General features: G+C 48.4%; 2 protein-coding genes and 2 pseudogenes across 5 annotated transcripts; 1 reads left to right on the top strand and 3 right to left on the bottom strand.

The window, feature by feature from the left end:
- Positions 1-260: 260 nt before the first annotated feature.
- On the bottom strand, positions 261-44912 carry NKAIN1 (sodium/potassium transporting ATPase interacting 1). Of its 2 annotated transcripts, none has more exons than XM_084787675.1 (7): positions 44532-44912; positions 8470-8607; positions 6682-6762; positions 2903-3100; positions 1514-1574; positions 957-1038; positions 261-801 (listed from the first exon to the last, which is right to left on the bottom strand). In XM_084787675.1, exons 1-7 carry the CDS (start codon positions 44583-44585, stop codon positions 792-794), a joined length of 624 nt encoding a protein of 207 aa, XP_084643801.1. In that variant the 5' UTR covers positions 44586-44912; the 3' UTR covers positions 261-791. The 2 variants fall into 2 exon arrangements, with proteins under 2 accessions (XP_084643801.1, XP_084643802.1); XM_084787676.1 differs by having other exon boundaries at positions 963-1038.
- A 14704-nt stretch (positions 44913-59616) lies between these two features.
- Positions 59617-88756, bottom strand: SNRNP40 (small nuclear ribonucleoprotein U5 subunit 40). Its single transcript, XM_084787670.1, has 10 exons — positions 88520-88756; positions 85186-85315; positions 82780-82873; positions 80498-80663; positions 77664-77786; positions 70913-71033; positions 67636-67718; positions 65516-65577; positions 61851-61954; positions 59617-60093 (listed from the first exon to the last, which is right to left on the bottom strand). The coding sequence occupies exons 1-10, from the start codon at positions 88661-88663 to the stop codon at positions 60044-60046; spliced, it is 1077 nt and encodes a 358-aa protein (XP_084643796.1). The 5' UTR covers positions 88664-88756; the 3' UTR covers positions 59617-60043.
- A 2159-nt stretch (positions 88757-90915) lies between these two features.
- Positions 90916-92782, top strand: LOC311600677 (pleiotropic regulator 1-like; annotated as a pseudogene). The gene has a single exon. The product of its transcript is annotated as a pleiotropic regulator 1-like (transcript).
- Positions 92783-101628: 8846 nt separating this feature from the next.
- LOC311599127 (pleiotropic regulator 1-like) lies at positions 101629-103376 on the bottom strand (annotated as a pseudogene). Its single transcript has one exon. The product of its transcript is annotated as a pleiotropic regulator 1-like (transcript).
- Between the last annotated feature and the right edge of the window lie 3500 nt (positions 103377-106876).

The following is a 106876-nucleotide window of genomic DNA, read 5'->3' as shown; positions in this document are numbered from 1 at the left end:
GAACAAAGTGGTATATTGCTTTAAGAGTGGCGCTGGTGAGTGGGGGTGGTGGCGTGTGAGTGTGCAGGGATGTCCAAGCTAGAAAAAAGGCTTGTAAACCAAGTCCACAGGCCAGGTACCGGGTTGGACTCTCAAACTAGCACAGCCCGGCTCTTACTATGTGGTTTCCAGCAAGTCACCTCACATCTCTGGGCCTTAGTTTCCACAGCTGCAGTGCAGCCCAGGGAATCGAGAGTCAAGTGAGAATGCTGGAAGCATCATCTGCTAAGAGACCAGTTTAATTATTTGAGGTGGGGAAACTGAGGCCCAGAGAGAGCAAAGGCTCTGCCAGATGTCGCACAGGATGCCAGTGGCCAGGACTGCTTCGGGTTCACAGTATCTTTTCCCAGGGCAGGTTAATGAGGGGTGAGATGGAGTAAGTCCGTCTGTCTTGCTGTGTGGATTGAGGGCGAGGTTTTAGATAAGGAGTGAAGCTGAAGAGAGAGAAAGACCCCGGCACATACCAAGGCTGAGATTAAAAAAAATACAAACCCAGTGATTCCCCCTCCCCTCCCCGCCCCAGCCCTGAAGTCCGGCTGCTAAGGGCCAAGCTAGAGCCAGGGTCAAGTCCGAGTTCAAATCTGCGTCCACATTTGCTTCAGGAGCTGCAGATCCAGGCGGCACAAGCTGCAGTCAGCTTATGCGCCGCCAGGGGGCGCGCCTGCCCATCGTGATCCGAGCTGCGGGACAGAGTTGCTTCCTTTTTTTCCAACTGCCCGGGGCATTGTAAGAGGTTGGGTGCGGGGCAGAAGCTACCCCGACCTGCAGGAAACAAAAGAGGGTTAGGGGTGGATCTGTAGGCCTGCGGCTGAAAGGCTGAGAGACCCGGATGCCCATGCCTTCTCCGTGCCCTTCTGTCCACCAACACTAAAGACCCGATCCCTTCAGCCACACCCAGCACCCCGCCAGGGACCCACGTGTACAGAGGCTGCAGCTGTAAATGCGACGTCTTCTGAGGCGCCTGGTACCCATAGGAGTCAAAGCCACCGATGAAGTCAACTGCGAAAGGGAAGGGGTGAGTCCTGAAGACTGGGTCCTGAAAGATGAAGAACCCAGGACAGGAACCCATTCCTGGGTAGCCAGGCTTGGGAAGGGGGGGTGGGTGGGGCCGGAAAAGACCACGCCCAGGATGTGAACTTGAGGGGGGTGCCCTGCGTGAGAGTGGGAAAGAGGAGGGTAAAGTGTTGCCCACTCCCGCCCCCGCCCTGCACCCGCAGCAGCTGGAGGCGGTCTGGTTGAAGGAAGGCCCTAAGGCTCTAAGCTGGCCCATAGGGCATCAGAAAAGGCGGTTCTGGGTCTAAGCACCTGGACATCTGGGTCCTAACCCAGAGCAGACCCCCAACTATCCTTGGTGTCTCTTCTTGGCCCCCAAGCTAACCCTGGGCTCCCTGGAGGCGAGGAAGCCCTGTCCACGGTGCTGAAAAGACGGGCCGCCCCACCTCCCCGGGGGGGTCGGGGTAGGAGCCGCACTTACAGCTGTCCTCCTCTTCCAGGAACACTTTGCTCACATAACAGGCAAACACGAAGCCGAACAGCTGGGAGAGGGGATGACAGTCAGGAAGAGAAAGAGAAGTTGTCCCTGTCCCCTCTCCTCATACAACTCAGCGCCCTGTCCTAAGCAAACACTTAAGCTAAATACTTGTGCTTGAAAGACTCATAGGTTGTGCAGGGTGGATGCTTTAATACCGGCTCATCTAAAGGTCCTGAGTTCAATTCCCAGCAACCACACGATGGCTCACAACCATCTATAGTGAGATCTGGTGCCCTCTTCTGGCGCAGGCAAAAACACTGTATACATAATAAATAAATCTTTAAAAACAAAACAAAACGACAGCAACAACCCAAAACTGTGACTGTGCTGGGCAGTGGTGGCGCACACCTTTAATCCCAGCACTCGGGAAGCAGAGGCAGGCGGATCTCTGTGAGTTCGAGGCCAGCCTGGTCTACAGAGTGAGTTCCAGGACAGCCAGGACTATGCAGAGAAAGTGTCTCGAAACGAACAAACAAAAAAGAAAACCAAAGAAGAAATTAAAGAAAAAAGAAAGCTCCAAATAGGAGTCACAGCCCGGCATGGTGGCATACACCTGCAACCCCAGCACTTGGAAGGTCAGGAGCTCAAGGCTAGCCTGGGCTACCTGGGACCATTAATGGGAGGGCCAGCCCTGTCCTCGGCACTTTACACAGGCAGGACTACAGAATCCTTTCACCTAACGATCGACCAGGGCCTGAGAAGACTGGGGCACAGATTGGTGAACTGCTTGTTTGAAGTCACAGTCACAGTGTGTGGCCCCACTCCCCCACCCCCCAGGATATTTCATTTGTACATGTAGAACTGCCACCTGCTCTTTCCCAGTGATTCTTCCTGAGTCTGGGTCTTACTCTAGGAGGAGGGAGGTGTCGTAAGACCCAGATCTGGGCAGGAGCAGAGGGGGGCTGCAATACATAGACGTATCTTTTTCTAGGCAGGCATGGGGTCTGGAACTCACTATGTCATGGAGGCTGGACCTTCAACTCACAATCCCGATTCCCTGCCTCTGCCTCCTGAATGCTGGAATTGCAGGTATCTGCCATCACACCTGGTTTTGTCCTCTCTTAATTGGGGATGAGGGGCCGGAGAGATGGCTCAGAGGTTAAGAGCACTGCCTGCTCTTCCAGAGATCCTGAGTTCAATTCCCAGCAACCGCATGGTGGCTCACAACCATCTGTAATGAGATCTGGTGCCCTCTTCTGGTGTGCAGGCAGAACTCTGTATATGTAATAAATAAATAAAATCTTTTTTTTTTTTTAAATTCGGGATTTAGAGTGGGGTGGGTTGGATTCTGCACTTCTGGGAATATGCGGGTGGGTGGTGAACAGGACTCACAGCTAGGAAGATCTGCAGAGCACTGCTGAGGGCTTCGATGTAAGGATAATCAAGCAGGCATCCAGTGACCGAGATGACATGGTGGTCCTCCAGGGCCAGGCGGGAATTCAGAACAGGAGTCACCAGGCAGCCTGGCCCATTCTCCATCCACCACGAGCGATGCAGGGATGTGTTGAAGGTCATGATGAAGTCCCGGTCCTGGGGGGCAGAGGGGCCTGGGATACTGAGCGGTGGGGAGGGATGCTCGCCAGATCCCACACCACCTGGATTCTCACAGCCTGTTCTCTAGCTTGATTTGTGAAGGAAATGACTACACCTGCATGTCCATACATGGCCAGTAGGTGGCAGCAGATGACCATGTAGACATCACTGCTATCACTAGGCTGGAAAGGGTGGGAATTGAGCCTATACAGGAGCCTTTGAATTTCAGAACTAGAAGGGACAGTAAGAGGGATGGGTGCACACCTTTAATTAATCCCACCACTCAGGAGGCAGAGGCAGGTGGATCTCTTTGAGTTTGAGGCCAGCCTGGTCTACAAAGAGTTCCAGGAGAGCCAAGGCTACACAGAGAAACCCCTGTCTCAAAAAACAAAAAACAAAGAGAGATGGGGGTCTAATTCCTCAGACACTGGTAAAATCCTCAATACAAGTTCCTATACAACCCAATGGATGTCCATTGCTCTCCTTGTGTGTGACCCTGGATAAATCTCGCCTCTCCTTGGTCCGCAATCTCCCATTTGCTAGAAGGAGAAGGGGCAGGGCTAGGTCAGCTGCTCAGAGGGTGTGCAGCCCTGTGCCTGTCGATGCTTTTGCTCCTTCACCATGCTGACCAGGCACCGAACACACAGGCCTGAGACAAAGCGTCATCTCCTGTGTAACCACAAGGGGTCGCTATGCTCTCTACTTTCTTTTCCCTCCGCCTGAGACAGGGTCTCTCTGTGTAGCCCTGGCTGTCCTGGAACTTGCTGTGTACACCAGACTGGCCTCGAACTTAAGAGATCTGCCTTCCTCTGCCTCCCAGATGCTGGGATTACAGGAGTGGGCCACCATGCCCAGATTCTACTTTCCTCTGTGTGTGTGTGTGTGTGTGTGTGTGTGTGTGTGTGTGTGTGTGTGTGTACCCACTCACCTGTGTGCATGCTGATGCCAGAAGCCAACACTGCGCTGGAGAGATGGTTCAGCCGTTAAAGGCTAGGCTCACAACCAGAAGCCAACATTGTGTGGCTTCCTCAACTGCCTTCTCACTGTTTTTTTCTTTTAAATTGAATTGTTGTTGGTTGTTGTTGTTGGGGTGTATATGTGTGTATGTGTGTGTATGCGTGCACACAGAAACATGTCCAGAAGTCTGAATACAACTTTTGGGAGTTGGTTCCTTTTTTCCTTCCACTGCAGGATCTGGGATTGAGCTTGGGTGGTCAGGCTTGCAAAGCAAGCGTTTTTACCCATTGAACTATCTCTCTGGCTCTGTGCATCCTGACCAACTGAACCATCTCCCCAAGCTGGTTTAGAGGAGGAAACAGGACGGGGAATGTGGCTCAGTTGGTGGCGTGGTTTTTGTTTGTTTGTTTGTTTTTTTGAGACAGGGTTTCTCTGTGTAACAGCCCCCTCCCCACCCCAATGGGTTTCTCTGTGTAGCCCTGACTGTCCTGGTCTCATTTGTAGCCCAGGTGGCCTCGAACTCACAGCGATCTGACTGCCTCTGCCTCCTGAGCGCTGGGATTAGAGGCGAGCACCACCGCGCCCGGCTGGAGTGTTTATTTAGTACACAGGAAAGCTTGGGTTCCCTCCCCAGCACCACATGTTGTAGTGTGTGACTGTAATCCCAGCACTTGGGAAGAAGACAGAGGACGTCAGAAGTTCAGTCATGCTTAGCTACAGGATGTTAGAAGCCAGCCTGGGCTACAAGAAATCCTATCTTAAGAGAGAGAGAGAGAGGGAGGGAGGGAGGGAGGGAGGGAGGGAGGGAGGGAAGGAAGGAGGGAGGTGGGAGTTTGGGGGGTTGCAGGGGGGACTAGAGAGATACTTCAGCAATTAAGAACACTGGCTGCCCTTCCAGAGGACCAGGGTTCCATTTTCAGCACCCACATGGCAGCTCACAACTGTCTGTAATCCCAGTTCTTGGCTTCATTCGCCCTCTTCTGGCCTCTACCAGCACTGCACATACGCGATGCACAGATCTATGCAAAGTGCCCTGTGGCGGTTTAAACGAGAACGGCCCCCATAGGCTCATATGTTTGAATACTTGGTCCCCAGTTGTTGGGACTGTGGGGAAGTATTAGAAGGGTGGGGATGGCCGGGTGTGGTGGCGCACGCCTTTAATCCCAGCACTCGGGAGGCAGAGGCAGGTGGATCTCTGTGAGTTCCAGGCCAGCCTGGTCTACAAAGAGAGTCCAGGACAGTCAGGGCTGTTACACAGAGAAACTCTGTCTCCAAAAACAACAAAACAAAGCCAAACAAAAAACCCGACCAAACAAACAAACATATCCGGGTGTGGTGGAGCACGCTTTTAATCCTAGCACTTGGGAGGCAGAGGCAGGCCAATCTCTGTGAGTTCAAGGTCAGCCTGGTCTACAAAGCAGGACAGCCAAGGGTACACAGAGAAAGCCTGTCTTGAAAAACAAAACAATGGGGGATAGAGAGATGGCTCAGTGGTTAAGAGCGCTGCCTGCTCTTCCAAAGGTCCTGAGTTCAATTCCCAGCAGCCACATGGTGGTTCACAACCATCTGTAATGTGATCTAATGCCTTCTTCTGGCCTGCAGGGGTACATGCAGGCAGAGCACTGTATACATAATAATAAATAAAGAAATCTTTAAAAAAAAAAAAGAAAAGAAAAACAAAACAAAAAGAAAAACACCAAGTGTCGGTTAGGTATGGTGGCCCATGCTTCAATCCCAGCACTTGGGAGGCAGAGGCAAGCAGATAGCTGTGAGTTCAAGGCCAGCCTGGTCTACAAAGTGAGTCCAGGACAAGCAGGACTACAAGAGAAACCTGTCTGGGGGGGGGACAAACCAAACAACAACAAAAACAAGCAACAACACCCACACACATAAAATAAATAATAAATGAGTCTAAAGAAAGTGCAAACTGAGGTTTAAAGAGAGCAGGCCATTTGCCCAGGGTCAAACTGCTGGGCCACGCTACTACAGCAGGGACTTAAATGGAACAGGGTCAAACCAAGAAGGCAAAGTTCTTATTCACTTATCTGGCCTCCTTTAGATCTAAAAATAGACGCTGTGTCTCTCTGGGCTTGCTCTTCTTCCAGCTCTACACCCCTGCTTTCCTCAGCTTTTCTCCACATGACAGTTTGTTCAATTTCCCCTGAACAAAGGCCACTTAGTCTCTTTCCTTTCAGAACCATATTGACGAAGCCCCGGACCCACCAGGCCTCTGCGTCTCAGCAATGAAGCGTGCGTGTATGGCATGTTCCCCTCCTTCCTCTGAGCATCCTACCACGGGGCCAACGTACACCTGCGGTTTTCGCTGAGCTCGAGGTCAACAGAGCCCTCAGCTCAGCTTCCTTCACAGCAAATGCTCTTTTAGCCTCGTCAGTTCCATCTCTGTTTTTGAGAAGCACAGAGGAGGCCAGTAACAAAACAAAACATGGAGGTCAAGCGGGCTGCACAAAATACGGGACTGTGCAGAGGGAGAAAAGGGTGTGGAAGAGATGACGTGCCAGGCCTCAGTAGGGACTGCAGAGGTCAGGCTGTGCTTGGAGCACCCCGCCCCCTCGCCCCCTCGCCCCCTGCCCCCCCCCCCATCCCCCAGGCCTGTGGCTTACCTGGGAGAGCTGTCCGACCTCCAGGTAGAAGCAGATGATGAACGCGTTCCAGCCCACCCAGAGGACCAGCCAGGCCGCGTACTGTGGAAAGCAGAGGTGAGTTCAGGGGAGGGGAGGGCGCAGTCAATGGAGACAGACCTCAAGGGCAAGGGGAATCTTTGCGGTGGAAATACGTCCACACCCACTTTCACATCCTTGCAGAGCAGGCAGGCATGTCTTCTCCCCTCTGCTAAGGCCTAGAGGCGGGCTGAGCTTCTCTGGCTCACACAGCTAGGAGGCTGGACTGGCCCTTAGCTCAGCTCCTTGGAGAGGGACCTCCTCTAGACATACAGTAATTACATTGAGGAGTTTGTTAAAAATACCAATTGGGCCGGGCGTGGTGGTGCACGCCTTTAATCCCAGCACTCGGGAGGCAGAGGCGGGCGGATCGCTGTGAGTTCGAGGCCAGCCTGGTCTACAAAGTGAGTCCAGGACAGCCAAGGCTACAAAGAGACCCTGTCTTGAAAAACCAAAAAATAAAAAAAAATAAAAATAAAAATACCAATTGGGGCCAGGTGTGGTGGCGCACACCTTTAATCCCAGCACTCGGGAGGCAGAAGCAGGTGGATCACTGTGAGTTCGAGGCCAGCCTGGTCTATAGAGCGAGTTGCAGGACAGGTGGAATACTGTGAGTTCGAGGCCAGCCTGGTCTATAAAGTGAGTTGCAGGACAGCCAGGGCTACACAGAGAAAATCCTGTCTCAAAACCCGCCCCCCCCCCCAAAAAAAGTTACACACTGGGGCTGGAGAGATGGTTCAGCAGTGAAGATGAGATTTTTTTTGTTCCCAGCCCCTACAGAAGTACAGGCTCACAACTACCTGTAACTTCAGGTCCAGAGGACCCAAGGCCCTTTTCTGGCCTCCTGGAGTACCCGAATTCGCACTCAAGTGTCCCCCTCCATAATTAAAGATAAACAAACAAATAAAATATTTTAAATGGCCAGGTGTAGTGGCGCATGCCTTTAATCCCAGCACTCGGGAGGCAGAGGCAGGCGGATCGCTATGAGTTTGAGGCCAGCCTGGTCTACAAAGCGAGTCCAGGACAGCCAAGGCTACACAGAGAGACCCTGTCTCGAAAAACAAAAAAACAAAAATGCAAATTGCAGGGGCTGCTGAGAAGCCTCAGCAGGTGAGGGCACTTGGTGGCAGAACCGGCTTGGTGGAGCTGAGCCTTTACGAGTGGACCGTTCATAGCAAGGCACTGCAAGTCCATGCGACTACAGGTATCAAGTATGGAGGTGGGTTCATCTACTGAGAAGCCTTTTCCCTTGCACTGAGGACCAGCAGCAGGCTGAGGATGTCCTGGGACCAGGAGTCTACGAGACCGTTAGCAGTGGAGGGAAAAACCACAGCCTCAAGCTGCAGACCATACTGTCTTTTTATTCCCCCCCCCCCTTTAATAAGGGGATAGGGGGCCAGGCAGTGGTGGTGCACACCTTTAGTCCCAGCACTCAGGAGGCAGAGGTAGGTGGATCACTGTGAGTTCAAGGCCGGCCTGGTTTATAGCATGAGTTCCAGGAAAGCCAAGACAGAGAAACCTTGTCTCAAAAAACAAAAACAAAACCAAAATAAAACGACTCCAAATATATATATATTCACTTACATTATCTGCTAGGAAGAATCTTTTATGAGAACATACCTGGTTCTCATTAAAGTACTTACTTTTGGTCCATTCAAAGTACATACTTTTGAGGTTTGGACATTTGTGTCTCTTTGGGCTGGAGAGGCGGGGGCAAGGAAAAGGACATACCAGGATGAGATACCGGGACCGGTACTGCACGGTGCCAAAGATGCCCAGGATGACAGCCATGATGTGTAGGAAGTTAGCCAGGATGGGAGCCCACTGGTAGCCCAGGAAATCGAAGATCTGCCGCTGGAGTGCAGCCACCTGCGGAAAGGACAGGCTGAGACAACTGCCACCCAAAAGGACAGGGACTCAATTCTTTTTTTGAGACAGGGTTTCTCTGTGTAGCCTTGGCTGTCCTGGAGTCACTTTGTAGACCAGGCTGGCCTTGAACTCACAGTGATCTGCCTGCCTCTGCCTCCCGAGTGCTGGGATTAAAGGCGCGCGCCACCATGCCCAGCCGAGGGGACTCATTCTTTTTTTTTTTTTTTTTTTTTGGTTTTTTTTTTTTTTTTTTTTTTTTTTTTGGTTTTTCGAGACAGGGTTTCTCTGTGTAGCCTTGGCCATCCTGGACTCACTTTGTAGACCAGGCTGGCCTCGAACTCACAGCGATCCGCCTGCCTCTGCCTCCCAAGTGCTGGGATTAAAGGCGTGCGCCACCACGCCCGGCTAACTCATTCTTGATACTGCAGACTGATGGTGACGCACTGAGCCCAAGCCAGCTGGTCTCTCAGCCACAGAGGGATAGATCATGCGAGGAGGGAACCAAGGCTTCTAAGCCTGATTGTGACTTTAGAGAAGGGGGTGAGAATCTCAGCCAGGGTCCCTGCCCTCTCCTTCCTGCTGGGGAACCCTTCCTAAGTGACCTAATAAGGCCATCTCTCAAAACAGACAGACAGACAGACAGACAGACAGACAGACATGGGGCGGGGACAAGACAGCTCAGAGGATAAAGTTGCTTGTCACCAAGGCTGATCCTCAGGACCACGAAGGTGAGAGAGCTGACTCCACAATGTGTCCTCTGATCTGCGCACAAGTGTTTCCCCCAAATAAATAAATGTAGTGTGTTTGTTTTTTATGGGATTTGGACTAGAGCTCCGTGGTAGAGCACTTCAAGCATGTGCTCTTTGGGTTTGATCCCCAGCACTGAAAACAAAGATAGCAACAACACCCCCTCAGAGTGGAGCAGAGGGTCTGTCTGCTCAGGAATGGGGCTGGGGGAGTGGGGGTGGGGTGGGATTTGGGTCAAGTGAGAGATCCCAGGGTCACTTCCTGTCAGGGAAGCAGGAAGATACAGGCTGGTGCCACCACACAGATGGCAAGGCTTGGGCAGAGACCAAAGAAGCTGCAGGCTTGGGCAGGACATGAGAGGAGCCTGGTGGTGCCAGGCCCAAGCCTGGCGCCTTCCCATCTGCCTCCTGCTGGTGACAACCATCCCAGGGCCCTGCAGATGGCTAGAGGCTTTCCAAGTTCATCGCTCCCTGCACATGCCTTGGCAGAAAGGCAGACCTGAGATCGTTATGTCATCCTGAGGAAAGAGAAGATACAGTCCAGAGAGGGCAAACGACTTGCCCAAGGTCACACAGCAGGCAGGCGGGTGGCAGAACAGACCTCTCCTTGCTGCCTGGATCATCTAGGTACCAAGGTACCATGTTTTCCAGCAGGTACTGGCTCAGGTGGAGTGAGGAGTGTGCCTCTGTCTGCTGGGGGACTTTGGAAGGTTTACCTGCCCAGCTGGGATCAGTGGACTCCACAATCCAACCCCGACCTGGGTGGTTGGCTGACCTTGGGGACAGAGTTCTTTAGGCCTGTCCTCTTCCTCTCTCCACTGTGTCTTTGTCTTTTCTTTGCTTTTTTTTTTAAATTGGTGCTTGCTTTGGCAGCACATATATTAAACTAGAACGCTACAGAGAAGATTAGCTTGGCCCCTGCACAAGGACCACATGCAAATTTGTGAAGCATTCCATTAAAAAAATGTGTGGGGGCTGGAAAGATGGCTCAGAGGTTAAGGGCACCGTCTGCTCTTCCGAAGGTCCTGAGTTCAATTCCAAGCAACCACATGGTGGCTCACAGCCATCTATAATGAGATCTGATGCCTTCTTGTAGTGGGCAGGCACACGTGTGGGCAGAATACTGTATAAATAATAAATAAATCTTTTTTAAAAAGTGTATATGTGCGTGCACACACTCATATGTAAGTCAGAGGACAACTCGTAGGAGTAATTTCTGTCCTTCTACCTAAGTGTAGCTAGATTTTTGATACTTTGTGGGTGCTTTTTTATTTTTTTCAAGATTTATTTATTATGTATACAATAATCTGCATGCATGTACACCTACAAACCAGAAGAGGGCACCAGATCTCATTACAGATGGCTGTGAGCCACCATGGGGTTGCTGGGAATTGAACTCAGGACCTCTGGAAGAGCAGTCAGTGCTCTTAACCTCTGAGCCATCTCTCCAGCCCCTAGCACTAGATAGGAGAGAAAGAAAGGATGAAAGGGGAGGAGGAGAGAGATAGAGATCCTTGAATCTAATTTCTTTCTTGTTTCTTCTTTGAGCACAACCACACCCCCTTCATCCAACAACCACCAATCCCCACCTCTCGGGGGTCCTGGCATTTATATACCTCTGAAAACTTCTCAGAAATCCAAACACCATACAATTGCAGAAACTATTTGCCGCTGGCAGAACCACACCTCTGCCAGAGCACGAGGCAAATCATAGTCAGCTGCTGTGAAGCAGCCCCGTATCTCACACCTGGGATTAAAACGAAAACATATTTATATAATATTTCTGTGGCTTTGTTTGTTTGTTTGTTTGTTTGTTGTTTTGTTAAGAACCCAAAATTCGGGCTGGAGAGATGGCTCAGTGGTTAAGAGCACTGACTGCGCTTCCAGAGGTCCTGAGTTCAATTCCCAGCAACCACATGGTGGCTCACAACCATCTATAATATATACATAATAATAAATAAATCTTTAGAAAAAAAAGGGGGGGGGAAGAACCCAAAATTCCAGAATTCTCCTTACATAAAGGTCCTAGGGATAAAACTCAGGTTGTCAGGCTTGGTGTCAGGTGGATTGTGTGAAGCCATCCTGTTGTCCCCTGATTTCTTTCACCAACTGAAACAGGAATTGGAGCCTCCACTTTCCTTTCCCCAAGCCCTCCTGGGGCGTAGATGCACAGCTCAACTCTCATCCCCGGAGGCTGGCTGTTCCTGTCCTGAAGGGCCATCACCTGTCCACTCCAGCACTCAGCTCTGATCAATTCACCATTCCCCTGCCTCCCATGTGTCCCGTCCACTAGCGCCTCTCCATCTCTCAGAACAGTGTGCACCTCCTGGGCAAGATGGGAGGTCCCGGCCCTTCAGCAATAGTGTAAAGAGGAAGCCAGACATTGCAAGCTCTCGCACCACCAGTCACAAGACCCAGGCTTGAGGGAGACAGACGTAAAGATGGATCTTTGCCTAGGTGTGGCAGAACACAATTCCCCCATGATTCCAGGACTCGGGAGGCAGAGACAAAGGGAATCCAAGTCAGATTCCGATAAATTCATAAATGGAGAGGGATAAAGAGAAGTTTATACGATACTTTTTAAAATTCTAATTTGTCAAGTAAGTGCACCTTGACGCAAGGTGAGTAGAAAACATCCCCAATAAACATCTTGGGTACTGTCAGGTGTGGTGGCACACACCTTTAATCCCAGCACTCGGGAGGCAGAGGCAGGCAGATTGCTGTGAGTTCAAGGCCAGCCTGGTCTACAAAGCTAGGCTACATAGAAAAACTCTGTCTCGAAAAACCAAAAAAAAAAAAAAAAAAAAGAAAGAAAGAAAGAAAAAAAGAAAAACCAGGGCTGGAGCGATGGCTCAGTGGTTAAGAGCACTGTCTGCTCTTCCAGAGGTCCTGAGTTCAATTCCCAGCAATCACATGGTGGTTCATGACCATCTAAAATGAGATCTGGTGCCCTCTCCTTGTGTGCAGGCACACATACAGGCAGAATACTGTATATGTAATAAATAAATAAATCTTAAAAAAAAAAAAAGAAAAAGAAAAAGAAAGAAAAAAGAAAAACCAAATAACAACAGCAATAACAAAAAACCCAACCAAACCAAAACACATCTTGGGCACTAAAGAGTTTTGCTGGGAGGGTTGTGTACTACAGTCCCAGCGCTTGGGAGGTAGAGACAGAAGAATCAGAGCTCAAGTCCAGCCTTCGGTGGATAGCTCAGCGTGAACTGATCTCCCCCCCACCCCCACCCCCACCCCAGACAGGGTTTCTCTGTGTAGCCCTGGCTGTCCTGGAACTCACTCTAAGTCAGGCTGGTCTCGAACTCACAGAGAGATCCACCTGCCTCTGCCTCCCGAGTGCTGGGATTACAGGCGTGTGCCACCACGCCCAGCTGTGAACTGATCTTGACATGACAATTTCCTGACCTGTCTCCCTCCTGCTAGGCTTACGGGTATGCATCACCACCATCTTTCATAACATGTAATTTGTTGTTGTTGTTATGGTGTGTGTGAGAATGTGCTACGGTGAGCATGGGGCAGTCAGAGGGACAACTTTTGGGAATCTGAGGCTTCCGGGATGAAACTCAAGATTGTCAGGCTTGGTGGCAAGGGATTTAACCACTGAGTCATCTTCCTGTCCCCTTATTATATGTTTGTTTGTTTGATGACAGGGTCTCGTGTAGTCCACCCTGGGCTCACACCATGTAGCCAAGGTTATTGGCGAAACCCTTTCTGGAACGCTGAGACCACAGGCGTGTGCCACCAACTTATTGTCTGCGGATAATGGTGGAAGGTCAGGACGGCTGCTGGGACCAGAGGTCATTAACTCTCTCCCTGTATCTGTTAATTTGCAGTCTGCTCCCTTAAGAAAGACTCAGGATGGATGAATGCTGAGAGGAAAGCCAGCCTTGAGGGTTTTATTCTTAGAGGTTCTGGAACTCGCTTTGTAGACCAGGCTGGCCTCGAACTCACAGAGATCCGCCTGCCTCTGCCTCCCAAGTGCTGGGATTAAAAGCGTCTCTGCCAGCACGTCTAGCACAAGGCGTTTCTAACGTGGTCAGCCTATTAGCCAGGTGAACAGCCTTGTGAAAACTTCCCTATGGAAACCAGAAAGCAGGTCCCTGGGGTGACTCACACCGTCTCCTCTATCACGAATCCAAAGCCACACAGCCCCGCCACAGACGATAAGTCTCCTGATATTAGGCCCAGAATGACCGCAGATAAGGACAAAGCACCCAAGCTTCTCCACTCCTGAGGACTTGGGGTCCTGTGCTGCCTCCCGGCAGTGCCACCCCCACCCAACTCCCATCCTTGGCCCTGTCCCCACACGCTGTACCTTCCCAGCAGCTTCTTCAAGACACATTTCTCTTTCTTCCTCCCATGCTCCTAAGGCCCCAACAGGGGCTGGCAGTCTTTGGATCCCCATGCTGCGCCGAGGCGCACTCTCCACCTTCACTGCCCGCCATGCCACCCATGGCTTGGCCCCATTCTGAATACAATTCTGTTTTATGTTTGTCTGTTTTTGGACACAGGGTCTTGCTATGGAACCCAGGCTGTCCTAGAATTTGAGATCCTCCTCCCTCAGCCTCCAGAGTGCTGCTGGGTTTACAACTTTATGAGCCCGTGCCTAGCATTCACCATAAACTTAATCTGCTGGACCTGGTCCATTTCCGGTGTCCACTCCCCTGGCGTATCCGGATGCAAGAGCTAGGAACCTTGCTTCTAACCCAGGCATTCTTCCTGCTCTCGAACACCCCAAGTCCAGGGATCACTAAGAGAACAGATCTCCCATCTGACCACTTTCACCATCCATCTTTTCTCTCACCTGGCCATTCGAACGCTCTTCTCCCAGACGACTTCAAGTCTGACTGTCCCCCTCTTAACCCCCCCCCCCATCCTCTCCTCTCCAGAGTGAAGACCTAGTCTGCCTGGCTACCCCTCCCCCCCCCCAGCCCTTAGCTCCCACCCCCAAACCCTAATTATTTATTTATCGGGTGGCTGCCAGCTGAGGGGGATGCTGTTGCTATGGGAACCTTCAGCCCCTTGTCAAGGCTGCCTCCGGTCTCAGTAGGATGCTCTCATCTGTCTAGACTCCAACCCCAGGGGCCCAATCCCAGGTGGGCACTGGGGTGGGGGTGGAGAACAGTACAGATGGGTCCACCTCAGTCCCAGGAAGCTGGCTAGGGCAGGCAGGAAAGAGGCCAGGCAAAGGACCATGAAATGTAACAGAAGTCTCTGGTACCTCAGCCCTTGCCCATCAATTCTGCAAGTCGACTACTTCGCTGGCCAATATTCCGGAGTGCTGCCATATGCCTAGTAGCAGAAGGCTGTCTGTCTGGCGGAAGAGGAAGGTGGTGCCCTGAATGTCCTGGAGAAGTGGGAAGTCCAGCCCAATTCTGTCTCTAACTGACTTTGAGGAGTGACTCTCCCGTCCCTGGGGTCCTGCAGACTGGAGTGGAAGCCCCAGCGTAGTCAGTGACTCATCCTGCAAACCCTGGGCAGGTTCCTCTGCCTCTCCTGACCCCACCCCCCACCCCCGTTTCCTTGATGGTGAAGTGTTCTGTCACATAAGGCGCTCAGCTAGTGCGGTGCCCGACACACAGTTAGTCCTCGGTACAAGGCAGCAACACTCCATGTACTTCGATAGTCCCCCTCCCAGTGGATTTCTGAAGCAGCTGACAAAATTACACTCGACTCAGCCCCTCATCCGTGAAATGAGGGGGTGGGCCAGAGCTGTTGCCGCGGGCTGGAAAGAGCCCCGGAGATGACTGGTGCGGCCCCTCATTAAGGCTCAGCACAGTGACAGCTGGGAGGGACAGCCACTTGCCTGAGGGGAGGGGGCTCCCCAGCTCCTAAGCTGGACCCACCTCAGGGCTCCACCTGGGGACAGCACCATTGTGTGCCAGCTGAAAGGATATCTTAGCTGAGTCAAAGGGACAGCAGTGGAGACCAGGTCGGTCTTTAACAAGGATGGGGAAAGGACTTAATCCATCCAATAGATTTCTTAAGCGCCTTCTGTGCCAAGCCCCTGGGCTAGGGACAGGGGGATGTGAGGCGGTGCACAAGCCATGAGGCCTCTGCCTTAGAAAGCAAGGGTCCAAGCTGCTATGGTGGCAGACATCTACAACCCCAGCACTTAGGAGACAGAGGCAGGAGGGGCTACTGTAAGTTTTATGCCAGCCTGAGCTATACAGTGAAGCCATATCTCAAAGAAAGAGGAAGGAAGGAAGTTAAGAAGAAAGGAAGGAAGGAGGGGGGCAGGGAAGAGGAGGAAGAAAGGCAAGACAGACAGGAAGGAAGGAAGGGAGAGAGAAAGGAGAGATAGGCCATGGGCCTCCATTGGTTGCTATGGGGACAACTGTACAGGGACCCCTCTCCTCTATGCCTAGTGACCTCTGGGGACTCCTTCTAGTGCATGGTGTCCCCTGCTTCTTTCTGGAATCTCAGCAGCCCCCCCCCCCAGTCCAGATCCCACTGGAAACCAGCCAAGTCTATCACACTGTTAAGTAAAAAACACAAGCCGCAGGACAGTATGAGTCCCCTGTGTAAAAAAACAAAAGCCAGAAAACGACACCCAAAGAGTGTGACAGTAAATGCAGCATCAAGAGCCAGGAAAAGACAACAGTTGCGAGGGGTCCACTCAGGGGGGCCCAGCATGGAGACAAGAGGCTTGAGGTTCTAAACGCGCACACACACACACACACACACACACACACACACACACACACACACACACACCTGGAGCTGTGAACTCCCGGAGCTGTGAACTTGCAACTAAGATTTGTGTTTAAGAAAGATAAGGGCAGGTGGGGGGCGGGGATAGCTGAGTGGCAAGGCTACTGTAAGGCTGATTCAAATCCCAACACTGACACAAGAACGGGTTTGTTTTGTGTCGCTTTGTTTTGTTTTAGAGACAAAGTTTCTCTTTGTAGCCCTGGCTGTCCTGGAATTCACTCAATACAACTAGGACAGTCTCAAACTCAAGAGATCTACCTACCACTGCCTGCCCTCCGGAGTGCTGAGATTAAAGTTTCAAAAAGCCAGGGATGGAGCCGGTGCGGTTGGGTGTAGCCTTTAACCCCACCACTTGGGAGGCAGAGGCAGGCAGATCTCTGTGAGTTCCAGGCCAGCCTAGTCTACAAAGGAAGTCCAGGATAGCCAGGGCTGCTGTTACAGAGAAACCTTGTCAGCCAGGGATGGTAGCACACACCTGTAATCCTGACACTTGGGGAGGTAGAGGCAGGAGGGTCAAGAATTCAAGGTCAGCCGGGTGTGGTGGTGCAGACCTTTAACCCCAGCCCTTCGGAGGCAGAGGTAGGCGGATCTCTGTGAGTTCGAGGCCAGCCTGGTGTGAAACCCTGTCTCAAAAATAAATAAATAAAAAATAAATTTAAAAAATTCAAGGACAGCTTCAGCTACATCCTGAATTTGAGGCTAGCCTGGGCTATATAAACTGTTTCAAAACAACAACAAAACAAACATGCAAATTGGCTGGTGAAAGGGCTCACTGGATAAAGCAGTTGCTGCCAAGCCTGATATATGACACTACAAGCCCTTGGGCCAGGCTGTTCCAGAAGCTTCCTGACCCTCACAGCTTTGCCTCCTCCAGCCTGATTTCACCCAGATTCATGCCCTCTTCTCTGTCAGGTGCTGCGGGTCAAGGGCACCTCCCCCTGCTGCTGTTACCCAGACAGGAGGCAGCTGACTCTAGAACTGGGTCCCACATCTACTGCTTTTCTAGACAGTGGGGGGTGGGGGGTGGGGCAACAGAATAGACCAAGCTTACCCACTGAGTAACTCTGCCACTGACCGGCCCTCCTCTCCCAGACACACTGTTCTGAAAGCACAGTACCCATTCATTCATTCATTCATTCATTCATTCATTCTGTAGATGATTCTTTAAAGACTGCTTCTTAGGCTGGCCAGTGGTGGCGCACACCTTTAGTCCCAGCACTTGGGAGGCAGAGGCTGGTGTGTCTCTGAGTTCAAGCCAGCCTGGTCTACAGAGACAACCAAGGCTACACAGAGAAATCTTATCTCAAAAAAAAAATTGCTTTTTAATATTACATGGTGTGTGTGTGTGTGTGTGTGTGTGTGTGTGTGTGTGTGTGTGTAGGTCGAAGGACAACTTTCAGAGATCAATTCTCACTTTCCACCACGTAGGCCCCCCCTGTGTCAAACTCAGGCCATCAGGGCTTGGCAGCAAGCGCCTTTTCCTGCTGAGCGAACCCAGTGCCTTTTGTGGGCCGAGTCCTGAAAACTCAGTGGTGACGAATGATCTGAGCTCCTGTCCTACAGATGCTGCTCACGTCATTTCTCTCCTGTAAGGACCCTAGTACCACATGTCCAAGCCCCAAGAAGGAGAAGAAGAAACACAGACAAGTGAGGCGCACGCTTCTCATACAAAGCAACAAACCCCAACTTCCAGGGCACTGACAACCTTATGGGTCTACCTCAGTGTTCTTTATTAAGTACGGCTGTGTGTTTGCACGCGCTCACGCGTGTGTTTTAAGATTTATGTTATGTGTGTGGTATTTTGCCTGCACGCAAAGATATGCACCCCACATGCATGCCTGGTGCGACAGATCCCCCTGGAACTGAAGTTACAGATAGTTGTGAGCTACCATGTAGGTGCTGGGAATTGAACCTGGGTCCTCTAGAGGAGCAGCCAGTGCTCTTAAACCGCTGAGCCATCTCTGCAGCCCAGTACCGCTGTTTGTTAAACTTTGTATGCATGTTACATCTCCTAGTCCCATCCCAAGGTACAGATGAGGGGAGACTGAGGCCCCAGAGCTGTAGAAGGCTCATGTGTGAAGACACACACAAAAAAACAAAAAACAGGGGCTGGAGAGATGGCTCAGTGGTTAAGAGCACTGCCTGCTCTTCGAAAGGACCTGGGTTCAATTCCCAGCACCCACATGGCAACTCACAACTGTCTGTAACTCCAAGATCTGACACCCTCACACCAATGCACATAAATTAAAATTAAATTAAAAAATATTTAAAAAAAAAAAAAAAAGAAAACTCAGGTTCTAGCTACTCTGTATCTCAAGCTCACTCCACCCTCTCACCGGCTCTTGGAGCTGAGTGACTGGGCCTGTCCGTACACTCCAGCATTTAGGACTTCTACCCCTTAAGAGGCCTGCGGGAAAGGCCGGCTCTACAAGTAGCACCCTCTTACTTACTAAACCCCAGACTACCATCTGTCTGTCCTCGGGCCTTCCTGCTGTGGCCCAGCTCCCCACTTGGACTAGGTCAGAGGTGGGGATGGGGGTGGGTTGGGGGAGGGGGGGTGAGCTGAAAAGCAGTTGGGCATCACCTTCTGGGTAATTAATCCTGAGAGACCAGCTTGGAGCTTCAGTGAAGCCCCAGCAGGCTGATCTGGCCAGTCTGGTCCTGTCAAGAGGCAGGGCCTTGGCCTCTGTATCCATGGCAACCCCACCCCCTTCATCTCAGTGACCACTGACCCATACCCCTTTCTCAGCTGGGGGTTCCTTGGGCCCCTTCTGGACAGCTCTGCCTCACTATGTCTCTGAGCTGGCAGCTCCATTAGAGCGTGCTGACTGGTAGTGATTCAATTAGCATACATCTACATTAATTTGCATAAACTCCACAACAGCCCTGGGCAGAACTATGAGGGGAAACCCGACAAAAATCAAAGTACCCTCACCACACCACTGGGCCTGTTTCTTCATTCACCATCTGGTAAATAAACCCTTAGAAGCCACAAGGGGAGGCAGTACAGAGGTTCTCCAGTCACACCTCTGTGACTCAGTTTCCTCCTCCTCCCCTGAAGATGGAGACAAGGCTACACACCTTGCAGTGCTGTCTAGATTTGCTTTCCAACCCCATACTAAGCAATTAAAAAAAAAAGATTTATTTTATTTATTATGAATACAGTGCTCCACCTGCATGGACGCCAGCATGTCAGAAGAGGCCATTAGATCTCATTATGGATGTTTGTGAGCCACCATGTGGTTGCTGGGAATTGAACTCAGGACCTCTGGAAGAACAGCTACCCTTCCAGAGGACCCAGGTTCAATTCCCAGCACCCACATAACTGCTAACAACAGCCTGAAACTCTAGTTCCGGGGGATCCAACATCCTGTTCTGGCCTCTGAGGGCACTGCATGCACATGGTTCACCTAAATACAGGCACGACAACCACATACACAAAATAAAAATAAGCAAATCCTCCCCCAAAAAACCATTTTAAACAGAGATCATATTAAAACAGAACAATGACAATAGCCGGGTGGTGGTGGCGCACGCCTTTAATTCCAGCACCTGGGAGGCAGAGGCAGGCAGATCATTGTGAGTTCGAGGCCAGCCAGGGCTACACACAGAGAAACCCTGTCTCAAACAAACAAACAAACAAACAAACAAACACAAGGTAGATGGTTCTGAGGAACACCCGAGGTCGACCACCCCTGGCCTCTACACCTCGGCTATGAAAAGACAGTGACAGAGGAGATGGCATTTGAATTTGGCAGAGCACCAAGCTCGCAACCGGCAGGACACAGTGTAGCCATTACAAGAGGGTAATGAAAAGAGGGCCAGGCTATGTATGATATGAAGGCAGGCTGCAGAAACTTGTGGGCAGCAGTATGAGGCTACTTTTGTGTAGAGGGGGAAAGAAGGAGGAAGGATGGGGTGTGAGGCACGGTCTTGCAAGGCTTTTCCTTTGAAGAGTATCTTGCATAAGGAAGCAAAAATAGGGTATGAAAATTTTAAAAAGTAATAGATGACAAATCTATGTAAGTGAATCCCTGAGCCTGAGGCAGGGGGACCAAACGGTCCAGATTACCTTGGACTGTGGGATTTTTGGGGGCATTGCGCTTTTTAGAGACAAACAACATCTTGGGCAAGTTGGACCAAACTAGGATGGCATAGATGACATTGGGATAGCACAGATGACTGGATGGATGCAATGAGAGGTGACAGGAAGGGTAAGTTGAGGCTGGACCTCGGGCTCAGGGCTCATCTGTTGGCCTAAGGGGCAGAGAAATTTCTCTTTTCTCTCTCAAAAAAAAAAATTTTTTTTTTAAAATTATGTGTGCATACATGTGCATGCAATACCGATGGATACCAGAAGAGGGCGCCAGTCTCCAGTAGCTGGAATTACAAGTGGTTGTGAGACACCTGATGTAGATGCTGGGATCCTAAGTCACTCTTAACTACTGAGCCAACTCTTCTTGGAGCAGAGAGACATTCTCGGCTGACAGCTAAGGAAGTTAGAGCTTTTGAGGAGGCTGATGGGAGATGGGAGATGAGGTGAACATATGTGGGATATTCTAGGCAAGCTGAGGATAGCACCCAGAATTCCTTCCCAGGCTTGGGTTCCAACTCTCTCAGAACTCTCAATTCCTGGCAATGCCCACACTGCTTATATACCTATATCCAGGCTATGAGCCCTCTTGAGGGCCCAGCTTCCAGAGAGATGTAGCAGGCTCTGGGGCTGGCAGGGAAGGCTTAGGAGGAGAACCTCCTCTGAAGAGGAGCCCTGAAGGCAGGGGGCAGTGGGAAGATCTTCCAAGCCAGGAAAACTCAGCACAAAGACCTCCCCAGAGATGCTGGCTGCAGACAAACATTCAGATAAATAAAACGGTGATTAATCAGATTCTCTGACTAAGTACAATGCGCGCCACCCCATAATTAAGCCCCAAACTCCTGACAGAAAGCACCTTAATGGAGCTGGCACTTAGGCACAGAATTAATTATGGCGGAACTCAGAAGTGCAGGAGTGGTGAGTGGGACGGTGATGGGGGAGGGGAGGAACCAGAACAAAACCTGCCAGGACCCTCCCCCTTCTTATAGATGAGAAACAGAGACCAAGGGAGGTGTTAACACTTGCCAGAGGCCACATGAGAGTAACTGACCAACAGTATTTTCCAAATTGATCTGAATGCTTTGCACAGTCTTCATCAAAATAGCAACAACCTTTGTTTTTATAAAGAAATGGGCAGAGAGATGGGCAGATGGTGGCGCACGCCTTTAATCCCAGCACTCGGGAGGCAGAGGCAGGCGGATCTCTCTGAGATTGAGGCCAGCCTGGTCTGTAGAATGAGTTCCGGGTCTTGGAGAGAGAGAGACAGACAGACAAAGAGAGACAGAGGCAGACACAGACAGAGACAGAAACAGAGAGAGACAGACAGACACAGAGAGAGGGATAGAGACAGAGACAGAGGAACGGGTAGGGCACAGTGGCATATACCCAGCACTCAGGAGGCAGAGGCAGATGGATCTCTATGAATTCAAGTGCAGCTTGGTCTACATATCGAGTTCCAAGCCAGCCAGAGCTATAAAGAGAAACTTGGTCTTAAAAATCATATGGGTAAGCCGGGCGTGGTGGCGCACGCCTTTAATCCAAGCACTCGGGAGGCAGAGGCGGGCGGATCGCTGTGAGTTCGAGGCTAGCCTGGTCTACAAAGTGAGTCTAGGACAGCCAAGGCTAACATAGAGAGACCCTGTCTCGAAAAACCAAAAAAAAAAAAAAAATATGGGAATGTAAGGATGCCTAAATAATAATAATCTTTAAAAAGAAAATAATTGGAGCTGGCAAAATGGTCCAGCACGTCAAGCCACTTCCCATCACACGATGCAAGCCTGCAAGCCTACGTTCAAGATTGAAACTCACATAAAAGTGGAAAGAAGGAATTGATTTTACAAAGTAGGTCTATAAACCTACTCAGGTTTTTGTTGTTGTTTTTCTTTGAGACAGGGTTCCTCTGTGTAGCCTTGGGCTATCTTGGACTCATTTTGTAGACCAGGCTGGCCTCGAACACACAGAGATCCACCTGCCTCTGCCTCCCCAGTGCTGGGATTAAAGACTTGCGCCACCTCGCCCAGCTCATGTATTGATTTTTAAAACCTAAGACAGCCAAGTGTGGGAGTGTGCACCTTTAATCCAAGCACAAAGGCAAAGGCAGATGGATCTTTATTTTGAGTTCCAGTTTAGCCAAGGCTACAGTGTGACCATATCTAAAATAAACCTACAACAAAAGAACAGCGGTGATGATGGCACAGGGCTGGCATTAAACTCAACATCCATATTAGTGGAACTGGAAAACCTCATCAATTACAACCTGTTGACTCTCTCTCTCTCTCTCTCTCTCTCTCTCTCTCTCGTGTGTGTGTGTGTGTGTTCTCGTTTTGTTTTGTGTCTTTTGTTTTGTTTTGTTTTTCTGAGACAGGATTCTCTGTGTAGCCTTGGCTGTCCTGGACTCACTTTGTAGACCAGGCTGGCCTTGAACTCACGGAGATCCGCCTACCTCTGCCTCTGAGTGCTGGGATTAATCCATGCACCACAGTACCGGCTACATCTTAATGTATGTGTATATGTATAGGCATCAAATGTGTGTAGTGCCCAAGGAGGCCGAAAGACGGTGTTGGATCCTTGGACCTGGAGTTACAGGTGGCTATGAACCACCTTTTGTGGGTGCTAGGACTCGAACTCCGGTCCTCTGGAAAAGTCACCAGTACTCTCAACCGCTGAGCCATCTCTCCAGCCTCTATAATTGTCAAAAAGGGAACCAGGAATGGTGGTAACTCATGCTTGTAACCCTAGCACTTGGGAGGTGGGAACCCGAGGCTCAGGAGTCCAAAATCCAGCCTCAGCTAAGAGGCAAGTCTAGGCTACATGAGACTTTGTTTCAAAGACAAAAAGGAAACAAAAAAAGTGCAGACCCTGACCCAGCTTCTGCCTTTGGGAATTCTCATTCAGGGAGAGACTTACACACACACACACACACACACACACACACACACACACACACACACTTAGTTAGCAAAATTACTCTGTGCTCAGTGCTCTGAAGAAAGATCCAGGAAGGGAGCTGCAGTGGGCGTGGTCAGGAAGGATTGCTGAGAATGGGGTCTGAAGGCGAGGAGGCAACAGGATTAATGAAAGGTCCTGTGGAGGGAGGGGGCCTGGAGAACACCCATCTGGCTCGAGCTGAGGCCATGAAGTACACAATGGGAGGGGCTACTGTGTCAGGAGGACAGACCTGGCAGGGTTGGGCAGAGCATAAATGCCCCCTGGGTCTGGGGAGTACTCCAGTGGGGCTAAATGCCACCCAGGACGTATCAGTCACCGGGTGTGGGGTCACCTCTCCTGACTGATGCCACCCTTCCTATAACCCAAGCAGGGGAAGGGAAACGCCCTTTCCCTGGCTGACTTAGTGGCCCTCCTGCCTGGAGGCTCCCGGGTAGGAAATGCTGATGAAAACCAGGCTCACTGCTATGGCAACCGCAACCACTTCTGCCTAAGAGCCAGGTGGGGGATTCTGCCCAGCAACAGCTCTGGGTGTCAGGAGGCAGCAGGCAAAGGTGCACAAAAGCCCCTCTTCCCCAGGATCCCAAACCAACACCAACATCTGGACAGCCCTGAAAGGGGCAGACCATGGGTCATGACACCCTGGGTCACGTTAGAATTAGCCCGCGGGACAGATAAAGATACAGAGGCTTGAAGGGCTGAGGGGACCTGACCCCTAGGCACCCCTTTCCTTTGCACCGCCCTTACAAGCTGAAGGTTCATTTGCATAGGTGTTAGAGTCTACGCCATTAAGGGACTGGCTAAACAAACAAACGGAGAGAGTGTGTCTCACACAGCCACACCTGTTCTCTACCTGTCATAGGGGGTGGGGGTGCTTTATTCCACTCTGACCGCATTAAGAGTTTTCATTGGGGCCTGTGGGCACAGACTGTGAGAGGGGGTTGTGGGAGAAGGGAGGGTCGCACAGGGAATCCCAAGGGGGTAACCCTCACCGAGTAGTCTTGACAGACAGACTTCCGCTTTGAACTTTGACACTGGCTACAATTTTGCGAGCACTGACCCTATCAGGCTTTGTTGCCAACCACATGCATGCATCGCTTCACTCAGCCCTCAGAACTACATAATGACGAATGGGTCCGTCATCCCACCCTTTGACGGAAGGCAGTCTTCAGCAAGCCAAGAGGTGTGACCAGAGCCCAAGCTCTTACTTAGCCTGGCACCTACAATCTGCCCTGGTAGGCCTGGAGACTGGAGAGGAGTGCCGGAGAGCCAGGGAGCTAACTTTTGCAATCAGTTCCTGACCCTGAGCCAGAATTCTAGCAGAATCTGTGTGTGTGTGTGTGTGTATGTGTGTGTGTGTGTGTGTGTGTATGGGGGTGGGGGGGGTGGGGGTGGGGAGTGGCTTGCCGCAAAGGAGGCCGGAGGGGAGCAGGTAGAGGAGGAGGTCTGCTTCATAGAGCCTACTGTGTGCAAACACTGAGAAGGGCTCATTTCATGAGGCACTGCACTATGGCTCTAGGATGCCAAGAAGAGATCGTAATAGAAGAAACACCTCTATGCCATGTTGTCTCCTGGTCCTAGGAAGCCTTGGTCCATTTGGCTCTCACAGACGTGGGCCGTGCAGACTCGGATCTTTGCGGTTGGGAAAACGGAAACAAAGTAATCAGCTAAGACCACGGGGCTGCTGAAGATTTCCGCCAGGGTCTCTGGCTGGAGTCCCAGCTCTGACTACACTCATTGCCCTGTGAGCTGACCCGGCTTCTCTCCTTGAATGAGACCCTTCTTGAGTTCATGAGTGTCAGTGGGTTGGAGCCCGCCCACCCGTCTGCCTGCCCTCCCTCCCTCCTTCCCAGGAATGTCTATGGTGTTTTGGCTTATTCAATGAGACTTCTTAGCTGTGGACCACCTGCCCTTCCCCATGGACCCTCCCCAGAAGCACCAAAACCACAGGGTAAGGCTAAACAGGAGATTCCTGCCCACCATCACCCAAAAGAGAGGAGCCAGTTGCTTCCACTCTTTGGGGTATTGTCTGAAATTGTGCTCTTACTGGATCGGCAGGGACCTACTTTCTAGAAGAATCCCTAAAGGATCCTGATGCCAAGGCCCCTGTCCGTCCTCCCCTGGAAGAATGAGGAACGGAGACAGGGACTGGATCCCATCCCTTTCTCTGAGCCTGTGCTAGAGGGATCCTGTCAGCATGTCAGGGACCCTTCCTGTGTTCTAGGACCCTGTGCCTGGGGAAATTCTATCCAGCAGTCATGACTGCAGGTTTCACAGACACACCTCAGACGGCCTGGTGGTGGTGGTGGTGGTGGTGGTGGTGGTGGATAAAGGCCAGTATCACTCCAGACACTGTTTGCAAAGCCTTAGTTGAATGCCAGCTGGACACAGTAACTCACATCTGTAACCCAACACTTAGGAGACTGAAGCAACAGGATAGGCTACAGTGTTCCATCCTGAGAAATGGCTCAATGGATAGCAAACAGAATTTGCTGCCAAGGCTGATGGTCCCCGTTCAGTTGTCAGAACCATCACGGAGAAGGAGAGAATCAATGTGTCCAAATTGTCCTCTGACCTTCCTTCCACACATGCATCATGGCATGTAAGTACCTACTCTTTCACACACATGTACAGACACACACACACACACACACAATTTTTATTCAATAGCTTTATGTCACCTTGTCACAGGCTAGTCATCTGAGAGGAGGAAACCTGAACTAAGAAAATGCCTCCGTAAGATCTGCACCTTGCCTAGGTAGCACAGTGGTGGGAGTTGGGTGCTGGTGAGCTGGCCCTGCCCCTTCTCTGCTATGTGGTGGTATAGGCAAGATGCACCCCCAAAATGGCAGGTTGGAAGAGTTGGCCCCAGGGTTATGAGAGCAAGAGAGCTGGCCCTGCCCCTCACTGGGGCAGAAAAGAAGAGCTGACCCCTGGTAGCATGGGTGTGGGCGAGCCAGCCCCAAGAGCATGACAGTGGGAGAGCTGGCCCTGCCCCTTGACGGCTACAGCCCTGAGTGAGCTAGCTGGGGCAGTGCTGGTGGGCTGACCACCTCAACTTATCACCCAGGCCCAGATCCAGGGGTATGAGTTGGCACACCCTAACATCTACCACATCTATGAGCTGTTGGGAGTGTGTGAAGGGGATCCAAAGCTGAAGTACCTCCGTGAAACAAAGTAACAGACAACAGGATATCCGAGAAGAGTCCAGGTTAGGATCTCGTATTGATGATATGACAGAAGCCAGAGGCCTCCAACATGACCAACGATTCATTGCAATGAACACTTCCAAGTAAAGATGTGTGGACAAGGGTATACTGTGTGACACATTGTGATACACTACAGCTTCCATGCAGGGGGAGGCATTGCCAGGCCAGAGGTGGGTATGAAGGGGTGGGGTCCTGTCTTGGGGTTGACAGCTTGGGGACAGCAGTCCACTCAGATGGCTTATGGGCTACTGACCAGCAGACAGCTTTGCAAAATCAGTTCTCTCAGGCAATGTCAGGAGGAGCAGCTAGCTAGCAGTGCCGGAGGCTGATCAAGCCCCCCGGGGGGGGGGGGGAGCCTGTGTCTGTCTGCATTGTATTCTTCAGCATCTGGGGGAGAGTAACAACAGAGGCCCACACACTTGTATCCGGAACGTTTAAAAGTTACAAACAGCTGTGTGAAATGGATTGTGCCTGTAATCCTGGGACTCTGAAGGCAGAGGGCAGATGATCGCTGCAGGTGTGAGACCAGCCTCAGCGATCTACCAAGTTGCTGCCCAGCCTGGATAACATGAGTTACACAGCAAGACCCCTTGCTAAAAAACAAACAAAATAGAAATTCTGAACTAAGACAACAAGTCCTTAAATAAGGCATATTCTACTTCAGTGTGGAAGCTGGGTAGAGTTTCCCTGGCTGTGGAGTCCTGTCCCAGAGAAAGGGGCATCTCTGGATATGTGGGGAAGGCAGTCCCAGGCGCAGTCCCAGGCAGCCTTACTGTTTCTGGAAAGGATCTCATGTACAAGTCATGACCCACTGTCAGCAACAGCTGGGCTTGCCCTATCCCTTAGCAGCTGGTTTGCCTCTGCAGTTGAGTGAGCAGGACTTCGGTCTAACAGCAAGGGGTCTGGCCAGAGGAGGTGTCTGCTATGAGCTAACTGCTAAATCTTTAAGAAGGACACTTTCAGAGGAAAGACTCAGGTTCAGGTTACATGGGGTGGGGGTGGGGAGCAGTGAAGGGTTTGAAGAGCTTGGGACTCAGCATCAGGAATACTAGGTTCAAGTCCCAGCTCCACCACAGAACAAGCGTGGCCAAGAGAACCCCTCTGTTGGGTCCAGCTTGGGATGAATGCAATGGCTTTTGAAGGCTCATGCCCTCCTTACATACAGACTTATCAACTCCCTTCGAAACTGCTATACAAGTGTCGGGGGGGGGGGGGGGACGACACATGGATTCCAAGAACTTAATTCCAGACAAAGGCCGGAATTCCCCTGAACCATCCAGCCTGCCCTTTGTTTTGTTTTGTCAGACAATCCCATGAAGCCCAGGCTGGCTTTGAACTCACCACATTACACCGAGGATGACCCTGCATTTCTGAACTTCTTGCCTTCACCTCCCGCTGATGCTAAACTGAGCCATACTCAGGACTTCATGCCTGTTAAGCCAGCACTCTCGCCGAGCGGTGGTGGTGCACGCCTTTAATCCCAGCACTAGGGAGGCAGAGGCAGATGGATCTCTATGAATTCGAGACCAGCCTGGTCTACAAAGTGAGAACAGGACAGCTAAAGCTACACAGAGAAACCTTGTCTTGGGGGAAAAAAAAACCCAACAAAACAAAAAGCAAGCACTCTCCTGACTGAGCTCCCCTTTCTGCCCTGCATCCCTCTTCTGGTCCAGCACTCAGTGCCTCCACGTTACCACTGGCACCACTCAACCCTAGCACCTGGCATGGAGTGAGACCAGCCAACGTCTTACCAGCCAAATGAACCATGAAGCCCTTCACTCAAGTACCCTGTAGTCATCAAGGGCATTCAGTATGCTATGCTTGGTGCCAAGCTCTGGGAAAGGATCCCATTTCAACCTGGGGGAAGAGGCGGGAAGCAGGAGCCAAGGAGAAAAGATGGATCGGTTGGCCTAGCAGATGAGGAGGAAACAGTGAACGCCGTGGAAGGACGTGGGTGTTCGGGTGAGCACGGCAGAACATGGCGACACGGATATGGTGGGAGGTCAAGACTGGGGTCAAAGGCCAGTGAGATGGCTTAGTGTGTAGACACACACTGCCAGGCCTGACTGACTCACAGCCTGAGTTAGATCCCGAGACCCAAGTGACAGGAGAGAATCAACACCCTAAAGCTGTCCTCTGTCCTCCACAGGCAAGCCATGGTGAGCACAAGGGTCCGTGCATTTGCAAACACACCCTTGCACACACAAAATAAATAAATGAAAAAAAAAAAAGAAAAAGAAAGAAAAGCAAGCTCAGTAGGATAGCCTGGGAGAACCACAGTCTGGACTATTTAGTACCTGGACCAGAAGCAGCAAGCACCAGCTAGGAAATCGTTAGAAATGCAAATCCAAGGGTCCTGCTCCAGACTTACTAAATAAACCAGAGACTCTAGGGGGCGGGGGATGAGACCTAAAAATATTTTGTTTGCTTCTTTGAGACAAGATCTCACTATGTAGCCCACGCCAGCTTTGTGGCGATTGTCTGGCCCCATCTCCAGATGCTAGGATTACAGACTTCTGCCACTACCTCACCTCTGAGAAATCTGCAAGGCCTGTGGGCAATCCTGCTGCTCGCTCAGGTTGGAGAAAGGCAATGAGGAGCCATGGCGGGTTTCAGGCAGATGGACAGAATCAACATTGCATTCTATCAGTATCCTCAGCAGCACCCGGGCGTTGTGGCGCATGCCATTAATTCCAGCACTCAGGAGGCAGAGGTGGGTCAATCTCTGTGAGTTCGAGGCCAGCCTGGTCTACAAAGAGAGTCCAGGACAGCCAAGGCTAGACAGAGAAACTCTGTCCCCCAAAATAAAAACAAGATCCTCAGCAGCAAACAAAACAAAACAGGGCACAGTAGCACACACCTTTAAGCCCAGCAACTCGGGAACAGAGGCAGACAGACTTCTGTGCGTTCAAGGCCAGCCTGGTCTACAGAGTGAGTTCCAGGATAGAACGGGGCTGTTACAAAGAGAAACTCTGTCTTGGGGGCTTGGGCGGTGTGGGAGGCTGGAGAGGTGGCTCATCGGTTAAGAGCACTGTCTGCTCTTCCAGAGCACCAGGGTTCAATTTTCATCAACCACATGGCAGCTCACAACTGTAACTCAAGTTCCAGGGGATCTGGTGCCCTCACACTGACACATGCAGGTAAAACACCAATGCATATAAAATAAAAATAAATACATTTATTTACTTGTTTATTTTGTTTTCCTTTAAGATTTTTAAAATTATGTATTCAGTGCTCTGCCTCCGTGACAGAAGAGGGCATTTGATCACATTATAGATGGTTGAGAGCCACCATGTGGGTGCCAGGAATTGAACTCAGGACCTCTGGAAGAGCAGTTAGTGCTCTTAACCTCTGAGCCATCTCTCCAGCCCCTTATTTTGGTTTTTTGAGACAGAGTCTCTCTGTGTTAGCCTTGGCTTTCCTGGACTGGCTTTGTAGACCAGGCTGGCCTCCAACTCACAGTGATCCACCTGCCTCTGCCTCCAGAGTGCTGGGATTAAAGGCGTGCGCCACCACACCTGGCCTTCAAGTAAAACTAAATTATTAGAAAGAAAAGATCCCTCAGTATCTGGTGGAGAGAGATCCAGGGCTGATGGTGAGGGGCAGGTAAGCTGCAGAGGACCCATCTCCAGTTAGACAGAGGCCAGCCACACAACGTAGCTTTCTATTTGAAAGGGAGAGGCCATGGCAAATCATAGGCCCCTGCTGGGCACAAAAATCTGTTGCCAGGGTGACTGTCTGTCACTCAGAGAAAAGGGGGCAGGGTCTAAGAGAGAGAGAGAGAGAGAGAGAGAGAGAGGTCAGTGCAGGGAAGTTGGTTGTCATGGCAATTTCCCCCAAGGTAGGTCAGGGAAGGGAAGAAGGAAGGCTGGCTGTCTCCAGATGTCCCAACATAACCCTTCATTTGCAGAGGGAAAGCCACGAACCACCAGCCCCTGACTCCATGGTGACCTCCCCTCAAGAGGCCAGGTCCTCTCACCCTCTAGGCCTTGGCCTTCCTTTGCCAAGAATGCTGGGGTGGGGGTGGGGGGCAGTGGTCAGTCTGGGAATGGTGACTCAAGCCAGAGGTGAGGCGCAGGGCTCAAGAAAGTGGAACAGGGGTGTGCCATTCCCAAGTAAGGGCACGATAAACAGTGTCCGTGCCTGTCAGCAAGGCAGCTCTGGATGACAAGAGCCCAACATCAGGCAGATCTTGTCATGTCCTGAGCCTCAGTTTCCCCACCTGTACATCAGAGTCAACATCTATACAATGGTGCTACCAGCCAAGGTTATCAGAAAAATAAGTCAATGAAGACGGAGGAAGGGGTTCCTGCCAGCCAGCTCTGCCTTTGTCACTATGTGGGGAAGGGCGGCCGGAATGTCCTGTAAACTGTCTTCAGTTCCAGCACTCAGGAGGCAGAGACATGCAGATCTCTGGGAGTTTAAAGCCAGATAGTCTAAATATCAAGTTCCAAGCCGGGCGGCGGTGGTGCAGGCCTTTAATCCCAGTACTCGGGAGGCAGAGACAGGTGGATCACTGTGAGTTCTAAGGCCAGCCTGGTCTACAAAGTGAGTCTAGGACTCACTACACAGAGAAACCCTGTCTTGGAAAAACAAAAACAAACAAACAAACAAAAAATCAAGTTCCAGGCCAGCTACACTATCTCAAAACAAACAACAAAAACACTCAGTAGGCTTCGGACAATGTCCCCTGCCTCACCCCCGCATTATTACCTCTCTTGTAACTGTTTGTTTTAGAAACAGGGTCTTACATAGCCCAAGATGGTCTCACACTTCCCATGTAGCTGAGGCTGACTTTTGTATTGTTTTGTTTTTCCAGACAGGGTTTCTCTGTGTAGCCTTGGCTGTCCTGGAGTCGCTTTGCAGACCAGGCTGGCCTCGAACTCACAGCGGTCCACCTGCCTCTTGCCTTCCGAGTGCTGCGATTAAAGGTGTGCGCCACCACGCCCCGCCGCACCGAGCCTTGTGATCTTCCTACTTCCGTCTCCTAAGTGGCACTTCTGTCGGTGTTTGAGGCCTCAACCTCTCCATCTTCCTGCCCCGGCCCTCAGAGATCTGGCGTAGGCCACCACACCCAGCTTATCGTTCATACTCGTCATTTGGCAGCGGATGGAGCCTTGACTGGTAAATGGCCCCCTCCAGGTGATTTATAACACGCTGCCATCCTGGCCGGCCTCATTCACTACAGTGTGCTAAGAGGGCTTGCTGGAAAGCAGGAGCCATGGGGCTCTTTAGTTTTCTTGTGGAGCATGGCTGGGGATTCCTCACATGGTGAGCCCACGAGCTCAGCACGCAGATATCTGGGAGCCTCCTCATTTGAATGCCTGACTCAGCGTGCGACGCGGAGAGCCCTCCTCTGGAGGCCAGGGCAGCACTTGAGTGCTTTCGCGCCGCCGCCTCCGGAGAGCAGTCCTCGTGCCTGCAGAGGGTGTCCCTGTCTCTGCGGGCGGGCGAGCAGAAGCTGGGGCTACCGGGGACTCCCAGGGCTGCCCCACCCCTGCCGGCGGCGCGTTAGGAGTGTCTCTAATTACCACCTAATTGCTTTCTTCCAGGCAGTTTCTTGGGAGCCTGGGAGTTCAGAGTTCATAAATAAATGAAGAGGGAGGAAGCAAAAAAAAAAAAAAAGGATGTTTATTGATCCACAAATCTCTCCGTGCCAGAGTCTGCCCCACAAATGCTTGGGTCTGCAGCCGGGCGCAGTTTGGAATGTGTACAAACACGCACGCGCGCGCGCACACACACACACACACACACACACACACACACACCACTGTCAAACTCCTTTCCCTGTAACACTGCTGGCTGTACCAGCAACCCCAACACTCTGAGAGGCTGAGGACGGAGGATCAGAAGTTCAAGGTCATCATCACCTCTATAGTTGAGTCTGAGGCTGCCGCGCTATATGCCATTTTGTCTCAAACCTTCTCACCTTAAAACAAACTGGGAGGGCTTATGATGAGGAAGGCGGCAACAAGTGTTACAAACTTACTTTGGGTCCCAGTTTCATTTCTACCTCTAACTTAAAATGTAGTCTTGGGCAGATCATAAATCATCTCCAGGTTTTGGTTTTTTGATTAGCACGAGGGTGAAGTGGGTGTCTGATGGCCACTCAAAAATAAATAAATAAATAAATAAATCGAGCTTTCCACATGCTAACTAGGGAATTGTAAATTTAGGAGAGTCCTGGTCTTTGCCAGGTAGGCAACTGACCCTCCAACCAAATGCTGCCTTCTTTCAGGAAAACTGGCAGGGTGCTCCAGAGAAGCAACACCTCTGTCAGGGTGAGCTACACGGTAGCTGGATGTCTCTGCTCTGACCCTCAGGGGCTGTGAGGCCCTGGACACAGCTCTTAAGCCTCCTGCACCCCAAGCTGCTCCATCTGTTAAGCAGGAATGACAGGGTGTGTGGAGAAGGTTCGAGAAGGGCAGACAAGCATCAGACAGCAGGAAGCACACACACAACGCCAGTCAGGACACCACGACTCTATAAGCAACAAAGTGCCAGCTGCACAATGGATCAGGGCACGTAAGGGGTAGGGCTGGGAGCGTGGCTCACAGGTGGAGTCAGGTTCCGCTTCAATTGTCAGCGCAAAAGAAAAAAAGACAGAAACAGAACAACAAACAAACAAACAAACAAACAAATGCCCCAACCAAGTTACACAGATGTCAAGGCACTGTCATCAACACCACGAATCAAGCGGCCTACTTTGTCTGACCCATCTGTCTTCTTATGAACCAGCACACAGTAGGTGCTCGTAAATAATATGGGGTGGACGGAGAGGCTGGAGAGCTAGCTCTTAATGAGAGCACTTGGTGCTCTTGCAGTGGATCTGGGATTGGCTCACAACCACCTGTAGCCCCAGTTCCAGGGCAGCGGGCACCTTTTCCCTGCTTCCTCAGGCTCCTGCATGCATGTGATGCACATATATTTGGGCAGGCTCACACATACACATAGACTTTTCTCTCTCTCTCTCTCTTTTTTTTTTTTTTTTTTTTTACAAATTATGTTCCTGGGCCAGTGAAATGGAATAGTAGGGAAAGGTGCTTGCAACGGAAATCTGATGACCTGAGTTTAAACCCATATAAAGCTGGAGAGAATTGCTTCTGCAAAGTTGTCCTCTGACCTCCACATGCACACAAACATCTCTCTCTCTCTCTCACACACACACACTCACAAACACACACACACACACTCAAAAACAACAAATATATAATATTTTCAACTACAGAAAAAGAGAGCAACGCTAAAAAGAAAAGCCAGGTGAGGTGGCACACACTTTCAATCCCAGGTCGTCGGAGGTGGGAGCAGAAGGACCAGGGGTTTAAGGTCACCCTCACCTACCAATTTCCAGGCTAGTCGGGCTACAAGAGAATCCAAATCAGGCCAGGCAAGGGGATGCACTTGGGAGGCAGAGGCAGATGGATCTTTGTGAGTTTGAGGACAGCCAGGGCTATTACACAAAGAAACCCTGTCTCAAAAAAACAAACGAGAGAGAGAGAGAGAGAGAGAGAGAGAATCCAAGCCAACAACAGTAGCAAAGCTCCTACTGACCTAGGTAGGGCTGCCCGGATGGATAACTAGATTCAGATATTTTTTATTTTTTTCAGGCCCACAACACAGTGCTGGGTCTGAGAGACAGGGTAGGGGTGGGGACACTTCACCTTCTGGACAGCTGCATCAGGCTAGGTAGGGATGGCAGGGACCCTCAGCACACACTATCAGAAGGAAATCTTTTAAACTTGTCTTTACTTCTACTAAGAGCCACAGGGTATGGGACTGGAGAAATGACTCAGAGGTTAAGAGCGTTGGCTGCTCCGCCTGAGGACTCAGGCTCGATGCCCAGCACCCGCATGGTGACTTACAACTTACTGTAACTCCAGTTCCGAGGGATCTGTGCCTTCTTCTGCCCTCTGAAGACACTTCATGCATGTGGTACACAGACATACATGCAGGTCAAACACTCATACACTCATTTGTAGAAAAGAAGCCACAATGTGAAACCCTGACTTTGGGCACCAGGCACATGCAGCTCTGTGGTCTCTGGTTCTCAGATGGGAAAAGGTACAGCTGCTGTGGGGCCTCGACGTGGCTGTGGTGAAACTCTGTGAGCTTGGACCACAGTGCTGCTGCTGCCTCCTGGTGTGGCTGCCATGGTCCTAGGATGCTGTTTCTGTAAAGAGGGATGCCAGCTGTCTACCACGCCTGGGCAGATTTATGGGCTATAGCAGTTAGTGCAGTTACAGCGCAAGGTGTGTCCTAAACACCTGGTAAACTTCTGTGGAGAGCCCCTGTGGTCCATTTCATATGTGGGGAAACAAGAGCGCCAGGGACAGATGCATCTAAAAGCCAGGAACAGCAGGGGTGTCCACATTCAGAGATGCTGGAACAGATCTTCACAGGATTTGGACCACCTGCTCATGACTGGAGGACTCTGGTGGACCTGAAGCTCCCCAGTGGCTCAGGGGCCACTTAGGGGCTCCCTGGAGGATCCAAGCCTGGCTTGTACAAGGAAGAGTGTTGGAGAACAGGAAGGGTGGACCTGCCCTCCCGACCCACCTAGCTAGCCCCTCCACTTCCAAGGTGGCTGCCGAGGCCGGGGAAGCAATCCAGGGGTCCAGGACCACAGCACCATTTGTCAGCTTTACGTGGTGGCGGCAGGCTCATCTCCATGGCAACAGTGCTGTGTGGAGGCATCTCAGCATCATTAGGGAGCGCGTCGAGTAGTATAAACAGAGGCTGCAGTAGATTACACGCCTGTTATGAGCAGTCTCGGGCTCGGAGCACTGGTAATTATGCCTAATTGTGCATTTAATTGTGTAATTGAAAACCCACATCTCTGGTACAGGCTGGGGCTGCAGAAACTTACCCCCTCCCCAAAGCAAAGAAGACTTACGAGCTAACCTTACTCTGAGAGACTCAGGCTGCCTCTTCTCAGGCAGGGGGTGAAATGTCCACATACTCTCAGTTCTCTGGTTCTAGGATCCAGAGCTCCGCAGGCGTCTAATTAGGGAGGGGTCAGGAAGAAACAGGTTCAGGGCAGAGGGACCTAAGAATACACTTTTCACTATTTGTTACACTGTTTTATGCTACTGGTACTGTCCTTTCAAGACTCAGCATCCGGTGGCTCCAGAAACCTGGGTCATCTTCAGATTTATTAAATATCCAGTACCATACACACACACACACACACACACACACACACACACACACACACACACTCACTCACTCACTCACTTTGTAGTGCACGCCTTTAATCACAGTACTTGGGAGGCAGAGTCAGGCAAATCTCTGAGTTTGAGGACAGCTTGGTCTACAGAGTGAGTTCAAGGATAGCCAGGACTGCACAGAGAAAACCTGTCTTTAAAAACCAATATATAGCTAAGTGTGGTGGCGCATGACTTTAATCCTAGCACCCGTGAGGCAGAGGCAGGTGGAATGCTGTGAGTTCGAGGCCAGCTTGGTCTACAAAGTGAGTTCAGGACAGCCAAGGCTTCACAGAGAAACACTGTCTCGAAGAAAAAAACAAAAACAAACAAACAACAACCCCAAAAAACTCCAATACACACACAGAGGTGCATATATATATGTGTGTGTATCTATATCAAATTTATTATATATTTATTTATATATCCAGAAAGTCACCTGTTGGGGACAATAGGCCATATGGCCACTGTTCAGCCATCTTGTCAGAGCCTGCACCTTGAAGTCTCTGTTTTTCCCAGAGCTTGCCTTTCACCAGAAACTAGCTGACCCTGTTGTGGGTCAGCAGTTAGACTAAAGTCAGATAGAGATGGAGCAACCCTGTTATGGTTTAGCAGTTAGACTACACAAAGAGGGAGCCAGATACCCTGTGTGGCAGGACATTATGACCCTGCCTGGAACTCCCTGTGTTTTGAGAAGAGCCTGCAGCTGGGTTGCTATAGCAATATGCTTCCCTGCCTTCTGACTTATAAAAGCTGCTGCCTGACTAATAAAGTTTGAGAGTTTGATCAATCAGACTTGCTCTCCTTCTTTGTGTCTTGCATTTCAACAGGTGAACTTCCTCCTGAGTTTTAGTCGAACCCCAGAGGCTGGGGCAGTCACCCAGCCTGCATACAAATTCTTTTCCTTTAATTTATTTATAACTTTTTAACTTGCACTGGTGTTTTGCCTGCATGTTGTATGTGTGAGGGTGCTGATACCCTAGAACCAGAGTTACAGACAGATGCGACTTGCCATGTGGGTGCTGGGAATTGAACCTGGATTCTCTGAAAGAGCAAGTCAGTGCTCTTAACCACACTGAGCCATCATCTCTCTAGCCCTGCATACAAATTCTTTTGTTGTTGTTGTTGGAGAGAGGGTTTCTCTGTGTTTGCCTTGGCTGTCCTGGACTTGCTCTGTAGACCAGGGTGGCCTTGAACTCACAGCAATCTGCCTGCTTTTGCCTCCTGAGTACTGGGATGAAAGTCATGCACCACCACACCCGGCTGCAAAGTCTTGATCACTACAGTAGACAGACAGGTTACTCACCAACTGGTTACCAGCACAGGATGAGGTTGAGGCAGGGTCTATGTAGCCCAGGATGCCCTTGAACCCACCGCCATCCACCCCAGCTAGGTCTCTGCAAGTCTGAAAATACTTATGGAATCCAGTAGCCTTTTCCAATTTCCCATTTCACAGACTGGGGAAATTAGGTCTGGAAAGCTGTACCGGGACCCAGGACTCTGGGGTCACTGCTGAGGGTGTATTTCATGAGCCAGCCATGGTTTGGGTCACACGCTTACAGTTCTACGAGGCGGCTGCTGTCATCATCCCATTTTACAGATCAAGGAGCAACAAGTCCGAGATTAAATAGGATTGTCGCTCCATCCTGCTCCTCCACTGTTGAGGAAGGGCACAGCTCTTCCTGCCCCACCGCATCTCATACAGGCGGGACCTTTCACCTCTGATCCTCTGCACTCATGGGTGCCACACAGTACAGGTGGCAGCTCAGAAATATTGTCTTGTCCAAGGTAACTACCTCGGCTACAAAACGGCCGGGCTGGAACTCAGAGTCCCCCCAATCCACATTCGTACCCCCTTACACCCACCAGCTTTTTTGAGATGCAGGACCAGGAGACTAGAAACGTATCCCCATGGCTAACAGCTCATCCCAAACCTCTGCAGCAGAGGCAAGGTGTGTGCTGAGGTTCAATGCCTCAGTCTCCGAATAACGCCTGTAGCCCCCCGGGGGGTGGGGGGCAGGCACAAGGCACTCAGCTCTACTGCATGGCTTGGAGCCTCCTCCTCCTCCTTTATAACAGCGTCTCTAGCAGCACAGGCCGACCTTCTGATCCTACCTTAAGTTCTTGAAGTGCGCATGTGCACATTCGCCTTACATGGTGCTGGGACTGAACCCAAGGCTTCACGTATGCAGGGCATCAGGCTTAGCAGCAAGTGCCTTTACCAGTCGAACCATTTCACTGGCCTCCTTTTAAAACATATTATTGCCGGGCATGGTGGTACACGCCTTTAATCCCAGCACTTGGGGAGGCAGAGGCAGGTGGACCGCTGTGAGTATGAGGCCAGCCTCATGTACAAAGAGAGTTCCAGGACAGCCAGGGCTATTACGCAGAAAAACCTTGTCTCTTAAAAAAAAAAACCAAACAAACCAACAACCATATTATTATTGTAGGGGACGGAGAAATGGCTCAACGGTTAAAAGCACTGGCTGCTTTTCTAGAAGATGTGGGTCCCATTCCCAGCACCCACATGTTGGCTCACAACTGCTTTTAACTCGAGTACCAGGCATACACACGGTACACAGACATACACACAGGCAAAACACCAATACACACAAAGTAAAATTAAATAATAAATATTACTCTGTGTGTTTACACATGATGAGAGAGGTGTATGTGTGTGTCATGGGGCACAAAATGGAGGTCAGAGGACAACTTCATGGATGTGATTTCTCTCCTTTCAGCTTTATGCGGGTCCTGGGGATTGGACTCAAGTTGTTGGCCTTGCTTAGCACAGCTCTTTTACCAGCTAGCTAAGCAATCTCACTGGCCTCTTAATTTTTTATATTGTTTTGTTTCCTTTTTTGAAGTAAGGCTGGTCTTTGTTGTTTGTTTGAAGGCAGGGTCTCACTCTATAGCACAGGATAGCCCAGAATTCACTATATAGAGCAGGCTAGCCTAAAGCCTTCAGCAATCCTCCTGTCCCAGACTCTTGAGTGCCAACTTAGGGGCTTGAGTTATCACATATCTACTATTTATGTAGTCATGAGTAAGCCCAATAACATCACGGGACAAGCCTGTGCAACGCCAGGCTCACGGTAGACACCCCATAGAAAGACAGCTTTATTTCAGGAAATGAAGTCTTGGGCACGGTACATGCCTATAATGCCGACATCTGGGACAGGAAGGCAAAAGGATGGGGAGTTCGAAGCTAGCCTGGAACACCAGAAACCCTGCCTTCAAAACAACAAAAGCCAAAAACCACAGAAAGAAGGAGGGAGAAGAGGAGGAGGAGGAGGAGGAAGAGAAGGAGGAGGAGGAGGAGAGCTGGAGAGATGATTCTGTTGTCCAGGACACGTGCTATTCTTCCAGAGGACCCGAATTCGATTCCCAGCACCCACATCAGGTGGCTGCCAACATCCCGGCAGCTCCAGCTACCTCTGAACTCTGAGGGAACCTACACTCACACATACGCATAATTAAAAATAAAATCTTTGAAAAAGTAAAAAGGAGGAAGACTGGTTGGCGCAGGTGCATGCTTTTAATCCCAGGAGGCAGAGGCAGGAGGATCTTTGTGAGTTCGAGGTCAGCCTGGTCTACAGGGGTAAGTTCCTAGACAGCCAGAGTAACACAGAGAAACCCTGTCTCAAGCAACAACAACAACAACAACAACAACGGGAGGTGGCAGAGGACTGTGACAAACTTGGATAAACAGGATCCTTTATAGGAATTACCTCGTTCAGTAAAACCTCTGATCTAGGCAGAGATGGGGCTGAGTGACCTGTCCAAAGAGCATCCAACCGTGGGAGCGTTTCCCCAGCCAGGTTAGCGCCTGACACTGTCAGGACATCACGTGACCATGTCCCCAGACTGCCATGCAGTACACGTGCTGCTCTATTTCATAGGTGAGAAGACAGTAGCAGAGCCTACCTGCTCACAGAGCTGTGCTTCTGACCCCCTCCCCTCCTCCCACCCCAAAATTCAATGCCCATGAGCAGTCGCTCTCCCCTAGAGGCCCCAGCCTCAATCTGTCCATCTGTTCAAGGGAGTAGATATCCCAGCTTCGTTGTGCCCACAAGAGACTGAAGAACAGAAGTGACCTGGACAATTCCACACTCCTAACTCTGAAGCCCAAGAACCTCAAGGCCCAGGCCAAGAAGAGTCGGATGCTTAGAAGGAGCCATGAGCTTCCAGCGGCAGCAGCTGCTGCTGCTGCGGAGCCCAGGCCCGGGAGAGCCGCCTCCCTCCATCCTCACCATCACTATCGCTAATAACGACATCCATCAGCTTGACCATGTTTCACGCCATTACTCGCGGCTCAGCTGGAAGCCCAGTTATTTCCCCCTCACCCACCCACCATCTTCCAGAAAGCAAAGAGCTTTCCAGAAGGAGGAGGAGGCGGTGGTGGTGGCGGGATGTGGGGTGATGATTCTCATATTCCTCTGAGTACCTACTATGTGCCTGGCACCTGGCTAAGAAAAGCGTTCCTACCACTCTGTGAGGTGGGAAAGGAGACTCAGAAGTTGGGGCCCGCCCATGGAGGATGCATCAGTTCAAGGTCACACAGAGTTGGGACAGGAACGCCCGCAGTAGGAAGCCGTTGCCAGCACATAGTGGGAACACCGGAGTACAAGACCACTGACACCTCATTTGAGATGAGGAAACTGAAAGCTGAAACTGTAGACATCACGGAACTTTTCCCGAAAGGCAGAGGCAGAGGGGCTGGCATTCAGGTTCCCGTCACCAACAAGCTTGGTGACCTTGGGCAAACCTCCTCACCCCTGGGCACCTCAATTTCCTCATCTGAAAAAGGGGATAATAAAACCACCCACCCCACGGTGTGGAATTAAGGCAATGTGAAGGGTAGAGGCAGGGAAATGGCTAGCGTTTATTGATCGTTTAACATGTACCAGGCACTCTGCCAAGCACTTTACATATGTAAGCTCATTTGGTTAAATGAGGTAATGCATACAAAGTGCTTAGCACAGGCCTCCTGAAACGGGAACCATAATGATGATGATGATGATGAAGAAACCGATGACGAGTCCCCAGGGCAAACGTCCCACGGTTCATCCCCCTTACCGGAAGAAGAACGGAGTGGCCACACGAGCTTGGGAAAGGAGGTGAGGAGAGAGGGAGAAGAAATATGCAAATGAGTGGAAATCAGGGGCTGAGCTGAATTAATAACGTCAGCACGCTACAGTAATTAGAACCCAGGAAACCAAAGGACCTGAGAGGCTCTGGGAACAGAAGGGAGCTACAAAACCCTTTTCACACTTGCCCAGATGTCCTCTCACGTCCCAGTCAAGCAGAGCTGGGAGCCCAGGAGCCAGGCTTCAAGTTCTTAGCACTTCATAGATAAGGGGGGGAACTACAATTAAGGCCGGGTGTGGTGGCGCACGCTTTTAATCCCAGCACTTGGGAGGCAGAGGCAGGCGGATCGCTGTGAGTTTGTGGCCAGCCTGGTCTGGTCTACACAACGAGTCCAGGACAGCCAAGGCTAAACAGAGAAACCCCATCTTGGCAAAAACAAAAAACAAAGAACAAGAACAACAAAAAAAAAACCCAACAGCAGGCCAACAAGACGGTTCACAGGCTAACAGTGCTTGCTGTTAAGCCTGGCGCCTTGAGTCTGATCACTGGGGCGCACAGGGTGGAAAGAGAACCAACTTCTGCAAGTGGTCCTTTGACCTCTGCATGCATGCTGTGGCATCTGTGTGCGAGTGCGAGTGTGCACACACGAACACACACACACACTAAATTAATTAAAACTAAAAACAAAAACAGGAAAGAGAGAGGCAGAACCATTTATCCAAGATCACCCAAGGCAGGAAGTGACTAAAAGCAGAGGGATGAGGAACCCAGATGGCTCGGCTAAAACTCCAAAGCCTCAATTATTACCCTACACTTGCCCACCTCAGTGGCACAGCCACAATCTGCTTCCTCTAACGCTCCATCCCCTTCTTCTACCCTTTGTCCAAAACAAGTCCATCCCAATACAGAAGGCCTTGCCCCGGCTTGCTTTGCTACAACGCCGAAACTCCACCGAAAAAAGAAAACGATCCTCTCTCTTCTTACCTTTTTCCAGCTGAAAAAATACCTAACTGCCTCTTTTAATACCTCAGTCCTTTGGATAAGAAAGCTGAGCCTCACTCTCCGCCCCAAGGCTGGCACATTCACCATCCTGAGAGTACATTCTGGAAGCTGCCAGGCTGCAGGGGCTCTAGGGGGCTAGTGAGTGACAGCTGGAGGGATCCTCTCTGCAATCAGCTCAGACAGAGCAACAGAGCCAAGAGACCAATTTTCGAGTCCCCCCCCCCCCCCTTGAGCGCTTCCTAAATTGTCTCATGTAGCCAGCACAAGCTGCCCAAGCCACCCGGGCGTGGTGTGGGAGAACCCGAATCCCACCCAGCTCCTGGCTAAGCTACTCTGTACAGTGAAAGAGTGGGCATCACTTGGCCGGGAGAGCGTGGAGGCTGGGGGACCCTCCCTGTAGCACTTCTGCCTTCCAACACAGCAAGCCAGGTGTCCCTACGGGCCCCTGTGTTCCAAGGCCAGAGCTACAACAGAGGAGGCTGGTCCCATGCCTGAATCCCAGTTCCTGGATCCCAGATCCCTTTGAGCAAGTTACATCACTGGGACGCAGTGAAGGTTAAATAAGCTAACTCATGGAAAAGCACTCCCAAGAGTAGCTGGCACCCAGTTGAGTTAGCAGCAGCATTTGAGAGAGAGAGCATGGGACAAACTGCTTACAGGTCCACCTATGCGGAGAGCATCAGGCACAGAGAGGAGAAAACTTGCCCTGTTTTCCACTCTGAGTGCTTGTTTATTCACTTCATTGTATACGCACACTGCTCCCCTCCCCTCTTTTGGTTTTTCTTTTTCTTTTTTCTTTTCCTCTTTTGGTTTTTCGAGACAGGGTTTCTCTATGTAGCCTTGGCTGTCCTGGACTCACTTTGTAGGCCAAGCTGGCCTTGAATTCATAGAGATCCACCTGCCTCTACCTGCCGAGTGCTGGGATGAAAGGCGTGTGCCACTAAGCCCAGCTTGTACCTCTCTTTTCTTAAATTTAAATAATGTAGTGTAAGCTGGGCATAGAGGCAGGTAGATCTCTGTGAGTTCGAAGCCAGCCTGGTCTACATCGTGAGTTTCAGGACAGCCAGGGCTACATAGTGAGTGAGACCCTGTCTTGAAAAACCAAAACAAACAAAAGAAAACAGTAGTATAAAATGTAAGCTAGTCATCCTGTTATCCCAGTGCTCAGCAGGCTGAGGCACAAAGATTGCTTTGAGTTCAAGACCAGCCTGAACTGAGAGTTAGAACATATCTCAAACAAACAAACAAACAAACAACAAACACAACAAACAAACAAAACCAGAAAGGGATCCTTGGGGCTAGAGAGAAAGCTCAGCGGAGGACTCAGTTTTATTCTCAGCACACACCACCTGTAACCCCAGGTCCAGAGGCCCTGGTGGCTTCTTCAGGACGCCCTGTGCCCCTGCACTCACACACGTAGACACAGACACACAGAATTTTAAAAATAATAAATCTTTTTTAAAAAAACATTTTAAAGAAAACAAATCCTCTGCAAAGTTCTTGAATTTGTGGGCATTTTATGTTCCTGAAAATAGATAAAGGAAAATGTTTCTAACTATGAGCTCAGATCTGCCAAATTAACTGGTTCTTCGCTTAGTTTGCAGATATTAATGAGGTGCCAAGCTCTGTCCAGCTGCTGGGGATTTAGCCGGAACAAAATGGCTATTGCTGCCCTTTTGGAGGCTTTTTTTTTTTTTTTTTGTCCTACCTGGTGGTGATTCTGCCATCCTTGAGGATGGACACCTGACAGATCAGGTGGCCTTGTGAAGACAATGCTGTGGATAGCAGGCTTGGGCTGGTTGCTCAAAAGGGAAGGTAAGAGAGGACAGAGCACCTGTGGGGAGGAGCAGCCGGCATGTGCAGGCCAGAAAGCAGACCCAGATAATAGGACCCACAGGAGTGAGGCCGAGGCTACCCCTGGTTCCTGCTCAGATTTGATGCTGTCTGCAGTTCTATCCAACACTGCCTAAAGGAGAATCAAAGCCCTAGGTCTTGGACCCCAGCTCTAAGGGAGGCAGGAGACCCGCTCTCTCCTCTAACACCCTCTCAATTCACAGGCCAGGACCTCAGTCACTTAGCCTCCAGATTCACTCTGCTGTCCCCTACTCTTAGTCAAAGGACTCATATCCCCCAAACTGGGGCTAGCACACAGCCCCCAGATGCTCTGATTCTTCCCAGGATACCCAAGGGTCCCCATCCAATGGAACCAGGAAACTCTTTACCTGACCCCAACCCCGCTGCTGATAGAACAGATGACTCCCGGGACGTTAGGGCCCTCGTAGGCCTGACCAATGCCACAGAGTAGGTCCCGTGTCTGCCAGGTCAAGCTGGCTCAAGATACATCCATTTCTGGTAACCCTTCTCAAGGAGGTAAGCTCTCCATCTCAGGCCACCCAGTCAGCGGGGTGCCGGGAGACAGAAAAGCAGCACAAAGGACGGCTGAGGGTTCTCAAGAGTCTCAGGTCCCACCACACAAACAGGAAACCGAAATGGCTAGATATCTAAAAACATCCCAGAGACATACACAGGAGCAGAAAGAGACTTTGTAAGAGACGCTCACAGGGGCGGAGCCCAGAGGGATGGGTTACCCACGGAACCAGAGAACTGGAGGGGAACATGCGGCCAGGGACCTCACCGAGTGCAAAGACCAGACTCGGACACACCCCCAGCCCCAAGGGAACCACAGTCCCGGGCCGCAGCCCCCAGCGGGAGCCCACGCACACACAGTGCGAACGGATGCGTGCAGCCAGGGCGCGCTGGACCGTGCGCGCGAGCGCGGGGCTGAAGCAAGGAGCGCACACAAAGGGACAAGCCGGCCCGCGCGGGGCAGGCTCCGCCCGGCCACCCCGCACCCCGGGTGGCGCCCACGCACGGCCGCTGCCCCACCCGGCTCCGCGCGGCTCACCAGCTGCAGGCAGCAGAAGGCGACCAGTGTGCAGCGCCCGCTGCACTTGCCCATGGCTCCTCCTCGCGCCGCGCGGGACCGCGTCGTTCCGGTGGCGCCCCGGGGCGGCGGGGCCCGCGACTAGGGCCGGATCCCCAGAGCCGCGGCCGGCCGCCTGCGCCCCGAGTGCATGGTGCGCCCGGTCCGCGCGGGCTCCGCCGCGCCTCCTTTGTCTGCGGCCGTCCGTCCGCACACCTCCCGCTCGCGGCGCCGGCCAGCGCGCAGCGGCCCCCGCAGGCACCGAGCGCGGCGCGGTGCAGCACTGCCCAGCTGGGGCAGCGGCCGGGGCGCTCGGCAGCCGCCGCTTCCCGGCCCACCACGTGGCTCGGCCGCCACCCTGGAGGGAGGCGAGGGAGGGGCGGAAGAGCGAGGGGGCGGGGGAGGGGAGGGGCGTGGAGCCAAGTGGAAGAGTGCGGGTCCTGCGCGCTGGCAGTACTGGGTCGCATCCAGACTGCTGTTTCGCTGGCTGTGTCACCTTGGGCAGATCGCATTACCTCTCTGGACCATTCCCCTCTGGGGCCGTCCAGAGCAAAGTAGAAAAAAGTCCGTTGCAGGCTGTCCTGTGAACCCAGCTTTAGCCCTTAGCCTGGCCTGCTGAGGGATCTGGAGTCACCCTACCTGGAGAGCCTTGGAGTTCAAACTTTGCCCTCTGTTTTCATTTGTGTCCTCAGCCCAGCTTGTCAGCCCACCTAGTTTCTCCGCCACATTTTCTTCTTTCTCTCTTCTTTCTCCTGATGTATCCCTAGATTTCTGGAAGACGGAGGTGAGCTTGAAGTACTGTTCAGTTCCCACGAATCTTCATAGTTCAGGGACCGGACAGGCCCCATGCTGGCTTCTCTGAGATCCTCCTGCTTCGGTCTCCCAAATCCTGGGATTACACATGTAAGCCACCGTGCCCAGCTAAACGTGTTTTAAAACACCTTAGACAAATATGCATAAAGCCCCGGATTTGATTTCTAGTGCTGTCAATAACGACAGAACAAAAGGCCTTGTAAGTTATTCCCAAAGTCAACCACGCACATGCTCAGAACAGCCCCCAACACACACACACACACACACACACACACACACACACACACACACACACACACACACACTGCAACTGGGATAACAGTGAAGACTTTTCTCAGCCTTTGTTAGGGAGGCAGCTGTGTCCAGCCGGTTTCCATGAGTAGCTAGGCTTCCTGTAATCTGGGAACTCCCTAAAATGATACACAGAACATAACTGCATGTGGGGGCTGGCTCCCAGCTTTTTATCAAAGTCTCCAAAGAGTCCTGATTGCCACAAAAGAAAAGCCAACCCATGCGGATCCAGCATAGGTGACCTGGATCCCCAGGGGACCCCCTGCAGCCTTTCCAGTGAATTGTCAGGTCCTTCCTTCATGCTGACAGTGTGCTCAGACAGTCTTGTGGACACTTAGCCAGCCCTCACTGGCTGGAAAACTGGACACACACTGTCACCGTCCTTACAGCAACAGGGCTCTGTTCCGCTCTGGTCAGTCCTCCCAGGCTCTCGAATGTTCCTATGCCACAGGCCCAAGGAAGGCCTGACCACCTCACTCAAAGTCTGAACTAACCTCTGTCCCAGGTCATCCAGTCTACATCCCGTCCTACAGAATCCTGGGCCACCACCGGCTCTGGCCCCTCTCTGATTTTAGGTTTGTTTTTGTTTGTTTGTTTGTTTGTTTTGTTTTTGTTTTTTGAGACAGGGTTTCTCTGTGTAGCCTTGGCTGTCCTGGACTCACTTTGTAGACCAGGCTGGCCTCGAACTCACAGCGATCCGCCTGCCTCTGCCTCCTGAGTGCTGGGATTAAAGGTGTGCGCCACCGCCGCCCAGCAGTTTGTTCTTTTTAATTCGTTTATGTTGTATGTCTGTGTTTGCACGCACGCATGCTAGAGCACCCTTGTGGCTCTCAGAGGACAATGTGTAGGAGATAGCGTCCTCCATCTGGGTCCCAGGGTTCAAACACAGATCTCCAGGCTTGGTGGCAAGTGGCCATCTCTCAGGCCCAAGCTTGTTCTGCTCTGGGGTCTCCATCTGCAGTGGACTCTGGTTCATCTTCAGTATTTCAGCTGAGGCCTAACTTCTTGACCCTTGGTCACCCAGGGAGGTCCCCTCTTTAGCTCACTCCAGCCTTCGATACCTCCATGATAGCTCATTCTAGAACCTTCTTAGCTTTTTGTTTCCTGAAGTAAACTGTGAGCACTATGAGGACACTACCTTGGTGATTTACTTTGGGCTCCCCAGGCCTTCAGTCATGGAGTCATGTGACAGGATTGAGGGGTACACCTGTCATACAGACCCTGTGTCTTAATCTGGGTACTATGAAACACAAAGACCAAAAGGAAGTTGGGGAAGAAAAGGCTTATTTAGTTTAGGTTTCCACATTCGTAACCCATCATAGAAGGAACTCAGGGCAGGAACTCAAACAAGATAGGAACCTGGAGGCAGGGGCTGATGCAGAGGTCATGGCAGAGGGCTGGGTCTTCCCATACCAATCGCGAATTAAGAAAATGCTCCACAGGCTGCCTACAGCCCAGTCTTAGGGAGGCATTTTCTCAACGGGGGTTCCTTCCTCTCACATTGGTGCTAGCCTGTGTCAAGTTGACATAAAACTAACCACCACATGTTGTGCCCAGCCCTGGGTCCCAGTGGGTCCCTTTTTATCCTGAAGCCTAAGGTTCTCAGAAGGAGCAACACAACTGGACAAGCAGAGGCTGTCATCTCCAGCAAGAGATTCATAACTGGGGATAACGTGGGGTGGGGGGTGGGACTTGCAATTGTTATCGGTATCATGAGGTTTTTTTTGTTTTTTTGTTTTTTGTTTTTCAAGACAGCCTTGGCTATCCTGGACTTGCTTTGTAGACCAGGCTGGCCTCAAACTCACAGCGATTCGCGCTGCCTCTGCCTCCCAAGTGCTGGGATTAAAGGTGTCTGCCACCACCGCCCAGCCTGATGCTTGTTTTTAAATTCTATTTTATTTGGAGTATTGAAGCCTCTACCTCCTTTCCACCAACCCCTTAATCCTGGGTTTGAGAAAGAAGGTTAGTGGGGAGAGGGGGTGCAGGCCCCTTTGCTTCTCCTGGCTGTTTAGGGTCAATGGGTTCTTTTGGGGCAATACCAATCTTTGTCAGCAGCAAATGTAGCAAGCAGTCTCCGCTGAGGTGCTGTATTGAAATGTTTCTCTCTGCTACACTGTCTATCTCTGGTCTCTCCAAACCACCACATGCCACACTTTCTCTCTCTGGGCTCTCCTATTTATCTTTCTCAGAGTCCCAGACCACGCCCCTCTCTGTGCCCCACAAGCTAGGCTTTACCAGCTGGCAAAGACCACGCCCCACATGAGGCAATTATCAGTGTGGACACACTAAAGTCCAAACTAAAATTCCACACTTGGGATTAAAACAAAAACATATTTACATAACATAACTGAGTTTACAAAGAAACCAAAACTTCCATTTCAGGGAAGGCTGTGTGGAAAGAAGAAGCAGGAGTCAGGATGGAAACACTGTCTCATTTCCTGAGTGTGAAGGTAGCCTCACAGTCAGGCCCAGAAGGAGGTCGGATAGATGGATGGGAAGCCAGTAGTGGGAAGTCCCCTGTGCTCTATACTGAGGCTAGGCAGGGTTTGTGGGTTCACCCTCTATAGATGAGAAACTGAAGGCCTGAGAACGCTTTTTTTTTTTCATGACCTGGCTGAGTGGTAAGTCTGATAACTCCTCCTCCTCTCACACTGGAGGGCCCTCCATGCTCACTAATTATAGCTTCTGGGGCATTTTCTGTCACTACCCAATTCTTCAAACCAGCTGGATGTCTGACGATTCAATTCAGTTAAGGCTTGAACTACCTGGGACTCAGCCCAAACCCCACAGGGGAAGGGCTTGCTCTCAGAAGCCGGCACTCCCTGCAAGAGGCCAGTCCCCAAGCCTCCTGCTGCCCTTTGTCCTGCTGATGGACAGGCTGTCTGTGGGGGCTCCCACGACCCCCTCCTCATGCTCCATAATTAGCTAGAGTGGCTTGCAGTATGCTGGCAGGTACTAGATTTATATTTACTGGGTCTATTATAAAGGATACCAATGGATGGCCAGATGAAAACAGGTCCATAGGGTGGGATCTGATGGGGTCTTCAGTGCAGGCCGTTCTGTGTCTGCGGAGCTGGTGTGCCCAACATTCAACAACATGGACAGTCTACAAGAGGCTCTTTGCTGAAGGGTTTGCAGACACTTCCATCACCAGGACTCCTTCACTCCAGTCCTCATGGAAGAACAGTGGGGAGGGTTAAAAGTTCCAACTTGCAAGCTGGACATGGTGGCGCACGCCTATAATCCCAGTGCTTGGGAGGCAGAGGCAGGCAAATCACTGTGAGTTCAAGGCCAGCCTGGTCTGCAAAGTGAGTCCAGGACAGCCAAGGCTACACATGGAAACTCAGTCTTAAGTAAATAAATAAATAAAACAATAAAAAAGTACACATGAGGGGGCTGGAGAGATGGCTCAGTAGTTAAGAGCACTGACTGTGCTTCCAGAGGTCCTGAGTTCAATTCCCAGCAACCACATGGTGGCTCACAACCATCTATAATGTGATATGATGCCCTCTTCTGAATAAATAAATACACATGGATATACACACAATAAAGAATAAATAAATGTTAAAAAAGAAAAAAAAAACCCAGAAAACTAAATAGCTGGGCTTGGTGTCACCCCAGCACTTGAGACACTGAAGCAGGAGGATTGACTGGAGTTTGGGTCCAACCTGTGCTAAATGGTGACTTCCAATCTAGCCTGGGCTACAGAGGAAGACCCTGCCTCAAATAGCAGCAGCAGCAACAACAAAAACCTGTAAATGTAAGTAATAAACATCCCTGATGTTAAAGTGCTTGCCTGGCATGTACGAGGGCCATGGCTTCTCGTCCCAGGGTTGTAACAAAGAAACCAAAGTTCCCTTTATCATTCAAGAGACTCTGGCGCTTGACTGGGTTCTACATCAGGCACGAAAGAAGCCAAGTACGTCCCTGCAGCTCAGGAGCTAGCCATATAGCGAGACCCTAGCTTTAAAAGGGAGGATGGACCAGGGGAAAAGGATAGAGGGGGTGTACAGAGATGGAAGGTCAGGATCCTAAACGGTGCTGCAGAAAATGACCTCCACTGGGCTGGGCGGGGCCACATCTCCCGCACAGCATCTGCTGACAGCTGAGACAAATCTCCTTTCCCACCAGCCCCTGGAGGACACACGGGCTTTCAGCTCAAGTAGGCCCTGAGGCCAGCTGAGCTGGGACATTGAGGGATGAGGGGAGGCCCTCTCCCGGCAGCCGCACACTGCTGCCGGCCCTTCATTATGCTGCACTAAGCTTGTCCCAGGGCCAACATCAGACAGGAAGGCAGATGGGGTGGGCTCAGGCTGGGCCCTCCAGCGAGTCTCAGATGCTCTGATGGGATTCACGCTCCCTGCCGGCTGTCCACGTCTTGTCCTTTTCTATCACCAGGTGTCTGTGCTTAGCACTCTGGCGGTGCCTGAGATGACCAGGATAGGCTCTCAGGAAAGGCCGTCTTAAATATCAAAGAGTGGCAGCATTGAAAAGGCCCCAGAGATGTCTCCCTGACAGGTTGGTGACCTGAACACCCAACGCCCCAGGCCTGGAAAGGCTAAGCAATATCTCTGCAGGTAGGGTACATGCAGTGTTTGTGTGTGTGCGCGATGTGTGTGTGTGTGGTGTGTATGTGTTATATATGTGTGGTGTGTGTATGGTATATGTGTTATATGTGGTGTGGTGTGGTGTGTGTGGTGCATGTGTTGTGTGTGTGTTTGGTATGATATGGTGTGGTGTGTGTGTGTGGTATGGTGTGTTGTGTGTGGTGTGTATGTGTGTTGTGTTGTGTGTGTGGTTTGGGGTGTGTTGTGTGTGTGTATGTGGTGTGTATGTAGTGTGGTGTGTATGTGGTATGTGTGGTGTATGTGTTTGGTGTGGTATGGTGTGTTGTGTGGTAGGGTGTGTATGTGGTGTGTGTGTTGTGTTGTGTGGGGGTGTTATGTGTGTGGTGTGTTTAGGTGAGAGGACACTTTTTGGGAGTGGGTTTCTTGTCTGGCCTGGAGGCAAACTCCTTTGCATGCTGAGCCATCTTGCCAGCAGTAACCTTTCTTGGTGACATTCTATCACTGACTGAGAGGACTAGCAATGCTGAAGCCACGAATCCTCGTGTAGCCTCTATAGCTGGCTTTTTTTTTTTTTTTTGAGACAGGGTTTCTCTGTGTAGCCTTGACTATCCTGGATTTACTTTGTAGTCCAGACTGGCCTCGAACTCACAGTGATCCACCTGCCTCTGCCTCCCGAGTGCTGGGATTAAAGGCATGCGCCACCACGCCCAGCTGGCTTTTTTTTTTTTAAATATGGGTTTTAAGGACGGAACTCAGGACTTCAGCTTGTGTGGCAAACACTTTACTGACTGAGCCACCTTCCAGTCCCCTCTTCTTTTTTTTCTTTTGATAATCTTGTTATATAGCCTAGCCTGGGCTCAGAATCTCCAGCAGCCCTAGCCTTCTGAATGCTAGGATTACAAGTGGGCCGATGCCTTTTTTTGTTTGTTTTTGTTTTTTCAGATAGAGTTTCTCTGTGTAGCCTTGGCTGTCCTGGACTCAATTTATAGACCAGGTTGGCTTTAAACTCACAGTGATCTACCTGCCTCTGCCTCCCTGAATGCTGGGATTAAAGGCGTGTGCTACCATGCCCAGCTTTGTTTGTTTGTTTGGGACAGAATTTCTCTGTGTAGCCCTCACTGTCCAGAAACTCACTCTGTAGACTAGGGTGGACTCAAACTCAACGATCTGCCTGCCTCTGCCTCCTGAGTGTAAAACGTCTTATAACCCACTGGTCCTGTCTGGTCTGTGTGCTTTAAGGTGTCCTAAAATAAAAGCCTGCGGCTTTGCAAGGCAGCTCTTTGATGTGCAGCACGCCCAGTAAGTTTTGTTCCCTCAGTGATTGTGCTTGGACAGCCCTTAGCAAGAGCATCCTCAGTTGGGGGGTCTCCTGTGGCGCGCACTGAGCCTTTTGCAGCCGCTCTTTTCCTAGGAGGAAGTGTGAGCTTCCGACTGTCTCTGGAGCCCTTTACAACTGTCCCAGTGGTTCCCAAAGCTCTTGCTTACCTGTTTCTCCTCCAAGACAGTATGTTGTGTCAGCCTTACCCACATCCACCAAGACAGTGCCAACTGTGCTGCTGTTTTCCCATTACCTCAGTAGACAGTCCTCCCCCCAGCTCGAGATACACACACACACACACAAATCTACCTCACAAGCTGGCCACAGTGGTACACAAGCCTGAGGCACAGGCAGGCAGATCGCTGTGAGTTCGAGGCTAGCCTCATCTATAAAGTGAGTCCAGGACAGCCAAGGCTACACAGAGAAACTCTGTCTGGAAAACAAAACCAAAACAAAACCAAAACAAACAAACAAACAAAAAAGACTCACTTGGGGGCTGGAGAAATGGCTCAGAGGTTAAGAGCACTGGCTCTTCTTCCAAAGGTCCTGAGTTCAATTCTCAGCAACCACAGGGTGGCTCATAACCATCTATGATGAGATCTGGTGCCCTCTTCTGGCCTGCAGACACACATGTAGGCAGAACATTGTATACATAATAAACAAAAATAAATAAATAAATCTTAAAAAAAAAAAAAGACTCACTTGGAATGCCATTTCCTCAATGAAACTTTACCTAACTTGTCTCTAGCCACCATCTTCTACTTTCAGGGAAGTCTCTGAAAATATCTATTTGAGAATGTATGTATGTGTATGTATTCCTATCTACCCCACTTTGTACCCTTGGCTGAATTGCTACTCACTACATAGAGCAGGCTGGCCCAGAGCTTACAGCAATCCACCTGCCTCTGCCTACCATTCTGAGATTAAAGGTGTGTACCATCAAGCCCAGCTTTAATTTTGTCTAAAAAAAAAACTTCCATGAGGTTGCGGGTGGAGCGTGGTTTAACTAAAGCTCTGGGCTCAGTCTCCAGCACCCTCATTTCTCAGGAAGACCAAAACCTCTATTTGTGTTATCTGTGTGCCCCTGGGGACTCTCCCTCCATTTTCCTGCAAACTGAGGAAGGACTGCTATAGGTCGACTGACAAGGTCTTTTTGGAACTATTTTGTTGTTTGTTTGTTTTTGTTTTTCGAGACAGGGTTTCTCTGTGTAACCTTGGCTGTCCCGAACTCACATTGTAGACCAGGCTGGCCTCGAACTCACAGGGATCCACCTGCCTCTGCCTTCTGAGTGCTGGGATTAAAGGTGTGCACCACCACCGCGCAGCACTATGTTGTATCTAGGCTTTTTTTTTTTTTAAAGATTTATTTATTTATTGCATATGAGTACTTTATCTGCATAAGAGGGCATCAGATCACATTATAGATGGTTTTGAGCCACCATGTGATTGCTGGGAATTGAACTCAGGACATCTGGAAGAGCAGGTGGCGCTCTTAACCACTGAGCTATCTCTCCAGCCCCCAACTTTTTTTTTTTTTTTTGAGACAATCTCAAGAAACATATAGCCCTTGTTTTGTTTTTAAGATTTATTTATTAGCCAGGCGAGGTGGCCCATGCCTTTAGTCCCAGCACTCGGGAGGCAGAGGCAGGCAGATTGCTGTGAGTTTGAGGCTAGCCTGGTCTACAAAGGGAGTCCAGGACAGCCAAGGCTACACAGTGAAACCTTGTCTCAAAAAAAATTATTTATTATTTATACAGTATTCTACCCACATGTGTGCCTACACACCAGAAGACGGTACCCGATCTCATCATAGATGGTTGTGAGCCACCATGTGGTTGCTGGGACTTGAACTCAGGACCTTTGGAAGAACAGACAGTGCTCTTAACCTCTGAGCCATCTCTCCAACCTCCAGTTGGAAGCATTTTTTAGAGGATTATTTTACACCAAGTTCTAGTCCACCAGGAGGAGATGACCACCACAAACTCCTACATTTAGTTCAGCCAGGGGCTTTGGTAGAGGTTCTGCAGCTCACACAGCATCGGTGAGAGCCAGAGGCTTTCCTGCAAGATGATGGGTAACACACGGGTGTGTGTTGTATACATGCTTGTGCGTGTGCCTGCATGTGCAGGACGTAGGCGGGTGTTTGCTGGCTTTATGCTGCCCTCTGGTGTAGTTGCAGGATGGCCAGCACCAGTGTTTTCAACTTTGATTGCCCCTTGGAGGCACCGAAGGAACTTTCCTGAGTCCATCTCCAAGATTCAGGCTTGCCTGCTCTGGGGCACAGCCCGAGTCTGGGCTTTTAAAGGCTCCCCAGGTGACTCCAGTGTGTAGTCAAGACTAAAAGACGCCATTAAAGTCCACACTGTGGTGACTGGAAAGGCTCCAGCTAGGTTAAAAGCCAGCTCTCCTCTCACTGGACTTGTTTCTCAGTGAGATGACGCATTGTGCAGGGCTGAGCCTCAAAGGTTAGTGGACAGACAAGGATACTGGTGGAGCAAATAGGAGAAGCTTCTGCAGTGCCCCTCAGAAGGACCAAAAAGACCAGCGCTTTCTGAGCACGACGCTTCTCGAAGGTGAATCAGGTGCACCAGGAAGATGCAGGCTGCAAGACATATTAAGGCTAAACACTTGTCTAGCATATGAGATCGGGGTTCAGTCACTAGCCCTACAAAAACAAACCAAAACCGAAACCAACAAAGAGCCCCCAAAAGCACTTAAGAGGACTCCTCCAGGGAGTTGGAGAGATAGCTCAGTGGTTAAGAGCACTGTCTGTTCTTCCAAAGGACCCAGGTTCAATTCCCTGCACCCACATGGCAGCTCACAATTGTCTGTAATTGGAACTGTACAGCTCTAAGACGTCTGATACCCTCACATCAATGCACATAAAATAGAAACTAGATAAATTATTTAAAAATCAAGAAGACTCCTTCTCTCTCTCTCTCTCTCTCTCTCTAGTTTTTTGAAACAGGGTTTCTGTGTAGCTCTGTGTAGCTCTGTCCTGGAACTCACTCTGTAAACCAGGCTGGCCTCAAACTCACAGAGATCCACCTGCCTCTGCCTCTTGAGTGCTGGGATTAAATGTGTGCATCACCATCTGGGCTTTAAAATTAGTGGGTTTTTTGTTTGTTTTTGTTTTTGGTTTTTTAAGACAGGGTTTCTCTGTGTAGCCTTGACTGTTCTGGACTCACTTCGTAGACCAGGCTGGCCTCAAACTCACAGTGATCCGCCTGCCTCTGCCTCTGAAGTGCTGGGATTAAAGGCGTGAGCCACCACCGCTTGGCCTAGAATTTGTATTTTTAAGAAGGTCTGAGTGTTGCTATTGCTGCTGCTGGCCCAGGAAAGCCCACTTTGAGAATCACAGCCCAGGGGTTATAAAGTACTGGCACAGCATCCCTGAAGCCCTGGGTTCAGTCACCTCTATGGCAACAGAATGAATGAACACCACTGTTCTAAGGCAGGTTTTCTCAACAGCATCACAGACAGCTTTCTACAGCAGCAAATTCTTCATGTATCCTTGGTCTCTGCTGACCAGACTTCATCTAATGTCCACTAGGGAACAAAACTGACCCAAGTTAAAGAACAATGCTGGAGCCGGGCGTGGTGGCGCACGCCTTTAATCCCAGCACTCTGGGAGGCAGAGGCAGGCAAGTCGCTGTGAGTTCGAGGCCAGCCTGGTCTACAAAGAGAATCTAGGACAGCCAAGATTCTCTGTCTCGAAACTCTGTCTCGAAAAACAAACACCAACCAACCAACCACCAACCCCCCCCCCCCCACACACACAAACAATCCTAGAGTCTAGATGACCTTCTGGGTGGAATGAAAAAACCAAAAACCCCCTGAAGCCTGGAAACTAGTCCAGCCCGGGGCTCAATGCTGAGGGGTAGTGCTTCAGTCAGGAATCTTTCAGAGAAGGGTTGTGAGATGCACGGGATAGGTGGAGACAGCTGATGAGAGCTTAGGGCTTTACTTAGAACCACAGAAAGAGACTCCCATGTTAAACTCCACCCCCACCCCCCACCCCCTAACCCGGTCTGGGATATTAGCTGTCTAGTTTCAAAGTCTCTTAATTTGTTTTTGAGTCTTTGCTATTGGGGATCAAACCCAGAGCCTCACCCACAGCCCCAGTGAACACATCCTAAGTCCCCTGAAAGGATCAGTCCTGACAACCTAAGTTCCCGACCAGTTTCCCCTCAAGGCTCAAATTCCCGCAGCCCCAACCGTTCAGGGAGACTTACCTCAGTTTCACCCCATCTTGAGACATTAAGAAACAGCTGGCAGCCGGGTTTGGTGGCGCACACCGGTAATCTCAGCACTCGGGAGAGGCAGAGGCAGGTGTATCGCTGTGAGTTCAAGGCCAGCCTGGTCTACAAAATGAGTCTAGGACAGCCAAGGCTACACAGTGAAACCCTGTCTCAAAAAACCAAAAGAACAAAAACAACAACAACAACAACAACAAAAAAGAAACAGCTGGCTCAGGCTGGGCAGTGATGGTGCACAGCTTTAATCCCAGCACTTGGGAGGCAGAGGCAAGTGGGAACCGAGTTTGAAGCCAGCCTGGTCTACAGAGCGAGTTCCAGGACAGCTGACTCGGGACAAAGTAGCATCTCTGCCTGCCATCTGATTATATTGGACGGAAGGATGGCAGGATCTTCTCTAGGGGGCTCATCCCAGACTGCGGCTACTGACATCTCTAGGGATTCACTTCTCTCTTTAAAGGGTTAACTGTCTCTGTACAACATGAGAAGACAGGGCTCCCCTGTACTCCCAAGAACTGTTTGTATGAGAGAGGGGGCTACAATTGAGATGTAATGTGAATAAAAAAACTCAAACACCTGTTTGTAAATAAACGGTTTGAAGGAGGAATTAGGGGTAAATAGAACTGGGGTTTAGGGTTAGAAGAAATAACTGGGGGTGGGGGGAGCCGACTAGAAAACAGTGACTTAAAACCCACCTTCCTCACATTTCAGCCCACAAAAAGCCACCCAGTGAAGAGGAAGTTTGGCTCTTTAAGTGCCCAGGGTATTAAGTGCTAGAGACTGGAAGTCATAAAGGGAAATTAACTGAAAGCCAGAGATGCCATTACTCATTCGGGAGCGATCTATCTCTCCCAAAGTGAGAAGACAATTCTCACCCCCCTGGAGATGTTTTATGCTTAAATCTTTATTCCCAGGCTAGGGCTCTGTTCTCTTCAATCCTAAATGGTACTGCCATTTCCTGCTAATGGCTCCTACTCAGCCCTGTTGAGGGACTGGGAAGGACTGAACCTAGAGGAACACCGGCTGTCTCTGGGGCTTTTGCATCCTCCAGTCACCATCAACTCTCAAGGGACCTCAGAGTCTTTTAGGAACACGGTAAGGGCTGGTGAGGCGACTCAGTGGATAAAGGCTTTGCCAAACCTGACAACTTGAATTTGACACAAAAGATCCACATGGTAGGGGAGACCAACTCCAAGTAGTTCTCTTTCCTCCACATGTGTTCACCCCCACTCAGAGCCTGGTATCCAAGTTTAATTTGTGGAACCCATTTAAAGGCAGATGGAATGTTCTCTCCTCTTCATGTGTGCTGTGTCACAGGTATCCACACATACACACACAATGACTTGAAGGGCCTGGACTGAGGCATGTGGACCTGGTGCTAAAGAGGGCCACAGGGCTGGAGAGATGGCTCTGCAGGCCAGGCATGGTGGCACACGCCTTTAATCCCAGCACTAGAGAGGCAGAGGCAGGCAGATTGCTGGGAGTTCAAGGCCAGCCTGGTCTACAAAGTGAGTCCAGGACAGCTAAGACTACACAGAGAAACCTTGTCTCAAAAAACAAAAACAAAAGGCACACTTGCTAGTTTTTCTGAAGACCTGAATTCCAAGCCCAGTACCCAGATCAAGTGCCTCACAACTACATGTTAACTACAATCCCCAGGACACACTGTCCTCTTCTGGCCTTTATGGCCTATGTATATGTGAGGGGTGCACATACAGAGAAGCAGACACACACTGATTGAAAGAATAAGAAACTTGGCTGGAGAGATGGCTTAAAGGTTAAGAACACTGAGTTCAATCCTGGCATCATCTACATGGTGGCTCACAACCTTCTACAGCGAGATTTGGTGCCCTCTTCTGGCATGCAGGCAGAATGCTGTATACATAATAAACAAATCTGAGAGAGAGAGAGAGAGAGAGAGAGAGAGAGAGAGAGAGAGAGAGAGAGAGAGAGACCTGAGAGCAGAGAGAGAGAGAGAGAGAGAGAGAGAGAGAGAGAGAGACCTGAGAGCAGAGAGAGAGAGAGAGAGAGAGAGAGAGAGAGAGAGAGAGAGAGAGAGAGAGAGAGAGAGAGACCTGAGAGCAGGCTGCACGCCTTTTGGGGACACATTTTTCCTGGAGGTCATCATAGCCATCTATGTAGCTAACTGTGCTCAGGCCAGATTTCAGACTCCCCATTATGTATCTGTGTGACGGATTCTTCCACTTTATTAGTTTTGAGGCAGGGTCTCTCGTGTGTGTCCATCACGCTGTGTGGGCGGTGCTTCAGGCCAGCTGGCCTATGAGCTTTTAGACGATCCCCTTGTCTCTAGCTCTAATCTCGCTGTACGAGTGCTTGATTATAAATGAGCAACATTGCATCTGGATTTGCATTCAGTTTTTGGGGATCAAACTCAGGGTGGCCTCCAGCTAGCTATGTAGCAAGGAATGACCTTGAACTTGTTTCTCTTGTCCCTTGGCTCCAAGTGCTGGGATGACAGGTGTGTGCCATGTGTGGCCTGATCTCACAGTACACAGTACTTTGTGTGTAAAGCCTCAAAGTAATGAAGAATTTCATGTGTAAGCCCATCTTTCCCAGAGTCTGTGGAACACACCTTGGAAACCTCTATGGATCAAGTACCTGCTTTCCGTTCCTTGGGATCCGGGACCTCGGGTTTGCTGTCCCCTGGTTCATGAGACACAGCACCGCAACCTGGGTTTGTGTGGTTTTAGACGGCCCCCTCACTTCCTGTCCAGATCCCAGCATAACTGCAGCACCCATGATGCTTCTTCACTCTCTCGAAGGCGCAATAAATCGCTTCCCCCTGTGTTTCCACTGCGCTTTACTCAACCTTCAGCCACTGCATTAAAAGTGATTGCTCTGGGGGCTTTACCATCCTGCTGGCTTCTTCATTAATAAGTTAAATAAATCTCTGGCATGAGCTCACTTAAAAAAAAAAAAGGCAGTTTATTTCCAACTACTCTCTATTGGCTTGTGCACTGCTCATGGTGGCAAGGACAAGATCTTTGTGTCTCTGTCCTCAGCAATGATGACTTTGCCTGTCACATTAACAGGGCTTGGTGGTGTTGGATGACTATGTTCTAAACCCAAGGTGGCTTGTGATAGATATGATTTAAGCTGGTAAGCTCAAAGTGTAAAGCCAAACACACACACACACACACACACACACACACACACACACACACACACACACAAATGAGAGTTTTTGCTTTGAGACAGAAGGCTCAAAAATATACAATCTACTTCCCAGGAGCACATGGACTCTGCAGTATTGGACAGTCACCTAGAGACGCCAGGGAGGCAGGTCCCAGTCTCAGCAGAAGGCACATGACAGCATTTGTCAACATCTCTGTCAGAGCACGAACGTCAGACAAGAAAACAGGATCATAAAAAGCCTTGAAAACACTGTGGCCAAAGCCTATCAAGCACCCATCTTCCATGTGGGCTGCATTCTGGCCAAGGGCTCCAGCTAGGGCTGCCACCACGCTGCCTACCCCAGGAGTCCAAGCACAGGACTGTATAGAAAAGTGCTTTGGGCAGAGGGCGGGGCAGACAGGCCCTGTCTAAATATCTGAGAGCCAGGTTCTTCTGGACCTCATGTATCACCTTTGGGATGCTCTGCTGCTGGTTACAGGAACGTACTTGCTGCTGATAATTATACTTTGTCATTTTCACAGGAGTGAAGAAATCTAAAAACAGAAGGGGGTGGGGGCTCTAGAAAACAGCACCTCTGAAATGTGAGTGGATTACATGCATGTGCGCGCTGACCGACAGCAATCAGGCCTCAGAGAACAGGCAGCAGTAGATCCAGGCTACGAGGCTCTTGTAAAAAGTTATCTGTTCGGATTTTTAATACAAAATGACTCAAACACAGAAAGAAAAATATACAAGCCAGTGACTCAATTTAAAATAAATCAGCAAACAAATCCAACTAGCAAATTTCAACTGACATTCCCTGTCTCCAGCCTAGATTAAAAAAACAGGAAACCTCAAACCAATGTCTGTCCCTCTGAAGAAATCTTATTTTTCAAAGAGAAGAAACCAATCCCTGAATCTGGCAGGTGGTACCGGAGGCCACAGTTGTTCAGGTAAATGGGGTACAAGTGGCTGCTGGAATATGGCCACCTCCTCAGCTGCCGGCTAATGCTGGTCATCCGAAGGCAGGTCAGCCCGGACACCATCTGACCCTGGCCAATGATGGAGTCCGAGCCTCAGGTCACACAGCCTGGGAGCTTCCATCCCACGTCTTCACTGAATCTCGCCCATATACAGCCTCTTGTCACTGGATGCTGACAGGACTGAGGGAAAAGAACAAGACGTAAGACCATGAAAGCTTGGGGATACTCGGGGCTCAAGTGTCCTGTGTCAGGAGACAGTTGTGACAAAGAACAACTGGATTTAGCTTGGCTTCTCCTCCTACACAGCACACACAGGACATTGCAGCCGGGCTTTTGATTCCAGTCCCCTTGAATCTGTGAGGACCGCTGTGCAAGGGAAACACGACCAGACTCAAATCCTGATGCTCTTGCAAATCAAACCCAGAAAAAGATCTTCCTTGTCTATGTCCATCCCAGACCCCCCCACCTCTACAGGGGGGTGTATGTCTATTTAGGCCTAGGGCCATCACAGACAAGGCTCCTGAAATAGTTTCTTTATTCTGCCCAGGCTGATCTAGAACTTGCTATGTAGATGGGTTAGCCTCAAACTTCCAGTGATCCACCCAGAGCTAAGATTACAGGTGCCCATCCCACCTCATCAATGTGCCTCTGTTTCTTATAGAAAGCCCTAGGGAACACTAGTAGATTTTTTTCTTTATGGTTTTTCGAGACAGGGTTTCTCTGTTTAGCCTTGGCTGTTCTGGATTCACTTTGTGGACCAGGCTGGCTTCTAACTCATATTGATCCTCCTGCCTTTGCCTCCCGAGTGCTGGGATTAAAGGAGTGCACTGATCATGCCCAGACCAGATTTTTTTCTTTAAATTTAAGGCATATTACTTGGCTTAGCTAGCTAATCAAATTTATTATAATTTTAATCTAAATATTCACAAGTCATTCTTGTCTACAGTCCCTGCCACTCCAAGGCATGGAGAAAACCTGACTGGAGGATTCAGTCTAGGCAGGCTCTTCTCAAGTGAGGACTGGATGCAACCCCACAGTAATTCCAAGACTGACCTGTAGATGGCAGCAACTTTCCTGAAAAGCATGTGCCCACTCTAGGCTCATTCTCTCTCTCTCTCTTTTTTTTTAAAGATTTATTTATTAATAAATATACAGTTCTCTACCTGCAGGACAGAAGAGGGCATGTGAGCCACCATGTGGTTGCTGGGAATTGAACTCAGGACCTCTGGAAGAGCAGGCGGTGCTCTTAACCTCTGAGCCGTCTCTCCAGCCCCTCTAGTCTCATTCTTAAAGCCCCGCTTAGATCCAGAGTAAACTTTCCACAATAAACTGCAGCACTGCCTCATACTGACTCTCCTGAGATCCCTTCCTGTGCTGAGTGCTGGGTTTACACCTGAAGAGTCCAGTATTTGGGAGTTGAGGCAAGAGGATCACCTCAAGTGCGAGAGCAGCATGGAGCAGGTAGTGAGCACCAGCCAAACAGAGGCTAACATAGTAAGACACCAGCTGAAGGAAAAAGACTTTCAGTTTTGCCTGGCAGTGGTAGCGCATGCCTTTAATCCCAGCACTCTTGGAGGCAGAGGCAGGCGGACCTCTGAGAGGAGGCCAGCCTAGCCAATGAGTTCCAGGACAGCCAGGGATACATAGAGAAACCCTGTTGCAAACAAAACAAAAAAACCCTCCAAAAAAGCAAAAGGACTTGCAGCTTCATCTGAGTGTTCAAGGAAAAAGCAGCCCCTAGGTTGCTACGGCACTGGTGTCTGCTTTATGTTGACAATTGTGCACCCCCCCCACCCCCCCACCCCCCGCAAACCACTGAAAAACCAAAAATCCCACACCAAAACCCCCTCAAAACCCAAGTGTTAGCATTGGAGTCACATAATGGACCCCTAAGACCCCAGGAGAGCCTGGAGCAGTCAGGGCAAATGTGGACTTACTGATGGGCTCGTCGGGGTGGAAAGCCACTTCATTGATGGAGCCAGCATGACCAGGCAGCTTATAAAGGATCCTTCTGCTCGTGGTGTCCCACACGTACACAAACCTGCAAGGTGCCACAAAACAAGTGTGGGTTCCTTAGAAGAGGGCTGGGGCACTCAGGCCTCGGAGTAAAACGGGAGTGTTTGTTTACTGAAGTATGCTCTGGGATTTAGAAACTAGGACTACATCAGGAGATTATCTGGTGGCTTAAAACCAACAAAACTGAGAAGGCATGATGGCGTGCACCTGTAATCCCAGCACTCAGGAGGCAGAAGCAGGCGATCTCTTTGAGTTTGAGGCTGAGGCCAGCCTGGTCTACAAATTGAGTCCAGAACAGCCTAGGGAAGCCCAGTCTCAAAAGCAAACAAAACGAAATCAATCAAACAAAAACCCCAACCCAACAAAATTTATACAGCCCGTGATTTTGTTATTTACAGAATTTAGAAAATTCTGAAATTATAGAGATCATAGCTGCACTGGGAAGGGGCACGCCAAGAGCATTGTGGGTTTGAGACCAGCCTAGGATAAACTGTGAGACGTTCTAACACCTCTAAACAATAAACAAAGGTTGATTAATTAGATCCTTATGCTCTCAGTCTCCAGAGCAACCAGATAAAAGATCTGGAATAGTTGGGTATATTGGCACATGCCTATAAACTTAGCACTTGGTAGGAGCAGGTTGGAAGATAAGGATTTCAAAGCCATCCTTGGCTACACATTGATTTTTTTTTTTTTTTTAAGTTTTTCGAGACAGGGTTTCTCTCTGTGTAGCCTTGACTGTCCTAGACTCACTTTATAGACTAGGCTGGCCTCGAACTCAGAGATCCACCTCTGCCTCTGCCTCCCGAGTGCTGGGATTAAAGGCGTGCACCACCACATACAGCTACACAGTGAATTTGAGCCACCCTGGGCTACATGAGATCCTGTTTCCCAAACTAAACGGTTCTAGACAAGAGGCAGAGGCCCAGTTACCTCTACCTCTTAGCTGGTGCTCATGCCCTCTGTGATGCCCTCTTCCACCATGTACAAACCATTGTCCCTCGCCAGCCCCACCAAGAGCAGAGTGGAGACCAACAGCATTAGAGTCGGAGAAGCTGGGGCACGCTCCAGGGCAGTGGGTCCCTGGCCGAGTAACCAACCGGACAACTTCTTTCTTTTGTTATAATAATGAAAAAGAGATTTTTATAGCTTTTTAAGAAAAGTAAGAATATATGTAAAGTGCTTGGGACATAGACTAGACTGCCATTGTTATTATGAGTATATGTATTATAAAGCCAGATCCCTACAAAGTCGGCAGGCTGACCTGAATCCTCTTGGCCTTGCCAGGCCAGTGTCCTTAACAGGGCTATGGAGGGTTAAAGTGCAAGCGAGACAGGGATCTGTGAGTAAGAAGGGGACATCTGCCAGATGCAGGCTCAGTTGCAAAGTGCCTTTCTGAGTTGGATATTATCTCTCAAGTACACAGAAGCCAGAAGAAACCCAGATCTCCAAGGGTTTACTTCAAGGCCTCACTCTCCATGGCTGCCAATTACACGCTAAATTTAGAGGGGTTCCTTGTCCTCTCCACACTTGGGCATGTTGTCACCATTTGGTAGGAAGCAGGCTGCTTACGTAACAGAGCTGCTTGCTGACTTTAAGCTGTTAGGGTGGCCTGTGCAGAGGAGACAGGCTTGCTTTCTGACTAAGCCGTGCATCCTCTTGTAAGGAGTGGTGCGGGGTGAGAGGACATTATAAATCAGGAAGTATGAGCTGGGCACACTGGTGCACACGTTTAATCCTAGCATTTTGGGAGGAAGAGGGAGGCAGGCAGATCCCTCTGAGTTCAAGGCCAGCTTGGTCTGCATAGCAAGTTTGACAACCAAGACTACATAGTGAAACTCTGTCTCTTGTTTTAGCCTCCTGAGTGCTGGGTTATAGGCAGGTACCATGCCTGGCTTGTTGGTCTATTTAAGTTTTTGTCTGTTTGTCTGTTTGTTTTTGTCTTTTTGAGACAGGGTTTCTTTGTGTAGCCCTGGCTGTCCTGGAGTCTCTTTGTAGACCAGGCTGGGCTTGAACTCACAGCGATCCACCTGCCTCTGCCTCCCTGAATGCTGAGATTACAGGCGTGCACCACCACGCCCCGCTATTATGCTTGAAAATGTTTAAGTCCTTCCAAGTTTAATTCAGGGTGTTTGGGGAAATTGGATACCTAGGGGAAACAGGGTTAAAATCATGGTTGAGTCTCTGGTTTAGAAAGCAACCCTGAGCTGGGCGTGGTGGCGCACGTCTTTAATCCCAGAACTCCGGGAGGCAGAGGTAGGTGGATCGCTGTGAGTTGGAGGCCAGCCTGGTCTACAAAGCGGGTCCAGGATGGCCAAGGCTACACAGAGAGACCCTGTCTCGAAAAACCAGAAAAAAAAGAAAGCAACCCTGAAAAATCTAAGAGATTTTCCATTATTGAGAAACTAAAAAAACAAAACTAAACCCTGCCCCCTGTCAATGGGCAAAGAGACATCTTATGGGTGCCGTTGTTCTTGTATATGTAAGTCAGAGGCAGAGCAGATGTCTGGCTTGGTGGCCAAAGCTGTTTCATGCCTAAGACACATTTAAAAAAAGACAAAAATCAGGGTGTGGTGGCGCATGTCTTTAATCCCAGCACTCAGGGAGGCAGAGGCAAGAGGATCACTCTGAGTTTGAGGCCAGCCTGGTCTACAGAGTGAGTTCCAGGACAGCCAGAGCCTTGTCTTGAAAAAACAAAACAGAGAAAGTTTCCAAGAATGTCTGCAAAGGGAACCCTGAGATGTGCTGAAAGCTAGGAGCTAGGGAAGAGCCCTGCCTCCAGGCCTCTACCACTGAGCCTCAGGGTCCTCTGACCTGCGCACTCAGAATGCCTACTCCATCTGATTTCCCCTCAGGTACACACTACCTGACACCAAACCCGACAGTATCTGATAGGAGAACTCACTCCTGTGTCTCATTCACAACATAAGGCACTGAACCAATCTGAGCTCACACCTAAGAAAGCCGTGGTCTAAGGTTTGGCAGAGATGGAAAACACCCAGCCTACTTCACTCAGCAACACTGGCACTTCTCACGGCTTGGAACCATCTTACTTTGCTGCTATGACCAGATGTTGGGATGATACAAGGGTGGAATTTTTTCTAAAAAAGATTTTATTTATTATTATGTATGCAGTTCTCTATCTGCATGTACCCTGCACGCCAGAAGAGGGCATCAGATCACATTATAAATGGTTGTAAGCCATCCAGGCCCACAAGAGTGGAATTTGATTGTCATCTCTGACATATGAATTCATTCTTGGAATAGTTAGCAAACGCTCACAATTCAAGGACCAACTGGCAGTACCCTGGGTTTAACGAGAATGTCAAGACAACCCAACTGCTTAGAGTAATTCACAGGGGTGTCCCAAAGTTTGTCTAGACATAAGATGGGGAAATACTAATACATGCATGAAGTGAAAAGCAATATATTTTGTTAAAGAGACAGAGAGAGGGACAGACAGACAGACAGACAGATGCAGGTAAAGTTCACAGCTAATAGCAGAACAGTTACTGGGAAGATAACAGTCTGGAGGAGAGCAGAGAGGGAGACATGTCATTCCCCACCCTAATCCCAGGAACCTTACCTGTCCGCTGAGCCAGCTGCTATCTTGCTCCCATCAGGTGACCAAGAACATCTCAGGAGGTTCTGTAATGACAGGAACCCCCTGTTCAGTTAATGTGCCAACTCCTATTGCTGTGCTAGGAGCAGACTGACATTACATTTCCTACTAGACTTTGAGTAGCTCCTAGAATGACCATCAGCTATCATCTTCCTGCTCAAAACAGCATGCTTTGCAACTTTACTTGTCTTTCTTTAAATGTTTATCTTTTATTTTTCAATTATTTATTTATTTTGTTTTTTTTTTTTTTAGACAGATTTTCTCTGTTTAATGTCCTGGCTGTCCTGGAACTCACTCTGTTGACCAGGCTGGCCTCAAACTCAGAGACCTGCCTGCCTCTGCCTCCTGAGTACTGGGATGAAGGTGTTCACCATCACTGTCCAGCTTATTTTAATATTCTAAGTGTATTTCTTTAGGTGTTTTGTCTGCAAGCATGTTTGGGCACACGATGGTGCCTGGTGACTGAGGACACCAGCAGAGGGCATCACATTCCCTGGTTCTGGAGTTAGACAACCGTGAGCTGCCCTGTGGTTGCCAGGAACCAGAGCCTGGTCTTCTGTAAGAGCAACCAGAGCTATTAACTGCTGAGACGTTGTCCAGACAGCTTTGTAATCTTTTTTTTTTTTTAAGATGTATTTATTTATTATTATGTATGCGATGTATACAGGCCAGAAGAGGGCGCCAGATCACATTATAGATGGTTGGGAGTCACCATGTGGTTGCTGGGAATTGAACTCAGGACCTCTGGAAGAGCAGTCAGTGCTCTTAACCTCTGAGCCATCTCTCCAGCCCCGCAGCTTTGTAATCTTATACTACATGAAAACTAGATGCAGAAATCCTAAATCTCCAGTTATTAAGAACAGACCTGGCAGCTGGGGGTAGTGGCCAGGGGTGGTGTACAAAGCAAGTCCAGGACAGCCAAGGCTATGCAGGAAAACCCTGTCTTGGAAAAGAGAGAGAGGGGCCGGGGGAGAGAAGAAAAAAAGAATAGACCAGGCAACAAAAATTTGTTCTGCCTTTAAATGAAGGTTTCCTTAGCTCTATTTATCTTTAAATTTTATTTACTTATTTATTTATTATGTATACAATGTACTGTCTGCATGTATACCCACCCACCAGAAGAGGGCACCAGATCTTATTATAGATGGTTGTGAGCCACCATGTGGTTGCTGGGAATTGAACTCAGGACCTCTGAAGAGCAGACAGTGCTCTTAACCTCTGAGCCATCTCTCTAGCCCCAACTCCATTTATCTTGATCCTCATTAAAATACTTAAGCTGTTTATCCTGAAGGAAACAAAACAAAACAAACACAACAGAAATAAGACTTATTGCTGGGTGTGATGGTACACGCCTTTAATCCCAACACTTGGGAGGCAGAGGCAGAAGGATTGCTGTGAGTTCAAGACCAGCCTAGTCTACAAATAGAGTCCAGGACAGCCAGGGCAACATAGAGAAACCCTGTCTTGAAAAAAAAAAAAAAAAACTAAGTAAGGAAAATAAATAAAAAGAAGTAAGACTTATTTATAAGGTAAAGCAACCTCAGTGAACACACAGGAGGAAAAACACTGACCTCTTTTACCAAACTATGACAGAAAAGGAGCTGATCTGGACACTCGAGGGTTAGAGAAAACTCTGCTGGCTTTGGGCCAACATAATACAAAGGGAATGGCTGTGAACCCAGGGTTCCACCAGCTGGTATCTGGGTAGCAGCAATGGGCGCCTGGGCCACAGACAGGGACTTACAAGGTTGAGATTCCCAAGGAATAAATAAAAGGCCAGGAATGCCCTGTACTGAAGTCAGCAGTCCTCTGAGTGAGGACGGGACCCATGTGACTGCCATGTCCAATATGCTGTACTAGTTTTCCTTCCGCAAGAAGAGCTGTAAGACCAGCATGTGGGCACATTCCTGTAACCTAAGCACATGGGGGCTGAGGCAGGACAGAGGCTGCTCCAATGAAGGAAGGTTACCAGACTTCACTCATTCTTAGTGTTAGTGGGTCAACAACTCTCTGTCCTTAGCATCACATTGTTTCTTCAGATCAAATGCATAGCAAAACCAACTCCCTCAGAAGGAACCACTCACCTTTTCAAAGTTGTGCACATTTCCTTGAAATATCTTCACACATCTCTCTTTGGGAGCAAATGGCCGGACATCCCAGACGCGCACTACAAAGCAAATCGAAACCAGTCAAGCAACACACACAACTAGGAGTCTGCAGCATCCATGCAATAAAAAATCTTGTCTCCAACATGACTTGATGCCAATTGCCAAAGCTTTTTCACTCTAGTTAGAATAAACTACACTACAGCTGGGGCCAGTGTGGCTGTCCTTGTCATTAAGTAAGGGCACAGAGCAGGAGTGCTAAGGAAGTAGGAAGGAAAGATGAAAAACAGTTGGGGATTTCCAACAGAACAGAGTTAGATCTCTCTGTCAGCCTGACACACGCGCACACGCACACACACGCACACATCATCCAAAATCAAAAAACATTTTCCAAATGATTTCTCTGTCAACTTAGAGTCATATCCAGCAATGCTTCAATATGACAGTTTTTTTAAATAAAAAAACAAAACAAAACCGTATTTTGAGCTGGGCGTGGTGTTGCACGCTTTAATCCCAGCACTCGGGAGGCAGAGGCAGGTGGATCTCTGTGAGTTCGAGGCTAGCCTGGTGTACAAAGTGAGTCCAGGACAGCTAAGGCTACATATGGAAACCCTGTCTCAAAAAACAAAACAAAACAAATGAAACAAGCAAAAAACCCTGGAGGCTGAGCGATGGCTCAGTGGTTAAGAGCACTTGTTGCTGTTGCAGAGAGGACCTGGTCCAGCTCCCAGCAACCCTCCACCTGTAATTCCAGTTCCAGGAGATCCAATGCCCCTTCTGACCTCTGAGGGCACCAGGCATGTACACAGAATACATACATACATGTACGCAAACATTCATATATATTAAATAAAATTTAAAAATATTTTTAGTTATATAATGTGAGTGCATGCTTGAGTGTACATTCGTGTGTGTAGATATCAGAGGCTTTCTACTTTCTCAGTTGTGCGGGCGCCCTCCCTCCCTCCTTCCCTCCCTCCAGGGTTTCATATTGTAGCCCTTCCTGGCCCAGAACTCTCTATGTCAGAGGTTCGTAACCTGTGGGTCTTGACCCCCTTGACAAACCTCTATCTCCAAGAATATTTATACTACATTTCATAACAGTACCAAATTATAGTCATGATGTAGCAATGAAAGTAATTCTATGACGGGGGCTCACCACAACCCTATATTAAAGGGTTGCAGCATTAGGAAGGTTAAGACTCATTGTTGTATGTAGATCAATCAGGCTGGCCTTGAACTCATAGATCTTCCCCTGCCTCTACTTCCCAAGAGCAGGAATTTAAGGTGTGAGCCACCATTCTAAGCTTCTACTTTATTTTTTGAAACAGGGCTGGGGTTACAGATGTCTGGGATTTACAGGGGTGCCGGGAACTGAACTCATCTCATGTTTGAACAGCAGGCAGGGTATCTACTGAGCCATCCCCCCCAGCCTCCACACGACAATCTAAACGCCACTGACTGCTGTGATCACACATCTGTAAAACCCAACGTACCCTTTCCTCTTGATGGGCGCGTTGACAGTCTAAACAGTCTAAACTTGAACAAAGCAGGAAACCACCACAAGGAGTTAGGACACATGTGTCCCCATCCCCAGTTGCTGGGATTTAATCCAGGCCTCACACACACCAGGTGAGTGCTCTACGTACATTCTTGCCTCAGAAGACATGAACTCTAAGTCTCATTTTGTTATGTATGTAGCTATATGGGTAATGTCAGGTAAAGCGGGACTGTCTTGGCTTCCTGCTCTGCAAAATTAAAAAACAAACAAACAAGAAAACACCAGCTTTTTTTTTTTTTTGGATACAGTCTCATGTAGCTCAGAGCAATGCTGACTATGTAGCTGAGGTTAACTGTGAACTTTAAAAAAAAAAGCCTATTTCAAGGATAACCATAACAAATAGGGAAGCTTCGTGTTCCTTACTTTCAGAATGCTAGGCTGGTCAATAGTAAATCCTCTGAGCTTAGGACACACATATAATCATCCACTGTGAGCAGCTGCTAGAGCCGTTATAAGCAAGGTCAGCTACACCTCAAAGTCTGCTACTGCACGAGAATACAAGCAGGAAGAAAGACGTACAGTTACCCAAGAAACATTTACTGAGCGCCTGTGACATGTCAAGCACCAATTTTGTCACAAAATGTCAGCAAGTTGTGTTTTAGTTCCCAGAAGCCTATGGGTTTGTACACCAAGGACATTCCAAACTCATTACTGCCCATTTTACGAAAGTAAACCCACCCTCTCACTCTGTAGCTCAAAAACAAGCAAAGAGACAGGGTCAGAGAATGGGCTTGTAAGTCCAGATGCTGAGATGTTTTCCTGAGGACTCCCATAACAGTGCGACTGGAGGGAAGACAGCTGCCAGAAAAGAGCACAGAAAAGAGCCAGAAAAACGCCTCAAATGGACCACAGACGGCCAAGCATCTCATTCAGCTAATGAGGCAAAGTCTCTTGTATCCTGTTTGGATCCACAGCATTGCAGAGCTGAAAGGTAAAATGTAGCCCTCTACGACTTTACCTACGTAGGAATGCCTGGGTCACAGAGGAACACTGTGGGCACAACTGCTCAGATGATACAAGGGTTTAGGACTACAGTCCCGGAGTCTAGATCACCTCATGCAAATGGTCTAGCACCCTTTTCTCCTTGCACCTCATTTACTCTGATGCACATTTCCCCCCAGTTCTTCTATGTGGCTGGAGGGGGGGGGAGAGCGCGCGAGAGCGCACAGGGCTGCATGCGTTTGAGGCAAGCAGTCTACCACTGCTATCTCTCCAGACCCTTGAATAAATATTTTTAGGGGCTAGAGAGATGGCTCAGCAGTTAAGAGCACTGACTGCTCTTCCAAAGGACCCGGGTTCAATTCCCAGCACCATATGGCAGCTCCTAACTGTCTGAAAGTCCACCCTCACATACACATAGGCAAAACACCAACGCATATAAAATAAAATTGAAAAAAAAATTTAAAAGATGTACTTATTTAGTGTGTGCACTTGTGAGGGAGAGAAAACACAAATGAGTGAGGATGCACACATGCCACGGAATGTATATGAAGGTCAGAGGACAGTCTGTGGAGCTGACTCTCTCCTTTTATCACGGGAGCCCCTAGATCTAATTCAAGTAGTCACATCTGATGACAGGTAGCTTAACTAGCTGAGTCACACCACTGCCTCCCCCAGAACATCATACTAAGTGCTCTGCCTGTTTTTACAGTCAACAGACACCAGCCCCAGAACAGTGTTGTTCTCCAAGGTTACCTGTGTTGTCCATTGCATTGGACAAGAGATAAGATCCTTCAGAACTTAAACTCAAGCCAGTTACAGAGTCCGCATGGCCTCTCATGGTGTAGGTTAACTTGTTTTGACGCAGGTCCCAAACCTGAAACAACACAAAACTAATTTTCAAATGGAAAAATTACAAAGAAAGGCCAGGTGTGTTGGTGCACACCTTTAATCCCTGCACTCAGAAGGCAGGAGGATCTCTGTGGTTGTGAGGCCAGCCTGGTCTACATAATGAGTTCTAGAACCACCAGGACTATGTAGACATTGTTCCAGAAAACAAAAGAATAGCAGAGAAGCTTAGGACATGATGGCTCATGACTTTAATCCCACTATGTGGGGGGCAGAGACAGGCAGACCTCTGTGAGTTCAAGGCCAGCCTAGTCTACAATAGTCAGTACCAGGACAAACAGTGCTACATAGAGAGACCTGGCCTTAAAAACACAACAACAAACAAACAGGCTGGATCCAGCACCCATATGGTGGCTCACATCCATCTGTAACTCTCATTCCAGGAAGATCCAGTGCCCTCTTTGGAAGTTCTCCAGCACTTGGCACATATGTGGTACACACACACACACACACACAGACACAGACACACACACACGCGCGCATATATGCACACATACATATATACACACACACACACACACACATACATATATACCTAGTCTACAGAGTGAGTTCCAGGACAGTAAGAGCTACACAGAGAAATTCTTTCTCAAAAAACCTAAAAGAAACAACAATATTTAAAATTGTAAAAAAATGAGAAAAAAAAATCAGATGCCAGACTTAGTGGTATATGTCTAATTGTAGCAATCAGGAGACAGATAAACAAGGATTTTAAATTTGAGGCCAAGTTCTGGATTACTTGGTTATGAGACCCATCAAAAAACCAAAAACAATCTCCCAAAACAAAAACCCAAAAAACAAACTAATAAAAAACAACAAAACCCAAAACCCAAGTGCTGAATTCTGGCACTTGGTGGAAAAGTTTTTTGTTTTTTTTTTTTAAAGTTTTTTTTGTCAAGACAAGGTTTCTCTATGTAGCCATGGCTATCCTGGACTTGATTTGTAGACCAGAACCCACAGCAATCTGTCTGCCTCTGCCTCCGAGTGCTAGGATTACATGTGTGTAGCATCACATTCGGCTGAGGCAGACGAATCAGGAGTTCAAAGATACTCTTAGCTATATAGTGTATTTGAGTCAAGGGTTTCAAAACAAAACTAATAAAACAAAACAAACAAAACAAAAAATCATAAATAAAAGAACACACGATAGGCACAGTGGTGTATTTAGGAATGTCATTTAAGAGACAGAGGCAGAGCCGGGCGTGGTGGCACACGCCTTTAATCCCAGCACTCAGGAGGCAGAGGCAGGTGGATTGCTGTGAGTTCGAGGCCAGCCTGGTCTACAAAGCAAGTCCAGGACAGCCAAGGCTACACAGAGAAACCCTGTCTCGAAAAACAAAAACAAAAAAAATATCTTATATCACACGTACACATATATAGAAGCAATACACACATACATGCGTGCATACATACGTTTAAAAAAAAGAGAATGGAAAGCATATTTATGCAAAGAACCCGATAGAGCCGCTTCTTGAAGACAGACACAGGATATGTAGGCGTTCTGTCATTTGCTGTTTTTCATCACCGAGGCTCAAGTCCAGGGCTTTGTGAGTCACCAGTGAATTACATCTCCAGCCTCAACAATGTCTACATGTCTCCTGTCTGTCTGTCTTTTGTATTTTTTGTGGTGCTAGAGATTGAACCTAGGGCTTCAGGCCCAGTAGGCAAGTGCTCTTCCATTCTGAAAGATTACAAATAAGAATACTTTGCATATGCCTGGTACATGGCAGGCTCTAAATATTACTGAGCAGTTCCTAAGAATAACTCTAGAGGCAAAATATAAAAATATTTATATAATAGGCGATTAAGCAAATATTTAAAAAGAAAGATTAACAGCAACGGAAATAGCCTGGATGTCACTTGAAAAAAGATTAGCAATTTTGTGAAGGTCATTGGTATTATAAAAGACTCCATTCAATGCTGCCATGTAATTTTTCTGAATAAATAAGATGTCTGGGGGGCTGGAGAGATGTCTCAGTGGTTAATAGCACCGTCTCCTCTTCCAAAGGACCCTTCAATTCCCAGTACCCACATGGCAGCTCACAACTGTCTTTAGCTCCAGTTCCAGGTGATCTGACACTTTCACACCAATGCACATAAAATATAATAATAATAATAATAATAATAATAATAATAATAATAATAATAATAATAGGACAAAGCTGGAGGCCTGGCATTCTCTGACTTAAAAAAGGATGTTTGACATCTCCTAAAGCAAGGCACTTTCTTTTCTTCAGAAAGGAATTAATGAACCCATGTACTGAAGTAAAAATCTGGGGGGCTGGGGAGATGGCTCAGAGGTTAAGAGCACTGTCTGCTTTTCCAGAGGTCCTGAGTTCAGTTCCCAGCAACCACATGGTGGCTCAGAACCATCTATAATGAGATGTGGTGCCCCCCTCTGGTGTATAGGCATACATGCAGGCAGAACACTATATATGTAATAAATAAAAAAATTCTTGATTTATTGGCTCAGTGGTTAAGAGCAGTTGTTGCTCCAGAGTATCCAATGAATAGCACCCTTGGTCATTTTCCAGGACATACAATGGGTGGCTAACAGCTACATGTTAACTTAGCTCTAAGGAATGAGATAGCCTCTCCTGCCTCCTAAGGGATGTATGTGTACTCATACACACTCATAAACATATGCTGATATGTGCGTGCGCACACATACACACCTACCTTATAAAAACCCACCTTGAATGTTTAAATATATGCCTACAATGTGAGCATCTAGAAGGTGAAGATTGGAGGATGGCAAGTTTGAGAACCTGCCTCCCAAATAAGCAAAACAAGCTGGGTGTGGTGTTGCACGCCTTTAATCTCAGTATCAGGAAGCAGGCAGCGACTATCAGTGAATTCAAGGCCAGATCTACTATCTCAAACCAAAAGACTTAGTTTAGAAAGATGAAGACTGCATGGCTATGCGAATCAGGACACTTTCCAAAAACATAGGAAGGATATTTTAGAATACAGAGCTAAATTTAACTGCAGCATTCATGGGACTTTATTTATATAATCCTCATATTTGAGATAAGTTCAAATTTCAAAGCAAAACTGGTTTATATCAACATTCAGTGGCTAGGACTTACTCTCTGCAGAGAACCTGCTCTGAGCGAAGGTGTAAGCCACGCCTTCTGGGAAGGTGTAAGCCACGCCTTCTGGGAAGGTGTAAGCCACGCCTTCTGGGAAGGTGTAAGCCACGCCTTCCCAGGTGGGACCTCTGGACTGACTGCACTATGGTTCACAGAGGGCCAGCAGCAGCACTGTGCTCTTGTAGTAAGACGATGGCATTAACACAAGGTTGTTCTTCTGCCTGTCTGTCCCTGTGGTGAAGACAGGAGAAGCAAATTCTCATAGCTGAACTAGGAAGAACCTTGCTCTCCCAAAGCTACACATCATCTGCTTCACAAGGAATTACAGAACAATGGTTGTTACCAATGGTTGATAAACATTAGGGGTGGGACTTGGCACAACGAGCAACACTGGAAACTTTTTGGGGATGTAAACTGTCCTACACTCTGATTATTTACAGTTTACTTTTATTTTATGTGCATTCGTGTTTTGCCTACATGTACACCTTAGTGAGGATGTAGGAGCCCCCAGAACTGGAGTTATAGACAGTAGAGGGCTGGCATGTAGGTGCTGGGTACTGACCTGGGTCTTTTGGAAGAGCAGGACTCTTAACCACCGAGCCATCTTTCTAGCCCAACTCTGGCTATTTATTTACCAGTTTTGTTTTGTTTTTAAGGTAAGTTCTCATTATGCTGCCCAGGCTGTTCTCAAGCTTGTGATCCTCCTGCCCCAGCCCTCTTATGCTGGGATTATAGAGATTAGAGATGTGAACCACCATACCAGCTCACTTTTGATAGTCATAGGAAATCCATTAACATTAAAAAAATTATTTATTATGTATACAGTGTTTTTGCCTGCATGTACTCCTGACCACCTAAAGAGGGCACCAGATCTTATTATAGAGGTGAGACACCATGTGGTTGCTAGGAATTGAAGTTATGACCTTTGGAAGAACAGACAGTGCTCTTAACCTCTGAGCCATCTCTCTAGCCCCCCGCATTAACATTTTTTGGGGGATGGGTTTTAGGTTTTTCAAGACAGGGTTTCTCTGTGTAGCCTTGGCTGTCCTAGACTGGCTTTGTAGACCAGGCTGGCCTCGAACTCACAGTGATCCGTCTGCCTTTGCCTCCCCAGTGCTGGGATTAAAGGCGTGTGCCACTACACCTGGCTCAACATTTTTATAAGTACATACCAAAGTAGCGCATTTACTTTGCTCACATTTAGTTATTTATTTAAAGAGGCAGCATACATGCACGACTCTTAAGTGGCGTGCGTACGCAGAGGAGAGAGGACAACTACAGGCGTCAGCTCCCTCCTCTCTCCACATGGCTTCCAGGTTGCCAGTTAGAGTATGAGGAACACAAGGCAGCTGGGCACACTGTGCTTGCATTAGGAAGCAGAAAACCATGAACACTGGTGCTCAGCTAGCTTTCTTCTTTTTATGCAAGGAACCGAACCTCCACATTTAGTGTGATCTCAATACCTCAACCACACTAATCGAGACACTCCCTCCCTCACAAGCTTCCTCCTGTCATGGCCCAATACTAACCATCACAGGTAACCCTGCAAAGAACTGCGGCTATGGAAGCACAGTAGCAGAGGTAGGCCATCAGATAACCAGGGGACAAGGGACTGAAGAATTAAAGGGAAGGAAGAAATTAAAATAGTACAGAAAGCTCTTCAGGGGCGGTTTTATAAATTTGAGGATGACTGTGAATCCAAACTCTGGGTTCTGTCTGTCTGTCTACCCTTCATGGACTGGAGACAATGTTATCACCACCACCACCATCATCATCATCATCATCATCACAATCAATGTTTTATGGTTGTGAAGGACAACCCACAGAACGACAGCAAGAAGAGGTTTAGGAGGACCTCTGATTTTGCGCCCACCTCCCAAATACTGGGATTACAAGCATGCCTCACCAGCCTGGAGATCAAGTTCAGGGCTTTGTCAAGCCATGAAAGCATTCTACCCTCTGAACTGCATCTCCAGCCACCTGTATTTTTTTCCTCACCATTCTGTTACGGCTAAGTCTCTAATAGGAGGGGCAGGAAGATCACCCTTAGCTATATAGAGAGCTTGACTCAGGCTAACTGCTAGGGCTACACAAGGCATGTGCGCCTGCAAGCGTGTGCATGTGAACGAAGGAAATCAGGAGGCTGATGGAATGACAAAGAAAAAAAGGTTGAAGCCCTTTCCCCATTTAAAGGACCACTGTTTGACAAAAGTAAGGACAGTTTCATCTAGTAAAAGCAAAGGAGAGAGGGAAGGGGGAAGTAATAGCTTCTAAGCAGGGTCACAACAGGACCTTGAGTATGACCTAACACATGGCAGATGGAAAGATAAAGTCTCTGAACTCCTCAAAGACACCAAGTAGAAATGTAGAGGCATCAAGTGTAGCTCCAGAACTGCTAGTCAACTGGCATTTGCTACATCTTGGACTACACTGAACCTCATAACCCTGAGAGACACACGCTAGGTCGTCACCCCTTAGCTGTTCGTGTGAGGAAACGGGAGCATAAAAGAGCTGAAGACCACACAGCAACCACAAAACTAGAAAATGCCGGGACTGGAGGTAGAATCCAAGACAATCTGCTGAAAGATTAAGTAACACTGCAGTGCTAGACGCTCCACAGCCCTTCTCCAACGTCTTTAAGTTGTCTCTTCTTGGGCAAGTATAGAAACGTCCTTTCCATAGTGTCAGGAAGAACCACACGGAGGGACAAGGACAGTCACAGACTAGTCACTGTCTCATTAGACCAGAGAGCTGAGTGATCTGCAGTGTCTTTTGTGGGCTGTGATGGCTCAGCAGGTAGTGCCACCTGCTGCCAAGCTGATAGCTTGAGGTCAACTCCTAGGACTCTGGTGACAGAAGAGAACTTACTGCTAATTGTTCTCCACCTTCCACACACAGAAATAAGTGTAACAGGATGAACAGACCAACGTCTAACTGGGAACGAAAACACTCTGTATTCTTTTTTTGAGACTGTCTCTATGTAGCTCCAACTGTCCCCAACTTACTCTATAGTGAGACCAGGCTGGCCTTGAACTCAGAGATCTACCTGCCTCTGCCTCCCTGAGTGTTTGGATTACAATACTCCGTATTTTTCACAGTTCCCCTCCACCCAAAGATTTCACACGTCATATTGACCACGTGACTCTTGGTAGCATTTATATGAACATTTATACATTTAAATGTAACCTTTGACTTAGGAAGTACTTAGAACAGGACAAAAAGAAATGTTCTTTTTTTATTTTTATTTTTAGTTTTTTGGTTTTTCGAGGCAGGGTTTCTCCGTGTAGCCCGGGCTGTCCTGGACTCACTTTGTAGACTAGGCTGGCTTCGAACTCACAGAGATCCGCCTGCCTCTGCCTCCCAAGTGCTGGGATTAAAGGCGTGCACCACCATGCCAGGCAAAGAAAGTAATTTTCAAATCACTACGTTCTTTTTGGTTGGCATTAAGTATCAACCTCCTACAATCTCATCATTTTGAACAGCAAATATGACATAAGCAAACATACCTTGATATCATTGTCTATTCCACCAGAGATAATCTGATCGCTCGTGTCATTGAAGGTTACAGCTAGCACCTGGTATGTGTTCTGAAATGTCTGGATAGCTGCTTTCTTCCGGATGTCCCAAAGCTGAAGCAGAAAACAGGCGCCATCAGTAACGTCATTCTCAGGAGCAAGCACAGCACGTGCCTCATTCAGCTTCCAGCAGATGCCAGGCCTTGCTAATGCTCGATAGTTCAGCTATTTCTGACCTGGAACAAAGTCCACCAAGCTACCTCCTTCCCACCCAAACTAGGAGTTTGAGAGCAGCAAATACCAAATAGCCAAGCTTGCCTACAAGGCCACATGCCTGCTAAACTTTGAAATAACCAGAATCTGGGCTGGAGAGATGGCTCAGGGATTAAAAGCACCGGCTGCTCTGTAGAGGACCCAACTACGATTCCCAGTACACACATGGCAGCCAGTTCCAGAGAATCTGGCTCCCTCTTCTGGCCTCCACAGGCACCAGGCACACAAGTGGTGCACAGACAGACATGTAGACAACACAACCCACACACATAAAATTAAAAAAAAAAAAAGATTTATTTATTTATTATGTATATAGTATTCTGCCTGAAAACCAGAAGAGGGCACCAAATCTGATTATAGATGGTTATGAGCCACTATGTGGTTGCTGGGAATTGAATTCAGGACCTTTGGAAGAGCAGTTAGTGCTCTTAACCTCTGAGCCATCTCTCCAGTCCCCCCAAAAATCTCTTTTTTAAAAAAAGAATTATTATTTGTTACATACACAATGTTCTGCCTGCATATATGTCTACACACCAGAACTCAATTTAGATGGTTATGAGCCACCATGTGGTTGCTGGGAACTGAACTCAGGACCTCTGGAAGAGCAGCTAGTGCTCTTAACTGCTGAGCGATCTCTCTAGCCCTAAAAATAAATCTTAAAAAACAAAACAAAACTAGTATGTAAAATGTAAAGAGGACAGTCCAATGCTCAGCTCAGTTTTTTTTTTCTTTTTTGTTTTTGTATTTTTTGAGACAGGGTCTCTCTGTGTAGCCTTGACTGTTCTGGACTCACTTTGTAGACCAGGCTGGCCTCAAACGCACAGCAATCCGCCTGCCTCTGCCTCCCGAGTGCTGAGATTAAAGGTATGCACCACCATGCCTAGCATAAAGATTTATCTATTTATTATTTATACAGTGTTCTGCCTGCATGTATACCTGCAGGCCAGAAGAGGTCACCAGATCACATTATCAATGGTTGTGAGCCACCATGTGATTGCTGAGAATTGAACTCAGGACCCCTGGAAGAGTAGTCAGTGCTCTTAGCCTCTGAGCCATCTCTCCAGCCCCCTTTTGTTTTGTTTTTTCTTTTTTGGTTTTTCAAGACAGGGTTTCTCTGTGTAATAGCCTCAGCTGTTCTGGACTCACTTTGTAGACCAGGCTGGCCTCGAACTCACAGCGATCCATCTGCCTTTGCCTCGGAAGTGCTGAGATTAATGGCGTCCACCATACCCGGCTCAGTTTTGTTTTGTTTTGTTTTGTTTTTTAATTAATTAATTTTATGTTTATGAATGCTCTATCTTCAAGAGGGCATTAGATCTTATTATAGACAGTTGTGAGCCACCATGTGGTTACTGAGAATTGAAATCAGGACTTCTGGAAGAGAAGCCAGTGTTCTTTTTTGCTTTTTGAAACCGGGTTTCTCTACGTAGCCTTGGTTGTCCTGGATTCACTATGTAAACCAGGCTGGCCTCCCAGCCACAGTGGTCCGCCTGCCCCTGCCTCCCCTAGTGCTGGGATTAAAAGTTGGAGCCAGTGCTTTTAACCACTGAGCCATCTCTCTACCCCTCAGCTCAGTTTATAAACCATTCTAGGCCACTGCTTGACTTTGCAAGGTTGTGTCACACATTGTCTTGATCTCACTACTGTCTCCAGTGCTTTGTTTATGAAACAAGATGCTCCTGAAGTGAGGACCACTGTTTCTCACATAATGGAAGGCTGGTGTAACAAGCCATTTTAGGTCTCTCTCTTTCTGTTTCTCTAAAGAGAAGGTCCTGCTGCTGCACAGGGCCCCAGACTCCCAGCCTCAAGGATCCCTACTGTCTCAGCCTCCCAAGTACCTGGTACTAAAGACACATGCCATAGCTTGGCTCAGATTCTTTTGCTAAAGTGTATAAACAATGTGCACCTATATTCCCAGCTTCTGAAGGGGCTCAGCCAAGAGTCTGAAGTTCTCTAGGCCACACAGCAGCCTGTTTAAACACCTTTAATCCCAGCACTTGGGAGGCAGAGGCAGGTGGATTGCTGTGAACTCAAGGCCAGCCTGGTCTATAAAGTGAGTCCAAGACAGCCAAGGATACAACACAGAGAAGCCCTATCTCAGAAAACAACAACAACAAAAAGTGTTGAGAAGGAAATCTTCTGGTTATTCATACAGAACAAAGAAACGATGATGGAAAAGCAACTGTTTGTCTTCTAATTGTCTTTGTCTAGGTCATGGTGGTGGCGGTTCAGGAGGCCAGCCTGGTTCAGGAGTTCCAGGATAGGGCTACACAGAGAAACCCTATCTGGAAAAGAAACAGAAACCCAGAACAAAACCAAACAAAAAAACCAAGAAACAAACAAAAAAGATTAGGAAAGGGATGAACTGCTTAAAGCCACACAATTCATAGCTGAGCCATGGATCAAATCCACACAGCCCACTGATTCCATGTAGCAATATATTCTATAAAATTCTGTAGGGTATTATTTCAATTGGGAAAATTTTAAGTGTGCTTTGGAATATTAGTAGGACGACAAACCTTAAACCGCAACAGACAAGATTTAATACCTACCTTAACTGTACCATCGTCACTGCCGGTGCAGACAAGTTGGGGGCCTCGCCTGGCTGGATAACAGGAGTTCACAAAGGAAGTGTGTCCCTTCAGCCTTTTAACCCTCTCTCCTGTTTCACTATCCCACACAGCCACTGTTTTATCTGTTGATGCTGAGAAGAGCATGCTAGAAGAAGAACACAGGAAAATAAGACGGGGCTGGAGAGATGTTCAGTGGTCAAGAGCACTGGCTGTTCCCCCAGAGAGCCTGGGTTTGATTCCCAGCACCCATATAATGGCCCCAAACTGGCTGCACCTCTAGTTCAAGGGGATCAGATGCCCTCTTTTGGCTTCCACATGCATGTGGTGTACAGACATGCAAGCAGGCAAACTACCCATATGCATAAAATAAAGATAACTCTCAAGGGGGGCGGGGCACACACATCATCTCTTGCCAGGACGTGTCAAACTCTTCCAGATCACTCCTCGGCACTGTGGGTCTAGCTCCTGAGCCCAGGGGCTGCATCCTGTCTTTGGCAATCCCACTCACCTTCTAGGTTCTATATCAGGCTGACCACCACCACACAACCAATATGGCGGTCTTATCAGTGCACCTTTTCTTTATTTGTGATACATGTGGACACAATGCCCTCTCACATGAAAGTATTTAAGCACTTCCTGCTGTGGTCAAGATGAGGCTGACTGTAGTAACTTTAGATTTGTGAGCTAATTCCAATCCCTTGTTCTGTCTCTGGGAATGATTTCTAAGTTAAATTTGACGTTACAACGCTTTCTTTTTGGATCATTGGAGTTTGCTGCTCAACAACTTAGCTCTAGACTCAGTGAGAGACCTTGTCTCAAGAGATTAACATACAGAACAAGAAAGCTGGACACCAACGTCCCTCTTTGTCCTCAAATGGACACACACACATGCACTCCACACACCAAATACCACCATATACTCTTAGAATAATGTCTGTCTTGGAATACAGGGATATGGACAAGTGAAAATAAAAATAAAAAGAAATATTATGGGTTGGTGAGAAGAGAGTAAAGTACCCACTGCCAAGCCTGATCGCTGTGAATCACATTGTAGAAAATAAGATCCAATCCCTAAAAGATGGCCCCTCACTTCAACAACTATTCTGTGCCGTATGCAATGTTGTGTGTGAGTGAGAAAGAGAGAGTAAACGTGCATAGTTGGTTCAACCTTCAGTGCCATAAGTAAGAAAAAAAGGGAAGAAGTTAACAAAATGTGTAACAAGGGGACTGACTTGGTGTAACTAAACTTCTATAGCACCTATATGTATCCTAAAATCATGCAGCTTTAATTTTTATGATAACAGATGTAGGATAAAGGAAAATTTAAAAAATCAGTAGACAATATTGTAAATCTGGGTCCAATAAATATATAAAAACTCAACAATTTTGGTTGAAAAGGATTTTAGAGAAATGTATAACTAAACAGTAAGTATCTTTGAAGGGGTAAAAATGTAGACAATTTTCCCATCTATTTACATTTCTAAAAATTTATTATTTTGTTTGTTTTCTTTTCGAGACAGGGTTCTCTGTGCAACCTTGGCTGTGGGGGTTCACTTTGTAAACCAGGCTGGCCTCAAACTCATAGAGATCTGCCTGCCTCTGCCTCCTGAGTGCTGGGGTTGCAGTGTGCACCACCATGCCCTGCTATTTTGATTTAACATGCACTTTATTCCTCTCAGGGTATAAATAGCTAATTTCCAGCCCTGTGAGATCACTTAGTAGACAAAGGCACTTGCCAGTTTGATTCCCAGAACCCACATAAAGAAACCAGCTCCACTAACCTGTCATGACCTCTACCTACACACCCCTCTCACAGAGACATCATGCACACACACAGTAATAGATAAAAATGTCCCTGTGGTTGGCCTGGAACTAAGTACACTAGCCTGGCCTGGAACTCAAGAGACCCACCTGCCTTTGCCTCCTGAGAGCTGACATGAGCTACTACACCCGGCAATATTTAAAAATTTAAAAAGAGCTAATTTCAAATTACATGTGCTTTAGGTCTTAGAGAGCTGATCTGAATACTGGCATTTTAGAGGATAAATGATGAAATGCTCTTAATTGCGCACTACATCACCCTTGTGGGCCTTAATTGTGATTCTCCTGCCTCAGCTTCCTCAGTCTGACATTATAGGGTTATACCACTATGCCCCGCTAAGCGCAGCAGTTTTTGAGAAGGTCTCCGGAGACAAAACTCAGGGCTGAAGGGTAAAGCATCAGTATGGGAGTACTTGTCATTTCATAAGCAGAACACTCACCTGCCGTCTGTGTTATAGTGCAGTTCCATCACTGCCCCACTGTGTCCCTTCAATGTCGCATAGTTATCACAGTCCCCATAGACATTCCACAACACTGTTAAGAGATGAAAACCCACCATCAGTCAGAGGTAGGTCACTTGTAAAACGACCAGAAAAATATCTCTGAAATTATACACCCATGAAACAACATTGGTTCTACCAATTAGGCCGACTCTCCTGACACTAGAATTTCTTTGTCTTTGTACATATGCAGGTGTGAACACACATGAGTGCACACGCACAGCAGCCAGAGGACAACTCTGGGTTGTTGTTTATCAGGCACCATCCAGGTTTTTTTTTTTTTGCTATAGATGGAACATTGGGCAGGAATTTCCCAAGTAGACTAGGCTGGCCAGCTGATGGGTCCTGAGATCGGCCTGTCCACCTCTCCAGGGCGGAGATTACAAACTAGGCCCCCTAACTGACTTTTACAAGCATATGCTCCCTAACTGAGTTCGGAAAATTGAACTCAGGTCCTAACTGAGCTCTTTTTTCAGCCTTAACTTACTATTACTAGAGAAGATTTGCTTATTTATTTTACTTGTATGAATGGTCTTGCCTGCATATATATATGTATGTATGTATGTATGTATGTACCAACTACACACATGCCTGATAACTACGAAGGCCAGAGGAGAGAGTTGGATCCTTGGAACTGGAGTTACAGATAGTTGGGAGCTACCATTTAAGTACTAGGAACTGAACTTGGGCCTTCTACAAGACTAATGTATGCACTTAACTGCTGAGGTATCTTTCCAGCCCCCTCAGCTTTAATTTTTTAAAAGTTGGTACCTTTTCTCATATGCTTGGGAGTCTGTAAAAAGCCTGGAAAAGGGACCATTGAGCAATACTACCTCTCAGCTTCTTTTTCTATTCATTTTTTAAAAAAGATGTATTATTTACTGATGTATATGGAAGTGTGAATGGTGAGAACATGGCTTGTGGGATTCAGTTCTTTGTGCATGTGTGGGTGATGGGGAGTACACGTGCTTGTGTACACAATGTATGGACACCCTCAGAAGTCAGAAGAGAGCACTGGATCTCCTGGCTTGTATTATAGATAGCTGTGCTGTCAGGTGCCGGGAACTGAACTCATCAGGTCCTCTGGAAGAGTGAGTAACAAGTGCTCTTTTTTCTGTTGTTTTGGTTTTTGAGTCAGGGTTTTTCTGTGTAGCCCTGGCTGTTTTGGAACATTGTCTGTAGAACATGCTGGCCTCAAACTCAGAAACCCACCTATCTCTGCCTCTAGAATTCTGGGATTAAAGGTGCCACCATACCCAGCTTGAAAGTGCTCTAACTGCTGAGCCATCTCTCCAAACCGTCCTTATTTTTTTAAAAGATGGTGTTCCTAATGAGTAGCCGAGCATCAGGTGGTGATACTCAAGTGGTTACCATGTGAGGATCCCATCCTTCCCCCTCACGGTCTAGGATCCTAGGTATGGCTTAAGGCCTCAGGTTTCTATATGTAGAAACGTTCTCTCTTTCTTCTTAACTTTCAGTAGCCCACGAAAGCTAAACTGATGCTCTTGCTAAATCAGCTCAAGGGTTGGCTCCATGAAAAATATATTTTGGGGGGCTGGAGAGGTGGCTTGGGGGTTAAGAGCACTGACTGCTCCTTTGGAGGGCCTGAGTTCAATTCCCAGCATCCATCTACAATGTAATCTAAAGCCCTCTTCTGGCCTGCAGGTGTACACGCAGGCAGAGCACTGTATACATAACAAACAAACAAACAATTAAAAATAAAAATAAAAATAAAAATATATTTTCAATTGCCCTTGATAGCATGAGCTTGTAATCCCAACACTTGGGAGGTGGAGGCAGGAGGATTAGAAGTCCCAAAGTTATTCTCACTACACAGCCAGCTTGAGGACAGCCTGAGCTACATGAGAGTGACAGAAGGAGAATGCAGGAGGAGGTAGGGGAGGAGGAGAAGGAAGAAGAGAAAGAGGGAGGAGGAGAGGGAGACAGAAGAGAGAGGAGGAGGAAGACGTGGCTGGAGAGATAGAGATGACAGAAGTTAAAAGCACTGTCTGTTCTTCCAAAGGTCCTGAGTTCAATTTCCAGCATGAAGATGAAGATGAAGATGAAGGAGGAGGAAGGAGAAGCAGCCACCGCTGCTGCCACCACGCCAACCAAAGCAATGCACTTTCCAGTTAGCAAAACGCTTGCTTCCTTTTTATTTACCATGTAGAGCTTCAGCTGTACCCGAATGATTGCTCAGAATTTTAACGCCCTGTTTTAGCATGTTACAACTATAGTTGTTTAACCTGCAAATTCAGACTGATGTCTTCTATGGCACCCAAAGTTAAAAAAAAAAACTGTAATTTAGCAGAGAGCAGTAACTCAGATTAAAAAACTGGGCCTTACATATGAGCCGGTCAAATCCCGCAGATGCCAGGGTGGATCCGTTGGGGTGAAACTTGCAGCAGTACACTTCTCCTTCGTGTCCAGAGAGCAACATGATTGGGGCTTGAAGGGAAGAACACCTCGGAGGGCCCTAAACCAAAGAGAAGTGTGAGGCAGCCACTGTGCACAGGCAAAGGAAGCTGTGAAGCCGGGGGCAGCCGTTTCCTGTGGGCTGGGTATGGCACCTCTGCTCCCAACCCTCCCTGGACAACCCCTTCGCCATTCCCGCATATATCCAATGACGACGCTCCTCCTCCGTTAAGTCTGCACTTGTGCCACGGCCAACTTCCGAATGCCTCATCACACTGAGCTCATTTATGCTTCAGCATCTTAACACGGAAGGAAGTCTCTTACGGGAGCCCTTCCCTATTTTCCCTATTTGGCTCCCTTTAAATATTTCCTCCCCGGAGTCTGCCTGTCTTTCTTTCTTTTTTTTTTTTGGCTTTTCGAGACAGGGTTTCTCTGTGTAGCCTTGGCTGTCCTAGAGTCACTTTGTAGACCAGGCTGGCTTCGAACTCACAGTGATCCACCTGCCTCTGCCTCCCCAGTACTGGGATCAAAGGTGTGTGTCACCACGCCCGGCTCCTGGAGTCTTTCTTTCATCACTCAAACTCAAGTAGCAGCCATCTCCCTGACATTAGCTCCACTGCACTCTGCCCAGGCCCTGTCACTACCTGAAGTTCGCCCTCCAAAGAAATGGCGCTCCGGGAGTGCACACTCTCCATGTCAGTCACCACTTTTCTCAGTTCTAAGTCACCCGACAAACCTTTGAGAAGCCTGTGTGGTGCAGCTTATTATGCAAAAAAGATTTCTGGGGTGTGAGCAGGGTCTTGATATGTGGCCCAGGCTGCTCTTAGATGTTCAGTCCTCCTGAGTGCTGGTATTTATTTGATCGTGGTCTTGGACACTAAGCCTAGGCTTGGCAGTTCTTCCAATTCTGGACTGACAATCTTCTCAAATAAAAACAAGTGTACTACCAATAATCCTGAAAACTCTTTAGTAGATCCCAGCATACTTACTATGTTTATTATCATGTATTAACTATACAAAGTGATGGGTTTCATTACGAAATAATGTACCATGATGATATCCATCCATGTTGGCTCAGTGGTTAGGAGCACTTACTGCTCTTCTAAGGGAGCAGAGTTCAGCTCCCAGCACCCACACCGGGCAGCTTTCAAGTGTCTGTAACTCCAGGTTCAGGGGAATCCAAAATTCTTTTCTGGCCCCTGAGGGCACCCTGGCACACATGGGGGAAAAAACTCACCATAGATAGATACACACATATAAAAATAAGCCTAAAATATCTAGGTAGTGGTGAAACAGCACTTAATAAAATAATAGGCCTTGCATTCTAGTGGAAAGTGACAGAAAGGGAAGGGGGAAAAAAAAGATAAAACACCTACTGTTGTGTGCCATAGAAAGAAACAATATGGTTACAGAGTACAAGACGCTGCAACTTAAATACTGGGGTCAGGAAAGCTGGTATCTGAACAAAGGCCTGGAAGAGGCAATTGTAGCGGGCCTTTGCTACTTTACTAGTTTTTTTCCTTTTACACCCATTACTTCCCCCCAACCCAGGTTTCACCCCCGCCCCCACACACTAGATAGGGGAGAAACAGGATAAAGGGGAGAGAAGAAAGAGAAAAATCCCTGAATTTAATTTCTTTCCTTTTGTTTCTTCTTTGACCACAGCTACTAACAAACAGCAAACAACCTCCCTAAAACGACCACCAAACACCAACCTTGCCTGTCAGGCCCCTAATATTTACAGAGCTTCTAAAGAGCTCCCAGAATTTCAGATGTCTCACAATCACAAAACTATCTGCAGCTGGCAAAACTATGCCTCTGCTAGAGCATGAGGCAAGTCATGGCTGCTGTGGAGTCTGAAGCAGCCTCATATCCCCACACCTGGGACTAAAATAACAACACATTCTCATAACATTTCTGTGTTTTTTAAAGAAACCATAATTCCAAGGTTGTCACCACAGCCAACCACATAGGCATTTGGAAGGACATTCCAGCAAATGCAACAAAGAAAATTTAAGAACATATATGTTAGTGTCACTTGAGCAAAGTGACCTGTTAGGAAACGGGTTAGATGAGCAAGGGGAATTATTACAGAGAATGTGATTTTTGTTTTGTTTTGGTTTTTTTTGAGACAGGGTTTCCCTGTGTAGTCCTGACTGTCCTGAACTCCCTTTGTATACCAGCTGGCCTTGAACTCAGAGATCCGCTAGCCTCTGCCTTGAATGTGATTTTTTAAAAATTGTTTTTCCTTCCAAGACAGAGTTTCTCTGTGGAGACTTGGCTGTCCTGGACTCACTCTGTAGACCAGGCTGGCCTCGAACTCACAACGACCCGCCTGCTTCTGCCTCCCAAGTGCTGGACATTTTCTTTCTTTCAACAGGATTTTGCTATAATAATACCCACAATGGAACCCTTGATCCTCCTGCCTCAGCTTCTTGAGTGATAATTATAAATGTGTTTCCAGCTTTGCTTTTTCTCGAGACAGAATCTTGCTATGATGTGCTGGCTGGCCTCCACTCCTTCCCTCAAGTTTCTTGTCAGTCTTCTGGAAAGCTGGAACTACATACAGCCCCACACCGCTTGCCAACTTTATTTATATATTTTAAGGACCACACCAGTTGGATTTGACTAAAGAGTTGTGGCAGGAGGCGCATTTATTTCCTCATCTGAACCTAATACCATTGTACGGGAGGTGTGATCACTGTTTTACAAGGCATGTAGGTAGGAGCACGGATTCTGGTTTTTAAAAGTTTGCTTCTCCATAAACAAAATGACAGCTCCTGGTAGGCTGTTACCAAGATTAATGGAAATTACACAAGCAAACACCTAAAAACGAGAGCCAACGAATGCTAATTAAGGTTAATATAAATATTATAAGCCCAGAGAAAGAAAAAAAGTGAATTGTGCCAGGTAGCAGAGCGAATAGTATCAGTCAGTTCCATAGCTTTCTCTCTCCCTCCCTCCCTCGTTCATTCATTCGTCCACTCTACAAACTTTGCTGAATGTTTGTTTTATGCTGGATCCCTGAAGACGATTTAGGATGCGTAAGCTTGGGTCTTGATTTTGAGGGCAAGGTTTTAAATGATTCAATGCTATTTCGTAGGGCTATTGAAAGGCTGAGAACAGGCGTCCAACAGTGAAGCACGAATGGAACAGACGCAGAACCAAAGCACCATTACAGAGACCTGCTTCCGCTCCCGCAGAGCCGGTACCAATCCGTAGGGAGAAGGGCAGAGGGCCGAAGGAGGGATGCCGCCTCACTTACCGCCTGCAGCAATGCCCCCGGGGCCCCCTGCTGCTGCCCGCCTCCGGGCCCGGACCCTGCCGCTCCCAACAACAACTCATGTCGCGGCCGCTTAACGGGAACCAGCGGTAGCTCCGGGCCTTTGCGCTTCTGCTGCTCGATCATGGCGGTATCCACTATACTCAGCGCCGCCACAGACCGCGCCGCCGGCCTCAGGCGCCGCGCAATTGGCTCCGACCGAGTTCTTCCTCCAGAACTTCCGGAGAGGAGCGACCAATCAGGTTCCAACATTTCCTTCTGTAACGCCCTCTGAATACACTCTTGTGATTGGACCGCATTGATGACGTCACTGGGGCGCAACTCTGGGATTGGAGAGCAGAACTGGCTCCCCTCCTAGGCGTGCGGTGACTTGTAGGTGAGCACGAGCGGAGCTGGTTCGGCTTTCCTGGCACCGTGGAGGCTCCCGTGCTAGGAAGCGGGTCCCGGTGATGTGTGGGGAACTAGCCGAGTAGCTGTTCCATTCTAGAAGTCATGAATCGGTGGTAGGCCTGAGCCTACCATTCTCAGCTGACAGCCCGGCCAGTGCGGGGCAAGAGGGGTCCTCGGAAAGAATAGTCCCTTGGCAGGCTGGAGCAGAGCTTTGGGATCTCTCTGGCCACAGGGCTGGAACCCTCAGGCAGCTATCTCTTGACAGCTGATCTGCAAAAAGCTGGTTCTGCATCCAGCTTTGTGCTGGATTTCCCAGGAACGGAAGCAAGACTCTCGGGCTCCCGGTTTCAGTGTCGGGTTTGGCTGAGGAGGCTGACTTAGTTTTTGTTACTGGTTCAACCGGCTCCCCACCCCCCACCCCCCACCCCCGCTCCCGGCCAGGGTGTCTCTGTGTAGCCTTCGCTGTCTTGGACTAGAAACCCTAACCCCAAGTCCTTTGCAAGAGTAACAAGTGCAAGCCAAAATAGAGGAGGAGGAGGAGGAGGAGGAGGAGGAACAAGTGCTCTCACTCTCGGAACCATCTCTCTCTAGCCCCTACATAGTGAGATTCTAGTTAACCAAGCCAGGGGCTGGGGATGTGACTATATGACCTCTGGTCTCAATCCTCAGTACTGCAAAAAAGAAAGTCAAGACCACCTAAAAAAGAAAAAAGAAAACTGTTTAAGGTTTCTGTTCTGTGGTAGGAACAAACAAAAAGCTTTAGGAAGGTGTAGTGGTTTCATACCTTTAATCTGAGAACTAACGAGGCAAAGGCAGTTTGAACAGCTACATGGTGTTCAAGAACATCCAGAGCGGCATAGAGATAATATATTAAAAGGGGGTGGACATGGTGGAGGGGGTTATTGCTCTTCAGAATTTTATTTTGATTTTTTTTTTTAGAACTATCATTTTATAAGTATCTGCGGTGGTCTTCGAGTTTGGTGGAGGAGTAGACCAAACCGTGTAGACATGGTGGAGGACATAATCTAGTAACCAGATCACCCAGATCGCAAGACGTCCCCCCCCCCCCAAAGGCCACCAGGACTCAATACCGATGCAACACACACACAGGGTCCTGTATTATGGCCTCCAGCTCGGACCACAATCCTTCCTGAGGCAACAGGATAGGAGAGTGGTGCAGAGCTTCAAGGGCAATGATTTATAAAGGAGAAAACCCGTAAGTGGGGTTGTGGGTCCCAGGGATGTCGACTTTTAAGCGGGTTGGGTGGAGGTTGGATCTCAAAGGGAAGTTGTAGGTCATAGGAATGTTGACCTTCAGGCGGATTGAGTGGAGTCTGTGTCTCAAGGGGGAAGCTTTTTTTTTTTTTTTCATCTCGGAGGAACATTGGGAGCTGATTATATCTAATCGCTCCGGTGGAGTTTCTGGGGACTGCTGGGAAGTGCAGTTTACAGCAGTACATGGTCACTCCCGGAATGCAGGTGACCTCTAGGGCCACCTAGAGGACAAGCTCTCACAGAACATACCGACCATGGCATTAGTTACAGGACACACAGAACATGGCATTAGTTAGGTCCCTACAATACAAAATATTCTGAACACACACACACACACACACACACACACACACACACACACACACACACACTATTGTTCAGGTTACTGAAGAGGACCCATGACATGCTTGTAGCTGATAATGGAAAAATCTGTGCCTCTGGATGAAGAGAGTCACAAGCGGAAAATGGCACTTAAGCTTCGGAGTGAGTATGGTCCTGTGTTGCACATGCTACTTCAAAAGAGAAGGAGATGCCGGGTGTGGTGGCTCATGCCTTTAATCCCAGCACTCGGGAGGCAGAGGCAGGCAGATCACTGTGAGTTCGAGGCCAGCCTCGTGTACAGAGCGAGTCCAGGATAGCCAAGGATAACACAGAGAAACCCTGTCTCGAAAAACCAAAAAAAAAAAAAAAAAAAAAAAGAGAGAGAGAGAGAAGGAGAAGGGACCGCAGAATGCAGCCGACTCATTTCCTCACAAGCAGTATCCAGCCAACCAGGGACAAGGTGTTGTGTAAGACTCGTGCCGGGAGAGTCTTTTCCTGGAAGCACCAATGAGAGACAGAATCCGAGATCGATGCAAACCCAAGAGGTTTTTATTGATCCCTTGTGATGGGGTCTACCTGCCTTGGGGAAGGAGGAGACCCCAAGCAGCAAAAGCTGTGGGTTTTTATACCCTTTACTGAAGCCGCCTTCAGCAACAGTGATTAGTACAAACTTGATTGGCTAACAAGGTGACCTTTAAGCTGATTGGCTGCGTGACCGGGGCTAAGTGAGGGGACCAGAGCCAGACCACAGGAGGGAATTTTTTTTTTGTTTGATCTGGTCACTGTGACCTGTTGCTCTGATTGGTTGGCCCTGGGTGCAAGCTCCTAGGAACAGTTGTTAGCTGTGTGTTTGTGGCTCTCCCTGGAAACTCTGGGGGTGGGGGTGGAGTCAGGTGCTCAGGCCCTGAACACAAAATGGTGTTGATTTGGTCTCTACAGTCGCACATTTGGTGACACCAGGACCTGGTGTTGCCTTGACTGCTGAGTCAGCTGCACAGTGGTGTTCCCATCTCAGGCCAGGGTTAAGGCAAATCTTACTGCTCCAGCTGGCAGTGAGTACCCGACACCCGGGGACTTCTGATTGTTCCCAGCCCCCAGCAGTGAGTTCCATGGTAATGGAGACCGGCATCACCAAGAACCCGACATCAATGGCTAAAACAGCCGCTACAGTGCCCAAACCCCAGTGGCACCCGCCACGGAAGCTCTACAGGGTTATCAGTGGCCATCGTGGCTGGGTTTGGTGCATCACTGTAGAACCTGGAAAGCAGTGGTTCCTTACTGGGTCTGCTGACAGAACTATAAAGATTTAGGACTTGGCTAGGTGCCACATAAAGCTGACATTGACTGGCCACATCAGTGCAGTGCCTGGTGTGACGGTGAGGCCGAGGAGCCCTCACTTGTTCTCTTATGGAGAAGACAAGTCAAGTGCTGGGATCTTGATTATAACAAGGCTGTGAGGCACTACCATGGTCACGTAAGCGCAGTGTATGGCCTGGATCTGCATCCAGCCAGCGATGCCCTGGTGACTTGTAGTCCAGATTCCACTGCTCCCATCTGGGATATGAGAATTAAAGCCAGGCTACACACTCTGTCTGGACACACCAGTGCAGTGGCCACCATGAGGTGCCAGCCTGCAGAGCCACAGGTTATTACTGGGAGTCAGGACACCACAATACGGTTATGGGATCTGGTGGCTGGAAAGACAACAGTGGCACTGACCAATCATAAGAAATCAGTCAGGGCTGTGGTCTTACACAAGAGACATTACACATTTGCCTCCGGATCTCCAGATAACATAAAGCAGTGGACATTCCCTGATGGAGGCTTCATTCATAATCTCTCTGGCCACAGTGCAATTGTTAACACACTGGCAGTCAACACTGATGGAGTCCTTGTCTCTGGAGCTGACAATGGCACTGTGCAGCTTTGGGACTAGGGAACTGGCTACAGTTTTCAGTAACTTCACACAGCTGCACACCTGGGTCTTTAGTCAGTGAGTCAGAAATATTTGCTTGTGCTTTTGATCAGTCAGAGATTCGGTTGTTAACAGCTGAAGCTGATAAAACCATTAAGGTTTACAGAGAGGGTGAGACCACCACAGAGTTAACTCACCCAGTCAGCTGGAAACCAGAAATTATCAAGAGAAAGAGCTTTTAGTGTCTTCCTGGCTGTCCTTGTGGTCATAGCTTGCTGTTGATGAGGATGTGGGGTCCTCTGTGGAAGGTCACTTGCAGAAGTCATTGCTGCTTTGTATTTTACGATAAACTGCTCCCCATGTCAAAAAATAAAAAAGAACGATCATTTTATGTATCTGGATGTTTTGCCTGAATGTGTGAGCACCGTGTATAAGCCTGGTGCCCAAGGAGGTCAGAAAAGCATCAGAGGCCCTGGGGTCTGGTGTTATAATACTGCTGTGAGCCACCATGTGGTGCCTGGGCTAGAACCTGGATCCCTGGGAAGAGCAGTTAGTGCTTTGAGCTGCTGAAGCTCTCTCTCCAGCCCTGTTCATGCTCTCCCAGCCTCCCTTGGCAAGGAACAACCTAGTGTAGTACTCTTTCTATAACTGTGTGTGGAGGGGAGGAGCTACAGTGTCTGCCCTCATTTCAGCTGCACAAACACACAATATATATATATATATATATGTATATATATTTTTTTCAATTTAACTGTATAACTTTGATTGGCTTGGAGCTTGCTATGTAGAAAAAGATGGCCTCAAACTCAGAGTTATCTGTCTCTACCTTTTTATTGTTGATGTTTTGTTTTGTTTTGTGTCTTGCTATCCTGGAATTTGCTCTCCAGACCAGGCTGGCATGGAATTTAGAGATCTCCCACCTTCTGCCTCCCACGTGCTGGGATTAAAACTGTGCCCCATTGCCAGGCGTGGTGGTGCACGCTTTTAATCCTAGCACTTGGCAGGCAGAGGCAGGTGGATCTCTGTGAGTTCAAGGCCAGCCTGTTTTACAAAGGGAGTCCAGGACAGCCAAGGCTACACAGAGAAACCCTGTCTCAAAAAAAAGACTACACGTCAATACACTGCTGAGTTTTGTTTGCTGTGGTATTGGGGATTGAACCCGAGTCTCCTGCATGCTAGGCAGGCATTCTGCCACTGAGCTACATCCCCAACCCCTCACAGGATTTATTTTTAATTATGTGTATGCGTGTTTGCACACAGGTGTCTGAGTGTGTGTCTGTATGTGCAGGTGCCCAGAGAGACTAGAAGAGGGCACCAGATGCCCTGGAGCTGGAACTACAGGGAGCTGTGAGCAGCCAACATGGCTGCTGAGAAACAAACTCAGGTCCTCTGCAGGAGCAGCGACTGCTCTAACTGCCGAGCCACCTACTCAGCCCCATTCACACAGAGCAGCAGACAGAAAGGCAACTTGGTGAGCTCCTGTAAAAGCACAGGTGTAAAGGTGCTGCACCTTTGACTTTCTCCTTCTGTAATGTTTATCCTTTCTCCTTCTGGGGCCTTGTACATGCTAGTCAGATGCTACCACTGGCCAAGGTATTCATGCATTTGATAGAAAATTATCACTGGAACTGTTCCCAATGAAAAAAATCAAGCCAGGCATGGTGGCATGCATCTTTAATCACAGTACTCTGGAGGCAGAGCCAGGTAGATCTTAATGAATTCAAGGTCAGCCTGGTCTACACAGAGAAACCCTGTCTCAAAAAACCCCAACAACAACAACTAAAATAATAATAATAATAAATAATAATAATAATAATAATAAAAAGAAAGAAAAGAGAAAAAATCAATAGAAGCTAAAATGCATCGGCAAAAATATGTGAGGCATTATTATCTATGAATGTTAAAAATGTAAAAACTGTAGCTGGATGACAGTGGTGCTTACTTTTTTTCTGTTTGTTTTGTTTTTCAAGACAGGGTTTCTCTGTGTAGCCTTGGCTGGCCTTGATTCACTTGTAGACCAGGCTGGCCTTGAACTCACATCAACCTGCCTGCCTCTGCCTCCCAAATGCTCAGGAGGCAAAGGATGATGGATTCTCTGCCTTCCAGGACAGCCAGGGCTACACAGAGAAACCCTGTTTCAAAACACAAACAAACAAAAAAGAAAAATTTAAGAACTGAAGTTGGAGAAATGGCTCAGCAGTTAAGAGCACTTGTGGCAGGGACAGGAGAGATCGCTTGGTGGTTAGGAGCACTGGCTGCTCTTCCAGGGCACCCAGATTCAATCCTCAGATACATGGCAGCTCACAATTGTCTCTACCTCCACTTCCGGGGGATCCAATGCCCTCACAGACATACATGCAGGTGAAACACCAATGTACATAGAATACATTTAAACTTTTTATTTATTTTATTTTTATTTTTAATTAATTAACTTTTGTTTTGTTTTGTTTTTCAAGACAGGATTTCTCTGTTATCTTGGCTGTCCTGAACTCACTTTGTAGACCAGGCTGGCCTCAAACTCACAGTGATCTGCCTGCTTCTGCCTCCTGAGTGCTGGGATTAAAGGCGTGAGCCACCACCACCCCACTTTGAATATTTTTTAAAGGGCACACCTTTAATCTGGAGGCAGAGGCCGGTGGATATTTGTGAGTGCGAGGCCAGCCTGGTATACACAGCAATTCTAGGACAGCCAAGGCTACACAGAGAAACCTTGTCTCAAAAAAACAAAACAAACAAACAAAAAACTCTTTTTTTTTTAAAAAAAAAGAACCCCCATTGCTCTTCCAGAGGGACATTTGATTCCCAGCACCATTTAATGACTCAGCTCATCAGTAACTCCAGTTCTGAGGGGATTCATGCTTTCTCCCGACTTCTGAAGGTGGCAGGTGGGCATGTGCTCTACATACACATAGGCAAAATAATAATAATGTGCATAAATACAATAAGTAAATCTAAAATAATTTAGTGCAAGAATTAAACTGGACACGGCTTATACTGATAGTCCAATACTCAAAAGACTGAGGTAGGAGGGTCACAAGTGTGAGGCCAGCCTGAGCTACATAGTGAGTCCAAGACAGCCTAGGTTGAAGATTGAAACTCAATATCAAAACAAAAAGAACAACAATTCTAAATCTGCTTTAATAGCTAATAATTGGAAAACATCTTGGCCAACGATGGAAAATGTGTCAAATGGAAAAAGGAACAACTAAATTAGATATAGAAATACAATGCATATAAAATAAATACATAAATATTTAAAAAATGGTCTCACTATGTAGCCAAGGCTGGCCTTCTGATTCAACTATAGGTCTGTGCAAAGTACAATATAGTGGCAAAGTACTAATTTTTAAATAGGTTTATTTATTTATTTTCTGTATGAGCGCTCTGCCTGCATGTACACCTGCAGGCCAGAAGAGGGCACCAGATCCCAGTATAGATGGTTGTGAGCCACCATGTGGTTGCTGAAAATTGAACTCAGAACCTCTGGAAGAGCGGTGATCTCAACCCCTGAGCCATCTCTCCAGCCCCAAAGTACTATTTTTGTTTTGTTTTGTTTTGTTTTGTTTTTTTGAGACAGGGTCTTTCTGTGTCGCCTTGGCTGCCCTGGACTCACTTTGTAGACCAGGCTGGCCTCGAACTCACAGTGATCCGCCTGCCTCTGCCTCCCAAGTGCTGGAATTAAAGGCGTGGGCCACCACGCCCAGCCCAAAGTACTATTTTTAACGTATTAAATTAAAAAAAAAAAAAAAAAAGGTTACCAGCAATGCTTAGAAAACAGTAATCAATATTGGTGGAAACAGAAAAATAAGAAACACTACTAAGAAGGCAGGGGAGAGATGGCTCAGAGGTTAAGAGCACTGGCTGCTCTTCCAGAGGTCCTGAGTTCAATTCCCGGCAACCACACCATGGCTCATGATCATTTATAAAGGGCTCTGGTGCCCTCTTCTGGCATGAAGGTGTATGTGCAGACAGAGCCCTCATATTAAAAAAAAAAAAAAAAGGAAGAAACATTATTACACTTAGAATTAACTTTTAGAAGTTACTTAACAATAACTATCAAACTATTAAGTCTGGGGTGGAAGGTAGCACAGGTGTAGAATACTTGCCTAATGTGTAAGGTCCTGAGTTTGAGCTGCAGCACTAGAAAAATAAATTAAAGTTATGTAATTAAAATAGTTTCAACTTTGTCTGGGCATAGTAGCACATGCCATTAATCCCAGCTCTAGAGAGGCAGAGACAGGCAGGTCTCTGTGGGGTCAAGGCTGTCCTGGCCTACATAACAAGTTCAAGACATCCAGGGATGTATAGAGATATTTGTCTCAAAGGTATAAAGCCCAAAAACCACCAAAAATTTTAAAAAAATAATTATTTTTACATTGTGAATGTGTTTGAGTGCAGGTATCTGCAGAAACGAGGTGTTAGATACCCCCAAGAGCTGGATTCACAGGTGGTTGTCAGACACCTGATGTGCTGGGAATTGAACTTGGATCCTTTGGAAAAACAGTCCATGCTCTTAACTGCAAGCCACCTCTACAGCCTCTTAAATTTTTTTTTAGATATATCCCTTTCCTGACTGTTGAAGGTGAATTCCTTTAGAGAACAAGCTTCGTTCTGTATTCCAAGGTAATCCCCAGCTGTGGGCCCAAGCTGGAGTCTAGTCAATCTAGACACTCCATCCTGCTGACCAGAGAAACTGGTTGCTTCAGAGAGAGACACAAGAAATCACCTGTCAGTAGTCTGTCTCAAAAATACACCTACCAACTACAAAGTGCTGTCAATACCCAGTTGGACCAGCAGGTGGCATGAGTCTGCCAGAGGAAAATAAAGAGCATCTACAAAGTCTGGAGTAGGAATGGAGCTAAGTCCGCCTGTAGCAATCCAAGACCTGGGGCAGAGGTCAGAGCTTGAGGCCAGCCTGGGCTATGTATAAAGACCTCCTTCCTTAAAAGCAAAACAGAACAGAAGCACCTGATACACCTGATGCTAAGCAAGGATGAATCTAGAAGTCCCCAGCAGAACATGTGCCTGCCACCTGGCTAAGAGTCTCACTACAAGCACTTCTAGGAATCGGACTAAGAAAATAATCAGGTTGGATTGTGCTATGCACCCAGGCTGCCTTTTGACCACGGAGCAGACTCATCTACTCGCCTTTGCCACCTGAGTAACTGGGGCTACAGAGACGCATGCAGGAGGCACAATGCAATACAACAGAATTGGGAAGCAAACAAACACCCAACGCAAGCACAGCAACTGCCTCAATCCTGAGCAGTCGCCACAAGAGCCAACCAAACACGCCAGTCATTCATTTTGTCGTCAAAATGTGTCCAGAACTGGGCACACCATCATTTCCCATGGTTAAAAAAAAGTACAAGCCGGGCAGTGGTGGCGCGCGCCTTTAATCCCAGCACTCGGGAGGCAGAGGCTGGCAGATCGCTGTGAGTTCGAGGCCACCCTGGTCTACAAAGTGAGTCCAGGGTGACTACAAATGCTTAAAATGTACCTTTAAAATGTTAAGGAATGACTCGGAAATCCTAACAATTGGAATAGTATAAGTGCTAGCTAGTTTTTTCTTTAAGATTTATTTATTATGTATGCAGTGCTTTTCTTGCATGTACATATGCAAGCCAGAAGAGGGTACCAGATGCCAGTATAGATGGTTATGAGCCACCATGTGGCTCTTGGGAATTGAACTCAGGACCACTGGGAGAGCAGACAGTGCTCTTAACCTCTAAGCCATCTCTCCAGACTCTGTGCTGGCTAGTTTCATGTCAACTTAACACCGGCTAGAGTCACTTTGGAAGAAGGAATCTCAACCAAGAAAAGCCCCTCAACTGCCTGATGTATGGATCCAGGAATATGGTCCTGGATACGATAAGAATGCAGGCTGAGGGCTAGGCATGGTGGCGCATGCCTTTAATCCCAGCACTTGGGAGGCAGAGGCAGGCGGATCACTGTGAGTTAGAGACTAGCCTGGTCTACAAAGTGAGTCCAGGACAGCCAAGACTACACAGAGAAACTCTATTTCAAAAAAGAAAGAAAGAAAGAAAAAAAGAAAGAAAGAAAGAAAGAAAGAAAGAAAGAAAATGCACTTGGCTGGATGGGCCAGGGCACACCCATAATCTCATCACCTGGACCCTAGGGTAGGAAGAGTACAGTGGGTGCTGCCCAATATACAGTGTGAGATCTTGTTCAAATAAATTAAAAATGACAACAAGCTGGCTCAGCAGCTAACTGGATGCAAGCCTGAGGGCCTGACCTCCAGCCCTGGCAGACACATACACAACCACACATGGAGGCCCAGCACTCCTACTGTGCAGTGGGAGGCAGAGACAGGGAAGTCACCTGCAAGCTCACAGGCCAGCCAGCCTGGAGTATGCAGCCAGGCAGAAAAAACAGACAGCATCTCGGGGGTGGAGAAAAGAGAACTGACTCCCAGAAATTGCCCTCTGACCTCCACATGTGCACCGGAACACCCATGAAGGCCAATAATAATAACAGAAACTAAAAATACATATCTGTGTGTATATATCTATGTGAGTGTGTTCATATGTGTACTGTTTTGGTCTTTCTCCTTGTTTCCAGCAAAGAATCCATAAACCATGATTATCTGAGTCTCTGGCCAGGGTGGGTCACTGAGTGATGAGAGGGCAGGGACTTCAGGGCCATCTGTCCAACTGCCAAGCTGGGAATGGAGGAGCAGGTGGAGAGGGCCCTGGACAACAGTCCCTGCGGACATGGACAGCCATGGAGCTCAGGGGTTGGTGCAGAGCATGCTGGGTAGACCTGGTGAAGGCACCAGCACCTTCTCCTCCCTCTGCTCACACCTGTCCTATGGGCCAAGGAGATGGCTCAGGGATAAGGTGCTTGCCACCAAGCCTGATGACCTGAGTTCAAATGCAGAACCCACATGGTAGAAAGAGTACCGTCAAGTTGTACTCTGACCTCCACACAAATGCTACAGCAGCATGTCCCCACGCCCCAGTCACAGATACAAAACAAACAATTGAATGTTAAAAAATGAAACATTATTTTTGATCTGTATATTAGAAAGAGATCTTCAGTGGTTAAAGGATTCTGAGAACAGAATCTGAGAAAATAATTCAAACTAGCATATCCCTGAATTAAAGATGTTCCGTTCCAATCAGACCACAACTAGCTTATTGTATTGCTCAGTCCTTCCGTGGCAGGACATAACTCTATCCCCCTTGGAGGAGCCAGACACACTTTGGGGAAGTCAACCACTCAAGGTTCCCACCAAACCTACACAAGAAGCTAGGATTCAAGCTCACGGTCTCTCCTTAATTACTTGGCTCCCTGGGCCCTCCCTGTGAGTCTGGCCCAGCTGTCACACTGACAGATCCACTTGTAAGCTGTCAGCCACTATCACAGGCACTGCCTGACAGGGAACAGACACGAGTGAGGTGAAAACTGACTGCTCAAATGTAGCAGGCTTTCCATCTCCACCAAGTCCCCAAAGTGTCACATAAATGACCACATGAACTTGGCACTAGCAGCCATGACAGGTACACGAACAGGAAAATCTGTCTTTAGGCAGAAAGAGGGGTGAGTCCTGGAGGGTGGGGTGAGCTCCACCTCCCTAAGTCCCCCAACATAAAACAAGGAACTTAACTACAGGCTGCTGGCTGCCAGCTTAAAAGCCAGTGGTAGCCACCTAATGCAAGGATGGAATACACAGCGCAGTTGTCTCCCAGGCTAACGGGACACCTTGAGGAAACACAGATCTGCACAGCTCTCTGACAGAAAAAACTGTGAAAGATGCCAAAAAGTGAAAAGTCCCTCTCCTGCTCACATCCTTCTCTCAGCAAGGCAACTCCACACAGGAGGCCACTGGGAGGAGTTTGTTCCCTGGTGTCTGAACAGACACAATCATTTAAAATACAGAGACACAGGCACATACTCTTCACAAGGACAAGGGAGGGACATGCCATGTGAATACAACTGCTTTTTAAAATTCCCGCTATTTGAGGTTTCTACCCCTGTCAATAATAAGATCTGCCTTGTTTCATGCATGCTTATTTGTGTGTGTGTGTGTGTGTGTGTGTGTGTGTGTGTGTGTGTGTGTGTGTGTGGTTTATTAGATTTTTTGAAACAGGGTCTTGTCACTAGGTAGCTCTGGATGGCCTGGGCCTCACTCTTGAGATGAGGGTGGTCTGGAACTCACTGAGATCCCCCTGCCTGTGCTTCCTGAATGCTAAGATGAAAAGTGTATGCTCCCATGCCCAGCTCTAAGTTTTCACTGGTTTCCTGTTATGACATATTTTTACTAATTTTATGTGTGTGAGAGACACCCATGTGGAGGTCTGAGGACAATTACAATTGTTTTGTTTAACCATGTATTCCAGACTAGCCCCAGTTTCAGCAACCCTGCCTTAATCTCTCCTGTGTGGTTTATGGGGATGCGATGCTGTACCGGGGAAGACTCATTTTCTTTTCTTCACGCTACAGTCTCTGATATCAACATACTTTTTGTTTGGAGGTGTGTGCATGTGCAGATGGGCGTGTGTGTGCAGGGGCCACAGCAGGACATCAGGTGTCTTCCTCCATCACTCTCTGTATAGTGCCCTGAGTCAGGGTCGCTCTCAACAGGAAGTTTGCAGTTTAGTCTAAGTTGGCAGCCCAGTAAACTCTCGGGATCCACTGTCTCTGCCCTCCAATGCTGGGGTTACAGAAATGCATGCCATGCTGGGTTTGTTTGGGGGTCCTGGGGATATGAGCTCAATTCCCCACATTCTCTCTCCCTCTCTCTCTCTCTCTCTCTCTCTCTCTCTCTCTCTCTCTCTCTCTCTCTCTCTCTCTCTCTGTCTCTTAGGGCAAACACTCATATAATAAAACTGGATCCCTATTGCTACACTGAAAATAAAGTAAAATAAACAAGCAACTATCTGAACAATCTAGGTCCTAGCGTGAAGACGCTCGAAGACGCTGTGGGGCCATAGCAGAATGAGTGTAATGGAAGTGCTGAATTTCCAGTTAAGGGCTCCCACCTTGTTTTCGACAGCCCGGGATTTTGATAAAAGCTCCATAGTCTGTCACCATAGTAACCTATAAGGGCAAAAAAAAAAAAAAAAAAAAAAAAAAAAAAAGAAACCAATGTTCCACAACTGAGAACCAATCTTTCCTCTTTATTTATTTATTTTTGACAGAGGATCTCAGGTAATGCAGGCTGGCCTCCAACTCACTGTGTAGGCAAGGCTGACTGTGAGGTTAAACTGTTCTTTCTAGAGCGTTCCATACCTTCACCTCCAGCAACAACAAAACAAAAGGACTCAGAGAGGCCCCAGTGACCTGAGGCTCACTAACATTTCAAATAGTCACAACACAGGAACTCTCCAAAAACTCCCCATGACTGTCCACCCCTGCTACCACCATTCACAGGTGACCAATAAGAATCTGACGCTGGACAGACTACCCAGTCCAGAACGCCCCAGGAGCAGCCCTAGAATCTGAACTCAATCTCAATTACACAGGAGCCAGCCATTAAGGCTGACCTTAATGGTTTTATCCGCTCCAGCTGTTAGCAGCCATCTCTCTTGACTGATCAAAAGCACAAGCAAATATTCCTGACTCACTGTCTAAAGACCCAGGTTGTGCAGCTGCATGAAGTCGCTGACAACTGTAGCCAGTTCTCTAGTCCCACAGGTGCACAGTGCCATTGTCAGCTCCAGAGACAAGGACCCCGTCCGCGTTGACTGCCAGCGTGTTAACAATTGCACTATGGCCAGAGAGATTACAAATGAAGCCTCCATCAGGGAATGTCCACTGCTTTATGTTATCTGGAGATCCAGAGGCAAATGTGTAATGTCTCTGGTGTAAGACTACAGCCCTGACTGATTTTTTTTTTTTTTTGGTTTTTCGAGACAGGGTTTCTCTGTGTAGCCTTGGCCATCCTGGACTCACTTTGTAGACCAGGCTGGCCTCGAACTCACAGCGATCCACCTGCCTCTGCCTCCCGAGTGCTGGGATTAAAGACGTGCGCCACCACACCCGGCTCCTGACTGATTTCTTATGATTGGTCAGTGCCACTGTTGTCTTTCCAGCCACCAGACCCCATAACTGTATTGTGGTGTCCTGACTCCCAGTAATAACCTGTGGCTCTGCAGCCTGGCACCTCACGGCGGCCACTGCACTGGTGTGTCCAGACAGAGTGTGTAGCCTGGCTTTAGTTCTCACATCCCAGATGGGAGCAGTGGAATCTGGACTACAAGTCACCAGGGCATCGCTGGCTGGATGCAGATCCAGGCCATACACTGCGCTGACGTGGCCGTGGTAGTGCCTCACAGCCTTGTTATACTCAAGATCCCAGCACTTGACTTGTTTGTCTTCTCCATAAGAGAACAAGTGAGGGCTCCTCGGCCTCACCAGCACACCAGGCACTGCACTGATGTGGCCAGTCAATGTCAGCTTTATGTGGCACTAGCCAAGTCCTAAACCTTTACAGTTCTGTTAGCAGACCCAGTAAGGAACCACTGCTTTCCAGGTTCTACAGTGATTCACCAAACCCAGCCACGATGGCCACTGATAACCCTGTAGAGCTTCCATGGCGGGTGCCACTGGGGTTTGGGCACTGTAGCGGCTGTTTTAGCTATTGATGCCGAGTTCTTGGTGATGCCGGTCTCCATTACCATGGAACTCACTGCTGGGGGCTGGGAACGGTCAGAAGTCCCCGGGTGTTGGTACTCACTGCCAGCTGGAGCAGTAAGATTTGCATATTTGGTGACAGGTACACATTCCTATCCACCAGGACCTTGTGTTGCCTTGACTGCTGAGACTAAGGTGCAAAGAATGCCAAGTGGTTCCACTGCACAGCCTTCAGCTGTGGTGTTACCGTCTCAGGCCAGGGTCGATGCACCAGTGGCACCTGCTGTGGAAACTCTACAGGTTATCAGTGGGCATCTTGGCTATGTGCGAGATCCTGTATCAAAAGAAAACACAAAAAATTTAATAAAAAAATTAATAAAGAAACTGATAAAGAGAAGATTGAAATTTTTAATAAAACCTATACCATATAATATTCAACTGAGTAATAGATGTTTGGTAAAGCAGGAGATTTGGGGCTCCAGTGTCAGGACCCCTCCAGTGGAGTCCGTGTGACAAATACTACACAGGCCTGAGGCTACGACCCACCGACCAGGGAGAGACTCTTGGACTGGGGCTGATATTTCTGCCAGGAGAAGCTGACTGCAGTCCCTCTTTTCTCTCATTGGGATTCTGTCCCTATTCTTCTAACTTAACTCTCCGTCCCTCCCACATCAGGACTTTTTCAGGCAGGACCAGTTGCTGTGAGACGACCCTAACTCGGGACTGCAGCCAGGGACTGGTAATGGCTGGAGTAGTTCTGCTTCACTTCCACTTACTAAAAGAAACGTGACTGAAAATTTAATCGTTAGGTAATAAGTTATATTACGGCTTACAAAGCAATAAAGTATTTCAAAAGAAAGCTCCAGATAGTGGCACTCAGATATTAGAAAAGAGAACTAAAAGAAAAAATTGTCTTGACACACAGATGTCGGGCATAAGTTCCGTTTATGGGAGAACATTGATCCTGGACAGAGGGAGCGCAGGCATATTGATACCAAGCCAGTAACTTAGAAGTGATGACGTCTTCGCTGTGTGTTCTGTACCCTGTATTGTTTCATTTAAAGTTGTAATTCAAAATATGACAACACAATGACTTTGCATTCTGTACTTGTACTGTGTATGCCTGATTGTTCACCGACTTCCTTGAATCTACTCTGTGGGAAAATGTAACCACCTCCCACCCCATGTTTTTGAAATGTATGTATAAAAATTTAGACTGCTTGTCTGAAAAATACACTCAGATGCAAACTCAATTCTAGGTTGCTCTGTTTGTCATTCGCCTTATCTTTGCGCACCGACGCTTCCAGAACTCTCGTTCCCAAGGGCCTAACCCAACGGAGCCGATCCGTGGCACTCCAGGGATCCAAGTTCAGTGACTCACTTGAGTCTAGCAGCCTTTGCCTCTCTTTACTTCTGTTGTTTTGAGTTACAAGTCATCAAAAACTATACACTGTTGAGTGTACATGCAGTGTCAGGCAGGTGACGCTATCTTTTGTTTACCTATAGCAGCAAATGGAAACAAATGGATGTAAGGCACAGGCAGGAAATGGCCAAGTTAGGATTAGAGGCCAAACCTCTCACTGCAAAGCTCTCACTCTTTCTGCACGCAGGACACTCCTATACATATTCCTAGGATTGTATCCAGGATACAGCAGGTTGTCAGAGAATTGCAGTGAGTGTAAGACCAGCTGGGCTGTGAGACCATGCCGCAGAATCAACAACAGGGTCAGTGAGGTGGCTCAGTAGGTAAAGCAGCTGCCACCAAGCCAGAGGACTGCAGTTCAGTGTGCTGAGCTCATGTGGTAGAAGAGAGAATTGACTCAACCTCCACATGGGTGTCTCTCACACACATAGAATTAGTAAAAATATGTCATAACAGGAAACCAGTGAAAACTTAGAGCTGGGCATGGGAGCACACACTTTTCATCTTAGCATTCAGGAAGCACAGGCAGGGGGATCTCAGTGAGTTCCAGGCTGCCCTCATCTGAAGAGTGAGGCCCAGGCCATCCAGAGCTACCTAGTGACAAGACCCTGTCTCAAAAAATCTAATAAACCACACCAAAAAAGCATGCATGAAACAAGGCAGATCTCATTATTGACATGGGTAGAAACTTTAAATAGTGGGAATTTTAAAAAGCAGTTGTATTCACATAGCATGCCGTGCTCTTGCTTTTTTGAAGAGTATGTGCCTGTGTCTCTGTATTTTAAATGATTGTGTCTGTTCAGACACCAGGGAACAAACTCCTCCCAGTGGCCTCCTGTGTGGAGTTGGCTTGCTGAGAGAAGGATGTGAGCAGGAGAGGGACTTTTCACTTTTTGGCATCTTTCACAGTTTTTTCTGTCAGAGAGCTGTGCAGATCTGTGTTTCCTCAAGGTGTCCCGTTAGCCTGGGAGACAACTGCGCTGTGTATTCCATCCTTGCATTAGGTGGCTACCACTGACTTTCAAGCTGGCAGCCAGCAGCCTGTAGTTAAGTTCCTTGTTTTATGTTGGGGGACTTAGGGAGGTGCAGCTCACCCCACCCTCCAGGACTCACCCCTCTTTCTGCCTAAAGAAGGATTTTCCTGTTCGTGTACCTGTCATGGCTGCTAGTGCCAAGTTCATGTGGTCATTTATGTGACACTTTGGGGACTTGGTGGAGATGGAAAGCCTGCTACATTTGAGCAGTCAGTGTTCACCTCACTCGTGTCTGTTCCCTGTCAGGCAGTGCCTGTGATAGTGGCTGACAGCTTACAAGTGGATCTGTCAGTGTGACAGCTGTGCCAGACTCACAGGGAGGGGCCAGGGAGCCAAGTAATTAGGGAGAAACGGTGAGCTTGAATCCTAGCTTCTTGTGTAGGTTTGGTGGGAACCTTGAGTGGTTGACTTCCCCAAAGTGTGTCTGGCTCCTCCAAGGGGATAGAGTTATGTCCTGCCACGGAAGGACTGAGCAATACAATAAGCTAGTTGTGGTCTGATTGGAACGGAACATCTTTAATTCAGGGATATGCTAGTTTGAATTATTTTCTCAGATTCTGAGACCTGAAGACCTTTTTCTAGTAATCAGATCAAAAGTAGTCCTTTTTCATATATATTCATATATAGGTGTGTGTGTGTGTGTGTGTGTGTGTGTGTGTGTGTGTGTGTGTGTATTTGTTTATGTGTGCTGGTATCCGATCTTGGAGTGTTACAGACAGTTGTGAGCTGCCATGTGGGTGCTGGAATTGAACCTGGTTCCCTTGGAAGAGCAGGCAGTGCTCTTAACCACTGAGCCATGAGCCATCTCTCCAGCCCCAGACGTTCATTTTCTAACATTCATTTGTTTGTTTTGTATCTGTGACTGGGGCGTGGGGACATGCTGCTGTAGCATTTGTGTGGAGGTCAGAGTACAACTTGAGGGTACTCTCCTTCTACCATGTGGGTTCTGCATTTGAACTCAGGTCATCAGGCTTGGTGGCAAGCACCTTATCCCTGAGCCATCTCCCTGGCCCTAACCTTGCCCCTACAGTGCTGCTCAGTAGAACTTTATGTGGGGCAGTAATGCTTCAATCTGCTCTCATTAGTGTCCATTTTTCTGGACACCAACAAGATAGCTAACAACTTTCAATTCAATTCTGACATTATCATCCCTGAATTATTATCAGACCCTACAGTTAAAGGGGCTCTGTCCCCCAAGATTGTCATGCCTCATGTGCCTTTAAACATGACCAGGTAGCTCTAACTTGAAGGTTCCCGTGCCCCCCTTCTTAAGTTTGGTAATTTGCTAGAGTAGATCAGGTGTGATGTACACGTGTAATCCCAGCACATAGGAAATAAAGGTAGGGGTATCACAAATTCAGGCCAGCCTGGGCTACACAATG

The sequence above is a fragment of the Acomys minous genome, assembly GCF_964271855.1.
Source record: "Acomys minous genome assembly, chromosome: 6".
Classification (NCBI taxonomy): domain Eukaryota; kingdom Metazoa; phylum Chordata; class Mammalia; order Rodentia; family Muridae; genus Acomys; species Acomys minous.
The sequence above is the reverse complement of the archived record's forward strand: the minus strand, read 5'-3'. Positions and strand labels throughout refer to the sequence as shown.

Bases quoted from the DNA above. Each gene is read 5' to 3' on its own strand.
- NKAIN1 (XM_084787675.1), bottom strand. From the start codon at position 44,585: ATGGGCAAGTGCAGCGGGCGCTGCACACTGGTCGCCTTCTGCTGCCTG. The intron at 8,608-44,531 runs GTGAGCCGCGCG...TCCTTTCCGCAG, and splicing joins CCTTCTGCTGCCTGCAGCTG to GTGGCTGCACTCCAGCGGCA. The intron at 6,763-8,469 runs GTATGTCCTTTT...TGCTTTCCACAG, and splicing joins GGTCCCGGTATCTCATCCTG to TACGCGGCCTGGCTGGTCCT.
- SNRNP40 (XM_084787670.1), bottom strand. From the start codon at position 88,663: ATGATCGAGCAGCAGAAGCGCAAAGGCCCGGAGCTACCGCTGGTTCCC. The intron at 65,578-67,635 runs GTGAGTGGTTCC...CTGTCATTACAG, and splicing joins ATGTGCACAACTTTGAAAAG to AACCTCCTGAGATGTTCTTG. The intron at 60,094-61,850 runs GTAAGTCCACAT...CTTTTCCCTCAG, and splicing joins CCACCCCGACGAGCCCATCA to TCCTGTCAGCATCCAGTGAC.